The sequence below is a fragment of the Diceros bicornis genome, chromosome 15 (genome assembly GCF_020826845.1).
Source record: "Diceros bicornis minor isolate mBicDic1 chromosome 15, mDicBic1.mat.cur, whole genome shotgun sequence".
Classification (NCBI taxonomy): Eukaryota; Metazoa; Chordata; class Mammalia; order Perissodactyla; family Rhinocerotidae; genus Diceros; species Diceros bicornis.
In genome coordinates this window covers 49,488,880-49,633,058 of record NC_080754.1, presented here as the reverse complement: position 1 = coordinate 49,633,058, position 144,179 = coordinate 49,488,880, and the positions used below count along the sequence as shown (strand labels likewise).

At 40.1% G+C, this 144,179-nt stretch overlaps 1 protein-coding gene across 1 annotated transcript; it reads right to left on the bottom strand.

The window, feature by feature from the left end:
• Positions 1-55,400: 55,400 nt before the first annotated feature.
• NCEH1 (neutral cholesterol ester hydrolase 1) lies at positions 55,401-124,304 on the bottom strand. Its single transcript, XM_058556341.1, has 5 exons — positions 124,067-124,304; positions 73,844-74,072; positions 72,057-72,126; positions 60,895-61,066; positions 55,401-59,022 (listed from the first exon to the last, which is right to left on the bottom strand). The coding sequence occupies exons 1-5, from the start codon at positions 124,298-124,300 to the stop codon at positions 58,405-58,407; spliced, it is 1,323 nt and encodes a 440-aa protein (XP_058412324.1). The 5' UTR covers positions 124,301-124,304; the 3' UTR covers positions 55,401-58,404.
• Between the last annotated feature and the right edge of the window lie 19,875 nt (positions 124,305-144,179).

Below are 144,179 nucleotides of genomic sequence, written 5' to 3'. Positions count from 1 at the left end.
ATATACCAAACTGACTCAAAAACACTGAAAATCACCCACTCGAGTTGACAATTAGAAGCAGTTGGTGACCTTGACAAGACCGACTTCAGTGCAACAGTGGATGGGAGGAGAATAAGTAGAGACAGTAAGAATAGACAATTCTATTGAAGAGTTTTGTTGTAAAGGGAAGTAGGTCTAAATCTGCTGCACATCTGATCTTACACACACCTGCACACACATGTATACACACACACACACACACACACACAGATTCTTCACCACTTGATTAAATTCAACTAATCTGTTAACGTCTGGATTCCATACTGAATTCTTCTCATGTTACTCCTCTCTGGATAGATCACAACACTTACAGATATTTAGATAACATCACACTGGATTATGCATATCTCTGAAGGCTTTGCCTGTCTGTATAGGCAAGGTACTAAAGTTATGCTGATGTTCCAAGTTATTTCTTTTCTCTCTTTCAAATGTCTAATCGGATTTTCCAAGATTTCTCCCTTTCCCACTCTTAGTTAGGTTCTTATTATCTCATATCTGTTACAGCATCATACCCAGTCTCCCAGTCTTCAGGTTTTTTCCCTTGAAATTTGTTTACATAATTCAGTTAGACTGCCATTTTCCAAAATGATTTCTAAGGAACACTATGTAACCCATGAGTTACACTACAAAAAGGCTTCCATGGTCAGTTAACTCTAGGACCTGCTGTATACTGGATCCACCACCACTCTCTCCATCACCCCTTTGGAAATTTACAGTACATAATCTATTAAAGGTTTTAAGAAGCCCAAAACCTGTTGAGTTTTATTTAACACAGCCTTTTACAATGGAAATACTTGTAATTGGGTCTGAAAACATGTTAAGATATCTGCAATTTACTTTAAAAGAACTTGAGCATGGACTCAGTCTGTGGCCCTATAAGAAAATGCACATTTCAGGTGGTCAGCTGGCATTCTAAACTCCAGAAGTGGTTATTTCAAATGCTTCTGTTATATCTACCTCAAAAAATACCCTACAGTTTGCTAATTGGCATAGTGAATATTAGAAATGGTTTTTTATTGGTGAAAATAATGGCTGATTAACTAGCCTGACAAATGATAAAAATGAATTCTCACTGACGAAATTAAAGGTATTTAGGATATACGAATTGGCTAAAATCTGATACTATTTGTTTGCATAATAGCCTGGTAACAAGGTTGTGCAGAGTAGATGACACTCAGTCACCTCAAACTTTTTCAATGACTATCATTATCTACTAAAAAAACCGTAAGAGGCAGGCATTCCTGAAGTTTGTTTGCAAGAAAATATTATTTAAAAAAAAATAGGTATTGTGGATTGGAGAGTATAAGATATGTTAAGCGAAAGGTAATATTTGAGGCAAGAATTCCAAACAAAGCTAAGATAAAAGTATGACTTCCTCTGAGTATACAGGTGATTACGTATTTGCTTCTCTGATTGTGTTACCTCAGGCAAGGGAGAACGGCTAGAGGAAATGAACCTATTCAGAACTTGTTGAGTATATTTGCCTGGAAGTTAGTCATAGATCTCTGTAACCCCTCCTCTCAGCTCTATTTAGAACAAAATTATAGAGGAGAAAATAGTGCCATTGCCATGTTGATGCATCTATAATTCACAGAGCCGAGGGGATCTGAGCAAAAGGTGAAAACTTCCAACTGTTCAACACTCTATTGGGTGTTGTGAACTGGCTTAAGCATATTTGGTTGGTTTTAGAAATCAGATTCTTTTTGGTAACCTCCAATATTTAGAAGGAGATAAGGGCTAGAACTCTCCTCCTCCCACACAATGTAGCTTCCAGGTAACAATAAAGTTAAAGGTCAGGCAGTATTCTGCTACACAAACAAACACTTACCAGCAACGGTTGTGTCGCCTGTCCTTGTTAACCTGATCAAGTCCAAATTCTGTTCTATACACGCCCAACTCATGTCTTTCATGGAAGGCTCACTTCAGGTAAAAGCAATAAATTCTAGCAGTAAAATGCAGCTAACTTTCTAGTTCTAATCAATTAACAGCAATCCTCGGGGAAATCTGCTGAGCAAAAGAATTCATTGGGATCCTAAACCAAAGGGTGGTGTGGACTGCTGGGCTGACTAGATACTCAGACCTTGTCCATGCTGGCACAGAAATGCTGGTACAAAATCCCCGGACAGCACGAACATCTTGACCACCACTTGTTCCACCAAAGAAAAATTCATTTCTAGAAGCGAATTAACCAGGCCTCTTTCGTTGATCTAAAAAGAGATGGCAGAAGCACTTTGGTAGGTTTTAAAAAGTTACTGTAAATCCCGAGAGTGTATTCTCAATTAAGGTTGAGTGTAGATTTAAATTAACTAACATAACTTCCTATTCCAACCATGTTGGGTCACTGGTACTGGACTAGTCTTCCCACCATGAATAACCAGATGTGTGTATGCAATGACTGTTCAGATGTTGAACAACTGGCAGTTGTAGTGATTCCTGAGAGAAAAGAAATAAACAAGGCGAGCCTGGTGATCACTCGGCTTTCTGCCTGTAGGCGCTTTTCAGACTAGGGTACAAGGAGGGTGAACCCAGGCACAGCATGGCCATCTCACTGAGCTGAGTACTAGAGAGAAGGGAGCCGCACAGAGAAATCTACATGGTGGTCCCTTGAGTCTCTGTGTACTAATCTGCCCATTTCCTGGATGCAACTTCAGGAGGCTAGATGAAGAAGGACTTCTGGGGAAAGACAAACCACCAGGGAACTGTGGGCTGAATAGCCATTGGAGTTCTCAGAGGGCTGGAAGATATTTCAGATCCAACCACCCCCCGAATGGAGGGACCTCTCTGTACACTCCGGGCACTCGTGGAGACCCCAGACCCTGGGGCTAATCTAGCGCGAGGGTAAATGCAACTCACAAGCATCCACACCAAAGCTTAAAACCAGTCTCAACAAGATTAGGCTGATCTGCAGGAATATTAACTGCCCACAAGAACAAAATAATACTCTTTAAAGGATGAAACAAAATCCAGGCACTCAACATTAAAGCACGGACAGTATTTATCATACAATAAAAGATTTTCTAGACATGCAAACAAGGAAAATATAAGTCACAAGGAGGAGAAAAATTTACCATTAAAAAAGATTCAGAATTAACAGTGATAATGAAATTAATAGAGATTTTCAGTTATTATAAATATGCTTAAGAATTAAAGAAAAATATGAACACTTGTCAAATCTATAAGCATTATCTGTAATTTTCTAAAGATAGAGGATATTTTCCAGTGCAATTGTCATTTGTTGACTACACTTAAACTTATAAGAAAAATAGTAGGCACTAAATAGTATACCAAATGCACGGGCATGATCTATCGGAGAATGTAAAGCAAGTGTGCTTAGAAATATTTGCATAGTCTAAGTAGGTGTATGAATCTCATTTTAATATCATAATTATCCAACCTTCTCTTTTCACCTCATTACCTAACAAACTTATGAGGTTGTAAAGTTTCCTAAGGGGCTGAATGATCACATTTCTAGGATTTGGTAGGATATTCCCTGAGTTGCGTGTTGTGGAGAATGTCCCAAAAGAGACAACTGATCAATCTTATTTGGGAACTTTGGTCCCTTTCATCTTGTAAAGAGCATTTCTTGGGAAATGTGGGTTGACGTAAGGCAGAGGCACCGACTGCAGCTGCAACCCAGGATGCACATGGGGTCATAGCTGCAATCGGACAGTCGTTGATTACATGCCCGCTATGCATACAGCATGGGGCAGGCACTTTATTTATTTAGGTTGGAGATACAACCTAAATACCTCTAATGAAAATCTGAGTGAAAGAAGTGCTTTAGTAGAGAGGCAATGTTGTAGGTGTACAACAATGAATTTCAGCTAGCGATGAGGCATAAGACGGAAGGAGACAAGTGTTCAGAATTTGTCCAACCAGGCTGCTATAGAGCCTTAAGGCTTTTTCTCTGTGGTCCCCCCTATTCTTTCTCTACTCTTGGCTCTGGTTCTAGGATTCTTCCATTCTGAGAACACCTAGGTTTGCTTTTGCAGGGATCTCTATGCCGCTGTCCCCAGAAAAACATGGACGAGTCCTTCTATGGGTCTTCTGGACACCAATCAGTCTCTGACTTGTTTGCACTCCATGCCACCCCTCACCAGCAGCAATTTCTCCTTCATCTATGTCAGAAGGCGTTCCTGACATGGCATTCCTGAGGGAGATGCACCTGGAGCACACTGAGCAGGAGGGAGGAAGGAAACTCCAGCTAAACAGTTGGACCACAATTGGCTTTGTCAATAGAGGGAAAAGCTATCAAAACCAGAACTTCCTCATATCCCATCATTTACCTTAGGATTTCTGTCTTGCTTCTGTAACAGGCTTAAAATCTACTCAGGATGGAGAAAGAGGCCTTGGTTATAGTTAAGCGTAGAGTGTCTCCTAGCATTGTAAGGGCAGGATTAATGCTGGAATATTCAAAGGCGGCTTGTGGCAGTCAAATGAGGCTTAAATCTGAGCCTTACAGATGTGACCTTTGGGCCTTCTAGATGCTTCCTAGTGAGGGTTGGGACAGGAAGATGGCCAAAATGGAGGTTGAGCTAAGCAGTCAATGCAAGGGATCAAAATGAGGTAGTGAGTTGTAAAAGAACTTAGTCCTTTCATGAATTCTGGAAGCTCAAAAGGCAAAAGTGGTTAAATGAGTGGGTTAAATGAGAATGAGGAGTAGTGCGTGTAAGTAGCTCACTGGGACCACTAAGAACAATAAAGGAGCATATTTAGAGGTTGGGGAAAGAAAGAAGCTCCAGACTGAGGCTCCACACAGGAGGAGGAGTTGGAGGCTGAGAGTGCAGAGCTAAGAGTAAGGCATGGCTGGGAATTTCTATGGGAAGAGTCCAGTCGTCATGTGCTGAGATACATATGGCTAGAGAGAGAGGTCTGAACAAAGAAAGATGATCCTGAGGCCTTGTCAGTAAAGAACCTTGATCCTCAGAGATACAGGCAGCTGAGAGAAGCCCCAGCTTCTTCTAGAAGGAGGAGGAAAAGAGGAAGATGGAGGGTGAATTAGCTGGCCAGAACAGTGAAGAAAGGAAACGAGGGCTCAGTGCTTTAAATCTGTAAGATCATGAATCAAATGAAATCCTGTGGTTGCAACTCATCTCATTCCTACATAGTTGTTCACAATTTGTACAACTAAGATTTTCTCTATAGTATAAAATGGTTTTAATTTTGAACCGATAGTATTTCTTCCCTCTTTTATTAATTCTCTTTGATAGCCTCTTTACCGGAATTTGCCACATGTTGGTTCCTAAATTATTCTCTTCATTTCTTCAAATAGTTTATCTAAGGAGATATTTACATACATGCTATTAACCACTAACTTCCTCTTCTTTGCTCTGTCTTATTTACATATCTTGACATTTTCTGCCCATATATTGAGTTCCAACATAAGCCTTAACTTTTTTATGGAAACTTCCCTAACTTCAAATGACGTTGATACTGGCCTGTAGTACAGTGTTTTCCAAACTCTTTGTTACACACCATTATTGGGGCCTGAAATCAAGTTAAAGAGTTATGACCAATATTTTATAATTTTTTAATAATTTCATTTATTTATTTTTTTCCCCCCAAAGCCCCAGTAGATAGTTATATGTCATAGCTGCACATCCTTCTAGTTGCTGTATGTGGGACGCGGCCTCAGCATGGCCGGAGAAGCGGTGCGTCGGTGCGCGCCCGGGATCCAAACCCGGGCCACCAGCAGCGGAAATTGCGCACTTAACCGCTAAGCCACGGGGCCGGCCAGACCAATATTTTAAAAAGTGAAATTGAGGGGGTCAGCCCTGTGGCCTAGTGGTTAAGTTTGGCATGCTCCGTTTTGGTGGCCCAGATTCAGTTCCCAGGTGCAGACTTATGCCACTGGTCAACGGCAATGCTGTGGTGGTGACCCACATACAAAACAGAGGAAGACTGGCGCAGATGTTAGCTCAGGGCGAATCTTCCTCAGGAAAAAAAAAGTGAAATTGAACAGAATAGAATAGAAAATATCACCATGCATCACATGTAATAAGACTAGGTATTGTAGATCATATAATTATGTACATATGGATATTCAGGGCCCTAATGTAAAATGTATTTCTGACTGTAGGTTGTGGTCAAAAATATTTTGAATGTCATTGATGCTGTGGAAAGAGTGTTGGGAGATGTGAGAACTGAGAGATCTTGGCTGAAATCCCAATTCCATCACTAATTGTATAACTCTGGGCAACTCAGTCCCCTCCTTCTCTGGGCCTTATCGATCCGTGTAAAGTGAAAAGGTGAAGTTTGTTCCCCAAAGTCTTTTTTGGCCTTCGGCTTTCAGCAGTCTTTGATTCTTGTAACTGCAGTGAACGATGTGAGGGACGAAAAAGGTTGAAGAAGTGAAAAGAGGCCAAATTTCAAAGACACTGTTTTTCAAGGAGGATTATACCAATACTAATACTACATTCTTGAGGGCCTACTATGGGCTGGGCAGTGAGCATGGTCCTTAATGTAGAGTGTTTCCAACTCTTACGTAACAGAGGACTTTTGCTGGACCTCATGATGGTTTGAATTGTGCAACTTTGGGTGTGAGATTAAAGGCAGATCTGAATTCTTCTGCAAAATCAAGGGGAGGAGGGACAATGATGAGGAGGAATTGAGGACAAAGAGAAAGAGTGGCCTGTAAGCCTGTGCCCACGCAAGGAAAGAGTCCACGGGAGAAGTCTTTGGTGGCAAAAACAACCAAAGAAGGAACATTAGAGAATAGAAATACCTTATAGAGATTTTTTTTTTTAAATTGAGATGGTGAGAGGGGGCAATTGTGCAACTCAAACCCTTCTTCTTCATTTCCTCTCTGACGTCTTCAGAAAGTCTGCAATATTTTTGTGCAAGTGAATTCTCTTTAACAACTTCAAAGAATCCAGCGGCATTAAGCTGTCAGTCCAGCTTGGCTCAGCTTGAAACACATAGCACATAACAGACACAGGGACCAGGGGGAAAGGCGATATCTGATAAGTGCACACTTCTGCAGCAACTGGAAAAGGGAGATGATGTTATCTCCAGCTCCTCAGGCCATCTCAAAGAACCCAACTGCTTCCTCGCTGACATTTTACAGGATGTGGGCTCCCATACCTTCAAATGTGTTTACAGTTTTCTTTGAAATGAGAACCCTTGTGGGGAGGCATGGTCTGGAATAGAACATTCTATTTTCCATTAAATTCTCCTTTTCAGAAAAAGAAAAACATCCCTATGCTAGTGTTTAGAACCTAACAAACTGCACATGTTTCTGATACTTTCTTCTTTCTCTATGTAACTGTAAAAAAATTGTTCTTACCATGGTAACCTCAGTGCTGGCTCCTGAAAATGCCATTTCTAATTGTGCTTTGGTGTACTGAGCATCAGTGGAGCGTTTCTGTAGGGATCCATTTTTTTTTTTTTAAGTAACCATCTTCTTTATATATGTTATTTAATTCTGATCCTCAGTGCACCAACATCCTTAAATGACAAATGAAAATTGTGCTTTCCCAGGAGAGTAAATTAGTTCTTAAGCCAGGGTTTCCAAAATGTTGAGAGAATGTGAATTGGTTTTCTTGCCTGATCCTAGGTGACATTTCTTCTGCGTTTATGAAAGGGAGGAGGCTGCTGTCAACCTGCGGAATTTTCCACCACCCAAGTTTCTAAGATAATGAAAGCAACCTGCTAGGAAGGAGTGGGGTGTGGCAAAATAAATATTTTTACAAATTGGGGTGGTAATCCTTGGCCTATTGCCTTTCTTCTACTTCTGCTTATTGCTTTAGAGGTCATTTTTAATCTACTGTGAGTTTTCTTGTTCACACTCCTCTCTCAGATGAGTTGGGGGGAGGGTCTAGGGTTTTGACTCAGGTGGGGATCCTTGGCTGGATGGATTTAAAAATGGGCATGTCCACAGGCTGGAGAATGTGGATCCAAGGGAGGCTAGGAAAATATACACCTGCACTCTTGTAGCCTCCAATGGAAGGTGAAGTTGATTACCAAACAGGTTCTCCAAATTGTTGTGGACTCTGGAGCTGTCAGAGAGAGAAAACCAGGTAATAGACCCAGAGCAACAGGCAGGAGAACCCAGGATGGACATGCAGATGTGAGAAAAACTATGACAGGAGGCTGACCTGGAGGATTCCCTGTGATATTTTCTTTGGTAGGTGGGAGTTGAGCAGTTAGAGGTGCTGTTATTTATGGGTCAAATTGTTTCTTTAAAAATTCTTATGGTGGAATCCTAACCCCCAGTACCTCAGAATGTGACCTTATTTGGAGATAGGGTCTTTGCAGGGGTCAGTAAGTTAAAATGAGGTCATTAAGATGGGCCCTAATCCAATGTGATTAATGTTGGGGAAATTTGGTCACAGACATGCACAGAAGAATGTCATATAAAGATGAAGGCAGAGATCCAGGTGATGCTTCAATACACCAAGCAACATCAAAGATTGCCAGCAAAACAGCAGAAGCTAGGAGAGAGGCAGGAACAGATTCTTCCTCACAGCCCTCAAAAGAAGCCAACCCTACTGACACCTTGATTTCAGACTTCCAGCCTCCAGAACTGTGAGACAACAAATGTCTGTCGTTTAAGCCGCCCAGTTTGTGGTACTCTGTTATGGAAACCCTGGTAAATCCCCTGACCCTAATCCACCCATTCCTAATTATAACCCCTGCTGCTGGCTTTTAGAGATGAGGGACAATGGGAAGTTAGATGAAAAAACAAAAGCACATCTGTTCTAGTGATTATTCTCTCACAGTAAAGTCTGTCACATAAAAATCAACAACAATTCTAGAACAATTGACCATAAAAACAGATGGGAGCTTCACATACCACCTAGTCCAGCCTGTTATTTTCAGATGTGGAAACCAGAGCCTAGAGAGGAAAAGCATCCTGCTAAGTCACCTGGTGAGTCAGTGATCAATGGTGGACTCTCGTATCAGTTTACTAGGGCTGCCATGACAAAATATCACGGATTGGGTAGCTTAAACAACCATAATTTATTTTTTCATGGTTCTGGAGGCTAGAACTCAAGATCAAGATGTTGGCAGGTTTGGTTTCTTTTGAGGCCTCTCTCCTTGGCTTGCAGATGGCCACCTTCTCACTGTGTCCTCACATGGTCTTTCTTTTGTACACAAGCATCCCTGCTGTTTCTTGCTGTCTCCAAATTTCCTCTTCTTATAAGGACATCAGTCAGATTGGATTAAGGCACAGCCTAATGGCCTCATTTTAACTTAATCTCTCCTTTAAAGACTTTATCTTCACATACAGTTACATTTGGAGGTACTGGAGGTTAGGGCTTCAACATGTGACTTTTGGGGGCACACAATCCAGCCCATAACATTCTGTCCCCCCAAAATTCATGTCCTTCTCACATGCAAATACATTCACCCTGATCCCAACAGCCCAAAATTCTTGACTTTAAGCATCAACTCTAAGTCTCAAATCTCATCTAAATATCTAAATCAAGTGTGGGTGAGACTCAAGGTGTGATACATCCTGAGGCAAAATTTCTCTCCAGCTGTGAACCTGTGAAACCAGGCAAGTTATCTGCTTCCAAAATACAGTGGTGGGACAGGTATAGGATAGACATTCCCGTTCCAAAAGGGAGAAATCAGAAAGAAGAAAGAAGTCACAGGTTTCAAGCAAGACCAAAACCTAAAGACCAAAACCCAAAAGAGAAAATTCTATTCAATTTTAAGATTTGAAAATAATTTTCTTTGGCTCAATGATCTGTCCTCCAGGCACACCAGATGGTGGCCCTGCCTTCTGCATCCACTGGGGCAGCAGTGTTACCTCCAAGGCCCTGGGTGGCAGCCCTGCTCCTGAGGACCTGGGGAGCAGCAGCTGGGCCTGGTCAAACTGAGGAGCTGGCCTTCCCTTCTGGAATTGAGGAGGAGACAACCCTGCCTTCAAGATCATTTTCCCTTTCCTTGAAGGATAACGTATGTTCACAACCAGATAGCTCTATTGTCCCTTTCTGTAGAATCCCAGAAGTTTGACAACCTTACTTCATTTTGCCTTTTCTCTGTCTGCTTCAGTCCAAGCTGGTAGAGTTTCTGCTGAGTTGGTTGATTGGATCCATGAGTCATACCCATACTCTCTTCATCATATTGTCCAGCCACATCTTTATTGTTTTCTCCAGAAAACACTTTCTCATTTTTTGCAATATGTATAGGCTGAGAGTTTTCTAGATCTTCAAGCTCTGTTTCCTTTTTGTTTAACATTCCTTCTTCAATTTATCCCTCTCCTCTCACATTTTACTATAAGCAGTAAGGAGAAACCAGACTGCACCTTCGACTCTTGCCTAGAAACCTCCTTAGTTAAATATCCAAGTTCATCACTCACAAATTCTACCTTCCAAAAACACTTGAACTCAATTCAGCCAAGTTTTTTGCCATTTTACAACAAAGATCTCCCTTCCCCCCATATCCGATAACATGCTCCTCAATTCTATCTGAGGCGTCACCAAAAGCACATTTAACACCCATATTTCTACCAAAAATCTCTTTGAGGCAGTCTAGGCTTATTCTAACATGCATCTCAAAACTCTTCCAACCTGTACCCATTAATCAGTTCCAAAGCCACTTTTACATTTTTAGGTAGGTGTTACAGCAACATCCTATTTCCGAGTAACAAAATTTGTATTAGTTTCCTAGGGCTACCATAACAAAATACCACAAATTGGGTGGCTCAAACAACAAAGCTTATTTTCTCACAGTATGGAGGTCAGAAGTCCAAGATCAAGGTGTTGGCAGGTTTGGTTTCTTCTAAGGCCTCTTTCCTTAGCTTGCCAATGACTGCCTTCTTACTGTGTCCTCACACAATGTTTCCTCTGTGTGCACACATCCCTGGCATCGCTTTGTGTGCCCAAATTTCCTCTTCTTATAAGGACACCAGTCAGATTGGATTAGGGTCCACCCTAACGGCCTCATTTTATGTATTTCCTTTTTAAAAAAAATTCTTATTTTTTAAATTTTATCGCGTTAAAAACACTTAACATGAGCCCTACCCTCTTAACAAGTTTCTCAGTGTATAATACCATATTGTTAACTACAGGCACAGTGTTGTATAACAGATCTCCAGAGCTTATTCATCTTATGTAATTTACTACTACACACCACACTTTATGTTATTGAGATCACAATTTACATCTACGTGTACTGTGTACCCATTAACTTTTTAGTTATAGTTATTTTAATACTTTTGTCTTTTAATTTTTATACTACAGTTAAAAGTGATTTAGCTACCACCATTACAATAATACAGTATTCTGTATTTGTCTATATATTTATCTTTATCAACAAGTTTTATACTTTCTTACGCTACCATGTTGCTGTTTAACATCCTTTCACTTCAACTTGAAGAATGCCCTTTAGTATTTCTTGTAAGGCAGTCTAGTGGTGATGAACTCCCTCAGCTTTTTTTTGTCTGGGAAAGTCTTGATCTCATCTTCATTTTCAAAGAACAGTTTTGCTGAGTATAGTATTCTTGGTTTTCAGGTTTTTTCTTTCAGCATTCTGAATACATTATGTCACTCCCTTCTGGCCTGCAAAGTTTCCACTGAAAAATTTGCTGTTAGTCCTATAGGGGTTCCCTTGTATGTAACAAGTTCTTTTTCTCTTGCTGCTTTTAAGATTCTCTCCTTGTCTTTATCTTTTGACAATTTAATTATAATTTACTCAGTGTGGGTCTCTTTGGATTCACCTTATTCATCTCATTTGGAACTCTCTAGGCTTCCTGGTTCTGGAGTGAGTTTGCAGGAGCACTTTCACCATTAACTGAAAAATTCTACACAACCTGAAAACTCAGAATTATCAGGATCAAATGGTAAACATATTTTTGAGAGGGAAGAAATGAAGCAAAACTTTACCCATTTAATAATTTGGCCACACACTAGCCTTGGTGATGAAAACCAAGTTAGTAGGAGTTGATCCAGACCCTAATAATATGGTCCTGTGTTACTAAAGAAGAAGAAAAAATAATAATCACAGTATTATCTGCATTTACATATGAGAAGAAGGACAAAGAGGTTTTCTCTCAAAAGTTATTTTAAGAGTCATCAGCATCCAGCTTTTACTTTTAAAGTTAATGTTGTTTCCACAAAAAACGTATGAGTCGGGAAACAGAAAGGAGAAAGAGAAAGGCAGAAAGAGAGCGACAGAGAGAATGCGACCTGGGAGGTAGGAGTGAAGTGGTTGTGCTTGGGTGGGTCTGCTACCCTGCTCCTGGGTTCCCTGAGACAGGGGAAGTTCCAGGAATGCACACTGCCTTGGGAGCCTCCTATTAGCATTCTTTCCTCCTAATTGGGCCTTTTGCAAATGATTAAGCAATTTAAATTGCTTAACTATTTAGCAATGTCCTGATTCCCTTTGACTTCTAGATTATGTAACACCAAACTAAAGAAAACTAATAAATTTTTTCTTCGCGTTTTGACAAGTGTATTCATAAGTTAAAGCTGTAGATCTGAGAAACAGTTTGATAAAAGTGAGGTTGCGATTAGAAAACTGAATGCCACAGAAACAGACTTATTTGCCTCTCCCGGGGCCTTTTCAAGGTAATATATTTTCAGCGGAAGGAATCATACGTGTTTTTATGGTCACCAGTCAAGTGGAGTTTGCTCTAGGTAAAAGAAATGTTGCTTTGCATTCTGCCAGCATGATTGGTGAGAATGCCCCTGAATTCAGATTAGAGAAGTGTTTATTGCTGGTGCCTACAACACTGATCTATGACTTTGTTTTGCTATCATACTAAGGTCACCTTTCACGCTGTTGGGAACTTTCTTTTCAATGCAAGAGGTAAAGGAGCAAAATTACTTAATTGATATAAAATAGAAGCTATTATTATCTTTTACCCCATCACTTTTTGATCTGAGTGGAATCTATGAGAAATGTAAACAAAACTGTGTATGCATTTGAATGTAAAATGAGTTCTTCAGGCAGAAAACACAAGGTTATGGCTGTAATGTAGAAGAAAGAGCCGCAGAATAGTAACTCCAAAGCAGGCACCAGCCCCACATCTGGTTTGATTTACGTGATCTTGGAGACAGTTATCACATGCAAAATGGAGATAATAATAAATACTTATCCTCCCTACCTCATGGGGACCCACAGAGAGTGCAGACGGGGGTCACTTCCACAATAATTTATCTTCTCTTCCACTTTGACTTTGCCAAGCATTATGCATTATGCTACGCACATTGTATTTTATATCTGTTTTTCCCTACTATTTTGCAACCTGAGTGTTTATTTCTCCCTCTCTTTCCATTTTATAGAAGAACAAATGAAAACTCAGAGACTCTAAATAATTTATCCAAAGTGTAGGTGAATGAGCTGAGATCATAAGATTTTGAGAAAAATAGAAGTTATTCTCCATCAGGAGTAAAAGGGCATTTGACTTTGGATTCATGCTACTTTCCTGTGATTGTTTTACCTGACAAAATCCAGAAGAAAAAGCTGAGAGTCTTACCTTTTCACATATTAAATCATTTTTCCTGGGAAATGTTAAAAGTAGAATCATTGCTAAGAATAATTACAATCCTTTATATTCATCTAAGTACTTTTCCAGTTTATATAATACTTTCTCATATATAATCTCTGCTGGAATACTTTCTAATTTTTTACTTTTAGTTTCTAATGAATATGAATTAATTGTCTTCTTCGTAAGCCCCAATAAAGCGAATTGAAATGTAAAGAAGAAATATACAGAAATGAACTTCTACCACGCCACTTTAACCAAATGGCCACAGTTAACATCATCAGCGAAGGGACAAATCAACACCATGTGCCTCCTGGTATGACGCACTGAGAAGAACACAGCAACGTGTGAGTGATATGCCTGCTGAAGACTAATAACCTGAATCTAATGGTGAGACAAGGTAACACAAACTCAAACTTAGGGACATGCTACAAAATAACTGGTCTGTATGCTTCAAAAATGTTGATGTCATAAAAAAAATTTGAGGAACCGTTCCAGATTAATGGATACTTAAAAGACATGATAATTGAATGCAATGCATGATCCAAGATTTTTATTTGTGATAAAGGACATTATTGGAATAACTGGCCATATCTGAATAAGATATGTATACTGTATAATAGAATTATATCACTGTTAATTTCCTAATTTTGATTATTGTTGTATGATTATATAAAAGAATGTACTAAAGTATTTAGCAGTAAAAGAATCATTTCTTTTCTTATTTTCAACTTTCAACTTATTTTCAAATATTTCAGAATATATACTGAGAGAGAAAAAATTAAGCATATGCACTAAAATGTTAACATTTGGGAAATCTGGATGAAGAGCATTCGGGTATTCTTTGTAATAATCTTGCAACTTGTGTGTAAGACTGAAATTCTGTCAAAAAAAAATATTTTAAAGTACCTGTGCAAATCAACCTTTGAAAACTTTCTTGTCTTCTGCCTCTTGTGCCTTTCTAGACCCAGACATGGAATTGGCTATTTTTCCAAGGAATCCTGGTTTGTTTTTGTGGGAAGATGTTATTATAAACCATAAACTAAGGATACATAGTAAGTGTGTTCAATCTGGATGCCACAGTTAGTAAACAAGTAAAAAAATTTAGTGGATAGTCCTAGAAAAGATACATTTTTTTCTCTTAAGGCATGAATTTATAATGATATTTCTAATTCAGTGCTAACACTACTGTGTTCTAAATTATTTTCTATAATTGCATTTCCATTTCTCTTATGCTGAAAAATCTTGATTTTTAACAAAATAAATATTATTACTTATTTGTCTTACCAACAATAAAAAGAAAATAATTCCAGAACAATAACATCATTAATACAAACAATAAAATGGTAGAATGAAGTTCAAGGTTTTCTTTCAGTTTCTTTTGTCCTTAAAATACCCCTTACTATGGATGTACAGTCAACTCATTTTGGTGTAAAGTCACTCTCAATTTCTCATTTCTAGATAAGTTATAGAAACACTCATCTAATGTATGATTGTTTCTGTTCCTTTTCAATTTGAGCTTGATAATATTCTTACAGGTGACCATTCTCAGGTTTTAGAAGCTTTTAGTTTTTCTTCAGAGGAGAGCAAAAGTCCCTTAAGAGACAGGAGGGAAAATGTCAGCTACTGAATCTACAAAGTTCTGTGTATGAGTTTCATTTAAGCTACCATTTGATTCATCAACAGTAACTAAATAAATGGTGTGTGTAATATTCAAATGCGTGAGTCCCAACTGGGCAAACTAATTCTGCCTTCCACTATTTAATAATCATAAAGTATGTTAATATTATATCTAAGCTCCTGTGGAAATATTTTTTAAATCTGTAAAACAAAGATTACTCCACTTGTAGAGGCAAAGTTGCTTCCAGTTATGCTTATTCAGTTTTCACTATTAACGCTTCTTGCTTGATACAGATGCTTTGATACAGGCAATTGCGCTATCCTCTGCCTTTTGGAATCCAGGCTTACTCTGAGGGCGGAGCTGCTTCTTATTTACTAGTTCCAATTTCCAACTACGGAGAACAAATGTCTTGGATACTGAGTCTATTATTTCCAGGGGGGGGTCTTCCTAAGTGTTTTTGGATTTTAGAGCTAATGCCTTGAAGGCTCAATCTTATTGTGAAGCAACCTGATGGATGGGGTTCTGGCGTCTTTTGGGATGGTTGCCCAGGAGGCTTTTGAGGATTCAGTGCAAAGAGGGTCTAGGGAATTTTGAGGACAGAAGAGGAGAGAAGCCTAACTGAATAGAAGATTTATGCTCCTGTCAAGGGTGGGGTGGGGTGGCAACAGTACAATCTTGGGGGCCATTTTCCAGAGGGATTTTACAGGTAGTTGAGGAGGTGCCCACTGAGATTTTTTTCTCAAGATCCTCAACGAGATCTTGGGTATTTGGTAGCAAGCTTCATCTCCCCCAACTACACACACACACACACACACACACACGCACACACACACACACACACCATAAATCCATCTAGGCAAGAAGAGCATTTTCCATGATTTTCCTTAGATGTTTCAAGATCTATCAAAGGAAAACTACAGTTTAAGGTCATTTCAGTTTATCTATTCTAAATTTTAAAGTATTTCACAGATTGGTGACCATAATGGGCCAGTATAGATGAGCATAGGTGGGTCTCCCTTTTCAATTTGTGTCTTGGATATGTCCATAGTAGGTAGTTTTAGCCTTGGGTTGTAAGCTGGACACCATTCTTTTTATAGATCTTACAGAAAATACGTGAAGTGGAGTAACACAGAGGCTAGACTGATGGATGATGGGCAGACAAAAAGCCCAGTGTTTCTTCCCTCCTTTAGATGGCAGAGCTTTTGAACTGAGTGAAGTGCAGGATTAGAGCCTAGCTAGGGCAGCCCTGAAGGGTAAAAGGGAAGGAAAAGAGACACAAGCAAGACATTGCCTTATCACTGTTTCTCATCCTGCAGTCACCTCTGCTGGATTTTGATAGGAATTGCTCCAAGTCTCCCAAGACTAAAATAAAGTGATACAAAATATTGTGAAAATGAAGATCATCAATTCAAAATTTCAGAATAGGGAGTGATAACTTCCTAGTCTACTTGGTATCTTCAAGTGATAATTGTTCTTTTAAACATCCTTAAGCAGAGTCCCTTGAGAAAGCAGTTAAAGAACTCCTTATGAGAAGTCTTTCTTTGTGATGAGGCTTTCCTTCCCCTGCCCACTCCCCACCCCCGGACCCAGAGCTGCTTTTTCTTCCTCTCAGGGCAGAGCAGGCCCACTGCTTGCCAATAATACACAATTGTGCAGATTAGAAAAAGGAACTCTTTTCTCAAGACACATTACTTCCATCTGTTGGAAAATTGATGTAATAAATATACAAGTCTACAATGTCTACCATGTGAATGGCACCCCCAACTATATGAATGGCACTATATGAATGAAGGGTTGTGCAGTTCACAACTGAAAAGATGGTGGCTCTGGGACTTGGTTTTCTTGTAACCAGGGGAACTTGTGGGCAGGAAATCTTGTGACACAGAAAGAGCCTCAGATAGAGATGTCTGAGATACAAGAAGTCTGTGGACGCTTCTGGGACAGGAGGAGTAAATGCTCATCAAGGGCCAGTCAATGAAAAAGAAAACACAGAAGAGGCAGATTAAGAGGGGAAATGAGTTCAGTTTTGGATCTGTGGAGACACCTGTAGGAGGGGCAGCCAAGATGAGTCCTTGGCAGTTAGAGATCTCAGTCTGGAACCCAGGAGGGAGGCCTGGGCTGGAGATGTCTATTTGGAAGGATGTATAGAGTGAGAAGGAAAGAGGAGTAAGGATGAGCTCTTTAGGAACAATGCCGGCAGTCAAGAGAAAGGCAGAGGAAGAGAAACACTTGGGATACATAGAAAAAAATGAGATATGGGAGTTGTGGCTGATTTGAGGGTGGGGTGGGAATTGAAGCTATTCCTACACTTCTTAGTTGCAGCTCCCAAACCAGCTGCCAAGGAAGGGGATGGAAAAAAATTATTGGGAAAGGCAGTGTCGTGCATGCAGTCTTTCAACCCCCACTCAGCCACATAAAAATGGGCCTTGGGCCTAGAATACTTCCTTACCAAGAGATAGGTCGCCCACATCCCTGGGCTGGGCTTATTGCCTTTGTGGGAATAGCTTTCCCTGTTTCAGACTCAGTGCGTGCTCCTTTGTTCTGCTTAAGTGCAAGCGTTAATGCCCTCAGGCATGCCCCCAGCTTTCTGTATGTCAGACCCCACAGGAGTGGGGTTAGAGTCAGGGTCCTTCTACTGCAGCAGGGAACAGGGTGCATGCAACCACACTACCCCAATCAGCTGCGAAGTGCATCAACTGGCCCTGGGGGACCAACACATTGGAAGGAGCTGGATCTTGTGCACACTTCTCTGCTCTTGCTATAAGTAAATGCTATACCACTTGAGCTTGGTGTGTGTGTCGTCTGTTCTCAGCAACCTCGAATCATGCCCTGGTTTCTTCCCTGGGCAACCTTACCTGCCTTTTAGCCTTGACCCCACTCCTGTTGTATTCTATCCTGTGGCACAGCCTGACCACCCAGTGAAGGGTGAAACAGAAAGAGATGGTGTGATAGGCTGAATAATGGCCCCTCAAACACGTTCACGTCCTAATCTCCAGAAATTGTGAATATGTTACCTTACATGGCAAAAGGGACTTTGCAGATGGGATTAAATTAAGGATTTTGAGTAGAGACTATTTTCGATTATCCAGGTGGGCCCAGGGTAATCACAAGGTTTAACAAGGGAGAGGCCGGAGGGTGAGAGTCATGATGATGTGATAACAAGAGCAGGAGAAAAAGGAGACGTGATGTGAGGCCACAAGCAAAGGAATGCAGGCAGCCTTTAGAAGCTGGAAAAGGCGAGAGATTCTCTCCTACAACCTCAGAAAGGAACCAGTCCTGTCACCATCTTGATTTTAGGCCAGTGAGATTGATTTTAAACTTGTGAACTCTAGAAATGTAAGATAATAAACTTGTGTTGTTTTAAGCCATTAAATTTGTAGCAGCAATAGGATGCTAATACAGACAGCCGACAATCAGACCCAAGAATAAAACAAGGCCAGAAGTTCTTTCTGACAGGTAAGTCACAGGCGGGAAGGAGGAAACTAAAATTTACTGAGTGCCCTATTATGTACTACGTAAATGCTACACATTTAACGTGTGTGTTCTGTTTGGTACAGCTGTGTAAAGAGCAGGGACTTTGGAGTCAAATAGCCTAGGACCTGGTTAGGATCTAACTCAGCCATAATCCTTGCTGGGTGGCTTTGCATTTCTGAACTTCACTGAACCTCTGTGTAAAATGCTAATACTTACCTTGCAGTGTTGTTTTTAGAATAAGAAATAATATATCTAAGGTATCTATGACAAAGCATTATTACTATTACTATTATTGTTATTATTATTATTATAGTAAAGCGTGGTGGATCCACGTGGCTCCTGAGCCTGGCAATAAGGCCACACCTGGGCTTAAGCAGTCCCTCTGTTTCCTTGTCCGCTGGCTGCTCTTTGTTATTACGGCCCTTCCATTGCAGCCTGGCTCCATTACAGCATTTCAACTGGTAGCTGCTCTTTACCCTCCATTTAAAAAAAGAAGGCCTCAAAAACGTCCCCTCCCCTCCCCCCAGCACGTAACATCGGATTTCACAATTTGTTGCTTAGAGAGTGCTTGGGCAAGAGCAAATTATAGCTGGGTAGTGATATTCGCATGGTCTCAACAGTTTTATGAGCCGCTCCCACCATCCTATGAGTTTTCCTTAAGGCTCCCCAGGGTGTCTACCTCTCCTATTATTGAGCAAGACCTTTCACTCTTCCTGCTCTCAAAAACCAGGCTAGCCAAGTAACGGTTTTACTAGCTCCTGATTTATTTTATGAGAAAAATCACCTTCTAGTGTGGCAGAACATATTAGAATGCACAAAAGATATTCCAAGGGTTTCAAACAAGGTAGGCTAATTTTGCCTATGACATTGTTCCTCCTGAGGCTGAACGGTGAAGCAACTCCTTTGGAATCAGACAAAATACCACTTACAAGCTGGATGAATTTCAGAAAGTTGTTTAGCCTCTAAATTACTTAAAAAAAAATATATATATATACACACACACACACACATATATATATACGTACATATATACACAGAAATAACATTCCACATGCATTACTGTGTAATTACTATATAATTACATGTATAATAAAGTGCTCAGTAAATATCCATTTCCTTTCTTTCCTTACCTTACATATGCTTATTTTTAATTTTCACTTCTTTCTTGTTTCTGTTTTGACCATTGTTTGGATGTATCCTAAGTTTTGCTTTGCCTTGATTGTGGGTACAGATTCAATGAGGTCTTTCATGTCCTATGTTTCAATAAATATAAGAACCAATGATGATAAAAGTGTGACAAAATGAGTAAAAAGAAACAATGACCATAAGAAGGATATAGACAATTGGTGTTTTGTATATTGATCGTTATGTAGAATAATCATTTGTATAGAACAATGAAAGTTTATTTTGCATTTTCATGATGGATGAATCCTCATAAATTTTCATTATCACAAATAAATGAAAATTACATTATAACTCTATACTCTACTTACCTGAAGGACTTTTTAACTCCTTCAAGTATATAAATGCAAACATATCGTAACAGTCTTCTTCCTCCTTGGGTTACTTCTCATAGTGAAACCAGAGAAACAAAAGCGATACTTGCAAAGAAAATGTAAAAAGAAACAGCTTCCGTTTGTTCCTAGAATAGAATTTGAATTAAACTTGAGAAAGCTGCTTCCTCTTGGAAACAAACTGCGTAAACACAAATCAGAAGGAACAAAACTCAGTTATATAATTTTGATTGACAAGGACTTTAACTGTGGATGGTTCAGTTATGTAATTAATTTTATTTTATACTAAAATGACACTTTTTCTTCTCAAGCAGGGAAAAGATTTTCAAAGTTATACTCAAGTTTCAAAGTTATATCTCATTAATTCAAGCTCCCTTAGGTGCGACAAGATTGATGCTATGAATGGGTTTCACGTTCCACAGGAGTAAATCTTTCATTTATCAGCTGTGATATAGAATGTGAAACCATCAGACATTTGCGGCATATTGACTTCATTTTGAAAGCTGCCTTATGAGTAATCACATGATAGGGATTTTTCCAGAAGCCTTGAGAGACTTAAATTACCCCAGACTTTTTCCCTTCAGTTTATAATAGTGACTAGAATTTTCTGCCTGTGCAACACTTAGCATACATGGAAAAGGTGAAGTCTTGGTGGACTATTCAGATTATCAAAGGTTTGAAACGTTCACGAACATACCTGACCACCACACCCAAAACTCCTCTTGAAAAGTGGGTTACTACCTTCCTTTCTACTTCAGCCTCATCCAAAGCAAAAAAGAAAGTTTGATACTCTAGTTATTTTTTAATACACATGAAAATTAACACAACTATTAAAATTAAAATAAATGTGTGCTTACTACCTAAAATCATCGCGTGGAGCAACAGTGACATCCATACAAACTTTTGGAAACAGTGGACTAAAGTTGTTTCAGTTGTGGGCAAGTGGCTATAGTCTATCCAATGAGATAGCAGCTTGAATTTTGCTGAGAAAGGAGCATTCTTTCTTTTAAGTATGGCTTAACAAGTGTAATATGAGTCTAGAGATGCTGGTCTCCATATGGCCTCCACATGGAGAGAACCAGCCCTCATGAGAATGAGGTCAACATGGGCTTGGGCGTGGAGAGAGAGAGAGAGATCTGACTGCATCTTTTAAGCACTTGGATTTAGTTATGCCCAAATCCAGTCTTATTCCTTCACTTTTCAGTTACACGGTTGATGCATTCTCACTTTGGATTAAGCCAGTTTGAGTTGGGTTTCTGAATAACTCAAATGGTCTTAACTACTCTAGAAGGTGGTCTATGGAGATGAGGTTTTACATAGGACAGACCCTAAATTATGGACTTGTGCAAGACAACATGCATCATGGGGCTGTGAAAACTCTCCTATCCTGGCTGAAGTGGAATGATCCCTGATAGGTGATAACAAAGCAGTCGGCCAAGCTGTCACCCTTTTTTTGTTAGTAGACTTTATTTTTTTAAAGCAGTTTTAGATTCATGACAAAATTGAGCAGAAAGTAGAGAGAGTTCCCATACACCCCTTGCCCCCACACATGCACAACTTCCCCCACCATCAATATCCCACACCAGGGTGATACACATGTTACAAGTGATAAACATACATTGACACATCCTTATCACCCAAAGTCCATAGTTTACATTAGGGTTTATATGGGTTTTGGCAAATGTATAACCACATGTATCCACTCTTATAGTATCATACAGAATAGTTTCACTGCCCTAAAAGTCCTCTGTGCTCTGCCTATTCATCCCTCCCTGCCTTCTAACCCTTGGCAACCATTGATCTTCTTACTGTCTCTGTAGTTTTTCCTTTTCCAGAATGTCATATAGCTGGAATCAAACAGTTAAGTAGCCTTTTCATATTGGCTTCTTTCATTTAGTATTACGCATTTAAGTTTCCTCAAAGTCTTTCCATGACTTGATAACTCATTTCTTTTTAGTAGTGAATAATATTCCTTTACCTGGATGTACCACAGTTTATTTATCCATTCACCTATTGAAGAAAATCTTGGTTCGTTTCAAGTTTTGGCAATTATGAATAAAGTTGCTAGAAATATCCATGTGCAGGGTTTTTTGCAAATGTAAGTTTTCAATTTATTTGGGTAAATAGCAAGAAGTGTGATTGCTAGATTGTGTGGTAAGAGCGTGATTAGTTTTGTAAGGAACTGCCAAGCTGACTTCCAAAGTGGCTGTCCCCTTTTACATTTCTATCAGCAATGAAGGAGAGTTCCTGTTGCTCCACATTCTCCTCAACATTTGGTGTTCTCACTGTTTTGGATTTTGGTCATTCTAATAGGTATGTAGTGTATCTTATTTTTATTTTAGTTTGCAATTCCCTAATGACACGCGATGTTGAACATCTTTTCATATGCTTATTTGCTATCTGTATGTCTTCTTTGGTGAGGTGTCCGTTCAGGTCTTTTGCCTATTTTCCAAACAGGTTGTTTGCTTTTTTCATGTTGAGTTTTAAGAGTTCTTTGTAAATTTTGAATAATAATCCTTTATTAGATATGCCTTTTGCAAATATTTTCTTCCTGCCTGTTTTTTAAATAAAATCAGAGCATATCCTTGTACCAAGCCTTGATTTTTGGGAGCTTGGTGGGAAAACATTAGGATATTAGGGTGTGTTGACTACTTCCTGCAAATTTCAGTAAAGTCATACAAATGATAAGCTTCTATCAAATGTGGCCTCCCTGAAAGTTGGGAAGGGAGGAAAATACACCTTTCTAAGAAAGATACGTTTTGCCTATGGCCGTAAATCCAATTTGGTTGAATGGCAGATGGGCTCGAGATTTGCAGAGTTAAAAAGTTGGATTCCCTGCACCAAGCTAGTGAGAAGAAGCAATAAGGGGAAGTGTGGTTGGATATAACATGGAGACCTGGAGAGTCTGAATCTCCAGCCCCTAACACATCCTTTTGGGCACGTTTTATTGACAAAGATGACAATTACCTGCCTTGTAAAAAGCGTTCCATGATGTGTAACATGGGGTAAGGGGAAGGTAACTGATCTTCTTCAACCCAGGCTACAGTTTTTCACTGCAAAGAGGTCCACTGCCAAGTTGAATGCTGAAAACTTGCAGAATGGATGAAGCACTAGACCCTGTAGCTATATGACAGAATCGCTCAGATTTAGCTCTTGATTCAAGAACCATGACTAATCAAGATCTGTGGAGCTGAATAAATACAAATCAATAGAGGTTAATAGACTTCGAAGGAGATATGCTGCCAGAGAAATCGCAAGTCTATTACCCAAGAAACCAAAAACCTACAAAAATACAACTCCTGATGCAGCCCCCAGACCTCAGAACCCACACCAACTGGAAATAGGCTGACATAGTACATCCCCCAGAAAGTGAATGCTCCCCAATGCTTGTCTCAGCCAAGGCCAGGTGTTTACAGCTGGTGTCCACCTCAATGGGTCAATGCCTGTGCCCAGCCAACTATTAAATATGCTGAACATCATGCCTAATTGGGCGGGAGACACTGATCTAAACTGTCCTTTGAATATATTTTTTTTGTTCATGGATAATCATCTTGCTTAATATAATTAACTCCTAGATGGCTTCAAGTGTAGTTATAAATCTAAACTTTAATCAAATAGATAATGGAAGAGTATGGATCTTTACCTAAAGTATAAAACCAAAATAAAGTCATAAAAAAGAGCACTGTGTGGAGCTCAGGCAGGGCTTGAACAAGCCACCAGTCCTAATTTTCTGCATATGTAAAATGAGAGGGTTAGAATCCTTTCAGCTTTAAATTTTGATCATCCCATTTAGAGTAAGGTGAAGCAAAAGTGAAAGAGCTAAGTAAAAGGAAACTTAACAATTCTTTTACACATGGTTACTTCTAGGAAATCAGGCATCCATGCAAAGGAAGTTTGGAGTGCATAAATGCATACATGGTCACACATAGACACTCTTCCACACAGACACATGCAGTGAAAAAAGCGTCTCATGAAAGCACCTTGTGTTACTTAAGCCCGAGGAAGACATGAGAGAATTCAGCATAAGCTAGTGTAATGGGCATTTTTTTCGTCCTGGGCTCTGGACCTTTAGTACACTGATCCTTCTCAGACCAAACTGAGAATAAGGCAAATTTTGCCAGTTCATCTAGGCATGCTTAGGCTCATATTGTTCCATAGTGGTTTATTCCAGTTTAAACACGTTTTGGAAGTCTGACAAGTGTGGTCAGTACACAGGTAGCTTTTTTTTTCACTTTTTTTTTTCCTGATTCTATCTTCAGAAATTGAGGAAAATTAAAGGGAGTAGAGATGAGAAAAGGAGAGTAGAGAAAGAAAAGAGAAAACAGGGGAAAAGGATTTAGGTCTGAGCATAAGAAAAATATCTCTTTAATCCATTTACTATAGGATAAAATACTGCAAAGATATAGTAGAGTCATTATCTAAAGAAAAGAACTTATTTTACATTTCTTCTTTACAAATTAAATATGTATACGTCTATTTTCTCCAATGCACTTTTTTCTTTGAAATAATAATAATTCTTCAGAGAGACCCTTGGGGGTTAAGAACCTCGGCTTTTACACAGAGCCAAACTCTTATTATTGTGACTTTTTTTTCCCCACAAAGCAGGGTGAGCTAAATCTTGACAAGAGAGACAAAGTATTAAATTAAAAGAAGACTGGGGCCGGCCCCGTGGCTTAGTGGTAAAATGCGTGCGCTCCGCTACTGGCGGCCCGGGGTTCGGATCCCGGGCGCGCACCGACGCACTGCTCGTCTGGCCATGCTGAGGCCGCGTCCCACATACAGCAACTAGAAGGATGTGCAACTGTGACGTACACCTATCTACTGGGGCTTTGGGGAGAAAAAGGAGGAGGACTGGCAATAGATGTTAGCTCAGAGGATTGGCGTGGATGTTAGCTCAGGGCTGATCTTCCTCACACACACACACACAAAATTAAAAGAAGACTTTTTTTTTCCATTTGTTAGGGCAGGAGGTGGGAAGACTTAGTCGATATTTTTCCTGGGTCCAGCTGCCACTCCCTCACTCATCTCTGGTAAGGGAGCAGAGCTCTCTGTGACCCATGGGCTTTCGGTCACAAGAGATCAGATTGGCTTTAAGCTGAGCAGCAGCAGCTGCCTGGGGTTTTCTCTCCTGAACGAAAGTGCTGAGGATCTAAGATTGAAATATGAAAGGAAAGGAAATGTCAGGTCTGTCTGCTGAATATCCCGGTGGATTTTCTTAAACACTGGGGCCTCCACTGGTGAACTTGCTTGAAACCTCTGCATTTCCTAGTTTGAGGTGCCGAGTAGAAAGATGGGCGAGGTCCTGAAGCCTGAAATAGATTGCTCTGTTCCCTTTCCTGCCCAGCAATATTTATGGAGCCTCTCGGCAACATGGTTCTGAGCCGTGATGTGTGTATGGTGATGAGTGCTATGGTAGGAAGGGCATCCCGGAACTCGGACAAAGCTTTCTCCACATATCCCTGGGGATATGAACATCATGCTGGCTTTGTTCTATACACAGCAAAGACCAAGGAAGAATTTATTGTTTCTCCTTAAATTCAGGAGGCTCCAGAACTCAGCCCAGGCAAATCTACTCCAAGTGACTTAAGGCAGTCATGGCCCGTGTGTGTGGACTTTGTTTTCCTACAAGTGTAAAAGTCTAACAGAGGCAGGTGTTCCTGTGCAAGCCCGGCCAAATTCACCAAGTGACCTCTGAGGGAACCTCAGCTTCCATTTCTCCCTCTCGCCCTTGTTTCTGCCTTCTCTCCCTCCCAAAGACAATACGGACAGGAAAATAATAGCTGTAATTACACTTGGAGTTCTCCGGAGGTAAGGAATTATTACTTCACAACTAGCTACCACGATAAATATATATATATATATGTACACACACAAATATATTATGCATATTATATATATTCATTTATATAAATTGAATATACACTAGTTTATATATCTGTATCCTTAAAGCTGTAGAAATGTCTTTTCTATCTTGTTGTTCTCTTAGATGAGAAAAGTATCCTCCCTTCACACTTTATTCCTCAGGGAAAGAGAACGCGTGTCCCAATTCAGGAGGACATGAAGGTATTTGAATCCAGCTGAGCAGGTTCAGTCATCTAGAAACAGCTCTCTTGAGTGGCCAACCCAGTGTTTAACTAATTAAGCAGAACTGGTGGGAATTAATCTGGGATTTCCTGAGGACTGGGTGGAGAGTTTTAGATGAGTTTTGAATTGAGTTCAAGATGATATGAGAGTGCATGTTCATATTCAACTAAGAAACCAGGCAAAAGCTTTATTAATCTAAAAAAAAAAACTTTCCCTTAATGGAGAGAAAATCCTAATAAACATGATAGAGAAGGGCAAAGGAATAATAATAATAATTTTTAAGAATTAGCTTTAGATGTAGATGAGCTCAGAGTGTGTATTTAGGGATTTGATGAGTTTGTTTTTATTTCAAGTCCTACTTCCTCTCATTGGTTGCGCAGGACTGCCTGCAATTGTTAGTTCAAAATTTGACCCCGTTGATTTTTTTGTTATCACCAGTTATATCAGGAAGGGGAGGCAGTGTGCATTGATGGGGAAAGGGCCAGGGTGGAGGGTGGTGGGAGAGAAATCTAATAAATTTTGGGGCTTGTTAGGATAAATCTTAGATTTGAAGAGCCTAGAGTTCTATAAGAAATAGGGCTAAACAGAGTTTATAAATCCTGGCCACGTTGCTGCTGTGGTCTCAGCCTTCTCCTGCCATCAACAGAGAATGAGAAGTCAATTCAAGAAATAGAAACTAAAACTGACAAAGCCTTTGAAATAAAATGACTCAAAGGTTGTTGATTTTCACAGGATCTGTGTTCGGTAACTGCCCTTGGTCAGCTCCCCTGAATAGTGCACTAGATGGGCCTGAGACAATTGAGGGGTTTTTTAGCTTGTTTTCTCACTAACATAGAATTCAAAAGCCAGAACTTTCTTCAGCCTCCAAAGTGAGGAGAATTGTGACCTCAAAGCCTCCTTCTTGCTGGTGTTGTGGGCACTGCTCTCAGGAAGCAGATGCCAAAATTATTCACCTGGAAAATGTCACAATATGAGGGCCATGTATTTGGTGGAGATGTTACTTAGATGTTAACTTTGTCAATGAATTTCTCTTCTAACTTCGCATGCCAAGAGACAGAGTTGTAAAGAGAAAAGAGCACTGCACTGTAGTCTAAAGGAGATGGTTCCAGTCACAGCATTGCTGCTTTGAGCTGGGGGGTCCTTAGACAAGTCACTCAGCTTTCTGAGTCTGAGATTTCTGCTTGTCTGTTTCTCTGCCACCTCCTCAGGTGGTAGTAAGGAACAAATGAGATGTACGTGGAGGTGCTTTGCCTATGAAGACATGAAGCCTTAGTATTAGTAGTTGCTTAATAAGAGTAATAATACGGACATCATTTTCTCATTCATGGACTGAGGCTTGGAGAGTAAAAGGAATCACCCTGGGTTTCTAGATGCTCCCACTTTTGAGGTCCTGGAGGCATTCTGACCTAAAAAGAACAGACTCTGGAGTCAGACAGACATGGATGCAAACACCGTCACTGTGGCCTTTGCACATCACTTATCTGCACTATGCTTCTATTATGTTATTGGCAAAGTGAGAACAGTGTGGATGCAGTAAATAAATTACATCTCTAAAGTTGTTCACAGAGACCGGAGTTATAAGAAGCACTCATTATCCAAGGATAAATGGTACCAGCAAAGGGCCAAAGTGAATTAATCCTCTTATAATAAAGAGCAAATTTCAAGGTAAATAGTGAAAATAAAGATCTTAAAGTTGGAGTGACGTCAGCATCATGGAGGAGTGAGCTATTCCCTTAGTGTCTCTCCCCTAAGTTACAACCAAATGGACGTTCATTAACCAACAGAGGATTCCCTATAAAGCACAATTGGACGTCTGAGAGATCCACGCAGCCATGCATCTGAAGGGGAGGGTACTGTGTCCCTGTGAATCAGTGGAAGGAGGTGAGCAGATCCCCTCCTCCTCCCCAGTGGCAGCGATCTAGGTAGGGGGTCCTCATGCAGCAGCTGGCACACAACTGTAAGAGGAGGTGGAGGAGCAGGCAGGCCTTCATGGGAACACTTTTGCTTTAGGAGCTGCAGCTGGGCCATGGGAATGCTCCACACCAAGTGCTACAGCTCAGTCACTGTATGGGTGCCCCCACCAAGAGCAGCAGACCAGGCAAACCACCCGTGAGTGCAGAGTGGGCCCGTGTGCATGAAAGAAAGCACCCTCCCCTCCCACCTAGCACACCAGCTCAGCTGGTCCCCAGCCAAGGCAGAGGTTTTGCACCAGAGCACCTGTGTGTGTGTGTGTGACCTGCCAAGTGGCTGCGGCCAGCAGACAAATGCAGATGGGCCCTTTTGGCACAACTTCCAGCAGACACGGCAGCTTCAGAAAACACAGCTGCTGCCCCCGCCCCCTAGTGGTGGCAGGTGGGATCTGTGACCTGATACTATCACTATGTACCAGCAAGAGATCACTTCATCAAACACCGTGAAGAACTACATTAACACTCCAGAGCAGAAGGAAAATGACAAGTATCCAGAAACCAATGCTGAAGTCACAGAAATTTACGCTGTAAATGACAGAGTATTCAAAATAGTTGTCATAAAGAAACTCAATGAGTTACAAGAAAACACAGAAAGACAGTTCAATGAACTCAGGAATAAAATTAATGAGCAGAAGAAAAACTTCACAGAAGAGATCAAAACTCTAAGAAAAACCAAACAGAAATTCTGGAGATGAGAAATACAATGAATGAGATTTAAAAAATCTAGAAACCATAAAAAACAGAGCTGACGTTATGGAGGACAGAATTAGCAATTTAGAGGACAGACGTATAGAAATGCTCCAAGTGGAGGAGGAGAGAGAGCTAAGACTCAAAAAAATAAAGAAATTCTTCAAGAAATATCTGACTCAATTAAGAAAAGCAACATAAGGATTATAGGTATTCCGGAAGGAAAAGAGATGGAGAAAGGAGAAGAGAGCTTGTTCAAAGAAAGAATAGCTGAGAACTTCCCAAACATGGGGAAGGAACTGGACTTACAAGTATATGAAGCCAATAGCATTCCTAATTACATCAATGCAGAAAGACTTTCTCCAAGGCATATAATAGTAAAACTGGCAAAAGTCAACGACAAACAAAAAATGTTAAGGTCAGCAAGACAGAAGAGCATAATCTACAAAGGAACCCCTATCAGGCTTTCAGTAGATACCTCAGCAGAAACCTTACAGACTAGGAGAGAATAGAGTGATATAAACAAAATACTGAAAGACAAAACTTTCAGCCAAGAATACTCTATCCAGCAAAACTATCCTTCAGATATGATAGAGAAATAAAAGCTTTCCCAGATAAACAAAAGCTGAGGGAGTTCATTGCCACTAAACCTCCCTTCCAAGAAATGATCAAGGATGCCCTTATACCTGAAACAAAAACGCAAAGGTTTACAAAGCCTTGAGCAAGGAGATAAATAGACATACAAAATCATAAAATTGCAGCTCTCTATCAGAGCAGGTTAGCAAGCACTTAATTATAACATAAAAGATAAAGGGAAGGAAAGCATCAAAAATAACTATAAACACTTCATTTTAATCACAACACAAAACAGACAACAATTGTGACAACAATAACTTAGAAGGGGAAGAGGGAAGGGATGGAACCTGCTTAGGCTAATGCAGATAAGAGTCTATCAGAAAATGGACTATCTCATCTATGAGATCTTTTAGACAAAACTTATGGTAATCACTAAATAAAAAATCAGAGCAGAGACACACATCATAAATAAAGAGAAAACTGAGAAAACCACCAAATTGAAATGGCAGTCAGAAATACAAGGGAAGAGAAACAAGGGAAATATAGAACAATCAAAAACAAGAGATAAAATGGCAGTATTAAGCCCTTATATATCAATAATCACTCTAACTGTAAATGGATTGAATTCTCCAGTCAAAAGACACAGAGTGGCTGGATGGATTAAAAAACAGGACCTAGGGGCCGGCCTGGTTGTGTAGTGGTTAAGTTCATGTGCTCCACTTCAGTGGCCTGGGGTTCACTGGTTTGGATCTCAAGTGTGGACCTACACACTGTTTATTAAGCCATGCTGTGACAGGCATCCCACACATAAAGTAAAAAGAGATAGGCACGGATGTCAGCTCAGGGCCAATCTTCCTCAGCAAAAAGAGGAGGATTGGCAACAAATGTTAGCTCAGGGCTAATCTTCCTCACCAAAAAAAAAAAAAAAAAAAAACAAGACCCAAAAATATGCTGCCTCCAGGAAACACATCTAAGCTCTAAAGACAAACACAGGCTCAGAGTGAAGAGAAGGGAAACGATACTCCAAGCAAATGGCCAACAAAAGAGAGCAAGTGTTGCCATATCTTATCAGACAAAGCAGACTTCAAGATAAAAAAGTGGTGAGAGACAAAGAGGGGCAGTATATAGTGATAAAAGGGGCATTCCACCAAGAGGACACAACACTTATGAATATATATGCACCTAACACAGGAGCACCAAAGTATATAAAGCAACTACTGACAGACCTAAAGGGAGAAATTAACAGCAACACAATAATAGTAGGGACCTCAACATCCTACTTACATCAATGGATAGATCATCCAGACAGAAAGTCAACAGGGAAATTGTGGCCTTAAATGAAAAACTAAACCAGATGGACTTAACAAGATATATACTGAACACTCCATCCAAAAACAGCAGAATACACATTCTTCTCAAGTGCACATGGAACATTCTCAAAGGCAGACCATATGTTGGGAAATAAGGCAAGCCTCAATAAATTTAAGAAAATTTAAATCATATCAAGCATCTTTTATGACTATAATTCTATGAAACTAGAACTCAACTACAAGAAAAAAGCTGGGAAAGTGACAAATATGTGGATACTAAACAACATGCTACTGAATAACCATTGGATCAATGAAGAAATCAAAAGAGAAATCCAAAAATACCTGGAGACAAATGAAAATGAAAATACATCATACCAACTCTTATGGGATGCAGCAAAACTGGTTCCAAGAGGGAAATTCATAGCAATACAGGCCCACCTCAACAAACAAGAAAAATCTCAAATAAGTAATATTAAGCTACACCTAACAGAACTAGAAAAAGAAGAATAAACAAAGGCCAAAGTCAGCAGAAAGATGGAAATAATGAAAATTAGAGCAGAAATACATGAAATGGAGACCAAAAAAAAAAAAGAAAACAAAAAAAAAACAGTAGAAAGGATCAATGAAACTAAGAGCTGATTCTTTGAGAAGATAAACAAAATTGATAAACCCTTAGCCAGACTCACTAAGAAAAAAAGAGAGAAGTCTTAAATAAATAAAATTAGAAATGAAAGAGGAGAAATTACAGTGGATACCACAGAAATACAAAGGATTATAAGAGAATACTATGCCAAGAAATTGGACGATCTAGAAGAAATGGATAAATTCTTAGACTCATACAATCCCCCAAAACTGAATCAAGAAAAACTAGAGAATCTGAATATACCAATCACAAGTAAAGAGATTGAAGCAGTAATAAAAAACCTCCAAAAAGCAAAAGTGCAGGACCAGATGGCTTCTCTGGAGAATTCTACCAAACATTCAAAGAAGATTTAATACCTATCCTTCTCAAACTATTCCAAAAAATTCGAGAAGATGGAATGCTTCTTAACTCATTCTATGAGGCCCATATCACCCTGTTACCAAAACCAGACAAGGACAACACAAAGAAGGAAAATTACAGGCCAATATCGCTGATGAACGTAGATGCAAAAATCCTCAACAAAATATTGACAAACCGAATACAGCAATACATTAAAAGGATCATACACCACAGTCAAGTGAGATTTATAACAGGGATTCAGCGATGGTTCAACATCTGAATATCAATCAATGTGATATACCATATTAACAAAAGAGGAATAAAAATCACATGATTATCTCAGTAGATGCAGAGAAAGCATTTGATAAGATCCAACATCCATTTATGAAAAAAACTCTCAATAACATGGGTATAGAAGGAAAGTACCTCAACATAATAAAGGCCATATATGACAAACCCACAGCCAACATCATACTCAACGGGGAAAAACTGAAAGCCATCCCTCTGAGAACAGCAACAAGGCAAGTGTGCCTGCTCTCATCACTCCTATTCAACATAGCACTGGAGGTTTTGGCCAGAGCAATTAGGCAAGAAAAACAAATAAAAGGCATCCAAATTGGAAAGGAAGAAGTGAAACCCTTGCTGTTTGTGGATGACATGATCCTATACATGGAAAACCCTAAAGAATCCACCAGAAAACTATTAGAAATAATCAATAACTACAGCAAAGTTGCAGGGTACAAAATCAACTTACAAAAGTCAGTTGCATTTCTATACACTTATAACAAACTAGCAGAAAAAGAACTGAAGAATACAATCCCATTTACAATCACAACAAAAATAATAAAATATCTAGGAATAACTTTAACCAAGGAGGTGAAAGACCTATACACTGAAAACTATAAGACATTATTGAAAGAAATCAAAGATGACATAAAGAAATGGAAAGATGCTCATGAATTGGAAGAATAAACATAGTTAAAATGTCCATATTACCTAAAGCAATCTACAGATTCAATGCAATCCCAAACAGAATCCCAATGAGATTCATCACAGGAATAGAACAAAGAATCCTAAAATTTATATGGAACAACAAAAGACCCCGAATAGCTAAAGCAATCCTGAGAAAAAAGAACAAAGCTGGAGGCATCATAATCCCTGACTTCAAAATATACTACAAAGTTATATTAAACAAAAGAGCATGGTACTGGCACAAAAACAGACACACAGATCAATGGAACAGAATTGAAAGCCCAGAAATAAAACCACACATCTATGGACAGCTAATCTTTGACAAGGAGCCAAGAACATACAATGCAGAAAGGAAAGTCTCTTCAATAAACAGTGTTGGGAAAACTGGACAGCCACATGCAAAAGAATGAAAATGGACCATTATCTTGCAGCGTACACAAAAGTTAACTCAAAATGGATTAAGGATTTAAATGTAATACCTGAAATCATAAAACTTCTAGAAGAAAATATAGACAATACACTCTTTGACATCAGTCTTAGCAGCATCTCTTCAAATACCATGTCCACTAAGACAAGGAACACAAAAGAAAAAATAAACAAATGGGACTACATAAGACTAAAGAGCTTCTGCAAGGCAAAGAAAACCATTAACAAAATTCAGACAACCCAGCAACTGGGAGAAAATATTTGCAAATCATATATCTGACAAAAGGTTAATTTCCAAAATATATAAAGAACTCATACAACGCAACAAGAAAAAAACAACCTGATCAAAAAATGGGCAGAATATATGAACAGACATTTTTCCAAAGAAGATATACAGATGGGCAACAGGCACATGAAAAGATGTTCAACATCACTAACCATTAGGGAAATGCAAATCAAAACTACAGTGAGATATCACCTTACACCTGTTAGAATGGCTATAATTACCAAGACAAAAAATAACAAATGTTGGAGATGATGTGGAGAAAAGGGAACCCTCATACACTGCTGGTGGTAATGCAAACTGGTGCAGCCACTACAGAAAACAGTATGGAGATTTCTCAAAAAATTAAAAATAGAAATACCATACAATCCAGCTATCCCACTACTGGATATTTATCCAAAGAGCATGAAATCAACGATTCAAAGAGGTTAATACACCCCTATGTTCACTGCAGCATTATTCACAATAGCCAATACATGGAAGCAACCCAAGTGCCCCCAACTGATGAATGGGTAGAAATGTGGTATATATATACAGAGAAATACTACTCAGCCGTAAAAAAGACAAAATTGTTCCATTTGCAACAACATGGATGGACCTTGAGGGTATTATGTTAAGTGAAATAAGCTAGACAGAGAAAGACAAACACCACATGATTTCACTCATATGTAGAAGATAAACAAACACATGGGCAAAGAGAACAGATTAGTGGTTACCAGAGGGGAAGGGGGTTGGGAGGTGGGCAAAATGGGTAAAGGGACACTTTATTCATTTTATTTATTTATTTATTTATTTATTTATTTATTTATTTATTTATGAGGAAGATCAGCCCTGAGCTAACATCCATGCCAATCATTTTGCTGAGGAAGACCAGCTCTGAGCTAACATCTGTTGCCAGTCCTCCTCCCTTTTTTTTTTCACCAAAGCCCCAGTAGATAGTTGTATGTCATAGTTGCACATCCTTCTAGTTGCTGTATGTGGGACGTGGCCTCAGCATGGCTAGACAAGCAGTGCGGCCGTGCGCGCCCGGGATCCGAACTCGGGCCGCCAGTAGCGTAGTGTGCGCACTTAACTGCTAAGCCACGGGGCTGGCCCCAAGGGACACATATGTATATGGTGATGGATAAAAATTAGACTATTGGTGGTGAGCATGATGCGGTCTTTACAGAAACTGATAAATAATAATGTACACCTGAAATTACACAACGTTATAAACCATTATGACCTCAGTAAAATAATTGGAAAAGAAAGATCTTAAAGTTAACAGAATTTATATGATTAATTGCACCAATGTACTAATTTTTCTCCAAGAAATTTTGGGGAGCTGATTTGGCATGGAGAGGACACATGTTTCCTTGGACAAAATTGTAGGAAGTCACAATGCGGTATCCTTTAGTTCATGTTATCCTGTGCAACACCATGAAAGGAAGATCACTTTTCCAAAAAAAAAAAAATCAATCTTCTAAAAGGATTCTTAAAATTCGTTGATATTTAAGCTACTACCTTTTGGAAGCATTTATTGGATCATCATCCTTACTCATTTCTCTTCTTTAGTGTTAATTTGTCTGATTCCTTCTCTATTTATTCTTTAATTTTTACCTAGTCTCTTGAACGTGACTATACATGAGATTGCAGCAGTTCTCCAACATCATCTTCACGAAATTCTGCATCTTTTGCAAGAATCACAACTTAGATTCGCTACCTAGTTGCTTTGTATTGCCAGATGTTTACAATATCCTACAATCAGTAAGAGACAGACAGAGAAAGTTGTGGTTGGTTGATCAGGCATAGTCAGTCAAGCCGAGCTGGGAGGTTATTTGAGAGGGGAACAATTTTACAAGTACTCAGTTCATCAGTGAATACTTTCACGTGATGACAAACTTTTCCTTCCTGTATAGCCACGTCTTAAAGGAATTTGGGTAATGAAAACTCAGATAAGGATTCCCTGATATTGCCTCTTTTTCTAACCAAGAATTCTCCTTTTGTTGGTTCAGCCGTAATGGATTTAGGCTGAACCACGTTTACTGTCATATAAAGGGTTAGCATTTGCTTGTCAGTTCCCAGTCTGGGCGTTGACAGATGCTAACTTTGCCTGATAAGATCAGTTTCATTAACTTGGTGCTCTAAATCAATGTCTCCTAAAGTCCATTCAGGCTGTTCTCCTTATAAGTATGCTGCAAACATAAGGAAAATAATTTTATATTTTATTAAAAACTACCGGTAATTTGATATCAAACAAAACTAAAAAGTAATGACATTAAATTTATTGTTTCTACCAGTAAAGAGAATAGTTTATTTTTTGTCACATAAAAAGCCAGTAGTTTAATCAAAAAGCAGGACAAAGGGGGCCGGCCCAGTGGCATAGTGATTAAGCTCAAACGCTCTGCTTCAGTGGCCCAGGGATCACAGGTTTGGATCCTGGGCTTGGATCCCGGGCGCAAACCTATAACCCACTCATCAAGCCGTGCTGTGGTAGCATCCCACACACAAAATAGAGGAAGATTGGCATAGGTGTTAGCTCAGGGACAATCTTCCTCACCAAAAAAAAATAAAATAAAATAAAAAATGCATGACTAAGAGTAAAAGATTGGAAGAAGGTATTTATAATACATCCATCCAACAAAGGACTTGTACCCAGATTTAAAACCTAATTTTTTGAAACGAGCAAGACTTTAACAAGCATTTCACTAAAGAGGGTATCCAAATGACCAGTAGACATATGAAAAGGTGCTCATCATCAGTCATCAAGGAAATGCAAATTAAAATCTCAAGGAGTCACTGCTATACCTGGGCCAGATGGCTAAAATTAAAAAGACAGACAATACATGTGTTGGTGGGACTCTCAAAAATTGCTGATAAGACTATAAACTGTGTAGCCACTTTAGAACACTGCTTGACAGTGTCTGCTAAAACTGAAAGCCTATATACATTATGACCCAGCAATTCTACTTTTGAGTCTATACTCAACAGAAATAACTGCTATATCCACCAAAAAGACAGACAGGTATAAGCATTTCCACAGCTTCTTTATTAATAATAGCCTCAAACTGAAAATAGTACAGTAGAGTGGATGAATAAATGTGTTATACTCATACAATGGAATACTACATGGTAATGAAAACGAGTAAACTGCTGAGATATGCACCAATGTGGTAAAGAAACCAGACACCAAAAATATATGTTGTATGATTTATAGGAAGTTCAAAAACAGATGAAATTAATCAATGGTGATCAAGATGAGAACAATAGTTATCCTGGGTGGGGGGCAGTAGTGACTCAGAGGTGACACAAATGAGCCTTCTAGGGTGTTGGAAATGTTCTGTATTTTGATGTGGGTGGTGGTTACATGAGCATAAGTAAAAATTAATTGAACTGTACACTTAATTTGTACATTTTGTATGTAAATTGTACACACATAATTTATATGTTATACATGTAATATTATATTATATATACAATATAGGAAAAAAGCTAGCAGTGAGTGAAAATTATGTTGCTGAGGAACCTATACCTTCAAATGCATATATTTTTAATTCTTAGCAATGTAGCATATTTCACTAGGGACAGAAAAGCCTAAAAATATTATCTTTTAATAAAAAAAGACTGGAAAGACATTTAATAAAATGTTAATAATGGGATCACAGGTTGTTTTTGTTGTCTTCTTTACATTTTTCAATATTTTTTCAATTTTCTATGGTAATCCTTCTTAATTTATTATCAGAAAAAAATGCAAATAACTTTTAAAGTATCTGCTAAAATGTTAACTAAAAGTAGTATCTCATTTAATTTCAATTCCTTGAGTTATAATGTTGACATTAAATATTTTCCCTTTTGTGTAATTTTTTTAATAAAAGAGAGAATTGAAAATTATGTCTCTTTGGGCTAATACTCTTTTGGATAATAGATTCTGAAGATATTTTTTCTTTTATTAAAGCCATATGCAAAGTTGTGTCTTTCTTGCTTTATCTGAAAGCAGTATAGCCCGGTGTTAAGTACGTGGTCTTGTGTCTGACTGCTCGAGTTCATAGACTCAGCTCTGTCATCTTCTAGTCCATGACTGTAGGCAACTGACGCACCCACTCTAATTTTCAGTTTCCTCTGAATTAGGGGTGATAATAGCATCCATGTCAAAAGTGTTGTAAAAAATGTAAGTAATTTTATAATTGTCATTGCTATGGTGTATGATTAAATTGTTTTTGCTCTATATTTCTGCAGGTCTAGTAAGATTGTTTAAAGACAATTTTGAAGGATATTTTACATTAAAAATTATTTAGTGTTCTCAGCTCTCAAAAGTTGCATAGCAGGGTTCTATCCAGCTGGTCTACAAGTCTACACTGGAAATCAGCAATCATCTGCGTTATCTAATCCTCATGACCCCGTGAAGTAGGCAGCACAGTACTCTCATTTTAGGCAAATGGACGCTGAGGCCCAAAGAGGTGAAAGGAGCCCCCAGAAGACAAGGAAGGGCCCAGAGTAGGGCAGACACCTTCTGACTCACAGTCTCGTCAGTGTCTGCCTCACCACATCACACTGGCTACAGTCTGCACAGGGTGATTTCTTTCTGGTTGAGTTCAACCTTTGATCCCTATATGCTTCTCTGGTTTCTCCTTTGATCTGAGCTGGGTCCTTCATTCTACTCCAATCTCCCACGCTATTCCCATCAATCAGACTGCTGATCACTGAACTTTCCCACATCCACACATGTGCTCGTAGTGGCCCTTTGCCAGAAGCGCCCGCCATTCTTCAAAGCTAAAATCACGTGCTTCATCCTTCATGAAGTATTTCCCAATTTACTTCATGTAGTACTCTGTTTAATTTAGTACTCTTTTGAATCCTGATAATCCTTTGTTTTTCCTCTTTCTCAGCACTTACAATGCTGTTTTGGATTTCAGTTATTTGGGTATTTGTCTTACCCTTACACTTCTATTATTTATCTTGAAACCTCTTATAGTACTCAGCATAATGGCTAAAAAGAATAGAAGAAGCCTAATGGATATGTATTGAATGGATGAATGAATCGATGTAGCTGGCAATTAAGTACACATTTTTAATATATATTTACGAAACAAGCTTGGGGGCACATGCCATAACACACGAAACACCTCCCTTTGTCAGGATATTTGAATGTAGCAAGTGACTTGCAGATTCTCCTTGCATTTCATTCATGAAAATTTTTCTGAGGTTTTAAAAATAGGATTCTTGCTCAGTTGTCCTTGGGTCTGATCTCATTTATATACTGGAAATGAATTTGCTCTCCTTTGTGGGCACATTAATTCCTACAGGCCACAGAGATAGGGCACTCATAGAAAATTCCCTGAATGTCAAATAGATCAGAGAGCTGGGCCAGAGCCCGTTGATGGCAGATATGCAGCCAACCTTTCCCCAGGTGGCCAGGATGCTCCTGCCCAAGGCAACATCATATTCAACTGGTTTGTTTCACAGACTCCTCAATACAATTAAGGAGACTGGTGGAAAAACACTCTTAGGTATGGCACAGTTGCTTATGTTATCTAATTCAAAATATGGTCCTAGAAATTGAGTTAATTATGCATTTCAATTTTTATACCTTTCAGTTTTTTGATGTCCCTTTTTCTGACCTATATGTTTCATATGGCTAGAGATACACTTGAAGTAATTTAGGCAGTGCATTTTATCTATTAAAAAATATTGAACTGAATATGCAAACTAAAAATATAAAAATAAATTTGTATTTTGAACCAAAGAACTTGCTCTTTTAAAAAATAAATTTTTGTTTAAAGTTTTTTAATTAGAACAAACAGAAGATTTCAGCTCTTTTTGGACGATGAGCCACTTTTTATTTCCTGAAATTCTCAGTAACACCAAGGATAAGTGGGTGTGAATTTTGCCAACAAGGAAGTGTGGTAGGGAATTTCTAGAGTATTACCAGAGATGAGTGTGTAGGAGCTTGGAGATGGACCAGATGAAACTTATATAACAGCTGGCTAATTGCCGATCTCAGGGTACTTGATGAGAAGAGTTGTGTATTAGTCTGAGTTCTCCAGAGAAACAAAACCAATAGGAGATTATATATAATGAGATTTATTATAAGGAATTGGCTCACATGGTTTGGAGGCTGAGGACTCCCAAGATCTGCAGTCAGCAAGCTGAACAATGGAATAAACTCCAGTCCAAGCCCAAGTTCAAAGGCAGAGAAGACCAATGACCCAGCTTGAACACAGTCAGGCAGAGGGCAGATGCCTTCTTGTTCACAGCAGGGTCAGCCTTTTTGTTCTATTCAGGTCTTCAGTTAATTGGATGAGGCCCACCCACATTAGGGAGGGCCATCTGCTTTAGTCAATACCAATTCAAATGTTAATCTCATCCTAAAACATCCTCAGAGACACACCCAGAATAATGTTTGACCAGCTATCCAGGCACCCTGTGGTCTAGTCAAGTCGACACATATAATTAATCAGCATAAGTTGTTTTAATAGGATCTCCCTCACTGCCCAAAACAATCAATTCAGCTCTTAAAGGTGAAGTCTGGGATAGAAAACTCACCTCCTTTGGGGTAGAGTGATGTGGTGAAAGAGCACAGACTTTGGAGTTAAATTGATCTGGAGTCAAATCCTTCATCTCACCCACTTTCTAGCTATGTGATCTTGGGTAAATTAACCTCTCAATTTCCTTACTCACAAAGCAGAAAACATTGCAGATTCTTAGGGAAAAATATGTGTGATGTGCTTGCCACATACACCAGCATTCAATACAACATATCTACTTTCAGTAGTGTTTCCCTCAGGATTTATGTAACATTGTTCCAGAAAATAATTAGGTAACATAGAAAATAGTTTGTAGATGGAAGATGAATCAGAGTAGCTTGAATATAGTGTTTTTTAAGGTATGTTGAGTGTTGTTTTAAAATCATTGAAGTGTATCTGTTACTGCCCAAGGGGGTTGTCTGCTAGGCGCAAGACACACCAACAGTCAAGAGGCAAAGTGGTAGGAGAGACAGGACTTGATTACAGCTTGCTAGCAAGGAGGAAGATGGCTGACTAATGTCCAAAAGAACCATCTGACAGAACAAAGACTACAGGCCAATTATATAGGGTGCTGGTCTCCGGGTGGAGGAGGCATCTGGTCTCTGGGTAGGGGCATCCATCTGATCTCCCAGTGGGGGAAGACATCTGGTCTTAGTTCCTGACAATCTTTTGTTGTACTGGATATGTAGCAGAGACCGGAACAAGGCCCTATATCCAGATCTTTCAGTTGTCTTCAATGACAGCTATCAGCATAGTCTCTCTGCCTGGGGGTCATCACACTCCTAAGGAACTCAAAAGAACAAAGTTATCGACTTATTGCAGCTAGGAGTGGCCATAAAATCTACAGAGCATGTGTTTCTCCTGGAGGGTGTATATCCAGCTGGGTTAGTTAATCAGAGGTCATTCAAAGCTACAATAGGATTTTTTTCTACAATATGGCTTATGTCAACCTTGTGTTGAGCCGGTATCATATCCACAACTTTAAACAAAATCTTGAAAATCATACCAGACTATGATATTAATATTTTATATGCTCCATGTTCCTCTATTATGTGCTTTGATTTTGAGACATCCTGAACCTTCAGTGGGTCACTGGTATACCAAACTTGGCAAGGCAAGCCAAGGCGAAAATAGGACGTGTCTCCATTGATGGACAATAAAGTGTTCCCTCTTGTTTACAGCACTCTTTCTCTATTAGGTCACGCCAATTTGGAGACTGAAAAAAACACGATGTTGGGACCACTTACAGGGCACTTTAATTTGGCGACATAGAACCTCATGTGCTGTTTGGGGTACAAATTCATTATGGCTCCGGTGAAAAGAACAAATGCTGACCAGGAGGGCAGATAGAACATTGTTTATCACATTATCCTGGTATCCCACTCCCTCTCAGCAAAGCTGGAACAAATAATCCAGCCTCGGTTATAGTTGACATGGCTATAAACTCAACCCTAGAAATGAATCGTGGGGGTAGCAGTCACAGAACCCCTGTAGGCAACAGGGCCAGACCTAAGTGAAGTTATGAAGCCGTGGATGTTGCCTGTGGGTGACCTTCATCTTCTATTTTTATACTATTTTCCTCTTTTCCAGGCCAACTTTCATTACGTACCTCCTTTTTTTTCAGTGCTCTCTCAAGGTATTTTATTCTTGTCACAGTTAAAGCTGATTTGTATTTTGGAATCAATGACTTGATATTTTACCCTTCCGGGTGTATTTGGGTTTTAAAGATGGCAATTATAGAGCAATGCCCAGCAGAGAGGTGTATGTCCTACAACCTGGGCTTCATTTCCATCTCCACCAGTTATGAATCAGTACCTATCTTTTCAGAGTCTTGATTTACTTGATTACTGTAAAATCAGGACAATAAAAATTACTTCCCAAGTTGAATGAAGATTAAATGACATAACATGTGTAAAAAAATGCTTTGGTAAGCCATGGATTCTTTTTTTTTTTTTTTTTTTAAAGATTTTATTTATTCATTTTTCTCCCCCCAAAGCCCCAGTAGATAGTTGCATGTCATAGGTTCACATCCTTCTAGTTGCTGTACGTGGGACTCGGCCTCGGGTTGGATGGCGAAGTGGTGCCTCTGGGAGCGCCCGGGATCTGAACCCGGGCGGCCAGCATCAGAGCGCGCGCACTTAACCGCCAAGCCACGGAGCCGGCCCGCCATGGATTCTTTTTTTTTTTTTTTTTTAATTGATGTTTTAATGGTTTCTAACATTGTGAAATTTTGGGTTGTACATTTTTGTTTGTCCATCACCCCATATATGACTCCCTTCACCCCTTGTGCCCACCCCCCACCCCCACTGCCCGGGTAACCACAGTCCAGTTTTCTCTGTCCATGTGTTGGTTTATAGTCCACATATGAGTGAGATCATGCAGTGTTTGTCTTTCTCTTTCTGGCTTATTTCACTTAACATAATACGCTCCAGGCCCATCCATGTTGTTGCAAATGGGACGATTTTGTCTTTTTTTATGGCTGAGTAGTATTCCATTGTATATATATACCACATTTTCTTAATCCAATCGTCAGTCGAGGGACACTTAGGTTGCTTCCACTTCTTGGCTATGGTGAATAATGCTGCAATGAACATAGGGGTGCATAAGCCTCTTTGGATTGTTGATTTCAGGTGCGTTGGCTAGATTCCCAGTAGTGGGATGGCTGGATCATAGGGCACCTCTATTTTTAATTCTTTGAGGAATCTCCATACCGTTTTCCATAGAGGCTGCACCAATTTGCATTCCCACCAGCTGTGTATGAGGGTTCCTGTTTCTCCACATCCTCTCCAACATTTGTTGTTTTTTGTCTTGGTGATTATAGCCATTCTAACGGGTGTGAGGTGGTATCTTAGTGTTGTTTTGATTTGCATTTCCCTGATGATTAGTGATGTTGAGCATCTTTTCATGTGCCTATTGGCCATCTGTATATCTTCCTTGGAGAAGTGTCTGTTCATTTCCTCTGCCCATTTTTTGATCGGGGGTTGTTTGTTTTTTTGTTGTTCAATTGTGTGAGTTCTTTATATATTATGGAGATCAACCCCTTGTCAGATGTATGTTTTGCAAATATTCTCTCCCAGCTGGTTGGTTGTTTGTTCATCTTGATTCTGGTTTCATTTGTCTTATAAAAGCTCTTTAATCTGATAAAGTCCCACTTGTTTATTTTTTCTTTAGTTTCCCTAGTCTGGGTAGGCATGTCATCTGAAAAGATTCCTTTAAACCCAATGTCAAATAGTGTGTTGCCTATATTTTCTTCTATGAGTTTTATAGTTTCAGGTCTCACCTTCAGGTCTTTGATCCATTTTGAGTTAATTTTTGTGAATGGCGATAGCACATGGTCCACTTTCATTCTTTTGCATGTGGCTGTCCAGTTTTCCCAACACCATTTATTGAAGAGACTTTCCTTTCTCCATTGCATGTTCTTAGCACCTTTGTCGAAAATTAGCTGTCCGTATATGTGTGGTTTTATTTCTCGGCTTTCAATTCTGTTCCATTGATCTGTGTGTCTGTTTTTGTACCAGTACCATGCTGTTTTGATTACTATTGCTTAGTAGTATGTTTTGAAGTCAGGAATTGTGATGCCTCCTGCTTTGTTCTTTTTCTTTAGGATTTCTTTAGCTATTCGGGGTCTTTCGTTGCCCCATATAAATTTTAGTATTCTTTTTTCTATTTCTGTGAAGAATGTCATTGGGATTCTGACCGCCATGGATTCTTATAAACACTTTTAGTTATTTTCATAATTGGATCAATATCATTAACTTTTCCATTTCCTTCACAGGATTGCAAGCTCCTTGAGGGCCTGGAGGGGGCCTTATTCACCATTGATCCTAGGGACTGGCACTGTGCCAGGCATTTAGGAGAAATGCAACAACATTTATTAAATGAGTGAATGAATGTATGAATGATAGACCATGGGAGAAGCGGGTATTTTGAGATCCAATATTTTGCTGAGTATATCATCTTTATGTCTCTTCTGTTTCCAGACGGTCCTCATGAGAAGTACAATTCTCTTTCTTGATTGACCCTAAAAATGACAGTTTATTCGAAGTCTTCATCCCTATAAATGTTGGAATTATAGTTTATGAGTTCCTTTTTTTGCCTACCTTAAGCCAAAGTTATTGCTCCAAAGTAGGCAGGAAAAATCATTTGACCCTAAAACTCATACTTAAAGGGAAAGGCCAGTAGTATATTTTTAGTTCTTGTACTTACAAATTTTGAGCCAAAATAACCACTAGGCCTAGATATTGCAATAGAGCTACACCTAATAATTCTGCTGAGTGCCATCCTAAATTAAACCTCACTTCTATGATTTTTTTAAGTGTAATTACTTCAGAGAGTATAAAGAGCTAAAATTTGCCTGTGTGAAATGGATGTGAAAACATCTGCCTCCTCTTGTTATCTGTCTTGCAAAACCCCAGGCTACAAAAGCACTAGATGTGGGGTCCATCTTAAGACCCCGTGTGCTACGTGTCTTCTGTTTCCAGATCCATTCTTCCTCCTTCTCCATCCTGCTGTGGGCCCACGGAGTCTGGTCAATATAGACTGCTTGAACGGGCTCCCTCCCTTCCCGTTCAGATCGTGGTAGGCACAGGCAGGAGAACAGACTGCAGAAGGAGGATAAAGTTTGGGGAATTTATTTCCCTGGTTCCTTCTCTGATAGTCTACCGAAGGACACCGCTGATGCAAGGCTTTCTTCACATAGCCATCCTCTCTTAGAATGGGGAATTACTCCCTTCCTTTGTGTTACCAGCTCTAAACAAGATAACAGCTCCCTGTTGCTACAGGCCCCAGAGCACTCCACTATCTCTTGTTGGTTTCCTTAAACCCCGCCCACATCTTTGCATAGAGTCCCTTTGTTAAATGCTTCTCAGATGAACCAGTTTAAGCATGCCATCTCTTTCCTGCCAGGACCCTGACCCTACACCTCATGTGCAGAGAGAGCGTAGTGCATCTGCAAGTTGGCCTTTCTTAGATCCTTAAAAATTAGCAAAGGCCAGAATGGAAACCCTCTTCCACCCATTTCTCTGAGTAATTCCCTAACTACTATGGGACATTTTTATGGCTCTAAGTTATTTCATAAATATCTACATGCATTCTTTCCACCAGTCCTGTTTGTGAGGTGGGTGATCATCAGTAACAGGATCACCTCATACGGGGGCTCTCGCAGTGTGGTCGGCATCAGCAGCAACAGCGTCACTGGGGAGCTTGTAAAAATATAAATTATTGGGCTCAGTCTCAGACCTACTGAGTCAGAAATTTTGGGGGTGGGGCCAGCAGTCTGTGTTTTAACAAGCCTTCCAGAGGATTCTAATACATGCTAATGTTTGAAAACCACTGATGTAACATATGGTTACACATGCATTTTAATGTAAGTAAATTACTTTCTCTCCATTCTCCACTCCCTCAACCCCCACTCCACTGCAAAGGAATTTTTTGCTTTTCAGTTTAGTGGTTCTCAGACTGGAATGCATTGATGCATCAGAAGGACTCATGAAGCTTGTTCAAAATCCCAATGCCCAGACGCCACACTGGATTCACTGAATCAGACTCTCAAGTTTGAGAACAACTGATTCCTCCATCAGCTCAAAATGGTGAGAAACCACAGCAGGAATAGATAGCACAAACTTGAAGGAAGAATGTACATGATCTGGAGGCTGTGAGCTCTGAGGAAACCAGAGTTACCTTTGGACCTGACTTTAGGTTGTTGCTTACTGGGAACAGAGAGGGGGTTTCTATTGCATGTAACTGGGTCATGTTTGTGGCAACTTTAGATGCAGACAAGAGCAGAATGTCTGATCTATGTTTTGAGGTGCCTGCCTGCCCATTCCTCTCTGTCTCAGAGACTCTACTCTCACCCATAACTCCTGCTAAGTGGTGATGAATAAATGACAAGCAACAGCATATACTGGAGTATATGAGGAAGCCATTTGGGTTAAAACTAATTTGGCCTGACTTTATTTTTCTAAAAGTGCCTGACATGGCCTGTTGAGCGTGCATTATATATCTGCTTTAAATACTTACCATGTCCCAAAGACAAGAATGATGCCATTAAAGATAGGGATGTAACTTCCCTGCATATCAACATTTCTTTAAGGATAAACATCTCTTCCTGGAAACTAAGGATTAATTACCAACCTGCTGTGCTCACCTTGTGACCACTGACCTGCTGACCACTGATCTGCCGTGCCAGATAAGCATCACGTGACAATTGTAAAAGGGACCTTCCTATCATATGTGATGTATGCTGCTTGTTCCAAGATGGTATAACCTCTCTGTACACCCCTCTTCTTTGGTGCCCTTCCTTCCCTGGGGAAGGAATGCCCCAGGCTAGTCCTCACATCTGGCTCATAACAAACTCACCTCAATTTTGATTTATAGATTGATTATGGATTATTTGTGTCAACATTTCACATGTCATACAGTTACCCCAGGCCACAGATAATGACGTCCAACCCAATTCATTGGCTGGCTAGCCACCAATCATATGCCTCTCTCAAAAATATGCAGTAAGGCCTTGCTACTCAAAGTGTGGTCTGCCGACCTGCTGCATCAGGGGATCACCTGGGATTCTAGAGACCCACCTAGACCTACTGAATTAGAATCTGCAGTCTACCAAGATCCCCAGGTGATTCACATGCAGATTAGTGTTTGAGAAGTGCTAGTTTAAGAGACATAGATATCTTAAAGTCAGTACATAGTGGACGCTTTAACCCCATCTAGGATTGGTGGTCATTTTTGATCATACAAAGTTATGATGGATTCGTAAAGCAAGTCAAGAAAGCCTATCTGCTGAGAGAAGTTGGATATTTCGGAAGATAAGAAGAAACAGAAATTAAATACACAAAGAGACAGAGGAAGTAGCTTGGGTTCTTGAATTTTCTATACCAAGCTCCCTGAAAGCAGGTTTTCCTTCATTTTTTGATCTTGGATGTCCAGGAGATTTCTGGTTGCATCCTTATAATAAACCTCTCTCTTTACTTAAGCTAGCAAGAGATGACTTGCAAAGAGATGAACTAAATCACAACTAAAAAAAAAGTTAAAATGGAGATTTGGAGTCATTTTGCAGACCCTATATAGGTATCATTTATGAGTAAATGACCTTTTCTGTTTTTCAAATATTAAATAATACACATTCATTATAAAAAAAACTCAAAATTTTCAGAGGGAAGCAAAGTAGAAAAAAAGATCTTTCTTCCCCTAGGACCCTTATTCCCATTCTCCAGAGGTAAAGAGTTAACAATGTCTTGTATAACCTTTAATAATTTTTCTACGTACCTATAATGCCCCCTGGTTTTTTTCCCCTTGGCACCAATAAAAAACCAGGAAGCTGATCATCTTATTATCAATATACCTAGAGGTATTTAATAATATCTGACATTTGTGTAACTCATAACTTTTTGAAATGCCCTTCTGTAGCTTTACTGTTAAAATAGTCCTTGGAGGCAGGCAGTAGGGCAAGCACTGGTACTGACACTGGTAATAGTCAGCCATTTAATGATTAGGTAGCAAGTAACTATAGTGTTTTTTTTTTTTTTTTTTTTGCAATTACTAATTATAGCTTTTACTTGTTCTCCCACCCATTGTTAACTGTGCTGCTTAGGCAATATACTATCCAGCTTCCACTAGGTTCCTATAGATAACATCTCCCTGGCACCTGGGTCACCACGGTAATGGATGTTTAACTGTTTTTCAGGAATTAGGCCCACTTTGTCCAGTTCAGGCTGGTTGAGACCACCAATCCATTAACTGAGTCTGCGCAGGTGCCCAATAAGTGACGTTCTGATGTCGAGAGGCTAAAAACTCCACCCTCAGATCGTGGGAATGCTGCCATTTGGTGAACATGCATCCTATGAAGAGCCATGAAGCTGGACCATGCGTGGGCAGATCATCAATTACCTCATTTCTCATCCCCTCCAATCATCTATTGCCACACTTCAGACCACCTTGCCCCCTACCCCATAAATATCCCTGAGTCCCCATTTTCAGAGAGGCAGATCTGAGATTATTCTCCCACCTCCTCACTTGGGTGCCTTGTGATTAAATCCTCTCTCTTCGCAAACTCGTTGTCTTAGTGATGGCATAATCTTGCAGTGGGCAAAACAAACCTGGTTTGGTAACATTACTTTCGTTGATTTGACATATGAATACTCTAAGGTTTAAAATCATGTCCTCTGTTTTCACTGAGGTTCACTAAATAAATAGTTGTGTGAGAGTTCCTATTGTATTTGCTTTAAAATCATTGAGGACGTTATTCGTTAAGTCACATGTAAGGATTTTCTTTTTGAATTCAGTGCTGGGGAAAGACCATCACCCCAGAGAAACTGGAATGCCTCAGAAAGCCTGACAGAAAGGCTGAATCACTTGTGTTTTTCACTTTTCCCTCAACTGCCAGGGTGCTCAGAGCCAAACTAGTTGTGGTTAACAACTGCTTTTTCTAGTTGGCATATTTTTGTTCTTTTCCTTGGTTATGAACTCCTACTTCTCTGTCACTATTTCATTGTATTTTTTGTTTAATTATAAGCTGCTTCAAGTATTTTTGTGGAGCAAGGAAGAAGTTTAGATAAATTTAACTGTTAAAATGGGGAAACTGAGGCACCAACGAAAACTTACCAAAATTTACTGAGATATTTGCTAGCAGAGCTAGAACCGAAATTGTGGTTTTCTAAATTCTAGTTCATGCAATTTCCTCTGTTCCCCGTGAACTAAGTGTCAAGCTTTTTCCCTTTAACCATGGAACATATTACATCTAATTTTAAAAGTATGGCAATTCTGCAAATGTCACACTGAATGTTATTTGAATTGAAAATGTGCTTTACCTTTTGAAGGCCATCCAGCTCTGCCTTACTTATTGTTCTCAAAGGCACTGCCTTCACATCTAAGGATCCACCCAGGGCTGGATGCCTGGGGTTTGCCAACAGGCGCGATAAAAGGTAAAGGTCCTATATTTCCTGCAGCACTAAATGGTCCTTCAAAAACACAGAACACCATTTTTCTGTCAGACTTTTTCCAAATGGATGGCAAATATCTACCTTGAATAAAAACATGTAAAAAAATAAAAAAAACAAAACACTCTGCCAGGCAGAGAGATGAGTCATGCTTTAACGAACAATCGATGTGAGTCCTTTTTTGTTGTTTTGCTCTGTTTTGAGAATTCAGTCATTTTCTTTCAGTTATTTATGAGGATTTTGAGGTCTCTGTATTTTAAAAAATACCCAATTTAATTTATTCTGTGATGAAATATAGCATGGCTTTTTTTTTTTTAATTTTTTTTTAATGTTTTTTCCCCCCAAAACCCCAGTAGATAGTTGTATGTCACAGTTGCACATCCTTCTAGTTGCTGTATGTGGGACGTGGCCTCAGCATGGCGGGAGAAGCAGTGCGTCCGTGGGCGCCCAGGATCCGAACCCCGGGCCACCAGCAGGGGAGCGCGCGCACCTAACCGTAGCATGGCTTTTTATTTACCCTTTGTAAAAAGTAACAGAAAGCTATTGGGAAATCTTTTTCAATTCCGGGTGAAACATGAGCAGCAATGCGAATGGCTCAATGCCATCTACTGTCAAGAGCGCCCTCTGCTGGCGATTGCCTTGAATTTACAAAATATTCTATTGTAGACTTCTGGATTTCATTAGTTGACCAAATGAGGTTTTTAATGCAGTAGTAGAAAAAAACATCAGAAGGGGGGGGAAAAACCCAGAGATCTTATCTTAATAATATAAATAAGCAAATATATTACATATAATAGCATCAGGCATAATTTTACATGTCATGAAAAGAACGCTATGTTGGAACTGTAACAACATAAGAACATTTGTTCAGCAAAGATTTGTTGAATGTTTATTCCGTGAGAGGCACTCTGTCAGCACTGGGGTCACAAAGGTGATGCTGACACAACCTACATCAGGATCCCACAGTCTGGTGGGGGAGTCAGACCCACTAACAGACAGGTATGGTGTCACGTGTTGAGTGCAGGTGAGACCAGAGGAGGGACCTCTCCAGGATCCTGAGGAGGGAGCAGTTAGGGAAGGCTTCCTGGAGGAGGATGGCAAAGGAAGAAAAGGAAAGGCAAAGAAAAGGCGTTCTAGGTAGAGGAAAGAGAACTAGGTAAGAGAAAACAGTGCTGTGCAGAAAGGGTGCAGAACCACGATGATAAATTCAGCGTTGGCCAGCTGTGACTTAGCACAACATGCAAGGCTTGCCCAGAGACGATGCTGGGCAACAGCACTTCTCGGGTGTTTTGGTCTGAGAGCTTTACATTCTTTTTTTTTTTTTTTTAAACAGTTTTTATTTATTTATTTTTTTGTGAGGAAGATCAGCCCTGAGCTAACATCCATGCTAATCCTCCTCTTTTTGCTGAGGAAGACCAGCTCTGAGCTAACATCTATTGCCAATCCTCCTCCTTTTTCCCCCAAAGCCCCAGTAGATAGTTGTATGTCATAGCTGCACATCCTTCTAGTTGCTGTATGTGGGATGCGGCCTCAGCATGGCGAGAGAAGCGGTGCGTCGGTGTGCGCCGGGATCCGAAACCTGGGCCGCCAGTAGCGGAGCGCGTGCACTTAACCGCCAAGCCATGGGGCCGGCCCCATCAGAGCTTTACATTCTTAAAAATTATTGAGGCCTCCCAAAGAGCTTTTGTTCATGTGGATTTTATTTATTGATGTTTACCGTATTAGAAATTAAAACTGAGAAATACCTTTTAACTGCAGTTGGTTACTGTCACTGATTCTTTCCACTCCAATTCTCCTCCATCATGACTCCCCATGTGTTAGATGGCTTAGAGAGGCTGCAGGCACTTTTTGGATCCAGTCAAGGGAAAATTGAGCTGGAGATGCATTTGGCTTGGGTTTAGTGGGATATATTTATGTGATTTGCAGCTGCTTCAATTAAGTTATTGTTGACTCACCCAGCAGAGGAATAACTTCCGGAAATATCTCTATCCCACACTAATGTGTGGGATATTTATTGATGTTTACCGTATTAGAACCAAGAATATGTTCATATTTCAAGACATCTGGCCCGGCACTTCAGCAGAGTGTGTTGCAATATTCTATTGCACTCAGCACCAGAAGTTTGAGGGGAAATGGAGGAAAAACAAGGTTAAAAATGTGTGGGGCCAGAAGTTATCTGTGGAGAATTCTCCCGATCATCAAATATATTATAAATGCAAGCAGAGGATTTTGTTTTTATTAAAGACTAGTGAAAATGGAAGTTCTCTCCTGGCAGGAATTATGGTGCATTAAAGATGAAAATTCTTTGTAATCCCTTCCAGTAAGCAGTGGTGTTTATTTCCCCTCCTCTTGTATCTGAGCTGGTCCTGGGATTTGCTTTGACCAGTAGAATATGGTGGGATGGTGCTGGGTAACTTCCAAACCTGGATCTTAGGAGATACAAAGCTTTCCACTTTTGCACACTCAGAATGTTCCATCTTGGAACCCAGATGCAATGCTTTTAGAATTCCAATTCAGGAGGAAAGGCCATGTGGAAGAGAACCAAGTTTCTCAGCTGACAGCCAGCAACAACTGCCAGCCACCTAGTGAGCCATCATGGATGTTCCAGCCCAGTGGAGCTCTCTGATGAATGCAGCCCCAGTCAACACTACATTTAGCAGATGATCCATTCAGCTAGGCTCAGTCAACCCAGAATCATGCAACAACACATGGCTTTTGTTTTAAATTACGAGTCTCAGAATAATATGTTCCTCAGCAATAGATAACCAAAACAATTTTGCTTTGTTTGCATCAGAAGGAAAATAGAACAGACATAAAGGGAAGGAAGTTCTTTGGACAGAATAGATTTGACTATATTTTTAGAGCTAAGAGGAAGGAGTGAATAGAGAGCTAAAAGTACAGAGGAGAGGGGAGATATTTCAGCACATCTTTGGAGGAGACAATAATGAACTGGATTAAGGACACAAATTGAGGTACTGGCTTTGTATGGAAGGCAGGGAACTTACTTCATTCTATGAGAGTGGAAGAAATGAAGTCAGCAGGGGAGATGTTACTACTTAGCTTAGTAAGCCATTTATTTTAAAGCAGAATACTTAAATTTAATCTGTGGCCAAGCAAATAAGTATTTTTTATTTCATGAATTTAACTGGAATAAAAAAACATAGAATTTGATTCCCTATTTAAAAATAAAGAGAACAGAAAGAAGAGAAGACAACATCCTAAAAGGAGTAGAATTGCTTTGACTGGTTAAAATTTCTCAAACCCTTAAGTTGACTTCCAAGGAACACTTGTGGAATGCCTTATGTAGATCATTCTTTTAGGGCAGTTTGTAACAGTTTATTAACACAGAAAAACCTCAATATCTGTTTAAAAAAGTACAGGATGGACTTGAGTTGTGGGAGAAAAAAAAATCTTCACTTTATCCATTCACTCAAAAACACTTTTTCCAAATGGGCAGAGGAAATGAACAGACACTTCTCCAAAGAAGATATACAGATGGCCAATAGGCGCATGAAAAGATGTTCAACATCACTAATCATCAGGGAAATGCAAATCAAAACAACACTAAGATATCACCATTAGAATGACTATAATCACCAAGACAAAAAACAACAAGTGTTGGAGAGGATGTGGAGAAACAGGAAGCCTCATACACAGCTGGTGGGAATGCAAACTGGTGCAGCCTCTATGGAAAATAGTATGGAGATTCCTCAAAGAATTAAAAATAGAAATACCCTGTGATCCAGCTATCCCACTACTGGGAATCTATCCAACGAACCTGAAACCAACAATCCAAAGAGGCTTATGCACCCCTATGTTCATTGCAGCATTACTCGCTATAGCCAAGAAGTGGAAGCAACCTGTGTCCTTCGACTGATGATTGGATTAAGAAAATGTGGTATATATATACAATGGAATACTACCCAGCCATAAAAACGACAAAATCATCCCATTTGCAACAATATGGATGGGCCTGGAACCTATTATGTTAAGTGAAATAAGCCAGAAAGAGAAAGACAAACACTGTATGATCTCACTCATATGTGGAATATAAACCAAAACATGGACAGAGAAAACTGTATTGTGGTTACCAGGGGCAATGGGGGAGGGGGTGGGCACAAGGGGTGAAGGGAGAAATATATATGGTGATGGACAAAAGAAATGTACAACCCAAAATTTCACAATGTTATAAACTATTAAAACATCAATTAAAAAAAAACCCATTTTTCGCTTTAAAATTTGGTGGTTAAAAACAAGGATGAAATTACTTTGAAATTATTTAATTTTGCTTAGATATATTTAGTTTGTTTGTTTTGAGGAAGATTGGCCCTGTGCTAACATCTGTTTCCAATCTTCCTCCTTTTCTTTTTCTCCCCAAAGACCCAGTACCTAGTTGTGTAGCATAGTTGTAGAGTTGTTGCTCTTCTATATGGGCCGCCGCCTCAGCATGGCTTGATGAGCAGTGAGTAAGTCTGCGCCCAGGATCCGAACCGGCAAACCCTGGGCCACAGAAGTGGAATGCACTAACTTAACCACTATACCACCGGGCCGGCCCCTAGATATATTTAGTTTTGAGGAAAGTAAGTAATTTTATTCTTAAGTGATTTTTTACATTTGACATAACCTTAATTTACTTCTAGAAGAAATACATGGAAAAAGAAAAACAATACCATAATTCCTATAAGCTCAATTTTTTTCAGTGAGGATTTATTTATATAAAAACACGTTTTAAAAGTCCACTATGTGCTCTGTTCTTTTTTTTTTTTTTTTTTGCTGAGGAAAACCCGCCCTGAGCTAACATCTGTGCCAATCTTCCTCTATTTTATATGTGGGTAGCAGCCACAGCATGGCCACCGAGTGGTTTAAGTCCGCACCTGGGCTGCCAAAGTGGAGTGCACTGAACTTAATCATTAGGCCATGGGGCTGGACCCTATGTGTTCTGTTCTAAATGCTGAGGAAACAGGAGTGGAAAAGACAAAGTACCTGCCTTCATGGAGCTTCCATTTAAATATGGGGAAAACAGAAAGCAAGCACATAATCAAATAATGAATAAGAATTGCAGAGAAGTGAGGCAGAAAACTGCAATAATAAGGATAGCAATCAAAGGGAGAGGGCCTGGGGCTGGAGAGAGGGGTGGGGACTGGAAGGGGTCGGGGCTAGTTTGAGTCTGTCTGAGAAGGCGGAGCTCCCAGTCTGAATGTCAACACTGAACCAGTAGTGAGAAAATCTGCGGGAGGAGCCTTCCAAACAAGACACAAAATGTTACCAGCCTCTCTCTCTCTCTAATGGCACAAAGTGCTGGTGCTGGGTGACAGGGCTGAGCAATCCATGTATCCCTACTGGAAATCATATCTACCTTTCCAGTCTCTGAGATTTGGGGAATGTGGTACTGATATTAGTATCTTCTAGATATTTAAATAGGGGATCCATTGGAAAATATGAGATGTTATTTAAAAAAATGAGGGATAAAAAAAAGAATGAAGAGGGGCCGGCCTGGTGGTGTAGTGGTTAAGTTCATGCGCTACACTTCAGTGGCCCTGGGTTTGTGGGTTCGGATCCCAGGCATGGCCCTACACTACTCATCAAGCCATGCTGTGGCGGCATCCCACATATAAACTAGAGGAAGACTAGCACAGGTGTTAGCTCAGGTCCAGACTTCCTCAAGCCAAAAAAAAAAAAGAATGAAAATTACAAGAAAAACAATAGTAAAACACTATAGGGTACATTTTAAATGCCCCAAAGGAGAATTGTTGGAAGTGTTAGTAGATGCCTCGAGCAAAATATAGCCACACACCAGAGGTTTTGTTGGAGAAGATGAAAGTAAGTATAATTAAATACAAAAATCTAATTTATACACATGTATGTGATCATTTTTTTTTTAAGATTTTATTTATTTTTCTTCCCCCCAAAGCCCCAGTAGATTGTTGTATGTCATAGCGGCACATCCTTCTAGTTGCTGTATGTGGGATGCGGCCTCAGCATGGCTGGAGAAGCGGTGCGTTGGTGAGCGCCTGGGATCCGAACCCGGGCCAACAGCAGTGGAGCGCGTGCACTTAACTGCTAAGCCACGGGGCCGGCCCATCACATGTATGTGATCATTTAGAACCAATACAAACAATTCATTTTGAAAAAAAAAGCTTTGTAAATTCCTATATTGATATAAACTAAGCATAATATACCCAGATGTGAAATTATTAGATTTGCTTGTAATGACAGGGTCAATTTGAGAACTTGCCTTCGGGGATATTGATATTTCTTTGGCTGAACTAGTTCAAATCCAAATTCATTTGCACTATGATCATCTCTTCTTAATACGTGTATTGAAAAGTCCCAAAATAGTCTCAGGGCCTGCCTGGCTTTTATGAATATTCTCGCCAGTCCAGGGCAGGTTTCCCCAATAGAAGCAGCACATACTGTATTCAGACATGAAATGAATGTCATCAAGGAGGCCACTGAACCACCTCTCAGTGACTGAAAGGCAGCTGGAGTCCTCCACTGGGCAGAAGATTTGAGTGGAATTGTGGCTCTGGGCACAGAGTGAAAGAGAGAGAAGGGAACCAGAAAACGAGATGAGGCACATTCCCAGATGGAGCCATTTTATTTCCAAACATGAGTCAAAACAGATACATACTTTCCTACCTCCACACTGGATTTTCGTTTTACAAAACAGATTTGCTACTAAAATCCTTCATAAAATCTGCCTTCCCCTTTGCAGTGGGAAATAAGCAAAAAGTCAAAGGTTAAAAGGTCATGCGTAAAATATCATATCCAGCAAGATAATTATACAATTGTCTGAAATTTTTCACAAATTCATGAGAAAACATTACACATCACGATATTTTACAAGACTTCAAGGTTTTTTCTTCATATATTTCTGTTCATATTTCACAATGATATGACAAAAAGACTATCAGCTTTTTCATAAAATAGGAAAACGAAACAAAGCCATAACACTAAAAAACAAATCTGCAGAGTATAAACTTTTTTTTTATATAAAAACAAAAACTAAAAACGAACTCATTCCAAACTAAAATATCTTCAACATGAACTCTATAGGCTTCCCAAAGGAGTTCTCAGTGCTCAGATTTTTGGTTGGGTTAGCCTCTCTTGTGTGTTGTGGTTTTTGTGTGTCATGATTTACAATTGTTATTATTCTAAGGAAAATTTCAAGGAAGACCTTCAAGCAAGGTCTGAGGTGGGATACAGTGCAAGTCATTAGACAAATTATTCACATATATAAAAGCTTTAATGAAACTCAAGTATTTCATCAGAAACAGTGGTTGTCCTTTTTTTTTCTTTCATTCTCTTTTCATCTGAGAAAGCCCTTTTAGAGATCTGGAATCATTCATTGTAATTACTGAAGGATTTGGCTTGCAATTCTGAGAAAACATGATTTTAAGGAACTCTGTGCACGTATTATATTTTCTTTGCTTTCTTAGACATAGATAACCTCAAAATAAGGTCCAAACATTGGTTCCTTCAAATGGTGTCACAAAGTATAGTATTAAATGAGAAGGGTAGCTATCACAGAGTAAGAACTAAAGTCCTAGTTTTACAGAAAAAAAATGTTTGATGATGCGTGTGCCTCTGTATATGGAATAATGACCTACAAAGAAACCACTGTAGAAAAAGAGGCCAATACAATTTGCCAGTCTGACAAAACGGTTGGAATTCATTGTTGGAAGAGACCTCCGAGATCTAATAATTCAATTCTCTGATTTTAGAGGAAAAGGAAAAGAGGCCCAGAGAAGCTAAGTGACTTGCCTGAGTACATTAGCACATTAATTTGTATGATTATTTTTATATACACACAGGCACACACGCATACACACAGTGTTGCATTTACTTCTGTTTTGTACATTAAATGCTACTGGCTTATATAATAAATGAAAAACAAGTATGCAGATTTTCATTTGTTATTTCACTGCCAAAAATGTTTCATCTTTCAAATGAGTAAAATCTACTTTCTCTCCACTGATGAAGTTCCTGTATCATGACTTGGCTGTACGGCTGCTCTCTGCAGTCCCTGAAAGCAGCATGGAGTGGGGCAGAAGTCCGAGTGGCAGGAAGGAGGGCAGAGGTACTCAGCTCAATCAGAATCGGAGTTTCTTCCTATGCTAAAGATGTTCCCACTGGCAGTGAAGGCTTTACACGAAATTAAGCTTGGGCTATTGTAACTTCTAGACCTGGCTGGAAGGACATAATGAGAGATGTAGGTGCCAGGTGCCAATGTATGCCCTTCATCCAGAAGAATAGGAGCTAGTGTTCCTCTGACCATAGAGAGAAATGAGCATGTGTTTCTTGCCTAAGCTATTGAACTATAAACTTAGACGACTTTACTAGGTATAGTCATAGTTTCTAGTTATTTTAATTTGTATATGCATAAAAACATCAAAATATTTAAGCCTAATGTATAGTAGTATTAATAGCTATTTTACCTCTTTCCAGAAATTACATGTGGATATAATTCTAATTTTTTAGACTCTAAGGTAGTTTTTTAAAAATATCCTTATTTCTAATATTCATTACTGACATTATTCCGAAAAATCTTAAGTCTAGCCACATATATTAACATTAAATAACTTAAAAAAATAAACAATACATTATATATACCAAAATAGCCCCACTTTAAAGCCATGTAAGTGAAAAAGTTGAGTTTTCAAGAATAAACTAGACCCTCTAAAGGTATTTTTCATAATTTTAAACTAATATTAAATGTATCTTCTTTTCTGACTACGCCAAATATATACATACTGCTCTTGGTAATTCATGTCAGAAGTATTCATTATGAAAACAATAGGTTGGTTCATTTGTTTTTACTTGTTCTGTAATGGAAAATTTATTCTAAATCTAAATAAATTTGCTCCCAAAGATCTCCCCCAAGGAGACGGCATAACCAAAGAACTTAACAACGTACAGATATCCAGTGCATGCAAACCTTATATTTTTTAATAATAGTGGTAGAACGTAACTTTCAAGTATCATCATCATCCAACTGGACTTACAGATAGCTATCTCATAAAATTAACACGATAAAGGAAGAAAGTCATTTGAGGAACCTGTCCTTGCTAGAACGCCATTGCCGAAATTCCCATAGGAAACAAAACCATCCACTCATGAAGAACAGAGGGCACTTGGTACCCAGCACTGACCTTAAAGTACACACATTTAACACTGCTCTGAACTCAAAGCAAACTCTAGCAAGCTGAGGAGGAGCCTACATTTTCTTAACTCATTCAACGTCACTCTATCATCCATGGCTGGAAGAATTTCTTCTAAAAAGAACTTCTTGACTAAGGCAAGACCCAGAGCTATTTCCAGCTCCTAGTCCCGCTTTCTGCAGCTGTGGGTATTAGTCGTAGTTTGGCTAAAACAACCACGTTCAGAACCAGATTCAGGTGTTTTTGCACTTACGTTAGTCAAATGCATTTAAAAAAATTAAATTAACATGAAGTCTGCAGAGAATAGAGATTACATAACTCACAAGTAACAAGGGGAAATTAGTCGACTAAAAAGTGCGTGTCTTTCCAAAGCAGGTGCAGGAGGTCAGGAGGGGCTCAAGCTTTCTAGAAATTTTACTCCTTTACAGGTTTTGATCCAGCCACTTGATGTAACTATTCCTAGTCCGGATTCCCACTGAGAAGTTGGTGGGCCAGCTGGTGAAAATCATGCACCCGTGGAAGCCATCCTCGAAGTGGTCGAGGGTCACCTCCACACCGGCACTCTCCAAACGCTTTGCATACATGATCCCATCGTCTCTTAGGACATCGTGCTCACATGTCAGAACATAGGTCTTTGGGAGGTGCTGCAGGACTTCTTGGTCTGCGATGAGTGGGGCAGAACGGGCATCCAGCAGCTGAGGGATCTCCTGGACGATCTTGGCATTGCCAGTGGTCTGCACGACAGGCTTGTAGTTCTTTGTGATGGATGCGGGCAAGAGGGACGTCCAGTTTAGACGGGCCCTGAGGCCAGCAGCCTCTTCCACATCCAGTGAAGTGTGATTGTTCACTATCATGGCCTGGACAAAGTCATAGCTGCCTTTGAAGTAGTCCACCCAGTACTTCACCATGACGTAACGGGGCAGGATTGGGGTGTTCACATTTTGCTGATATGAGGGTGTGTTAAAATCTAAAGCTTGAAGAACTGGATAAATTAAAGCTTGCACTTTGAGCTTGTTTCTTAGGTTGGCATCTTGACTAAACTGGAGAAGAAGAAGCAAACACATTATTTCATTTTGCATGGCTCCTTTGACAGAAACCACATCTTATAAAGTAGTTTAATGTGTTATTTTGAATCAATCAAAAGGGTATAAGTGTTAAATTTCTACCACGCATGGTATTAAATAATGTAGTTTAAAAAATAACTAATTCTCCATCCCCACCTCCACCATCACCCTATCAAGCCTCTAGATATTGACTGAGAAAGGTATGATGTTTGCCACTCAGTTTTGAGCGAACACTTCAAAGGTACCTGATCTCTTAGGTCTTTAACCCCCATTCACACTTGTATTTCTCCTTTGGCACTTAGCACACCTTGCTGGGTACTATGGATGGATAATGTGTGAATCTTATTTCGTTTCATATTGCCTGCAAGTCCCCAAAAGGCAATGGCTTACTAGGGAGAAAAAACTAGCCTGACTCTTCCAGAGGAGAGGAGCAGGAAAAGCTAAACGAGCAGATGATGGGACTCCAAAGTGTTTTAGTGGGACCTCAGGGTGCCTCCTCTGATGAGCATCTAGTCTTCATGCTCCGAGAGACAGCGAGGATTTAAATAGTGCTGACATCGCACCCTCCATTCTACTGAATGAGCACGTGCCCCAGAGTGAAGTTGACACAGAAATGTGAACGAATCTCCCCCCTCAGCAGATCTCAATGCCCCCCTGCTTCCCTGAAACATGAATATATTGCCTCATTTTGTAACTCTAGTGTCTAAGATGATATATTTTTCATGTAACATCCAAAGGGCAGCTAACTCCGTCACTGGGTCTCATAGGCCCATCCTTGAGGTCACTTTAGCCATACAATTCTGTTTACACAGGACTTTAGAACTCCATCCCCAGGGAAGATGTAACTGATCTGTAAAAGCATGAGGAAATGATCAGTTAATAGTATTATTAATATGTGCCAAGAATTATACATACATCATCTCACTAAGTCCTGGCAGTCCGATGGCATTATCCTCATTTTCCTGAGGCTCAGAGAGGTTAAGGGACTTGCCCAAATAGCTCTCAAAGGCGGGGACTGGATTCTATCCCAGTTCTGTCTGCTTTTAACCCCTACGATGTTCTTCCCACTGCCCCAGACTTTCTTCTTACCACCTTTGGACACATGGACAGCAAACCTGCCAATGCTAAGTGGAGAACCAAGTTCTTTAACTATAGCAAAGGAGAAGAAACAAGGGACACCACAGATAAAAAGGCAGATGCTCTTTGAGGATACCAAAAGAAATGTGGAGGTGAGAAGACAGAGATGCTATTCTTCAGTCATTAAATCCATAAGAGGAAGAAAATGTACTTCTCTTTGAGCTTACACAGCTGCCCCAAATTTTGGGTGCTATTAGAGCTGGATAGTTTTCAAAGAATCAACCAGGTAAAGCTCCGGTTAACTCATATTATAACAGTCAAGTGCCTGAACCATTTAATTTTTTTTTTATATTAAAAAGTTGGGGAAACATTGTTTAATTTGGTTCAAAATTCTAAGGAAATAATCTTAGCAATTGGAATTTAAGCAAAAATACCCTGTTTTGCAAGTCCAACACAGAAAAGGAGCAGGGGACACAATTTCCATGCATGTCCCTGAGGAGCAAGGGAGCCCTCTAAAGTGTTAGCCCTTCCTCTCACATTAATTGAAATCAGGGCCTTTACGAGGACTCAGAAATGATGCTTCTTTCAATGACCCCTCTTTCTACTTTGGAGAGATCTCTGAGAGGTCTCTAAGTGTGGTCATCTGAATAACTTGGCCCCTAGTGACCAGCCTACCGGCTAAGCCTTTGCCATGCACAGTGGAGGATGTGTTGGTCTGCTGGACATTATCACGCGCCCTCCCACCACCAGCACCTCAGGGCAGTCTGTTACCTGCTGGCCCAGGGCAGCGGCCAAATTCCCACCAGCACTGTCACCAGAAATGCCAATTCTGCCTGGGTCAACCGAATACTTGTGTAAGACCTCCGGCCGCAGGAAATACTTTGTGGCGCGTACAACGTCGTGAATTTGTGCAGGAAAATAAACCATTGGAACTAGCCTGTATCTGTGATGACAAAAATTGTATTCACTGAAGGATTTCACCAAGTCTTTACTGGCCATTTAAAGTTTAAGAAGAAACCGGTTCTTTTGACACCAGAAATAAACAGGGAAGGAATTAATATAAGAATAAAACATCCATTTTCTTGCAAATCAAATACTTAGTTTAAAAATGTAATGATTTTGTAAAAGTAATAATTCTTTTTTTTTCACCATCAGCCACCAAATGAAACAACAAACCAAACCAAATACCCATCACCACCACTAAAGCAGAAACAAAACCTCAAAGTAAAAGGCAAATGTTGATTATTAAGATATGGATAGAACCACAATAGATTTTGGAATGCCATTTCTGGAAGTCAGTGTTCCATTCACAACTGCTCTGGGTTAGAAGGTGACTCGGCAGCATTAACCACTTTATTGGTCTCATGTTTAATGAGTCTTTGTGGTATTCTTCAAGATTTACTTGATAAATATAGTAAAACTGAACTCCACTGAAGAGGTCAAGCCAGCCTGACATTAAACCCAACCAACACATTCACTCACTGGGGACTGAGACTAAAAGCCTGGTTGTCAACCAACAAAAGGGAAGCCAAGTCTGCCAGACGGCCCAGGGCAGGCCCTCCGGGACACCTCCGGGGTTTCCCCTACCATCCCACTTTATAGGATCAGAGTCCCTTTGGGATCCTACTCTGTACACTTATTAGGATTCATAATCATTTAAGAGCTCCAAAGAACCCTGGTTTTGTCGTGTGTCCCGCCCATAACACCATCTTACAAATCCATATTGGTACTCTCAGCTTGGACGCCCTCCCAGGCTCCATCCTCTTTCCCTGCTTACTAATTCTCACTCATCCTTTAAGCCTTACTCGAGGGTTTGGCCTCCTCCAGGCAGCCTTCTTTGCTTCTGGGGCTGAGTTGGCTACCGTTCCTTGGTACTTCTATGTGCTGGGGTATATTACTGTTCTTATTGTCTCGTATGAAAATGATCTCTTTATGTAGTTCCTCTAAAGAGTGTGTTCTCTGATATCAGGGACTGTGTTTTAATCATTGTGTTTCCAGTGTCTATCAATGTGCTGGGCACATAATCATCCAACCAGTAAATCTTTTTTGAGTATTAACATACTTTCACTTTACAAATGAAGAAACTGAGGCACAGAAGAATTACTTGATTTCTAAAATAAGTCAAATGCAGATCAACACAAGGTTGGAGAGAAACTAATGACTTAATTAAAATCCAATAATAGTCAGTTAAGACTCAGGTCTTTTAATTTCCATTTTATAATTAGCATATTCTCAGAAACTAATTTTTTTCTAAGCTACTCTATATAAGGCCATTTATTTCCCCCCATCTAAAATCTGGCTAGTTAATTAAATGTCCTGACATTCAGTGCAGATACAATCAAACGGACAAATATTTGTGAAATACCTTGATATGTAGTGAATGCAGATCTGGTCATTCAGGAATTACCACGTTTTAAAATTCTAAATGCAATAAGAAATTCCCTTAGTGGTCGCCTTATAACAGATAAAATAAGTTTTCTAATTTCTTTCTTATTTTTCCATCTGTGGAGATCAATTAATCATCCAAAACGTTTTTCCTCCGGTCGATTTTCATTATGTCTTCAAGCTGCTGCTCCACTTTCCCATTTGTTCATAGAGGAGGAAAGGAGTAGGATTACACCATTTTGTCCACTAGGTGGAGACATCTCACATGATTCTATTGACCCCCAAGTCTGGGACGAGGTCTCAATTTTTTAACTTCAGTATTACCAAGCTGATTTCTTAATTCTTTCAATGAAATAAAAACAAATGCACCTCATGACTCAAGTTGTGAAAATAAAGGCTATTTGTCTCAGCCAGATTCCACATATCATAATAAACTGTTTTCCCAGTGGCCCTGGAGGTCAGAACATACTCTACTAGCACGCATACATGAATTAAATTTTCCGATGTTTCACAAAACATCTTAGCGATTTTGAATCGAGGCAAATTGGTAATTTAAAAGAATATGCTATTGCCTCAAATCTTATCAATCGATTAACAACTGGCTCAGATAACAGAGTAAATATACTTAAAAACAAACAGGTTATGATGCAAAAATCTTTTGGGCACCCTTAAAGATCTATCTTCTAACCCCTTATTGGGAGAGAAAACATTCTCTCCCAATAAGAAGGGATATTATTTTCATAGATTGGAGAATAGAGTAAAACTAGATATTTCTGAGATCACCTAGCGGAAGATGGTGATCTTGAAATTGACCTGAGCAGTACAACAAAAGTTCTGTAATGCCTTTATGGACACAGAAAACAGAGGCAGGAGGAAATTTATGAGTGGTGTAGCCACAGAAAGCATGCATAAATATATTTATCTGCTGCTTTTGTTCACAGCTATGTCCTTGCAAAGTACTCAAAGAGGATTCTGCCTTTTTTTTTTTTAATTTTAAAATTATAGATCTTGAGTTACAGCACCTGATGAATTCATGGCAAATACATTCTCAATTTGCCCACCTCACTGCAGAGATAAGTGCCAGCTTCTGCTTATCTATTGCTGTGCATCCCTCCTACTATAAGAACAAAATTCGGTGTAAACTCAGGAATGAGGTTTAATCAATTTAATAAGTGTGTACACTCTATAAAAATTATCTTATTCCTGCCAGGTGAGGCATTCGCCAGGTGCTCCACAGCTGTGTTTCACTCAAATCTCAGAGCAAACCTGCGGGCTTAAGGATGAGAGCATGAGCTAGAGGAGGATGTGTAACTTGTCTACAACAGCTAGTAAGTGGCGAAGCTGTGATCTGAATTCACGACTGACTTTAAAAGGTATCCTCCCTTCCTTTTAGAATATTCTCAATCTTCAAAACCCACAGCCTTTTGAATATGTGTGTGTGTTCTCATTACCTCACCAAAGCAGTAAATTCTCAAAACTGTGGATTTCTGACATCCCTGAACATCTCTCCTGATTTCAGTGGTTTTGCACTATTCTCTAAACAAACCACCTACCACTGTGCCTGGCACATGGTACACCCTCAATAACATACTTTTCTTCCTTCCAAACAAAATTTTAAACATTTATTTTATACCTTTTACATATAAAATATATGTCATATAACACTATCTGTGGTGGGAAAAGTAATAACTATATGGCTTTAAAAACATAAAAAAAAAAATTGTTCCTAACTCATCTACTCGTCTGGCCAAGGGCCCCACTTCCTATAGTCTATGCACAGCTCAGAGTTTCTCAACTCTATATGCACATTAGGATAATCTTGGGGGCCCGCCCCGTGGCTTAGCGGTTAAGTGCGTGTACTCCGCTACTGGTGGCCCGGGTTCGGATCCCGGGCGCGCACGGACACACCGCTTCTCCGGCCATGCTGAGGCCGTGTCCCACATACAGCAACTAGAAGGATGTGCAGCTATGACATACAACTATCTACTGGGGCTTTGGGGGGGGGGGGCGGGGAAAGGAGGAGGATTGGCAATAGATGTTAGCTCAGAGCCAGTCTGCCTCAGCAAAAAGAGGAGGATTGGCATGGATGTTAGCTCAGGGCTGATCTTCCTCACACAAAAAAAATAAATAAATAAAGTGGTCATTAAAAAAAAAAAAAATTAGGATAATCTTGGGAGCTTTACAAAAACACTGAGGTCTGGGGCCAGCCCCGTGGTGTAGCGGTTAAGTGCGTGCGCTCCGCTGGCAGCCCGGGGTTTGGATCCCGGCCGCGCACTAACACACCGCTTGTCAAGCCATGCTATGGCGGTGTCCCATATAAAGTGGAGGAAGATGGGCACGGATGTTAGCTCAGAGCCAGTCTTCCTCAGCAAAAAGAGGGGGATTGGCATGGATGTTAGCTCAGGGCTGATCTTCCTCACAAAATAACAAAAACAAAAACAGCACCAAGGTCTGAGCTACACATCTCCCTGTTCCTGCTCCCAATGCACTGGTCCCTCTCTCCATCCCCTATGTCCTTCCCCCCAGCAATTCCTCATTAAATGTTCCCATCCTTGAAGTCTCATCTCAAATGCCACTTCTTCCATGAAACCTTCTAAGAGCCCAGCCAAAATAACTCTCCTTCCTCGGAACACTCAAAGTCTGACATGAGGTCATAACACAGATACCTCAACTTCCTCTAGAAATAGATGAAAAGTCACAATTATGTACTAAAGAGTTTGATGAATACACACCGGAAATAAGCAGCACCATTTCTACCATCTATTACTTACTTTATTAACTTAATTTATCTGTTAACAGTGACCAGGGAGATGGAGCAATGCTCATAATGACCGACAAATTGCTCCTAGAGTCAAAGGCAGATATCACACACAAGCCCGGAGTTGAGGGGAAATGTGAGTTGCTCCAAGCCTGTTAAGGTGAGGCCCTGAATGGCACCAGTGTTTTAAGAGTGTTGTAATGTGCATTTGCCCTCAAAATAACCTAACCTGGAAACCAGTGTACAGTCTTCTGCTGTCGGCAAGGACACTGAGTTCTCTTCATGTGGTGCCAGTTAGGTGAAAGGTACATGTGATATTCTGGAATGAAATTATACTCCTATTAGATTCAGCAGGAGTGAGAGAAAATCTCACTCCTTTTTTAGCCTTTTTTTTCCCTTTTCACCATCTCCTAAGAAGAGCTCAATAGATTCATCCTGAGAACACAAAAAGGTTAATATTCTCCTCACTCTTAGAGAACCCATATCTTCAGTAGGGGTTATCTGAATCAAATCAATAATTACATCCACATTGTGCTCTCTATTTGAGGGAGACAACTCCAGAGGAATAATCTATTCCTCTAACAGGTGGAAGCTACTTTTCCATTAAATGAACATATAATCAAATTGCACAGGAAGGATTGTGAATGGATAATTGTTACTCCTGCTGTTCTGAAACTGTGGTTTGCACATAAAGGTTGAAGAAGGGTCTTCTTTTCTGATTCTACGCTCAACGTTGGCCCCGGAGATGGCTTTGACTACCAGTCACTCAGCGAAGGAGAGCAGAGATTAGGAAAGGCTTGGCTGATTGGATAAGTATAATGTTCAAAAGAAGTGACCAAGGTCAGGATGCTTCACTAAAATCCTAGGAGTCACTGAGCCTAGAACTGTGATCCATTTAAATGATGCAATTCTCTGAGGCTCTGTTCACAGTTGAAGACTTTATCTATGTACACAGCAGGGAGCTCCCCAGGCTCTCTGTGTTTATCTAAACTGCCTCCTCCCATTCAGATGCCAACCTCGCCTTTCACCTCGATGGTAAATAGAGAGCCAGAGCACTCCCCAGAGGCTACAGCCCACGCGGGCTTGGAGCCGCGTTCTCCTGGCGTCCTTTCCCTGTGTGGTTTCAGAAGCGAAACATAGCTCCGTAGGGTTCAGGTGGGGGTGGAACTAGGCTTCACAACCTCACTGTGCTTTGAGCTCATAGGTGTTCTGGAGCTGCAGCACTGACTGTTTTAAAGAAAGCTCTAATTATAAAGCTCCAATTCCCCCCCCAGGAATTCTAACAGATCTAAACCACAAGAGAGACACTAGTGGATGTTTTATGTTAGTAGAAAATGGAGCCAAGATGACATTAGTCAAATATGTCTAAAAAGAGATTCCTTAATTAATGATACCGAAGAAAATAAAACAATCTACTTCTTAAAAGAAGCCACAGTATCATCTTTCTGTAGCATTAAATTATTTGTGATGCTGGCCTTCAGGTTTGCTAAGGTTGGCCTGGACTGAGTAAAAGGAGAGTTTTGAGCAAAATCTCCCCTTTCTTGGAGGGGAACTGTTAGGAGTTTGGTCTGCCCACCTTCCAGGGCTGCCCAGGTGGCAGTGATGCATGAGGATTTCTCCCCTCAAGACTCAGAGGAAGAGCAGGAGAAGGAGCAGAGGGAAGGCACAGCCAGGTCATCGTCGCTCTGGGTTTTTCAGAGTATTGCACTTGAACGACAATTTATCGAGATGTGTGTTGTATTGTGCCTCCTAAAACCACTGTGATTTTGTCAGCTTGCACTCATCTGATTTTATGGATGGAAAAAACAGAGGCATAAAAGTCTCACTGCTTATAACCCTGTTAGCAGCAAACTAAGATAAGTGCTCCAGCTTCTTCTCTGTCTCCATTAGCAACATTCTTCTTCACAGCTCTGTAAAGTTTTGTTGCACCTGCCATTTGGCGGAATGGGAATAGGTCTCCATTTACATAAAATGGAGAGTTTATAAGTGTAGTAAAGACTTAATTAACAGCAAAATACAACTTCAAACAGTTTTCCACACCCAAAAAGCAACATAAATGCCTTGTAGAATTTAATAATAGAATTTATAGAATTAAATAGAATTTAATAATATCCAACATGGCTACTTTGTCATTATCTTGCATTTTATCTTTAAAAAAAAGAAATTTAATCTTCCTCTTTCCTTATGGCTTATAGTCCTAGTGTTGTGTTTTATCATATAAACTACAGGTAAAAAGGTACCATGTTAGAGCTAAATGGCACTGAAGTTTATGAAAATAAGTTTATGAATATAAAATTAGACCTTCCCAGATTACATAAATGAGGATACATCCATGTATCTTAGGTATTATAAGATGAACTTTTTCACTTAACAAACCTATTAAATTTATTATGCAATTATAAAAATAGCATAGTGTTGTAAAAGCTACTGAGTAGAAGCCATGGCTTCTGTTTTCACACCTTGAGAGCTGTAGTTACCTCAGTTGCTGGGTCTGTCCCCAGAACCTTGAGCCAGCACCAGTGACATGACCTGAGGAGTCCCAACTCCTGGTGCCCAGTTCCATTACCAGGGCTGCCCCTAACCCTTGCCTGCCAGCTTCCTCAGATTATGACCTTCTCCAAGGCCAACCCACATGAAGCAAAGCCATGGCACCACTACCCACTCCTGTAGGCCTTCAGGATAAGGAGCAGCAGTCTCTAGATAGCCTCCCTGCTAGGAGAAGGTGGAAACCCAGGAGAACCAAGGGTCCACCATCCTCCTGAAGACTCTCAGCATCATCCACCCTTATTTCTTCTTTTCCTTAGTCATCACCAGAAGTATAAGTCCCTCCATCTGTTTTCTCTCATATTTCATTCCCTTAATGCTCTCTGTCTCCTTCCCTTCCTCCCAAGCCCTCTTAACATACCACTTTGTACTTCCATGACCAACTCACTTTGTCTAACTAGGTTCTGCTCATCCTTAGGAGCTCGATTCAAACATGACTTTCTTAAGACACATTTTCTGATGCTTCAAACTAGGTGAGATCTTACCTATTAGATGCTTCCATTACTACTTACCCCTCTACTTCACATCACTTATCACACTCAACATTACTTGTTCAAAGTTTGCTTTCTCATATAGATTGTAAACTCCATGAAGGCAGGAATTATATCTGTCTTACTCACACTGTTATGTCACCAGAATTTAACACAGGAACTGGCACATAACAGGAATTCAATAGATGTTTATGGAATAAAAGAAAGAGGAAAGAGGTGAGCAGTGAGAAGAAATATGTTCCCAAGTTAGACCTCTGAACATCTTTTTCAAGAGAAACATCATGATCATATGATGTTGGCTATACCTCAACTAAAACATAGGTTAGGGGCTGGCCTGGTGGTGTAGTGGTTAAGTTTGCACACCCCGCTTCTGCGGCCCAGGGTTTGCAGGTTTGGATCCTGGGCGCAGACTGACACACCACTTGTTAAGCCATGCTGTGGTGGCATCCCATATAAAGTAGAGGAAGATGGCACAGATGTTAGCCCAGGGCCAATCTTCCTCAGCAAAAAGAGGAGGACTGGCAACGGATGTTAGCTCAGGGCTATTCTTTCTCACAAAAACAAAACAAAACAAAAACCATAGATTATGTGGCTCTTTGTGTGCTGGCTGGCCTGGTGGTTAGAATAACCACTTTAGCTCATTATTTCTGCAAAGAAAAGTGCTGTGAGTTCCAAGCACACGTTGATAAAGAAATTTGTAGGATGGAACTTTCCATTCTGTGGGCTGGAGCACTAATCCTCCAGACGTGTCTAGTGCTTTAGAGCATCTGAAGCCCTTTTATCTCCACTGTCCGAACTGATTCTCATGACAGCTCTCTGAAGTCATTAACCCAGCTCAAAGCATATTTACTTAGCAGCATGCCCTAAGCCCTGTACTGGGTGATACGGACCCAAAGGAAAGAAGATATGATTTCTCCTCCCAGTAGCTCACATTCTAGATACACAGGAAGGATTCCCAACCTCATTTTGCACATGAGGTTACATGACTTGCCTGAGGTCACACAGTCATGAGTAATGGTACCTGCCTGCTGCTCTGATACCTCTCCGTTGATAAACTTCTGAATGCTACACTGCATAGATTAGGTACAATGAAAAGTTAAAACAAAAGCAGTCCCTTTTATGTTTTAGTTCTTTTTAAAAAGTCTTCTTAAAAACATCCTATCCATCCTTGTGTGGTTTATGATAAGCCTAGACTTAAAAGAACCCCTGTTTTATTTGAGACAGATGCTGGCAGGTGGAGAAGGGCATGTAGGAAGAGCTTAGGCACATTGCCAATTGCTTATATTGAAGCCCTGGAGGGCAAGGCCTGTGGAGGGTAAGGCCTTCGTGGTGCCAAGTACAGGAAGCGCAACTTCCCTCCTTTCCTGAGGCCTCTGAGGAGCTGGAGAAACCAGTCAAGGGGCCCTGAGGCTAGCTCCCCAGCATCAAGGTGTAGGTCCTTGCTCCATAATGGGGCTCGGCTGCTTAAACTGCCCCTGCTTTCCTCTGGCCAGCTGCCCAGGCCAGATGATGCAATCATTTACTTGAAGGTACCTGCATTACAAAACAGCACTGAGGGCCCTTGACTGATCTGGGAGGCCTAGCTAAGGATCGAGCGAGGCCTGCGAGCTGTCCGGAGCTGTCTAGAGCCAAATCCACTGAGGAGGCAGCCACAGCACCACTCTGTGTGACTCCGAGGCTGCTGTTCACAGGATCAGAACTGCCTAAATGTCTCAGGAGACCAGCCCTTCCAAATGGACTGCAGAAGAAAGGATTCTCTTAAGTCTCAGATCTGGAGTAGGGGCAAGGAGGAGATGAGCTATGAACCAGACAGCAGTTGGCAGAGAAAGGCAGAGAGAAGAGGAGAGCTGGATAAGCACGGGGCATGGAAAGTGGTTGATGTCGCCATAACCCTGTCACTCAGCATTATCAGCTTCCTTCAATACTGGCTTGAGGGGCCGACCCCGTGGCGTAGCGGTTAAGTGTGCGCGCTCCGCTGCTGGCAGCCCGGGTTCGGATCCCGGGCGCACACCAATGCACCGCTTGTCAGGCCATGCTGTGGCGGCATCCCATATAAAGTGGAGGAAGATGGGCACAGATGTTAGCCCAGGGCCAGTCTTTCTCAGCAAAAAAAAGGGGAGGATTGCCATGGATGTTAGCTCAGGGCTGATCTTCCTCACAAAAAAGAAAAAAAATACTGGCTTGATACTGGATCAAAGAAACACAGGGGCCTCGGGGTGATTTGACCTGGGCTCAATTCCCCACTCTATCTACGTGACTGGCTTGCTATGTGACCTCGTGCAGGTTACTTAACTTCTTGGGCCTCATTTTCCTCATCTATGAAGAAAATATCAAAATATTTATCTTAAATGGTTTATATGAGAATTAAGCAAGACTATTTATTCATTTCATAAATATTTATTGAATGCCCACTGTCTGCCAGGGACATTTCCAGGCACTAATGATCAACAATGAACAAAGCAGACAAAAATCCCCCAAATCTCTGCCTTTAGGGAATTACATTGTCTACTTCCACCCAGTACAATAAATACATAAGATGTCAGATATTGATGACAGTTTTGGAGAAAAATAAAGTAGAGGAAAAGTGGGTTCCAATTATAAATAGGAGTGTCAAGGAAGGCCTTGCCGAAAAGATGATATTTGAACAAAGATCTGACAGAGGAGAAACAACGTATGCAACAGCATCTGCACAGTGCCTGCCAGGGAATAGGTACTGTGATTTTTTTTTTTTTTTAAGATTTTTATTTATTTATTTTCCCCCCCCAAAGCCCCAGTAGATAGTTGTATGTCATAGCTGCACATCCTTCTAGTTGCTGTATGTGGGATGCGGCCTCAGCATGGCCAGAGAAGCAGTGCATCCATGTGCGCTGGGGATCCGAACCCTGGGCCGCCAGCAGTGGAGCGCACGCACTTAACCGCTAAGCCACGGGGCCGGCCCAGTACTGTGATTTTTGTATTGTTACCATCATCATAATTGTTATAATTATTATTCACATTCTTCTTAGTTTCCCAGAAAAATGGCTAATCTAGAACAGAAACAACTCAAAACATTGATGTTAATACTACTACTAATAATGATAATAATAACTATATCAACCAAGATTTGTTGAACACTTTACTCTTTACAAGGTCTGAGTTATAGAACCTGACTCCAGAAGAATAACTTTTCCAATTCGTGGCTGTAGGAAAGATTTAAAATGCTGATTAGGTTTTATTTATTTTTTTATAATTTTATTTGTTTTTGCCCCCAAAGCCCCAGTAGATAGTTGTATGTCATAGCTGCACTTCCTTCTAGTTGCTGTATGTGGGACACGGCCTCAGCATGGCTGGAGAAGCGGCGTGTCGGTGCGTCGGTGCGTGCCTGGGATCCGAACCCAGGCCGCCAGCAGGGGAGTGCGCACACTTAACTGCTAAGCCACGGGGTCAGCCCTGAGTAGGTTTTAGATTAAAAAGGCAGTAATCAAACTTACATGCTCTAGATAGCTGATTGTATATTTCTCTCATTTTCAGTTAATTCCTTTTCGAGAAGTCTCCAAAACTAAAATAAAAAGGTAATTCAAGGTGCTACCAAGTTAACTCAAGAAATTCTAAGTTATATCAGAAATCATTTTGCATGATCTTGGAACAATCACTTCACCTCACTGGATCTTTATTTTACACTTTATTTTATTGCTTATAAAATAAAGTAACTAGATGGTTATCTAAGATCCTTTCTTAAAAATGGTTTTGTTCTATGACTAGTATTAATTACTTACTCAATGGAGACGATGACAGCATTCAATTCCTCGGCCATTGCTGTACACAGTTCATCATAATACCTGATTTCTAAAAGAGACAGAGGAGCAATCACTATAAAACAGGTTATTTAATACCATCCATTCTTTTTTTTTTTTTTGTGAGGAAGATTAGCCCTGAGTTAATATCCGTTGCCAATCCTCCTCCTTTTGCTGAGGAAGATTGGCCCTGGGCTAACATCTGTGCCCATCTTCCTCTACTTTATATGGGACACCGCCACAGCATGGCTTGATAAGCGGTGCATATGTCCGCACCCGGGATCCGAACCTGCGAACCCCGGGCTGCCGAAGCGGAGCACGCGAAATTTACCACTACACTACCGGGCTGGCCCCATTAGGATTTCTTAGAAAGAGGATTCAAAGGTTTGCAGTGACAGAAGCAATTTTAATATGGAAAAATTTAATCCTTTAACTGTTCTTCCCATAAATTAAGAGCTGGATTGTGTCAAGAGAAAATCAAATATTCCCTTATTTATAGGCTTTCCAAGGCAGTCTTAGAATCAGAAGTTTAATAACTACATAACCACCTGCATACCTCCCCAACCCAAGCTCTTCCTCCAACAGGAGTGATCAGTCAAAATTATGTGGAAAAGGCCAGGTTGACTCGTATAATTCACACCATTCCTGGCACCTACACTTCCTGGCCTCTAGTGTAATGTCTGGCCTAGCAAGTGTCCAATGCTACTGACTCAATCTTTTCCAGGGCAGAGACTCTGTCTTATTCATTTTTATATCCCCATCCTCTAGCACAAATTAGGGTAATCAAAGGTCCAGGTTTACACATAACTGTTTGCGTTTTTGTACTGAAAGTATGAAACCCCTCAGTCCTCGGCAAAACTACACACTCAGCAAATATCTGTTGAAAATGTGAACAAATCAGTGAATAAAAGAATAAATGATGAATACAGAGTTAAGCGAAATGGGATTACTAGAAAAAGTTATACTTTTTAGCCTTTGCTGCATTAGAAAAATAATGTGTTATTAAAAAAACCAAACAAACTAGAACAAGTTGCCCTTGCATTTAAACTTAGCAGATGCCAAAAACTCTGGGCTGAAGATGAAGAAGTAACTCTATGATAATTACAGGAGGAGATAAGGCCCTTACATCCTCCTTAGTAGGCTTTCTGCTGGGCTGCTCCACTTGGCTGCCTGCCATTTTGAACGTATTCTGCTCATGAAGTTATCCAATGCTAAAGAGAATATTCTTAAACTTTGCAAGATCATTTCCTTTTAATGGTGGCACACCTTTTATATTTTCACCTTTGGTTTCATAAGCAGATGAAATGTTGATGAGTTAACGTGTACTCAGAGATACTTGTTCTGTTTCATAGATTTCTTCAAAACACAAATTGGCAAAAGAGCTACAGATAATTGCCTCATATTCTGGCCCAATGAAACTTCACCTTGTTTTGGTGTAGAAAGCTATGGTCAGCACTTTACCATAAGTTAGTGTATGATTTAGGTCACAGGAAATAATTTCAAAACAGTTTGTCTGAATTAACAAACAAACAGGCAAAAATCTTTGTGGAGGGTAACCACATAATTAATAATCCAAACTAGGACCCTTTCATGTGAAAGGGGGTCAATATTAATAATTTTGCTGGGACAATAGGGGTAACTGAGACTGTCCAGGAGAATCATGTCAAATGGACCCCCTCTCCTTACCCAATAAGAAAGTTCAACTCAATCACACTTCTCTCCCACGGCCAACCACAACCCCAAAGAACCCGAAGGTGACCAGGACATACTCGCGCTTGCCAAAGCCCAGCCTCCTCCATGGATATAAACCACGCTGCGTTTCAGCGGCTCTCCTGGCTTTGGAGAGCCTTCAAACACTCTGACTTCCACACCATCAAAGACAGTGTCGGTCACCTTCACCTGAGCAGATGACCGTGCGCTTTTCTTGCCAAAAGAAACGATGATAAAATTCAGTGCCAGCAGATGATGGCTCAGGCCCACGTAGTGTATCAGGTTGCTCTGCAGGGTGAGGGAGGGAATAAAAAGGGACAGCACAGTCAACTTCATCACCACCAGAGCCACACTTGCCAACTCTTAGTATTTGCATTCTTAAAGCAACTGCCACAGTACTTAAGGGCTCTTTCAATACAAGAAGGAATTGTGTTTACCTTCTACTGTCAGAGCTTCCAAAGCTTTTTCATACAGGAGATCTTTGATGTTGAGATCAGCTCCGAGAGGGAAATGGGACAGGAAATATCAGGCCCATTTTATCGAGAGGGCTTAGAAATTAGCTGACCTTGCCCATTTAGCTGGATAAGCGGCGCTTCTGGGACTCAAACCTAGGAACTGTGAATTCCAGGATTCAGTCCCTTTTTTTCCCACTAAACCAGCACATCACAGTTCCAATAACATACTAAGAGTAGAGGAAGAATTCTTTATTTAAATGCAAATAAAAGAAAGGAAGGTTTCATATTTGCTGTACTTTAAAAGTTTTTTTAAGCTCATTATATATTTATATTATATTAGCTTAAATATTATATATTATACATTTAAGTGTGTCTGGTTGTTTTGAGAGTAGGAGAAAGGAATGAATGTGTGAGAGGGAAGCAGCAGAGTCAACTGCAGCCCTGGCATTTAGAAGCAGACCAGCTCAGACACAACCAGGAGCTTTTCAGAAACATGCAAAGAACATTCAGCCAGCCATCTCTTCTCCTTCGAACCCTGAGGGCGTCAAGCTCCACCTTAAGCGTTCACAGGAAGGTATCTGGTTGGAGATGGAGCCTAGGGAGAAGAGACCCAAGTCATCCACCCAGCAAAGACCCTGCAGCGCGTATTCCCCTCTGTCCACTTCTTACACAAGCTCTTCCTATTAAGTACACTTATAAAACTGACCTCCCTCCAGGGCTTAATGGCCATGTTTCAAAGCCGGAGAATTGGAAGCCAACTTGAAGCCAGTGACTAGTCAAACTAGAGAGGACCAGAAGTGTCAAAGAGTGTTTGGAAACTTTCCTGGCACAGAGCATGAACTTAGATACTGTATCTCCTAGTGGCTCTCAAACCCAGGGAAAAGGAACAGCTGGAGAGTAACAATGCCCTTGTGTAGAACATGAAACAGAACATTGATAGTTAGTGAAATATTTAATGCCATCATAAGATCAAGGAAACAATGTTATTAGCAGAAATCAGGACTATATCAAGTCTGCGATACACCATGATACAGCTTCCCAGCATGTGCACAGGGTACCCTGTGTGCCTTGAAGTGGGAACAGATGTGCTGTGACTGATCCTTCAGCCCCTGGGCAGCCAAGCTCCTGAGTCGTTTACCCCAGTGTCCCATATCAAATATTATTGCTGTACACATATGCCTTGCCATGAAAAGAGTTGCAAAGCACTGAATTATGAAGCCATTAGCCACTGTTCATGAAACACAAGAACAAGAGGCAATTAATCTAGCCATGAACAGCTATTCCAGCAATTCTATTAATACGCATTTGCTGACAATATAAGCAGCAGCAGAGCAAATGAATATTAATAAATTAATTCAACTTCTATATTATCATTTGCCCAATTTACTGAAAAATTTAACTGTTAATGTTCTTGATATAAAACAAACAAACAAATTAATGTGTGTGTGTGCACGGACATGCACATACAGAGGATTCTAACCATCATTTTAAGGTCTTTGGCAAATTGGGAAAAGGCAATCATCATTTGAGTCTTGTGGTAAAATATCAGTCTAACTTGGGGAATATTGAGATCTGCCAGGGTCGAGCTGAGACTGACTGCTTTCACTCAGATTTCTAGAGTTCCCACGATAAACGCTTTCAACATTGTTATCAATTAATAGAGAACACAAAGGGTCCTTCCATTTCTCACAGGACAAGTAGCTTGATAGGCATGAATTAAGAAAATATGAACAAAGAAATGGCAGACTTTGCTCTGTTACTTTCTGGACTGTATTTTTTTTTTTTTTAGTTAAATGAAGACTTTATTGAATATTTAAGAAAAATTATATATGAGTTCCTTCAACTATAGGAAAGCTGTAAAACAAGTGAGTTATCTTTACAAAACAGATCGGAGAAGATTGTTCATTTTGCAGAGACTCCACCTCAGGTTTCCTTTGTGTACTGCACGCTCTGAGTGCATGTAGACTTGACTTGATTTGCCCATACCTTTCCAGAAACACTTCTGCTGTGTTAGCCTGTGATCATCTGCATTAACAGAACTTCTGAACAACTATCTGCATTGTTTACAATACTGACAGGGTGGTGTGGGGGCAGAAGTGCTGATTGGAGAAGGGACAGTTGGTTTATGCAGGAAAAAAACATAAGCAGAAGCGGGTAAGAAAGGGTGGATGGGTAGGAAAAAAACTCGGAAAGGTGCTAAAATAAAACTGTGCTAATGTTTGGAATTGTGTTGATCAATTAGAGAATGAAAAATAGTTATCCTAGAGACAATATCGAGATTGATTCTCTCCATTTTCAAATTTTGAAATAAACAGTAATCTGTCTTGAAGTACTTTTATTACTACTATTATTAATAATGGTTATCACTGCCTGAGTGCCTACAGCGCTAGGGTAGGTTGTTGAATTCTGGCTACAGGTCTGTGAGGTACTGTTATTCTACTTGAGAAGAGGAGAGAGAAGAAGCTTAAAGATTAAATAACCAGTGCAGAAGTTGGATTCTGGAAACTTATGAGGGGGCTGCAGAACATACAGAATTGCCCTAGAGATGCTGGTGTAGATCACTGCGAGCCCAGGAAGCTGTTCTGAGTCCTATCCAGTTTGGCATGACATTCACATGTCTATGTGATGTCATATGGCATGATAAAATTGTGAATATTATCTAACTTTTTTCCTCCAATATCAACTCTTTCTCTTAGCTCTTCTCACTACTCCCCTCCCATCCCTACTGCCCAGCAAATAAAATCAGTAGCCAAGTCTGTCTGTAGTTGTTACTTCAGGGGAGGGTCATGAGAACAAATAGCAAAGAAACAGGAGTGTCTTTCTGCTTTTGATTTTCAAAAGCCTATATCCTTTGGAGAATTAAAAAATAGACATTGATCTACAAGATTACATGATGGATAAGAAGTCTCCTAGAATAGAAAATGATTCTCCAAGCTAGGTGGGGGGAGAGGGGAGGAGAAAGTGTTGGAATGAAATGAAGAATGTGTGGATTGATATCTGAGATCCAAAGAAAAAAGCACCTTGAGACACAGTAACCTGCAGACATCTCTGTGAAATCTAAGAGCAGCAGACACGTGCCCCACGCCCAGATAGAAACTTGGAAAGAGGCAAGACTCTAGGGAAGTGTGACTGCAAGGTATGCCTAGGAAGACAGTGCCTCAAACGGCCTCAGAGAGCTCCTCAGGCTCCAGCTGGTGCAGGAGCAGCGGAATGATTCCATGTGACAGAAGAGACCTAAAAGTAGCAAGGGCTGTATGAGTGTCTTGCAGATGGATCTGAGACAACCTCTCCATTATCCAAAATCCATTTTATGTTCTTAAGGGTCCAATTGGAATAGAAGAGAGCACTAATGGACTTGAAGGGCTCTTATAGATAAGAAGACAGGATATCCTAGTGCAGCTTGTAAGGACCACACACCAAGGACCAGGTGGAACAATGATGTGGGTTGAGGATAAGTACCCAGATGGCATCCCCCGCTCATTATGCCTCAACATTGTATAAGACCCTCCAAAACCTAAAAGCAAACAGCAATGGGGGAATACCTAAATTCACTGGGATTAAGTCCTACCTAAAGAATGAAGGCTCAAAATATAAGATCAAGTTATATTTCTTGCATCCTTGAGTTTGTGAAATGAGATTCAGATCCACCCAAGACACATTCTTGAAAAAGTTTTCTGAAACCTCTTTAGAAGTAGCTGGAAACTCCAGTAGCACAAAGAAGCAAGCTGAGTGTTAAGAGCCCCACAGGTTGTGAATTGACCCAGTCTTGGCTAGTTGAAGTACTTGAAAGCAGTGCTAGAGGTCTTAAAACTGGTCCCCATAACCATTCCAGGATCTAGGAGGGGAATTCTGCCTGAGGAGAAGGAAAGGGATGAAGAGTACTCATTACACCTCAGTGGAACCTGACACGCAAAACAGGTGGGCCACTGACTCTCTACCCAGGTCTGACGACCGAAGGTCAGAGGGCAAGCAAGAATCAAAGGAAGCCAAGCAGAAACGGTATTCTGCTTCTTAACATGCAAGTTAGTTGTCAGGTTTGTGAATGGGGCTGTTCTCTGTTAATTCATTCAACATATAAATTAGGGGATATATTCTGTGGGCAAGAAATCTTAAGAGGGAGAGAGAGACAGTCTTCTGGAGCTTAGCGAAATAGAGAAGAACCAAGACTTGTAAATGAATAGCTGATGTTAGTTAGCTAAGTGATACAAGCTTACTAAGAGAGGCCTAGATAAAGGGTTGCACAAGCTCAGAGAAGGAAGGTATTACTTCTGTCTAGTTAGTCAGATAGTCCAATGTTTCTAGGGAAGCTGAGATTATCATTTTTCCCATTATGTACATTTGCTATTAGGACCATATTGATTATCAAGTTCTGAAATGATAATAGGTTAAACAGATGTAAAATAATTATCTCTAAAAAGTTCTTCTGTATGCTCATGTCAAAGGAGAAGGCAGAGGCTGGGGAAAAGCCACAGTACATTGATACCCCAGACACATCAGTAATTAGCATGTGGTCAAATTTCAACAGGAACCAACCACATTAGACAGAACGTCTACTGTAACTCACTGCCTGCTTCATTTCTCATGTTCAAAGCTTTGTATTCTACGTCAGTGGTTCTCCAACTTTTCCAATAATGGCCATTTCATCCTGTCAAACAGCTTTTTCATTCTGCTCTCCAGATTCTGTTCTACTCCTGCCTATTATAGGAAAACAATTTCATAGAACATTTATCTGCATGAAAATTATAGTTATATTTCTTAAATGTTGTAAAGTTTGTGTGTACTTTTAAATGCAGATTTAATTTTTTTTTATTGGCAGGCAAATTACATGACTTCACTTAAGACCACTGTACAGATCACCTGAGATCCACTAATGCAGAACTTTTTTTTTTTTTTGGTGAGGAAGATTGGTCCTGAGCTAACATCTGTTGCCAATCTTCCTCTTTTGTTTGCTGAGGAAGATTTGCCTTGAGCTAACATCCATGCCAATCTTCTTTTGCTTTGTATGTGGGTCACTGCCACAGCATGGCCACCGATGAGCCATGTAGGTCTGTGCCCAAGAACCAAACCTGGGCCACCAAAGCAGAATGCACCAAACTTAACCACTAGGCCACGGGGCCGGCCGCTAAGAATTTAAATCTTGATGACTCCCTCCCTTTCCCCAAATTTCCATCTCTCCTTAAGCTTTCACAGTTCTCTGGACTTTCCCTAAGACTTTAACTTTTAAGGGAAATCCTCTGGTTTTAAAGCATTGATTCACATTAATTTCTTTTGTTTTTTTAAGCTGCAGACCAAACAAAACATGACTGCAGGCCAAATCTGGACTAAGGGCCACCAGAGCAACTTCTGATGTAGAGGACGATCCAGTCTGACTGAAGGTACAGCTGGAAAGATGGTGGCAGGTTAAATGCTCTTATGTGTAGACCTTAGTTAGCTGTCAATGGTGAAACAGTAAAGATTTTTGGACACTTTTTTTTTTAATGAGACTATACTTTGGGAAGAATTATGCAGCTGAGGTGTATACAATAGTTTGGTGACAGAGAGATTGGAGGCAAGGACATCAGCTATAAGAATTTGGCAACTGTGCACAGAGGAGAAAATGAAGGTCAGCCCCAGAAGGATATGGGGGTGGGACATACAAGAGAGATCATGAGCAGAGTTGATGGGCCTTGGCAACTGCTCACAGAGTGGAGGGAGTGGGATCAGGTAGGCTGGTGGGACACAGAGGCAGGATTTAAAGATGCTGGAGGGTCTTCACTTGGGGTATGAGAAACAGAACATAGGCAGAAGAACAGCCAGGGAAGGTACGATGAGTTCCATTTTAGAATTATTCCATTTAAAGCCAATGGAACATTTAGGTAGACAGGTCCAAAAGGCAGAGAGCAAATGCAGGGCCAGAGACTCAAGGAGGTCAGGCCTGGAGGAAGAGCTCAGAGGTAACTGATAACAACTCAAACAACAGTAAGACTCAGAGAGGTAGCAAAGAGACAAAACACAGTGACAAAGAAACAAACCATGGAGGAAAACATTCTTTGACAGGCTGGAAAGAAGAATCTAGAAGGAGAAATCTAGAGACTGGCAAGAGGAAAACTAAGAGTGAATCATAGTACAAAAGTCAAATTTGAACAAGTTTTTTAAAAAGCTGACAATTGGCAATGGAAGGAAGCTAAGGACTGAAAAATGACCATTAACATAACTAGGAAGTCATCACTAGTAGCCAAGAGAAGTTTTAGGTGCATCATGGAGGCATAATCCAATTCTTTCAATATCCTCATCATTATTGTCTTTACAATGATGTGCCCACTCTGCACTCTGACGACTGCTCCCTTAAAAGATTTAATGGTCATCCTGACCTTTTGACTACATCAAGATTTTCCTATGCCTCCCCTTCCAACCTGCTGAGAATTCCCATGTTCACGGTTGCTCAGGCCAAGTGGTAAAAGTGTCAGTCCAGGTTAAGTGATACTCAGGAATTACTGCACGATATCAATCTTCCTCTGTCAATGTACAAAATTGCCCTAATTCCCAAGCTATGTGTTCAGGCAAATACAGAACACTGCTTAACAGCATAGACTAGGAAGCCAGAGTGCCTGGGTTTGAATCTCATTTCTACTACTTACTGGTTGTATGTCTTAGTTAATGTCCTGTGCCTTAATTTCCTCATTGTAAAATGGAAATAATAGTATCTAACTCATAGAGTCATTCTGAAGATTAAATGAGTTAACCTATGGAAAGCACTTAGAACAGTGCCTCGCACATATTAAGTACTATGTAACTGTTTATTATTATCGCCAACTGATACTCAACATTATAAAATAAAACTGTTACTTCAGTTTATATACCACAGAACAAACATGACAATGTTTATGTCTAGCAAGTTTTAAGACTAACTAGAGTATTTAGGGAATGTTTGCTTAATTTATTAAAATTTACAAATTAAATGTTTAGAAAAACTTGACCATCGGTAACTTTTAAGTTAACATGTAACTTCTGCTTAACTTAACTTGTAAGATCCCAGCATATCTTCTAGTGAATGTGGGATATGATAAAGTTCTCCAAAAACTCTAAGTGATTTCTTTACTTCTCTTCGTAATAAATATACATCATATACTTGTAGCCAACTGTGTTGGGGCTCCCCACACCTGATAAAGAGACTGAAGGGCCCACAACAACTACAAGCAGCTGAGCATTACAACAGCTGGCCAGGAGCATAACTCAGTCTCCCTGGGCGCCTACAGGGAGAGCAAACAGGCCACAACAGAAGGACACACGTAGCCCAGAAAGGGGTCACCCCTGGAACATTGAGAACTGAGGGAAGCACACTGCAGGCCTCCTAAGGCATCACTTACATAAGGTCACCTATCCAAGAGCAAGAGACATAGCTGACCTACCTAATACATAGACACAAGCACAGGGAAAGAGGCAAAATGAGGAGGCAAAGGAATACATTCCAAGTAAGGGAACAGGACAAAACCCCAGAAAAGGAACTAAATGAAACAGAAATGAGCAACCCACCTGACAGAGAGTTCAAACAAAGAGTGTTAAGGATGCTCACTGATCTGGGGAGAAGAATAGATGAACTCAGTGAGAATGTCAACAAAGAAATGGAAGATATAAAAAAGAACCAATCAGAAATGAAGAATACAATACTGGAAATGAAAAATTCACTAGAGGGACTCAAAACCAGAGTAGAGGATACAGAAGAACGGATCTGCGAGCTGGACGAAAGACTAGAAAAAATTACCCAAGCTGAACAGGTAAAAGAGAAAAGAATTAAAAAGAGTGAGGACAGTCTAAGGGACCTCTGGGACAACATCAAGCGCACTAACATCCATGTTATAGGTGTCCCGGAAGGAGAAGAGCGAGACAAAGGGGCAGAGAATCTATTTCAAGAAATAATAGATGAAAACTTCCCTAACCTAAGGAAGGAAACAGACATCCAGGTACAGGAATCACAGAGAGCCCCAAACAAGATAAACCCAAAGAGGCCCACACCAAGACACATCATAATTAAAATGTCCAGAATTAAAGATAAAGAGAGAATCCTAAAAGCTGCAAGAGAAAGACAAGTCACATACAAAGGAAACCCCACAAGGCTATCAGCTGACTTCTCAGCAGAAACCATACAGGCTACAAGAGAGTGGCATGATATATTTAAAGCGCTAACAGGAAAAAACTTACAGCCAAGAATACTCTACCCAGCAAAGTTATCATTCAAAATGGAAGGAGAGATCAAAAATTTCCCAGACAAGCAAAAAGTAAAGGAGTTTGTCACCAAGAAACCAGTGCTACAAGAAATGTTAAAGGGACTGATTTAAGGGGAAAAGAGAAGACCACAAATAGGAAAAATTATCTATTTCCATGATAAGAGGGTAATGGCTACAAATGCACAAAAAAGAGGTTAGATATGATATCAAAAACATAAAAGGAGAGAGTGACGTCAGCATCATGGCGGAGTGAGCTTTCCCGTGAATTCTTCCCCCACAAGATACAATAAAAGCAACAGCCACAGACCAACAACGGAATCCCAGACAGTGAAAAGCTAGAGCAGAGGGATCCACACTGCCGCACATCTGAGAGCGGAAGGTGCTGGGCCCCCGGAGGAAGTGGGGAGAGGTAAGGAGAACTCCGCTCCCTCCCCATCAGATCAGCGATCCGGTCCGCGCGGCTCCCAGAGAGGGGGGAGGGGCGGCCCTCGGCGGGAAACTGTAGCTCTTCGGGCTCTCTCAGCCAGTGGGAAACTCCCGCACAGAGGGCTCAGAGGAGCCACAGGGCTACCATCAACATCTGAGCACCCCAGAGAGCGGATAAAGAGGGGCAAACGAGAAGCCTCCCACGTCAGGGACCCAGAGGGCAAAAGAGAGAGCTCCCCCCTCCCCGCAACCTGGAGTCTGCAGCTCGACCAGATCTAGCGATCTGAGGCAGACCTGAACAAACTGGACTGGACCCGTGGATCGCAGTGGGGAAACAAAACAAAACAAAACAAAACAAAACTGCGGATCGCAGCAGAAAAACTGGGGCAGAGCGCAGGGGGCTTAGACTACACAGCCCTTTACCACCAGACAGTGGCGGCAGGTGGAAATTGCAACCAGAGACTTCCAGGGTGAGGAAAATCAAAACCAACACAGGAACCACAATGCAAAAATATATGAAATCACCAGACCAGAAACAAAATGACAAGCACCCAGAAATCAACCCCGAAGACACAGAAATCCATAAACTAAATGACAGAGATTTCAAAATAGCTATCATAAAAACACTCAACGAAATACGAGACAACACAGACAAACAATTAAATGAGATTAGGAGTTTCTTCACAAAAGAGATTGAAATCATAAAGAAAAACCTATCAGTGCTGATGGAGATGAAGAACACAATGGAGGAGATAAAGGAGAATCTGGAATCTTTAAAGAACAGAGCTGACAATATGGAGGAAAGAATTAGTACTTTAGAGGATAGGAATACAGATATACTCCAGATGGAAGAAGAGAGAGAACTAAGACTAAAAAGAAATGAAGAAAGACTCCGAGAAATATCGGACTCTATTAGAAAATGTAACATAAGAATTATAGGTATTCCTGAGGGAGAGGAGAGGGAAAGAGGAACAGAGAGCCTATTCAAGGAAATAATAGCTGAAAATTTCCCAAATCTGGGGAAGGAGCAAGAAATACCAGTAAGCGAAGCCAACAGGACGCCTATATATATTAACAGACAAAGGCCTTCACCACGACACCTAGTGGTAAGGCTAGCCAGGGTCAACGACAAAGAAACAATATTAAGGGCAGCTAGACAAAAACAAAAAATAACGTACAAAGGAACTCCCATCAGGCTCTCAGCGGATTTCTCAACAGAAACTTTTCAGGCTAGAAGAGACTGGAATGATATATTCAAAATACTAAAAGACAAAAACTTTCAGCCAAGAATACTCTATCCAGCAAAAATATCCTTCAAATATGATGGAGAAACAGTAACTCTCCCAGATAAACAAAAGCTAAGGGAGTTCATGGCCACGAGACCCCCACTACAAGAAATACTCAAGAAGGCCCTCAGGCCTGAAAACAAGAAGAGAAAGGGAACACAAAGCTTGGAGTAAGGAGAAAAGTAGGTAGACAAAATCAGAGAAATAGTAGATCTTTACCGGAATAGGTTAGAAACCACTTAAATACTAAACTCAAAGATCAAAGGAAGAAATTCACCAAAAATAAATTTAACCTCATCACTGTAAACACACAGCCACAACACAAGATAGAATAAGGTATAACAAGAGCAACTTAGAAGGGGAAGAGGAAAGTGAATGAATTGACTTAGTATAAGGAAATAGGAGGCTATCAGATAATGGACTATCTCATACAGAAGATTTTTTGCCCAAACCTCAAGGTAACCACTAAACAAATAATCAAATTAAAACCACATATGATAAACAAAGAGAAAACTAGAAGAATCATAAGACAGAACAAGCAAACTGAATTGGCAGTCCAAAACAAATGGGACAAGAAACAAAGGAAATGCAAAAGAACCAGAAAATAAGTGACAAAACAGCAACATTCAGCCCTCATATTTCAATAATTACCCTAAATGTAAATGGATTGAACTCTCCAATCAAAAGATACAGAGTGGCAGGATGGATTAAAAAGCAAGACCCAACAATATGCTGCCTTCAGGAAACACATCTTAGCACTAAAGACAAGCATAGGCTCAGAGTGAAAGGATGGAAGACAATATTCCAAGCTAATGGCAAACAAAAGAAAGCAGGTGTTGCCATACTCATATCAGACAAAGTAGACTTCAAGATAAAACAGGTTAAGAAAGACAAAGAAGGGAAATATATAATGATAAAAGGGACACTCCATCAAGAAGACATATCACTTATAAATATATATGCACCCAACATAGGAGCACCAATGTACATAAAACAACTATTAACAAACCTAAAAGGAGAAATCAACAACAACACAATAATAGTAGGGGATCTTAACACCCCACTTACAGCAATGGATAGATCATCCAGACAAAAAGTTAATAAAGAAATATTAGACTTAAATGAAAAACTGGACGAGATGGACCTAGTAGACATATACAGAGCACTCCACCCAAAAACAGCTGACTACACATTCTTCTCAAGCGCGCATGGAACATTCTCTAGGATAGACAATATGTTGGGAAACAAAGCAAGCCTCAATAAATTTAAGAAGATTGAAATCATAACAAGCATCTTTTCAGACCATAAGGCTATGAAACTGGAAATGAACCAGGAAAAAAAAACTGGGAAAGTGACAAAAATTTGGAGATTAAACAACATGCTACTGAACAACCAATGGATCATTGATGAAATTAAAGGAGAAATCAAAAACTATCTGGAAACAAACGAAAATGATAACATGCCATATCAAACCATATGGGACGCAGCAAAAGCGGTCCTGAGAGGGAAACTCATAGCGATACAAGCCCACCTTAACAAACAAGAAAAAGCCCTAATAGGCAACCTTAAATTACACCTAACAGAACTAGAAAAAGAAGAACAAACAAAGCCCAAAGCCAGCAGAAGGAGAGAAATAATAAAAATCAGAGCAGAAATAAATGATATTGAGACCAAAAAAACAGTAGAAAGGATTAATGAAACAAAGAGTTGGTTCTTCGAGAAGATAAACAAAATAGACAAACCCTTAGCCAGGCTAACTAAGAAAAAAAGAGAAAAGGCTCAAGTAAATAAAATTAGAAATGAAAGAGGAGAAATTACAACGGATACCATGGAAATACAGAGGATTATAAGAGAATACTATGAGAAATTATATGCCAACAAATTGGACAATCTAGAAGAAATGGATAAATTCTTAGATTTATACAACCTCCCAAAATTGAACCAAAAAGAAATGGAGAATCTGAATAGACCAATCACAAGTAAAGAGATTGAAATAGTAATCAAAAACCTCCCAAAAAATAAAAGTCCAGGACCAGACGGCTTCTCCAGTGAATTTTACCAAACATTCAAAGAAGATTTAATACCCATCCTCCTCAAACTATTCCAAAAAATAGAGGAAGATGGAACACTTCCTGAATCATTCTATGAGGCCAACATCACCCTGATACCAAAACCAGACAAAGACAATACAAAGAAAGAAAATTACAGGCCAATATCGCTGATGAACATTGATGCAAAAATCCTCAACAAAATATTGGCAAACCGAATACAACAATATATTAAAAAGATCATACACCATGATCAAGTGGGATTTATACCAGAGACGCAGGGATGGTTCAACATCCACAAATCAATCAACGTGATACATCACATCAACAAAACAAAGAATAAAAACCACATGATCGTCTCAATAGACGCAGAGAAGGCATTTGACAAGATACAACATCCATTTATGATAAAAACTCTCAATAAAATGGGAATAGAAGGAAAGTACCTCAACATAATAAAGGCCATATATGACAAACCCACAGCTAACATCATACTCAACGGGGAAAGACTGAAAGCCATTCCTCTGAGAACAGGAACGAGGCAGGGCTGCCCACTCTCACCACTCCTGTTCAACATAGTACTGGAGGTTTTGGCCAGAGCAATTAGGCAAGAAAAAGGAATAAAAGGAATCCAAATAGGTAACGAAGAAGTGAAACTCTCACTATTTGCAGATGACATGATTGTATATATAGAAAACCCTAAAGAATCTGTTGGAAAACTGTTAGAAACAATCAACAACTACAGCAAAGTTGCAGGGTACAAAATCAATCTACAAAAATCAGTTGCATTTCTATATGCTAATAATGAACTAACAGAAAGAGAGCTCAAAAAGATAATACCATTTACAATTGCATCAAAAAGAATAAAATACCTAGGAATAAATCTTACCAAGGAGGTGAAGGACCTATACAATGAGAACTACATTATTGAGGGAAATCCACGATGACATAAAGAAATGGAAAGATATCCCATGCACGTGGATTGGAAGAATAAACATAGTTAAAATGTCTATATTACCTAAAGCAATCTACAGATTCAATGCAATCCCAATCAGAATCCCAATGACATTCTTCACAGAAATAGAAAAAAGAATACTAAAATTTATATGGGGCAACAAAAGACCCCGAATAGCTAAAGAAATCCTAAAGAAAAAGAACAAAGCAGGAGGCATCACAATTCCTGACTTCAAAACATACTACAAAGCAATAGTAATCAAAACAGCATGGTACTGGTACAAAAACAGACACACAGATCAATGGAACAGAATTGAAAGCCCAGAAATAAAACCACACATATACGGACAGCTAATTTTCGACAAAGGTGCTAAGGACATGCAATGGAGAAAGGAAAGTCTCTTCAATAAATGGTGTTGGGAAAACTGGACAGCCACATGCAAAAGAATGAAAGTGGACCATGTGCTATCGCCATTCACAAAAATTAACTCAAAATGGATCAAAGACCTGAAGGTGAGACCTGAAACTATAAAACTCATAGAAGAAAATATAGGCAACACACTATTTGACATTGGGTTTAAAGGAATGTTTTCGGATGACATGCCTACCCAGACTAGGGAAACTAAAGAAAAAATAAACAAGTGGGACTTTATCAGACTAAAGAGCTTTTATAAGACAAATGAAACCAGAATCAAGATGAACAAACAACCAACCAGCTGGGAGAGAATATTTGCAAAACATACATCTGACAAGGGGTTGATCTTCATAATATATAAAGAACTCACACAATTGAACAACAAAAAAACAAACAACCCGATCAAAAAATGGGCAGAGGAAATGAACAGACACTTCTCCAAGGAAGATATACAGATGGCCAATAGGCACATGAAAAGATGCTCAACATCACTAATCATCAGGGAAATGCAAATCAAAACAACACTAAGATACCACCTCACGCCCGTTAGAATGGCTATAATCACCAAGACAAAAAACAACAAATGCTGGAGAGGATGTGGAGAAACAGGAACCCTCATACACAGCTGGTGGGAATGCAAATTGGTGCAGCCTCTATGGAAAACAGTATGGAGATTCCTCAAAGAATTAAAAATAGAGATGCCCTATGATCCAGCCATCCCACTACTGGGAATCTATCCAACGCACCTGAAATCAACAATCCAAAGAGGCTTATGCACCCCTATGTTCATTGCAGCATTATTCACCATAGCCAAGAAGTGGAAGCAACCTAAGTGTCCCTCGACTGACGATTGGATTAAGAAAATGTGGTATATATATACAATGGAATACTACTCAGCCATAAAAAAAGACAAAATCGTCCCATTTGCAACAACATGGATGGGCCCGGAGCGTATTACGTTAAGTGAAATAAGCCAGAAAGAGAAAGACAAACACTGTATGATCTCACTCATATGTGGAATATAAACCAACACATGGACAGAGAAAACTGGACTGTGGTTACCTGGGAAGTGGGGGTGGGGGGTGGGCACAAGGGGTGAAGGGAGTCTTATATGGGGTGATGGACAAACAAAAATGTACAACCCAAAATTTCACAATGTTAGAAACCATTAAAACATCAATAAAACAAACAAACAAACAACAACAACAACAAAAAACATAAAAGGAGGGAGGAAGGGAGTTAAAGAGTAGAGCTTTCAGACAGAGGTCAAACTAAAGAGACCATCAATTCTGTATAGAAGGAGAAAGGAACAGAGAAGGACTACTAAAACACTGAGAAAAAAAAAAGTTAAAAAATGGCAGTAAGTACATACTTATCAATAGTTACTTTAAATGGCAATGGACTCAATGCTCCAATTAAAAGGCATAGGGTGGCATTGGATAAAACAACAAGACCCATATATATGCTGCATACAAGAGACACAATTCAGACCTAAAGACACTCACAAACTGAAAGTGAAGGGATAGAAAAAGATACTCCACGCAAATGGCAATGAAAAGAAAGCTGGGGTAGCAGTACACATATCAGACAAAATAAACTTCAAAACAAAAACTGTAAAAAGAAACAAAGAAGGGCATTACATAATGATCAAGGGAACAATCCAACAAGAGGATATAAAACTTGTAAATATCTACGCACCCAATGTAGGTGCACCTAAATATATAAAGCAATTATTAACAGACATAAAAACAGAAATAGACAGTAACACAATAATAGTAGGGGACTTTAACACTCCACTTACACCAACGGATAGATCATCCAAACAGAAGATCAATAAGGAAGGATTGGCCTTAAATGACACACTAGAATAGATGGACCTAGTAGATATATACAGAGCATTCCATCCAAAAACCAAAAAATACACGTTCTTTTCAAATGCACATGGAACATTCTCCAGGATGGATCACATGTTAGGCCACAAAACAAGTCTCCATAAATTTAAGAAGATTGAAATAATACCAAGCATCTTTTCTGACCACAGTGGTATGAAACTAGAAATCAACTATAGGAAGAAAATCAGAAAAGCCACAAATACGTGGAGATTAAACAAAATGCTACTGAACAACGACTGGGTCAATGAAGAAATCAAAGAAGAAATCGAAAAATACCTAGAGACAAATGAAAATGAAAATACGACATGCCAGAATTTATGGGATACACCAAAAGCGGTTCTAAGAGGGAAGTTTATAGCAATACAGGCCTATCTCAACAAACAAGAAAAATCTCAAATAAACAATCTAGCAATGCACCTAAAGGAACTGGAAAAGAAGAACAAACCAAGCCCCAAATCAGTAGAAGAAGGGAAATAATAAAAATCAGAGCAGAAATAAATGAAATAGAGACCAAAAAAACAAGAGAAAAAATTAATAAAACCAAGAGCTGGTTCTTTGAAAAGATCAACAAAATTGACAAACCTTTAGCTAGGCTCACCAAGAAAAAAAGAGAGAAGGCACAAATCAGTAAAATCAGAAATGAAAGAGGAGAAATTACAATAGACACCTCAGATATACAAAAGATTATAAGAGAATACTATGAAAAGCTATATGCCAACCAATTCGACAATCTGGAAGAAATGGATAAATTCTTAGAATCATACAACCTTCCAAAACTGGATCAAGAAGAAGTAGAGAATTTGAAGAGACCAATCACCAGTAAGGAGATCGAAACAGTAATCAAAAACTTCCCCAAAAATAAAAGTCCAGGACCAGACGGCTTCCCTGGTGAATTCTACCAAACATTCAAAGAAGACTTAATACCTATCCTTCTCAAACTCTTCCAAAAAATTGAGGAGGGGGGGAAGCTCCCTAACTAATTCTACGAAGCTGACATTACCCTGATACCAAAACCAGACAAGGACAACACACACAAAAAAGAAAATTACAGGCCAATATCACTGATGAACATCGATGCAAAAATCCTCAACAAAATACCAGCAAATCGCATACAACAATATGTTAAAAAGATTATACACCATGATCAAGTGGGATTTATTCCAGGTATGCAGGGATGGTTCAACATTTGCACATCAATCAACGTAATACACCACATTAATAAAATGAAGAATAAAAATCACATGATCATCTCAATAGATGCAGAGAAAGCATTTGACAAGATACAGCATCCATTTATGATAAAAACTCTGAATAAAATGGGTATAGAAGGAAAGTACCTCAACATAATAAAGGCCCTATATGACAAACCCGCAGCTAATATCATCCTCAATGGTGAAAAACTGAAACCTATCCCTCTAAGAACAGGAACCTAACAAGGATGCCCACTGTCACCACTCCCATTTAACATAGTACTGGAAGTCCTAGCAAGAGCAATCAGGCAGGAAAAAGAAATAAAAGGGATCCAAATTGGAAAGGAAGAAGTGAAACTCTCACTATTTGCAGATGACATGATTTTATATATAGAAAACCCTAAAGAATCCACCAGAAAACTTTTAGAAGTAATAAACGAATACGGTAAAGTTGCAAGATACAAAATCAACATACAAAAATCAGTTGCACTTCTATACCCTAACAACGAAGTAACAGAAAGAGAAATTAAGAATACAATCCCATTTACAATTGCAACAAAAAGAATAAAATACCTAGGAATAAACTTAACCAAAGAGGTGAAAGATCTGTACACCGAAAACTATAAAATATTGCTGAAAGAAATTGAAGAAGACACAAAGAAATGGAAAGATATTCCATGCTCTTGGATTGGAAGAATTAACATAGTTAAGATGTCCATACTTCCTAAAGCCATCTATAGATTCAATGCAATCTCTATCAAAGTTCCAACAACATTTTTCACAGAAATAGAACAAAGAATCCTAAAATTTATATGGAACAACAAAAGACCCCGAATAGCTAAAGCAATCCTGAGAAAAAAGAACAAAGCTGGAGGTATCACACTCCCTGATTTCAAAATATACTACAAAGCTATAGTAACCAAAACAGCAAGGTACTGGCACAAAAACAGACACACAGATCAATGGAATAGAATCAAAAGCCCAGAAATAAACCCACACATCTATGGACAGCTAATCTTTGACGGAGTCAAGAACATACAATGGAGAAAAGAAAGTCTCTTCAACAAATGGTGTTAGGAAAACTGGATAGCCACATGCAAAAAAATGAAAGTAGACTCTTACCTTACACCATACACAAAAATTAACTCCAAATGGATTAAAGACTTGAATGTAAGACCTGAAACTATGAAACTTCTAGAAAAAAACATAGGCAGTACACTCTTTGATATCGGTCTTAGCAACATCTTTTCAAGCACCATGTCTGACCGGGCAAGAGAAACAATAGAAAAAAGAAACAAATGGGACTACATCAAACTAAAAAGCTTCTGCACAGCAAAGGAAACCATCAACAAAACGAAAAGACAACCTAACAATTGGGAGAAGATATTTGCAAACCATACATCTGATAAGGGCTTAATCTCCAAAATATGTAAAGAACTCATGCATCTCAACAACAAAAAAACTAACAACCCAATTAAAAAATGGGCAAAAGACCTGAACAGACATTTCTCCAAAGAAGATATACAGATGGCCAAGAGACACATGAAAAGATGTTCAAAATCATTAACTATCAGGGAAATGCAAATCAAAACTACAATGAGATATCACCTCATGCCCGTCAGAATGGCTATAATTAACAAGACAGGAAACAACATATGTTGGAGAGGATGTGGAGAGAAGGGAACTCTCATACACTGCTGGTGGGAGTGCAAACTGGTGCAGCCACTATGGAAAACAGTATGGAGATTCCTCAAGAAATCAAGGATAGAACTACCATATGATCCAGCTATTCCACTGCTGGGTATTTATCCAAAGAACTTGAAAACACCAATGCATAAAGATACATGCACCCCTGTGTTCATTGCAGCGTTACTCACAATAGCCAAGACTTGGAAGCAACCTAAGTGCCCATCAAGGGATGAAAGGATAAAGAAGATGCGGTACATATACACAATGGAATACTACTCAGCCATAAGAAACGATGAAATCCAGCCATTTGTGACCACATGGATGGACATTGAGGGTGCTATGCGAAGTGAAATAAGTCAGAGGGAGAAGGTCAAATTTCCTTCATTAAGTAGTAGATAATAACAACAATAAACAAACATAGGGACAGAGATTGGATTGGTGGTTACCAGAGGGGAAGGGGGGAGGGAGGAGGGCGAAAGGGATAATTCGGCACATGTGTGTGGTGATGGGTTGTAATTAGTATTTGGGTGGTGAACATGATGTAATCTATGCAGAAACAGAAGTATAATGATGTACACCTGAAATTTATACAATGTTATAAACCAATGTTACTGCAATAAACAAAACAAACAAAAAAAGATTTATATATAGGCTCATTTCAGGATTGGAGTGGAGGGTGGGGTGTATGTAGAGGGTTGGCTAACAAGCTACTGGAATGGCCATCCTCCAGAGAAAGAGACCTGAAGGCAAGATTGAGTGCCCAGCCCAGAAAAAAGGCGTAATTGTCCTATAAATGTGAAAGAGAATAGCTGTGACACAGACATGCCCTTGCATGGGCTGATTCCCATCCAACCTCATTCTTGGAGGTAGACTAGAGCTAATGCCACATTTCTCCAAATGTTACACAATTCAGCCAGTTGGCCAAGGCTCCATTTCTGAAAGGATAGATGAGAGACAAAAATGGATTCTCCACCACTGAAGAGAAGCTGCCTGGGAAGCCGGAAAGGCCATGTAAGGTAACAAAATCAGATCCCAGCCCTGCCTCTTACCAACTTTGGTTTATAAAGTTATTTCATCATTCTGAGCCTCTGTTTTTCCCCATGTGTTAACAAAAACAAATCTCATTTCCTTTGAGTTATTGTGAGAATTTAATTAAAACATCTGGTATATAGCAGGCACTGGTATATCTATTTTATTCACTTAATCCAACGGTTCTCAAAATTGGCAGCATATAAGTATTACCTGGAAGCTAATTAAAAATTAGCAGTGCCTGAGTTCCATCCCACACCTATTAAACACTCACCTCCGGAAATGTGACCTAAGGCATGGGAATTTTTTCAGCTCTTGAGGTGATTTTGATACACAGCAAGGTTGAGAAGCACTAAGTAAATCTAGTCAACTAATTCATTCAACCAACATTTATTAGGTAGCTATTTGGGCATGACTGGTCAAAGCATTGGGGGTACAAGGATGGACAAAGCACAAGGGCCTATTTTGGGGGAACATACAAATGTGGGAGTATCCTAGACGCAATAGATGATTATGATATGATGCAGAAACCTCAAAAATAGAGACATGCACCTTAAAGTACAAAGGTATGTATAATGCAGCCTGGGAGAGAAGAGACAGAGGCTGTCCAGAGAGGCTGCCTGGAGTGTATCAGCTAAGTTAACTGAGTTTTAATTAAGAAGAGTAGACTGGAGAAGGAGAGAAGGGTGGGGAAAAGCACACAGATGTTTGTGGGGTGGGGGCAGGTGTTCCACACGTTAGTCTTCTGCCCACCACCCACACTTTGCTTTACAAGTGTTCAGCATCCCTCTCCTCCAGTAAGGATGGGAAGGCATCAAAGTCCTTTTTCCTGTTCCCACCCCGATTACAAAGATAAAAACATTTCTTTACTTGCTAGGGGCTGGGTCTCTAATCCAATCCAACTCTGATGAAAGGACAGGGCTGTCTGAGCACCATTTCTGGGAGGATTTAGGCCACATGGTAAATTCCACCAGAGAGGGAAAGTCAGTTTGCTTAGGGAAAGCAACAATTGTAAAGTTGAATAAAATAAAATACGAAACCTGGGGAACACCATCATTTAAAGGGACAGTGGGCAGAAGAGGAAGAACCAATCACTAAAAGATCTCCCCACCCTCTAAAAGTGGAGGAGGAGTTAATTATTAGCATGGCAAGAGAAGCAAGAGACTGGAGACATTTAGGGGGAAGAGAGTTTCAAGAAAGAGCAAGTTGTTAAACGCCTGCCGAGAGGCCAGGTAGGTCATTGGTGTTGGCACTGGGGTTATGGGATCATTGGTGAACCTAAGAAGGACAGTTTAGTCAGAGATATGGGGCTGGAAGCCAGATTGTAATGGGTTGCAAAGTGAGTGGGAGTGAAGAAATAGAGAGAGTGAATGTAGACAGTACTGTCGCTGTTAGTAGAGATAAGGAAAGCAGTAGGCTGAGGGAAAGAGTAAATAAACTTTTTTCTCTTTTAATGAGAGAGACTTGAGCATGCTCGTAGGGAAAGAGCCTGTGAATAAGGAGAGACAAAGGTTGTAGAGGAGAAATGACAAGTGAATTGAGACCCTGGAAGAAGAAGGAGATAGGATCTGGAAAACCAATGGAAGGGGTGGCCTTGGGGGAGGCTGTAATGGGTGCGTTTATGGGAGTAGGGAGGAAAGCTGAGAGCACCTCCTCTAAACAGAACTTGATTTCTGTTGAGATCAGGTCTGTCTTTACCCTAGAGACAGTGGCTTTTCAAAGACTGTCCTCTCTGAAGGCAACCCATTACAAACTGGCTTCCACCCCCGTAACTCTGACAAAACTGTCCTTCTTAGGTTCACCAGTAGCCCACCACCCCACTGCCAACACCAATGACATACTTTGCCTCTCTGCAGGCATTTAACAACTTGCTTTTTCTTGAGACTGTCTTCCTCCTTAACTTCTCCAATCTTCTTTCTCTTCCCATGCTAGTAATTAATTCCCTTTTTTTGTGTGTGTGTGTGTGTCTTTCATTGATTGTTTCTTCCTCTCCTGCCCTCTGGCCCTTTAATTGATGGTGTTCTCCAAGGTTCCATTTTTTATTTTATTCAACTTTGTAATTCTTGTCTTTGTCAAGCAAGCCAATGTACTACTATGGCACAATGCCTAGCAAATAGGAGGTGCTTACTAGCCATATGCTGATGACTTCTAAATGTCTATCTCTGATCTTTTCTTAAGCTCTAGGTCCATATTTCCAACCATCTCCAGGATCTAGCCAATAAGCTCTTCAAAAATTAACATGTTCTACTTTCCCTTCTCCACTACCAACTCAGCAACTTACTCCATTAAATTCTCAATTAACGATCTAACCATAAGTCTAGCTTCCAAGCTAGAAACCTTGATATTTTCTTCATCTCCTTCCTTCTGTCACATGATATCCACTCAATCACCAATTAATGTCAATTCCACCTGCCAACATCTTCTGAATCTAGTTCTACCCCCAGCCTCCACCCCACTTGCACTGCTGCCTTGTATTTGCCTACTAACTTGAATTCTAGACAATACTTTTCTTTCTCTATAACCTGTTGCATACTGCTGTCCGAGTTCTTACCCTAAAAGGCTGATCACATTACCTGGCTGCTTAAAAACTTCCATCGATTTCCAGTTTCCTACAGAAAAACACATCTGAACTTGGCATCCTAGTGTGATCCCACTGTGCGTTCCGATCACATTTCACACGACCCCACCCCTTGTACTTTCTAGTTCTCTAGAGTCAAGCATACTTAAGCATAACTTTCATAACTTTATTTTTTTTATCTGCTATTCTCTTTGGCAATGCCCTTCAGTGGTGTGCTGGAACCAGTTCTCCTTAGGTCATGAAAACTAATTGTTAAATTTATAAGACAGTTGACATCAGGTCAGTAGCTTGAAACTGGCCACTGCGGGAGTATCTACATCATGGAAATAAGCAATAGCTACAAATCAGGGTTTCCCTAGCCCCCAGAGAGCATTCTACTTCCTCCACTTCACCCTTCCTCTTTCCCTGCTCATCCAAGCATAGCATAGTATTTTAGGGTGTGGACCATGAAGTAAGTCAGCCAAGGTTCAATCCTGGCTCTGACACTTACTAGTTGGGTGATTCTGGGCAAGTCACTAAACCTGTTTCTGCCTCACTTTCTTTACCTCTAAAATTGGGGTGACCATAATACCTACTTTATAGTGCTTTTTTTAAAGGATACCTGGCATAGAACTTAGTATAAGTGCTCACAATGTTACTTCTTTTTATTTGCTTATGTCTGTCCTTCATAGCATTTCAGTCTGTCGTACAGAATAAAGTCTCACTACCTTAGCTTAGCTCTGGTAACTCACAAAGTAAATCTCACATAAGCTTGGAGCCAGGCTGAATTACCAGCTGCATGTTCCTAAACTGAGAGATATACAAGGACTTCAGGGTAGCAGAGCCCTTGCAGACTCTTTGTAGCTTGTAAACCCCATCTTAAAGGCTTCCTCAGAAGACAAGGTTGTGAAGAATCACATTTCATTATCCTGCCTTGAAATTCTTTGAAGGAGGGCAGAAAGGGTTAAGGAAGTATGATGGAGAGGAAAGAGCACAGACCTTGGACAGAGACCAGAGCAGAGTCCTGGCTCTCTCCTTCATTAGCTACATGACCTGGGCAAGCTTCCTAAGTTCTCTGGGCTCCAGTTTCCCAGATAAAGAAGTAAAAAAAGAATGCAGGTGAGGAGTAAATCCACATGACCTATTGTGGTCCCCTCTCTCCCGAGGCCCAGAACGGGCAGGAGCCTTGCTCAGCCCTTTGGTAGATCCCCATCTGGGTAGCGACCCTTCCTAGAGCAGTCCTTCCTCCCTTATTTATTTTACTCAGCATTACTTTTGTAAAATAAACCTTTTGTCCCACACTCTGAGAGTAGGCATGGACCAAAAGAGTTCTTTGTGGGGCACAGTTGCGCCCTTTCCATGTAGCAAAGCACTGGAGGGAATTGTTAAGCCAACTTGTGAAACACAAATATAATTATGTAACAGTTGGGTTCTCTGATGAGAGTGCTCTATTACAGATTTTCAAATGTGTTTAGTCCTGTATCCAAATATTTCATTACAAGCTACAAAGGAAACCTGAGGAGAACCTCACCACTACTCAATTAACAAGGTAACCTAGAACAGAGAACGGAAAGAGCTCACAGAGGGATCCGATACCCTAACCCCTTCACCTCTAAAGCCTTCAGTTCATTCTCTCACTCCCAGGCTGCAGTTCAATCTATGGGAGCACAGAAAGGATAAGCTTGTCTCTTTCCAGTTCCTACACTTTTCTGTTTGTTTTTACTATCACACAGAATACAAATAGTTTCTATATTGCCAAAGTACTTGCTCGGCTCCAAAAGCCTCCTATATTCTATCAAGATATGTAAAGGGGAATAATAGCTCAGAGGTACTGACATTTGCTGTCTGCCAGTTATTGCTCTCAGAGTGGAGGAGTCTCAAACCAAGAGTGGTCCAGTGAATCGCCCAAGGTCACACAGGTGGGAAGCAGTGGGCTGGATCTGAACCCAAGCACTCTGGCTCCAGAACCCCTCAACCATCATCCTCTACTGCCACTCACAAGTTGATTTATTCTCAAGCCTACATCACAAAACTGGAAGATTTTGCATCTAGAACGAACAGGTAGTCTCCCATATTTACACAAAGGGAAACTGAGGCCCAGAAAAGATACATGACTCACCCAGGGTCAGCAGCTCTAGTCTTGACTGCTCTGGGCCAAGGAGGCATCCCCGTCTTCCCCTTTCCTCCAGCTCTTCCTCTCCAGCACATTTCTCTCTCAAGCCTTCTCTGGTAACACGTCTTTCTGGGTCCTGTTCCTGTCTCACTCTCCTTTGCCTTCCATACACACACACACACACACACACACACACACACACACACACACACGAGGGTTGAAACGTGACTTTACAAAATTAATTTGAGTCCTTTTTTACTCACATCTCTGTTACCTATAATAGCAATAACTAGATTGTGAACTCCTTAGGACAAGGTCTGTGTCTTGGTATCATTTTTTTCCAGCGCCCCATGTACAGCTGGCCATAAACAAATGTCCTTCATAAGGCTACTCAAGCTGCTAAAAGCCTCCCTTGATTGCCAGGACAAGCAGTGTTTGTTTTCACTTGAGTGTTCCCAACAGCAGCTGACTAAAGGCAGCACAAAAGAATTAAACCTCTAAACAAAACCTCCCAAACTCCCCTCTGCTACATGGCAATCTAGAGCCTGCCCACTCACGCCCTCTGCCTGACTCCACAAGCGTGTTACACAGGACACTCCAGAAGTTGAGTCAATCTTCTGCTTTATGTAAAGTGCAGGAAGCAGCAAATTAGACATGACCTTGGAAAAATGGTTTCTTAAATGGCATGTAAACCCCAAAGATATAAGGCAAATGATTTTTATGGATCTCTACAGATGTCTGAAGTGCCAGATTCAGATGAAGATTATAATTAAGACCCCTTTGTGTACACGCAGAGTGTGATTATAACAAATTAACACATACTATATAAAATACATAATAAATTATCATTACTCTTTTGTATAATGTTTTACAGTTTATGACCATTTGAACTTTCACTTGTTTGAATCTCACAAGGACCTGGGAAACAGGAGGAGCAGGTACTACAGTCATTTTATCCTCTTTTGAGGCTTAGAGAAGTTAAATGCCTTGCCTAGGATCATAAACCTCCAAGAGGCAAACTGAGTACCGGAAGCCAAAAGCCCAACTGACTGTCCCATCACTCTGAATGTTATTACTCAGAGCTCAGAAGAAAATCACTAACCAAACCATTATTTAAAGCTGAGCGTCTCCCATCACACAGGTTTTGAACTCTTAAGAGTAAAAGGTTTAAAATCAGGGTGGGGAAGGGATACATGAAATGTATCCCCAACTCTGGCAGCATATCTGCCAGCACATCTGCTGTGCTGGTTAGCAGGACTAGTTTGCCTATGTAAACAGTGCCTAAGAATATTGGCATCAGTACAAAAGCCGGTGGCTTCACGGCAGTTAGAATTTCTACAGCCAGCAGTTTCAAGTCATTGCAGCTCAGTGCCTCCTTGGCCTGAGGGATCATGGGAGACAGGATGGTTGCCACCATTCCCAGAGGTTCAAGAAGGAAGGCAGGGCTGTTGTGATAGCATCTGGAGTCCCTAACAATGGAGGTTTTAAATCCACCCCAGGAGAGGGGCCTTTAACAGATTCAGGAAATGGAAACAATTCACTCCTCACAAACATTGAGTCAAGATCCACAACTACAACAAACAATCTAATGTGTTTAATGTCTAACATTAAGTCTAAATCAAAATATCTATACAACAGATGAGATAACCTTACTGCCCTCCTGAGGTGAATTTATAGGTTAGATACCCCGTCATGAGGAACAGGGCTCATATCTATTTTTCATCCACTCATTCAGCAAACATTTGAGTGTTTATTGTGTGCCAGACACCAAAACTGGTTTGGGAAATACAAAGATGGGCTCCACCCTTAAGAAGCTGACAGTGTGTAGGGCGGAAATATACACTGCAATGCCATAGTGTGATAGGTACCACGGGTACACACACAAAGAAGTAACAATTTCCACCTGGAGGTGCTTGCTGTGTGTTGACAGCATTGGTGACATTTGATCTGGGTCTCTAAGAACTGTCAAGGCAAAATAACCTATAACCATTTTATAGACAAGAGAGATAAGGTAAATTTTAATTGAGCCTGAGTGAGGATTATAATCCAGGAAGGCCTTTTCCAGAAAGGAAGAAAACATCCCAGAGAACCATGGTTTTCAGTACAGTCTTATATCTTTTTAGAACAAAGGACATACATTAAACACGACCAGGATACATATCTGTCAAAGTTTCAAAGAGGTATTTAGTTGTGAACTAGCAGGTCAACATGACTCTGATGTCCAGAAAGGGACTAACTAGGGCATGGGAGGGGAAGTATGCATTCTTATCTTGAGAATGCATTCTTTACTTTAATGGTTAAAGCAGATAGACAATGTATGTTTGATAGGCCATAAGTCAGGCTTCTTCAGTTCAAGCCAAATCAGTTTTGAACCTGAATAGCTACCCCATATACCTCAATATGTAAAAATCTCTTGTCAGAACAAATATCAATTTGCCAGAAGAAAAGGGGGAAGAAGGACGGTCAACACAGTGGAACAAAGTATAGTAACATACAAAGGTACAGAAGAGCAAGGCTTGTTGGAAGGTTGGGGTGGGCTACTGTCCTGTGGCCCTGAAAGAAATAGGGTTGGCACTGTATTTTAATGTAGTAAAATATTCTTAATTTGATGACTTTGAATCTGGTGTTTATGATGCTTTTTAAGAACATCTATTCCCTTTTCAGTTCCTCTTCCCTCCTTCCCAACCCCCAGGACAAAACCCAAGGAAGAAAATTCTGGTTCCACTAAAAGAGAGATGCCAACCAAAGAGATGAAAGGAGTTTGGCTCACCAACAGGTTAGTAAATTGTTAATTTTTATAATTCACCTGCTTTTAAGAGAAGGTTATTGAGAACTAGTTCTTTTATATCTTATCTCTATCACCATGACACAACCAAGCAAGTTGTCCAGTCCTATGCTACCCAAAGGGTGGCCCACAGACCGGCAGCATCTGAATGCATGTTCTTGAGCCCCAACTCCACATCCTGAATTATAATCTCCAGGAGTGGGGCCCAGGAGTCTCTCCAGGTGGTTCTTTTACAGGTTCCAGTTGAGAAGCACTGGCTTAGTCAATTCGAAGTGTGAAATAGTCTTGCGTTAGACAGTTTTTGTTGTTACTGACTCTTTGCAACGGTAACGGGTGAAGAGATTGGGGGCAATGCTGCTAAGAGCAGGGCTTGCGATGACAAGCCACGGTAGGACGTTTGCATGACCACTGCTTGCCTCCTTTAGGATTGAAAGGTCCCTTCCCCGAATTCCTATCCTTCAGCTCCCCCAGCAAGCCCCTCCTCCGCAGGGAACTGATCGCTTTATGCTTTGCGTGTCATGCTCTCTATCAAGATGTATCTTGAACACATCTCCATTTCTGCACCTGTCCTTTCTCCGTGTGAGGTTTGGTTTGTGTCTGTCTCCCCTGTGAACTCTTGGAGGGTAGAAACCCGGTTGGAGTCATATGCGTACCCAACACCCAGGCTCCTGCACAGCCGGTGCGCAGAGATAAGTGGATGCGCAGAGGGCTGTAAAACTGCAATGGATGGGGGTGGCAGCGACTTCATCAAGGTGGGGCGCTTCCCCGCCTCCTTTTGGGCTGCGGCTCTAGTCTCAGGCCCGCCCTCCTTCCACCTCCTCCCGCCCCCAGCTCCTCCTTGCCGCGGCCACGTTCTTTCCTTTCCGGTGCTGCTGGGCTGCCGGGCCTCCTCCGGAGCCACCCTTCACCTTTGTCGCTTGTCCTCTAACGTGACAGACTCAGGAAACAAGGCACCTTCGGAGCAGAGCCAGGCGGCTGCGGAGGAGGTAAAGGCGAGGGGCAGGGCGCAGAGAGGAGGAGACGGCGCGCCGATCACTTGGCGGAGGAGCCCCAGGCCAGGGAAGACATCGTACCGACACCTAACAAGGGCTTTAGTAAGAGCCTGCCTCGCTCTGTGAAATGCCCAGTTCTTGCCCTCAAAAAGCTGCAGACGCGACGTGATCAGATAGAAGACAAATTTGATAAGAAATTTCAGGCTCTGGGGAAAAAGTATAATGACATCTATAAGGCCTTACTTGCCGAGATCCATGAGTTCACTGCGAAATGAAGGGATCCGCATGGACCTTAGAGGCTGAGGATTCAGGGAGGACGAAAAGGTGGGGGGAGGAGGAAAAGGAAGAGGAGGAGGAGGAGGAGGAGGAGGAAGATGAGGTAGAGTCTAATGATGAGGATCCCAACTCTGAGGTATCTGATGACACCGAGAAATAGGAGGGAGAGATTGAAGAGGAGAAAGAAAACGAAGGGGAAAAAACCCCACTAAAACATTTAAAAATATTTGGTGAACTTTAAAAAGGCTCAGGTTTTCGATTAAAATACAATGTGAACCTATTCTGACGTTCCTAAAATCCATACATTAAATGAAAGCAATCAGATCCTGGCCAGCCCCTCAGTTTTGAATTTGATTCTCATTTTGAACACAATATATTCAAAGTTGTTGAAGAAGAAGAGTTAAACTTGAGACTATTTTTTCATGATCTCATCGGTGAGGATTGGAAATTGACGTTTATAAGGGTTGTCAAGCAGGTATGAACTAAGGATTTTCATTTTGAAACCCATTCATCACACTACACATGGAAGACCCAAGGCAAAACTGAACATGTTCTCAGTGCTTAATTCTTCAACTCCTTTAGCCCTGAAATTTCCTAGTGCAGAAAAAGCAGAACTCAAGAAAAATGCTATCTTTTGTAACTCAGAGATCATCAGCTTTATACTTCAGAGGAGAGTGGTGGATTGGAGGAAGGCTGTGTTGGAGATCAGGACACTACTGTTAATGAGGCTGCGAAAAACACCAATCCAAGTGTGTGCCCCCACCCCCAGCTCAGAAGTAAAAAAGGTTTAAGTTTGCCTGCGTTAGTTATGCCTTCATTATTTTGCTGTGTAAATATAAAATGGCACATAATCAAATTTTGCTTGAAGATAGACTGGCATATAGCAGTTCAGGATTTTCAGGAAGAACACATTTAATGTAAAGGTTCTCCGTTTGTTTGTGGGTTTTGAATTGTGTGTGACCCAGTGATTTAAAAAGAAACATAAGCATAAGGTTATTTACCACTGTGGTATTAATACAACTTCGTATTATCAAACATTTTCCTCCTCTCATACTGGGTATTGGGTAAATAAGGTGACTAAGCATATTTTCTTTCTGATAAAGCTTCGCTGCAAGTTACCCTTTTATCATTCTTTTACGACTTAAAATGAATAGGATAATTCAATGAAAATGAATGAGGGAGTGGATGTTTGCATAGGCTATAGTTCTTTGTTTGAAGCTGGGTGCCCATGCACACAGGTCACAAGGATAATAACAATGCATTTGCTCACTGCTTCATCCCTAGCACTTAGCACACTGCCTGGCATACAGTATGGATACAACAAACACTTGTGGAATGAATGAGTGTCCATAATCACAGTTAGAACTATGTATTTAATGCTTGAAAAAGAAATACACTGGTGCTTCCCGTCTATCTGAAACTATTTACCAAGACATGCATTACTGTGTCTCATAATTATGAGATTACTAAATCTTAGCAAATACCCAATAAAATCAAATCTAGAATATATCACAAGACTACAAACAGACAAAAATTGGAAATGGCTCACTAATGTGCAATTATCAGGTACTCTACTAATGAAAAAAACTGTAAACCTGGGTGAAAGTTAATCAAGTAAATCAATTCCTTAGGAGAGTTAATGATAACTCAATCTGGTTCAGATGTCTGGTGGGTTTAGTTGGGAAATTAAGCCATGTTAACACAAGGAGCCAACTGAACAGATACCATCTAGTCTATGTGCAATTCTGTAGAGAAATCCCAGTAGTTGGAACTCACAGTTTCATAGAGTCCATTAAAGATTCATCCTCGCAGAGCTTGTCAAGGGCCTCTCTTGACCTAATTCTCTCTAATCTAAGTCTCAGCCCTCATTTCCTCGCACATCTTTCCTGGCCAAATCCTTTTCCAGAGGGCTCAATCCTTACTAACTTAAACTGGATGCAAATAAAGTCAAACAATTTTAAAACCTAAAAGGCCCATATATAGAGACTCTCTTCTTTGAAAATTGAGGAAACTGATGCCCAGAGAGGTGGATGACAAGCCCCGAATCATCCAGTTACTGACATCTTTGGACAAGAACTCAGGTCAGCAGATTCGTAGTTCCATGTTCTTACACTACTTCTCTATGGAAAAAGTTCCAGTTTATCTCAGAAAGTTTCTGAGACCGTAACTTTTCTTTCTCTCCCCTTCATAGAAAAATTGCTTTACTGTATACCTATTTTTGTTCTTTTAATTCTGCCCTCCCACTTTACTGTTCCATCTGCCTCTCAGACCTAGAGCTACAGCATCCATGTTTCAATAGCATCATTCTAAATCCTCACTATCTGCTGACCTGGTCCCCGAGGTCTCTGACATCTCTGGCTTCCTAGGCTTTTGTTGCCTTTTTACACACTTAGAATGTTAGAATGTTAGAGCTGGAAGGAAAACCACAGAGCAGCTTTTCCCAAACTGAGTTCTATGGAACAGCAGTTTGGGGAGATAATTTTGCACAGAGAACAGAGTGAAGGGTTCTGTGATCCTGTGATTAACTAAACTTAGGAAATGAGGCATATCAATTTTTCTCTCAGAAATTCATGATCTTTTTAAAGACCCAAGTCCCAGTAGTAAAAGAGAAATTTATTTAACTCTGCTTAGTCTTGAATCTTTTCATACCTACTAAATTTCCTTAAAACTGGTTTGGGAAGGCCTTGCCTAGTCCAGCCCCCTAGTTTTACAGATCAACACTGAATCCGCATTTGAATGACTTACCAAGGCCCTGCTTTATTTTGGGGCCAGAGCCAGGGCTCTAATCCAGCTCGGAGTCCCAGGCCAGGGACTGTGAGCTCTCTAAGTATTACTTCTCCTCTGCTGGATCCAATTCTTTCTGGTCTCCAGCACACTCAATATCCAACCCTTTGCCCTGGAATGAACTGCAAATGTTCACATAGTATATGCCTGTGGGGGGAGGTGAGAGCGTGGATGCTTGATCTTATTATTTCAGCCTGATTCTACATCCGATCAGGACATTGGGCTGTGCTGGGTTTCCCCAGTTACACAACTTTTATGCGACACTAAACATTGGGACCTGGGCATGCAAAGCCATCCTAAGGATCTTTCTCAGGGGTTCCAGGGAACTAAAGGAACAAGCCCAGAATGTGAACTGAAGGTGAGACTCTTCAGATGGGGGCCCTAGTCTTTAGATGAACAGGTTGAGTGAACCTGGGCCCCTCTAAAAAGTTGGTGGTACACGCCAAACTGCCCTTTCCTCCTCTCTGTGCTTCCTTTTTATTTTCTCCAAGTTTTCCCAGTTGATTCTAGAGACCATACTATGACAACAATCAACTCCTCCTCTCCATTTTTTCTTGGGGAAGGGAGAACTAGGAAAAAGTAACACAAAGAAGGAGTTTCAAGAAAGTGGAAAACATGCTTTGCATAAAGGGAGGTGCACCAGTGTTTGCACAAACTGCTTGCTGCCTTTCTGTTTGGGCATTTCCAGAACAACTGTGAAGTGAATGGACAATGATAGGGAGAATTAAAAGATGGAGGTCTGTTTTCACTGATGAGTGGTAGCCTATATTCTTCTAAACAGCTCCTTTATCCAACCACACAGGCTTATCAAACAGTTCCCCAAAATGCGCATTCTTACCAACTTGCTTTTGTTCGTATTTTATATAATTTCCTCCTCTCATCCTTTCCCCTAGCCTTCCTGCAATGCTATCTGACCCACAGCTTTGATCTTAACCCTTCCAAGGTCATTCTGGCTTACAGTCTTCACCCTCTTCTGAGCTTACAGCCGGAACTGTACTGCCCATTTGAAAATTACTCACGTACTTACTGCCTCCGGACATCTCCAGGCTTATGCTCTTATATTACTTTACTTGCTGTGTGATTATGTCTTGTCTCCCCAAATAGATTCTGAACCCCGTGAGCATAGGAACCATTTGGAATACATGTGTAAAATGAAAATTGTTCAATAAATATTTGTTAACTACATGAAACAGTAAATGAATGTTCATTGTAGAACATAAGTCATAAATTCACGTCTTCAGGGGCCAAGGCAGCTAATGCAAGTGAGTAAAACAGGTGTAAAACATCAGGAAGTGGGAAGGCTTGTGGCAAACTAGAGACACAATGTCCTGAATAAGGAAGAAGATGTTACTCTCCCCCAGGTGATTGTGTGATGTGGAAATTCTGGCCCAGTGTTGCCAGAGAAGCAGGAAGTCCAGATTATTGTGTGATCCTGAATTTTAAGTGTTGGCAATGAATTTAAAAATGATTAATATACAGTGTGGCCCAAAAATAACATATCTGCAAGTCAGTCTCTGGCTCTCAGGCTGGTTGTTTGCAAGTCAGATCACATTTTTTCATATAAACAATACACATAATTGACAGTGCTCTATCCTCCAACCTGGACAATAGTAAACAAAATCAAGCATAAAATTCAAAATATTTGACTTTTTTGGTTTTATTGACTTTATATTTTAAATTATGACAATGCATAGATGCAGTTTAATTAGAGAGCAATGACAATGGACATGGGATTATGGGGAATCGGAATGGGATTTACAGGTCCTCTCAAGGACTGCAGAGGCTGATGCACTTGCTTCTTTTTAAAATTTCTTTTCCCTTCAAAACACACAAATTTCCTTTTCCTTGATTTGAGTACAGTTAGAGGTAATTATGGTCATTCATGGGGGATCACAAAAGAAATGAGGGGGCAAAGATTAATTTTTTTGAGATAATTAACTGGGTTAGAGTTAGAAGAGAAGGGGAAATGTGTTAAAGAGAATATACTATAATATGATATATGATAAATATAAGTATGAAAGAAAGTCCCAGCTGCCTGGTTGCTGTCTCCTTTACCCCCTACCAAGGATGCCAGGAAGTGGGTATTTATAACCGGTCTTATGATAGGTGCCCAATACTGTGCTACGGGTCACGGCGCTTCTCCCTGAGGTTGACAGATGCGTTAAACACTTGGTGGAAACCCACGGATGCTCTGGACACACAGAGCCCTACAACCCAAGCAGCAGTGGAAGCTGACAGTCCTCACGCAAACTGAAAACCAAAACAACCTGCACAGCATGTAAATGTCTTACCCTTGCAAAGTAGGGAGTTCACACGTGTGATCCAACATGGCTACCACTGACTAAAGTACTTTTTTTTTTTTTTTTTTTTTTACAACTGCTTCCAGAGACGTTGGTTCACTCCTTTGTATACCCTTAATGGGGACAAATCTTCTTTCCCTGAGGTTGAATTGATTTCTGGAAAAGCTAAAGTTCCTCCAGATAACAAGATGTATAATCATGCTGAGGACTGTATTTTGTTCATAAACAAGGAGAAACTATGGAGCAATGAGACTGATTACGCGCACCTTGTGAAACGGCTTGGAATAAAATTTCTAAAAAATGTTTTATAGACACATTCTGAGTACTATCAATGGCATCACCATTAGATTAAAGCTTAGAGAAAGATACTTGGAGGAACAGGCACCCTGCTGACAAGCCCCTATATTTCCTTCTGCAGGGTAGTGTAGCGGATTGCAAAAACCATGGGATTGAAATGAAAGACCAGGTTGGAATCCCTTCTTAGTTGCTTACCAGCTGTATGAATTTTGTGAAAATATTTTACCTCTCAAGTATTTTTTTTAAATGAAAGTTTCTTTCCTTAAGTGGAAGAATATAAAGTGTGAGAGCAGGAATTATACTTGTTTACTACTTTTTCCCCAGAATAGAGCTGATACAAAATAGATGTGCAATAAATAGTAATTGAAGGAATGAACAAGAATTCTAACTTCAACTGTTTTCAAAGAAATTACAAGTAAACAAGGTATCCATTTAAGCTATTAAATTACCAAAGTTTAAAAAGTCAATTATAATAGTTCCTGCTGGAAAGAGTACAGTACAACTGGTCTTCTCTCACATTGCTATTAACCATATAAATAGGAAAATAACTTGGAAATAGAAACAGGACCTGCAAAAATATTTATACTCTTTGATCTAGTAGTTCTAATTTTGGGGAATCTCTTGAGAAAAAGTCCTAAAAACAAAAAGATTATATTCACAAATATGTTCACTGTAACATTATTTATAATGGCAAGTAACTAAACAGTCTAAGTTTCTGGTAATAGGGGAATAGTTACATTAAAAATAGCACATAAGTTTTGATGCATCCATTATAAAGAGAAGGGAATACTATACATTAATAATGTGGTACCTCCTTCTGGTATAATGATAAATAAAATAAATTATGCATAAAATTGTATGTTCTGTGTGACAGCGTCTCACAAAGGTAAGCAACATATACACACAAAGAGAGCCTGAAAACAACTATAACAAAAAGCAAATGGTGGCTGTGTTATGTTAAGACTATAGGTGAATTTTTCTATTTTCTAAATTTTCTATAGCATAATTATATACCTGTTATGGTAGATAAAAAACAATTCAGTCCTCTAATTTACTAAAGGATGCTTCTATGGGAAAAATTTTAAAAGTAGCTGTGACAGCCAGGGATTATAGAACTTAAAGAACATTCTCCACCCTCTGACATCCACCTACTGCCTAAATGCACCTTTTACCTACTCACATTCCTACACACCACTTCCCTGTACACACCTTTGCCTGCACAGCTTGTCTGTCTCACCCATGCAGTATCTACCTTCCTCAAAGATACAGAAGGGTGAACTGTAGGGTTCCATCTCTTATTGGAATTTCTCCTGCTTCCTCTCATGACCAAATTCCAGTTCATCCTTCGGTATCCATCTCAAATGCCTCCTGCTCTGTGGCACCCTGTTCAACTCACTCCTCAGACAGTCACTCCTGCCCCAGTACTCTCTAGTACAGAAGCATCTACTTCTGACATTTGTTGTATTGTCACTATCAGTTCCTATATCTACCTCCTTCACCTCTGTTCTCCTAGGTCTACCATACTGCCTAGTACATAATTAGTGCTCGATATAATTGTTGAAAGGATGAATATATGTTATGTTTCCTTTCATTATTGCTTCTAAGTTCATGCTTTCTGAAAAAGTAGGCAGCTGACTCTTTATCATTTTCATACTTGGGCTCTTCGTGGAGAAGGGACAGGAATCCAGGGCAAAAGCAAACATAGTTTCCTGGTTGATCCAATGATGTTGCCTTATTTGAGAGACGTGGGAATGTACAGGGAAAATTTCCTGTTAGGATGTTGTCACCCTCCTCTTTACTGTAGAAGCTGCCCAGGGACTTTGGGTCACTCACCATTATTCACTCAGCAAATGTGAGTGTTTACTTTGTGCCGGGGACTTTTAGGAGCTGGGTACGCAGTGATGAAGCCCACAGACATGCTCCCTCCCCTCACAGAGCTTCCAGCCTGGCAGGGGAGACAGAATTACTTAGGGAGACAAACTACTTAGGAGTAATTAAACAATTACAGATGGCAGTCTGTTCTATGGAAGGGAAGAACAGGGTGGAATGAGAGAGAAAAATCAGGGTGAGAGGGACACTAGACTGGGGGGTTGGGGGTTAAAACAAGAGCTCAGGTTCTTTAACCTTACACCCAACTCCTCTGACAAACACGCAAGAAGCGTTTGTCTCAAGTAAGCCACCATAGCTGCCAACAACTGCTGTGCTTGTTTCAAACTCTAAACAAAGAATGACTTTCTGAAGCAGTGCCGTAGGGACACGACAAGAAAGACTGACTTAAAGAAGTTTTTGTTTAAGACAAACGGCCACTAAAACCAAACAACAGTTAGAAAAACAAATTGTTTTCAATCAACATATATTTGGCCACCAAAATTTAAATACTACTTTACAGGTTTGTAACAGAGAATATATTTTTTTTTTATTGATGTTTTAATGGTTTCTAACATTGTGAAATTTTGGGTTGTACATTTTTGTTTGTCCATCACCCCATATATGACTCCCTTCACCCCTTGTGCCCACCCCCCACCCCCACTTCCCGGGTAACCACAGTCCAGTTTTCTCTTGTAACAGAGAATATTTTTAATAAGTAGTTTAAAGCTTAATTTGCCAAGTAATACTTATTCTTGAAAAAATCATACATTGGTTGTGTGCTTTCATAATCCTACTATTAACTTACTTAAAGTTACCACAATTAAAACGGTGAAATATATCTTTTTTTTTAATAATTTTATTTATTTATTTTTTCCCCCAAAGCCCCAGTAGATAGTTGTACGTCACAGTTGCACATCCTTCTAGTTGCTGTATGTGGGACGCGGCCTCAGCATGGCTGGAGAAACGGTGCGTCGGTGTGCGCCCGGGATCCGAACCCGGGCCGCCAGCAGCAGAACACGCGCACCCAACCGCTAAGCCACGGGGCCAGCCCAGACGGTGAAATATATCTTAACAACACAAGACTGAGACTAGTTCCACCCATGGACTGGTTGTCTAAAGATCTCCTTCAAACTTTTATTTTTTACCTTTCAGAAACTCAATAGAAGTAGCTCCCTATGTGTGCCATACTCTCCCAGAATTTTGCACCTGCTGTTTTCTCTTCCTGGAATGCCCGTCATTCCCTGTCTGTCTGATGTGCTGCTTCTCATCCTTTCAGACTCAGCTCAGCCGGCACTTCCTCTGGGATCCACTGCCTGAGTTCCCCAGACATAAGAGGCTTCCTCTGCTGGGCTCCCACAGTGCCCACTCTGGACCATAAACTGCAACACTCAGCATGTTTTCTTGGAATTGCCTACTTGTTGGTTTTTCCAAACTAGGATGTGAGCATCTCAAGATCTCTGCAGTGTCTAGCATGTTCCAGGTGATTAGTTTGCTGAAAATACATTGGCATTTTAGAGAATGAATAATGCCTGGTTTTCCTCTATGAACAGAGAGAGGAAGAGCTGTAACAGAGTGTAACACTATACATTTAAGTGTAACTTCAGTGTTTACAAAAAGACTCTAAGTAAACCTGGCTCTTGCACGTGCACATAAAACCACGGGGACCAATCTGTATTGCAACAACTTTAAGGATAACAGGTATATAGAACTTAAAAATGCTACCCATGGTTGTTTGCCACTGTTTGAAACCTGAAAATGGAAAAAAATGGTGGTGGGGGAGGGGAGAGAACGGCATAAAGACATTTAACCACTGAAAACACTCAAATGAAAGTCCAACTTTCTAAGCAGTTAAAATTCTATGATTTGCCCAAAAATATGCTTTTATGGAGTCAGGAAATCATGTTAATGTTTTTAGAGTAATGGAAAATCACTTCCAAAGAGGTTCCTTCTGTAGATATAACCAATAACAATGTTTTTTCTTTTCATCCAAGATCTATCTTCATTTAAGCTGCAGAATTATGCAATTTTAGTTGGCTATATGGGGAAATAAGACCGACAAGTTATTAGTTTGGGGCAGTAGGAGCTTCTGTGGCTGCTCAGACCCAAACCTGGCACGTGGTGTGTCCTGTAAAATGCTGGCCCACTGTCCTTGACAAAGTATAGTATGTGCATTTAAACGGTCCACTGCTAACCATAGAATTAATAGGCATCAGTCTAGAAGGGAACAAGTTGAATATTCATCTGTTGTGAACCTCATTTTGAAGCAGACAGGAAAAGCTACTTAGCATATAAAAGTCCAGATTTTAGGGGCCGGCCCATGGCATAGTGGTTAAGTGCACGTGCTCTGCTGCTGGCGGCCCGGGGTTCGGATCCTGGGCGCGCACTGACACACCGCTTGTCAGGCCATGCTGTGGCGGTGTCCCACATAAAGTGGAGGATGATGCGCACGGATGTTAGCTCAGGGCGAGTCTTCCTCGACAAAAAAAAAAAAAAACAAAAAAAAAAAGAGGAGGATTGGCATGGATTTTAGCTCAGGGCTTATCTTCCTCACACAAACAAAACAAAACAAAAAAAAGTCCAGATTTTAAAATATGTTTCCACATAGATGAACCAACCAACGTTAAAGTTAGTTATTTGGGGAAGGGAAGTTTCTTTACTTAATTCCCCTTGTTTAATTTTTTTTTGAATATATATTTATTTTTTAAATGTACTAAAATGTTATATATATATAAAAGTATTACATATATTTATATATAAAACTATTTAGTACATCAGTAATATCCATCAGTAACCTCCACCTCAGGTTTTAATCACAAGCTGTAAAATATTTTGGCTATTTCCAGGCAGAAATGATAGCTCAATATCAACATTGCCAAAGTCAAGACATTAGTTTTGGCAGACATCCTTGAAGTGGTTCCAACAAACAGGCTACAGGTTGAAAGGCTGAAATGTACAAGCCACAGTTGCCGGGCTGATACATCTGTGGCTGAAACATTGAGGGGTCCACCAGGATACAGAGTTGATGGCTGAGTTCATCCTCATGTTCCTCAATCTCTCAGGAGAATTCAACACAGATGACCATCCCCACCTGGTGGTTCATTGGTTTCTTTGACAATATTTCCCGTTTTCCTCTGTTCCCTGACTGCTCTGTCTCCTTTGTTGGCTCCACTTCTTCTCGGCAACTCTAAAACTATTCTCTTTCATTCAACGCTGTTTCCTTAGGGGATTTCATGTCTTTACTGGATTTCAATTATCACTGACCTGCCAATAAATTTCCCCATATTTCCTACATTTTCCTTTATATAATTATTTGTCACATATTTTTGGCACAGGATTATAGCCCCAGGAAGGCCAAATGCTGTTTGTTTTGTGAATTGCTATAACCCCAGTGCCCAGCACATTATGATTGCTCAATTAACTAATGATAGAGGCCAAGGTGAATTTCCTCTATGATGGTGGTCAATTGAAGACACCTGCCTTTAATAACTTTTGCGGTCAAAGTCATCCTTTCCATAGTTATAGGCCAGATGTCCAGGCCCAACAGACGGCAATCATTTGAGAAAATCCAAAGCCACTTGTTGAGGAAAATATCAACCCTGCTTGCAAGCACTTCTTCGCTACCTTCACATGGTAGCAAGATAGCCTATCGGGACCGAATTCAAGTAAAGCACTTTAATTTATATAACAAAATGTCACGTCACCAGCTACACCTTAGGTACCTAAACTCTAAGGAACTCTTTTCAGTTGACACATAATATTCTAAAACGGACTGATACCTTGGCAAAGCCTGGTGGAGATCTTTGATCTAAGACAGCGATAGTCTAAGTGACCTACCATTTCTCCAGCTTTTGGAGCACTAACTCCAAAGCCATGATGCCTGAATTAGAATTCTGGCTCTGGGTGTGTAACTTGGGCAAATTACTTAACCCTTCTGTGCCTCAATTTCTTCATTTACAATATAGGAATAAAAACAGTACTTATATCACAGGGTTGTTATAAAGATTAAGGTAATATACATGTAAAATAGTTAGAACAATATGAGTTAGCGATGATGATGTGGATGATTCATATATCCAATTAGAACATCAGCAAACTAATAAGCCCATGGACACTAGAACTTTAACCATAGGAAGAGGTTTTTAGTTCTCGTTATACACCAAGCACTGTGCTAAGAATCTTATACACACAATCACATTTAATCCATATAGCAAGCCTTCAGGGAGGCACTAAAAGTGTCGTTATCCCACTTCTATAGATAAAGAAACTAAAGCTTAGAGAATTTAAGTAACTTGCCCAACTAATTTCACAACTAGCAACTGCTACTGCCAGGATTTAAACCCGGCAGCAGTAGCCAACAGCAGTGCAGGTTAAGAAGATCTACACCTGTATAGAAATCCATAAACCTGAGAGCAGTAGCAGACTGACAAGAATAATGGTGAAAACAAAAGCATAAAAAACAGCATATTACTATTGGAGTCTACTGTAGACAATTGCCAAAAATCAGATCGGGACTAAATATATTGCTTATGCGCCAGGTACTGTTCCAAGTGCTTTACATATTAAGTAATGTGTGATGATGATGACAAACAATGATGCTTTATACACATTATCTCATGCAGTCTTCACAATAACATTATGGCTAAGTCACGTGAACGTTTACTAGATCAGGAAACAAACTCATAGGTTAAACACACTCTTCAAGGTCACATAGCTAATGCTCAGAGTCTGGATTTGAACACAGGTCTCCCTGATCCCAAAATCCATGCTCTTAAACACTATGAAAACAGTCCCCCAAATTCGGTAAATATACCATCAGTATTATGAGTTTTTCCTGTAAAATAAGGATCTATAGTCACTTAAATTTGGGTCTTAGTGTCTATTCTCTAAGATTCAACATACATATTAGTATGGTAGGAATTCTGCAATGTTTTACAGTTAAAAAAGAAATCCCAGGTAACTCTGTTTAACTCAGCATTTCCCAGTCTTATTTAACCATGGAACACTTTTAAATGTGTAATATATATTAAAATTTTCCTGGACTGAAATTTGTAAGTATATAATACACTTCTTCCCTATGACGCTTTCTTAATGTGGATCACCCAACTAGTACAAACAATTTCAGAGTGGAGGGCCTGGTGGGAAGGGGAAGAGGGGAGACTGAACGGTCATAATAGGAAGCTGTGGAATAGAGTTGAAAGGGCTATGGAGACCAGCAGACCTGGCTCACAGCCAGCCTCACTAGGCAGTCATGTGTCTCTGAACCAGTTATTTAACCTTGCTGCGCTTCTATTTCCTTTGCTTCTATTTCCTTTCTCACAAAATGAGGACGTTAACTGCTACCTCACAAGGTGGTTGTGTTTACCATTCAGTAAATAGATCCATGATTATGCAGATATCTGCCAGCAATCTTATTCTATTAAAAGCAGATCATCTTCTAAAAGCAGAAGAATTGACTTGCCTTGCTAAGAAAGTCAGGGAGGCCGGGGTTATTGCTGCCCTAGACTTGCTTCTCACTAACAAGGAAGAACTGTGCCATGAAATGGAAGTGACTGAAACCTTGGGACAGGGTGACCCCATCTCAGAACTGATGCATAAGCTAGGACTAGTGAAATAAACATCTTGAGTTTAAAAAAGCAAACTTCAGAACAGTCAAAGAAAAGGTAATTTGAGTCTCAGGGCAGAGAGACTATTATGGCACAGGCAGCACAGAAGAGGGGCAGTCAAATTAATTTCTGATGGGGCATTCATCAATTACCCATTCAGGAGGAAAAGGAAAAGGTAGAATGGTATCAAATGAATGTGGGATTTGAGAGCCATCTTTAAAGAAGACAGCCTGTAACTCTGCTTAGCTAGAAACAGGCACATAATTCATTACAAATTCAAAAACAAACATAGATCTGCAAAAATACTATGAGGAAGTTAGAAACCCAGAAGACAGCAAGGCTTGCAAAAAAAGAGTTGCAAAGGACAACAAAAAGCCATTTTTGGGTAAATTCAGAGTCAGAAGCACATGGAAGCACTAGGTCTGCCCCTTGGGGCAAATCAAGTAACAAGAAGAACGAAAGAAAGCGGAACCACGAATTCCCATTTTCTCTATCGTGAATGACCTTCAAACCAAAAAAAAGCCTGAAACATTAAGAGAAAATTTATGCCTATGATGGGTGAGAAAACTTATGATTTGGTGGGGAGCTTGCACATAAATATCAACATAGGGAAAGAAATATAAGAGCCATAAAAGAAAAACAAAATGCTAGCAGAATGCAAAGGAAAGAGAAATTAAGGCTGACTGGGGAAAAAGGGGAAGTATCCAAAAGAGATGATTTTTGAGTAGGTGTCGAAAGATGTGTGGGATGTGGCCAAAGTAAGGGGGTAGGAGGTGAGGTGACAACAGGAGGAAAGGTGTCAGACAGAGTGTGTAGACTGTCCTGGGAACACAGTGAGGCTAGATTCAGCAGAATGGTACCAGGCTGTGGCAGGCCCTAAGCGCCAGCTAAGGAACTTAGTATTTTTATTCTGCTGCTATCCTGGGGGACAGGAAGCTAGGGAGTGAGGAGTTACTGGAAGGTTAACAGTCAGATTTGGGCAGAACAGGGAGCACAGGGATCATTCTACAACTTTGACTTGATTATGCTGGTCAACGCAAGTCAAAGAAATGTAGGTGAGCATCTGTTCAGATTTCTCTGGGAATAATTCTGGTTTAAAATGGTTGTTCTGGCGTGATTATTAATAGCAGCCCTTATCACTCTCAAAAAAGTTCTGGTTTGGACAATAAATTATATGGCTACCTGGGTATATGCAACGTGGAGACTGTGTTTAATAGCAGTAATAATAAACATGTATTTAAATAGTTACCAACTATAGAGAGGAGAGCTTCCCAGCAGGTAGGCCACAAGATATCAATATTTAGGTGTTTTATGGGGGTAAAAACTTAAAACCATTTTTTGTAACTATTAAAAACTTACCAGTGTTGGCATTCTATTTGAGAACCATTTGTATAGTTCTCTTTATAAATCTTGTGAATTCTGTCATTCAAGCCCATGCAGATTCCCCCCATATTTCCTCCAGTCTCCCCCGGCATCTTTACGGATGTCATCAAGTCTCTTGCATGAAAAAAGGTTGGGAAACACTAGTGTAGATGAATTTAACCGTGGGACATAAAAAAAAAAGTCAGGATACCGTGTACTAGTGACAAAGTTATCATGAGTATTCCCATACGCATGGCCGCAGCTATGAGGGGCCTGTCAGAGAGACAACATCCGGGACAAAAAAGGAGCCAGTCCATCGTGGAGGACTTTGTTTCCAGGTCAGCCTGGCCCAGCAGTGAGAATGAAACTGAGAGTCTAGGAATTTTGATTCCAGTCCCTGTTTGGCCAGTATAACTAACCATGTGACCTTGGGGATGTCATTGATCCTTTCTGAACTTCAGTTGCCTCGCTTGACAAATGGAAATAACTAATGCCAACCAGTGATCTACTGTAAAAATAAAATGAGATGATAGACGTGAAACCCTCTGTGAAACCTAGAGTGCTACATAAACGTAAGGTATAATAAAAATTATGTTCTTTAGGGTCTCCTTTCTATTAGGGCTAGCCTCTTCTTCATCTTACCACTGGTGCCTCCGGGGTATCCTTGGTAGGATCTCCCACTCTTACTCTCAGTCCATACACATTCATTCCCGCTACTTCCACCACCACCCATTCACTGACCACTCCCAAATCCCATATCTCCAGCCCAGCTCTCTCTCTCTGCTGAGCTCTGGTCTTGTATATACAAGCTATTTATGAACAGCTATCCTTGGACTAGTCGCATGGACACTGCAGAACAAGGTCCAAAACTCTATTGGATCTTCACTCTCAGATCTGCTCTTCTTCCTAACTCAGGGTCATCATCAGCATTCACCCAGTTACTCCAGAGTCTGTCCCAGGAGTCAACTTTGACTCCTTCCCCTCCTTGACTCCACACTATTCCTCCGCCAGCATCTCCGGTCAGCTTCACTCCCAACCAGCCCTACTTTATTAGTTCACGCTCTCACCTCTCACCTGGATTGCTTCCTAAGTGGTCTCTCACCTTCACTTGCTTTCTTAAACTCTAGTCTCTACACTGCCACTGAGAAAGACCGTTCTAAAACACAGATTTGACGTGATTTCCCTGCTAAAAATCTTTCAGTGGCTCCTTTCTTGGCCCACAGAGCCCTTCATTATCTGGCCTGTGCTTCCTTCCTGCCTCATCTCCTGACTATTAAGCTTTATGCTCCAGCCAGCCTAAACCACTTTTAGTTCCTTAGCTGTAACATCCTCTCCCATTGGAATGTCCCTTCTGGCTGGAGTGCCCTTCTCACTCTTTTTTCTCCCCTCTCTTCCCCTCCTCCACCTCTTTCACTCAGCTAGCTCCCATGGCAAGACAGTCTGTACAATGGTTAAGCTCCTGAGCTCAGAGCACAGGCTGGAGCTGAATCATGATTCCACCTCTTATAAACTGTGTCATCTTGAGCAAGTTACCTTTCTTTGCATTTCAGTTTCCTCCTTTGTTAGATAAGGAAAATAAGAACACTCACCTCATAGGATTATAGCATGGACTAAATGAATTACCTGCAAAGCACATAGCACAGAATCTGGCACAGAGTAAATACTCACTATGCGCTTAAAAGACGTTAGTTATTTTTACTGTAAACACTCAACTTTGATAACTCAGATTAGATGTCAAAGTTCCCGATGATCAGGTCTACATTAGATGTCCTTTTTAAGGCTCTTGCAGGGGCCGGCCCTGTGGCTTAGTGGTTAAGTTTGGCATACTCTGCTTTGGCAGCCCAGGGTTTGCAGGTTTGGATCCTGGGTGCGGACCTACACCACTTGTCAGCCATGCTGTAGTGGTGACCCACATACAAAATGGAGGAAGATTGGCACAGATGTTAGCTCAGGGCAAATCTTCTCCGCCGCCCCCCCCCCCAAAAAAATAAGGCTCTTGCACCAACCCATAAATGCCTCTATCATAACTCTTCTTCCATCCTTCAGGTGCACACTCTGTAACTAGCAATAGGTTTATCTCCCCCTTACTCAACTGTAAATTCCTCAAAATTCGGTAGGTGCCTTTTCATTTTTGTTTTGCCAGTTCCTAGCATTGGTGTTCAGTTAATATTTAATGAATGAATGATGACTTCCAAATGGTATGATTTTAATTTTATTTTGGAAACACAAAGATAGAGTGTTAAAATTTCATAATATGTCACAGATTAGGTAGGAAATATAGCTAGGTTTGCCACCTGGAAATTCAATTACATTTCTTAATTCTTTATAAACATAAAATGAAGGAGAAAATAAGTGGTAAACAGTTCCTACAGTTTTATGTGGCAGTAAAAATAAATATATACTATTTTTTTTCTTTCTTTTTTCAGTGAGGAAGACTGGCCCTGAGTTATCATCTGTTGCCAATCCTTCTCTTTTTGCTTGAGGAAGATTGTCCCTGAGCTAACATCTGTGCCAGTCTTCCTCTATTTTGTATAAGGGACACCACCACAGTGTGGCTTACCAGCAGTGTGTAAGTCCACGCCTGGGATCCGAACCTGTGAACCCCAGGCCACCAAAGCAGAGTGCACGAACTTAACCACTATACCACTGGGCCAGCCCCATCACTATTTTAAAAAATGTAATTGCGCATTAATAGAATGTTTAAGAATGATTATTGCACTTTCACACCTCACAGAAATGTCTTCAGATCAAGCTCAAGCCACATATTACAAATTGGATGTCCCATTAAAATAAAGTAATAATGTTGGCATTTCTGTGCTCAGGGCTATATGTGTAGAGTTCTAGGAAAAATAAATAATGAAACTATAAATTAGGCATTGTCTAACAGATCTCGTAGCTGAATCAATCTGACCTTAATGTTCGATGGGATCCACCAGGAGGTGCTGTCTACAGAGACCAACCCAGGCTGCTCACCTGTCAGAACTAGTACTGGTTAAATACTCCCCTTGAAGCTATTCTTAAAGCCTTTCTGCTGCCAGGTGTTTAAGGAAAATCCCATCAAATCAGCTAAAAATTATTGTGGTTGGTGAACTCTCTAATTTACGTGAAGAAATATGTATCAGAGCAGGTCTGGAAGAAGGTAGACAAAGCTTATTATTTACTAATGTTTTCAAGTTCCTGACTTGAAATTTACCTGACATTAGTCAACATTTCAGGTCATGAATGGTTATGAAAAAGGTTTGCAAGTTGGAGTTCTGCATAACATCCAGCTGAGCTGTCAATTAAACCACTCCCACACAGCCCGAAGGCACAGCATGCACAGAAAATCCAGGTAGATCACTTTAGATTTCAACAGGGTTGGAGACATTTTACAGGATGAAAAATCATGCTCAACTAGTCCAGAAGCACTGTCATCCATAAGAAATAGGTGGGACATTCAGCAGAAATATCAGTTTCAACAACCTCTCTTTTACATTATGTCATCGAAAAGATACATAGTATAAGAACTAGTAAGTTAGGAGGTGATCAAGATAAGACAAGCCAAGCTCTTGCTCTGAACTCCCTCAGATACCCTTATTACCTTTAGTCACCATCTTTACCAACCCTCTAAACCGTACATAACCTCTCTCTCCTATGAGCTTCTGTAACTGTACCTCTTCTGTAATACCTGTCAGCTCCCAACTTTTTAATAGCTGGATATTAACACGGCTTCTCCATTCTACTAGGCTGTAGTTTCTTTTAGGTCGTTTTAGCATCTCCCTAAAACCTCACACAGTAGGCTTTCAATTGGAATTACTTCTAAGTGAGCATGCAGTATCCACTGTGACAGCTGTATCAGGGGATCCAGGATGCCTTTTTTAAAGAAATCTGATTGTCTTCATAGAACAATTACTAAAATATTAACCACATTGATATGTGTATGCACATCAATTCCACTTTAGAAGTAGGAAGTCTACAAAAACCTACTACAAAAAAGGTTTTAAATAAATTCTAATTATTACATGTTCATTGTAGAAAAAAACTAGAATATACAGAAGTGAAAAGTGAAGATATAACCTTACAGCCCAGGAAAAAATCACTATATTTTAAATTATATCCTTCTGCTTTTTCTATACATATATATATAGATATACATAACTATATGTTTTGATATACAGATATTTTAAATGGGATAATGGCGTATATGCTGTTTTGTAGCATCTTCCCACTTAACATACAATACAAATCTTTTGCAGGCCATTCACTGTTATTGTACAACCTAAATTTTTTGACTGCATAGTATTCCAAAATATGGGTTTATCATAATTTACTCAATTTCTTATTGTTCTTATGTTTGTTTTCATTCTTTTAAATAATGCTGCAAAAAAAGAAAGAAAAAAAGGTTACTGAGTGTTCCCCCATATTTCTCATAAATAGCAGTGCTTTTGCACTAGTTGAACAAGGTTTCTGATCCTGTAAAATGCTTCCATGTTTATAGCTACAGCTTTGCCTATATCCGTGGTTACTGAAATTTATCCAGAGAAATTGCTGGGTCAAAGAATAAAGACGCTTCCAACGGATACTGCCAAACTCAGCAGTGTACACTTCTCAGTATCTTCACCTCTACTGGGATTACCATTTTTAAAAATCTTTGCTTACGTAGCATTTTGAAACCAGTAAACTGCCCAAACTCCCTCCTTGCGTCCCTCTGGTTTCCTGTTGCCCAATCTTCCTCTAAACCTCTCTCTCCACTGCTCTTCCCAGACCCCCTTTTGCTTGCGCTTTTCCACTGCTCAAGTCTTACGATGGCTTTGCTATAACACTGAAATTTGCCTAGCTAGTATTTTATCTCCTTAGACTCTTAGAGCCCAAGTATCAACCAACTAATCTGATACACTAATCCATGCTAATGTAAAGGGGCTCATTCTCAGTAACATGTGTGCAATATAACTTGAGCAGTTTAAGGAAAATATATTATCTACATCTGCAATGCATTTTATTTATCTTAAAGAGTAGTGGTTCTCAAATTTTGCTGCACATTGAAATCACCTGAGAAGCTTTTAAAACCACTGATACTTGGGACTCACCTCCCAGAGATACTGAATAAATTTGGTATAGAGTGTGACTTGGGCATTGGGGTTTATTGGCACTCTCTAGGTGATTCTAATGTAGCATCTGTATTTGAGATTACTTAGAGAAAGATCCCAAGTAGCTTCTTCTTAGGTAATATTGGAGGACCCCAAGGAAGAAAAGTACAAGGAACATAATCTCAATAATCTGACCCATCTGCACAAGATAAAGGAGATAAGAAGGGGCACTGGGGGTGACACATTTGCTAATGTCAACAGAATAAAGGTAGCATTCATATTTCTTGATGCTAGGCAGGTGCCTGCTGTGTTAAGAAGTAGGCCAAGCTTCATCTCTCTGAAGTAGCTTCAGTTGCTTTTGTAATTGAGCCAATCAACTCTAACTAAAATGATCTGGCATGCAATTTAGTGGTAGCTCTCCAGGATTCAATGAGATAAAATGCTTCCAGTTTACATTTGTTATATTGTTTCAGCAAAGTTGGGCAATCCCACCGATTTCCCCCACAATCCATAGTGGACCTTTGGGACAACTTTTAAAAGAATAACCACAACAAATTCCAGGCATTTAAATACATTACCAAACCTCACAGCAACCTTACAAGGTAGCCATTAGCCCAATTTTACAGGGAAAACTGAGGATCAGAGAAGGTTAGTAAATTGCCTCACCTCACAGCCACCAAGTGGCCTGGCTGGGATGGGATTCAGGGAGGCCTGACTCTAACAGTTATGCTCTTATTTACATACAGTGTAAAAAGGCAAAGCCACATTGCCTTTTCCCCAGGATAATTTGAAGTGACATTGGTAAATTGCTTTACTGGGTAGAATATGCTTCCATGTGATCTGAATGATCTTGCTGATATCCCACAGTTCAGAAGACAAGTGATGAGAGGCACTTCTGTGCAAACCCACTCTCAAGCCACAGTGTCAGATGACCATATTTTGTTACCTCATCCTTCTCTGTGACTTGGCCTTACTAACACTATCATTCCCAGCAACAGCCGCGGGCACATTGTGTAAAGGACCATGGGGTCCAAAGGCCTTGCCTCTGATGGTTTGGCAGCCTACTTGAGGATAAAAGGCTCTTCTCCAAACCTGGATTTTCCCAAATTACTTATGGTGGGGAATACTTCCTAGGTGACCTGAAAACTAAGAATAATTTCTGTTTGATTCTTTTTTCCTGTTTTTCTTATTCTTATTAGCCATTATTCTTATTGTAGAAGGCCATTTAACCCACGCAGGTAAATACCATTGTACCCCAGAATCTTTGAAGGATGTTACTCCTGAATTACATAATTTCTGGAGGAGGAGAAGGATTGCAGGGCTTCCTATATGACGACTGCCTTTCTTGGAAGCAATGCTAGAGAAGGGGATGGTTATTCTTCCACCATGTCAACATTATAGCAGGCAGGAGGGAAGGAAGTGGATCTATAGCTTCATAGACCCTTCCTAAGAGACAACAGGTGGCTTGGGTGGAGAGTGTGGCTGGGTTCAAGAAAAGCAAATTCCTACTAGGAATATGCTACAATGCCCTAGCTAAGGAGATTTTTGATAGGCCAGAGCCTCAGAGACTACGTAATCCTACACACAATTAGAATGGACAGGAAAAGGAGCATCAATCCTCTAGGAAAATCAGGATTTTTTATCTCTCTTTCTCTAGTCATTCCTGAAAAAAAGGAGTTTACAAAAATAACCTTTAATGCCTAAGGGTAGGGGAAGGGAGGAGACTTGGTTCTGGAGGAGGGTTAGGAGTTTAGATGGAGCAGGCTGCTCAGAAATACTGTTCAATCTGAGGGCTCAGCCTGGGCTGCAGATCCTAGTCTAGATTTTAGATTCTCTGGCACTAAAAACAGCACCTCTTACCATAGAACAAACCAGAGACAGTTATATTTTCCTGTCTTCGGGGGGAAAAAAATACACACCCATGATACAGTAGAGAGAAATGTTGCCCTGGCAGGGTAAGCCAGGGTATCCTGGCTCAGGCAAATGTTTTCTCCTCCAAGGACGTAAAATAAATGCTGCAGGGCAGACAGAACACAAACGCATCATGCGAACACCGGCTGCTGCCGCCTCCGCCGCCTCGCCTCCAGCCAGGCCTCCTGGCCTCTCAGGCTGAGCTGACAAATGCCACGCACGAAATGGGAGAGCCCCGCGGGTCCTCAAGGGCTTACAGGAGCCCTGACTGCTGCCCCCGGGGATGGAGAGCTCCACAGTCAGGGGACGCTGGGCGATCGCCCATGCCCGCTACTGCTCTTAAGGTGGCTGCACCGCCCGGCATGAGAGCCTGTTTTTCCCAGAGCCTTCCTAAAACATTTAACTTCCTCTCTGCCGGCCCCTACAGGAGAACGAAAATGGGGGAGGGATGGTTTATAAAATGCTGAAAGATGGTTTTTTGACGTTGCAAGCCAAGGAAGAGGTGGATATTTAGGACAGATGAAGGGTTAAACAGTTGTCAAATTCTATTCAAGAACTTCACCTTCTCCGTCACCAATGCAGACAGATCTAGCCCGCTGCTAGCAAGAAGGAGGCGAATGCGACACTGAAAATGCCAGACCGAACCACCTTAAAAAGCGATAGTCACATTGCATTAGAAAAATATGCATTCTCGGGGGACACGGTCCGGAAATTTTGTTTCCCCCTTCAAATACTGCTTAAGAGGAGGAAGAGAGAATCAGCGCTGGGCTGCGTCTCACCACTTGCTGTGCGCTCCGGAAAGTCGCGTCCAGCAACATCAGCTTCCAGGGATCGGACACGGAGCTGGGCAGGGGGATGTAGATGTAATAGGCAGCCAGCGCCACCAGGGCGGTGAGCAGGACACAGGACGACTTCATCCTCCCCGGGCTTGGCTCGCCCGCGGGTAGATGAGGGCGAAACGGCGATGCCACCCAAAGACCTCCAGCAAGTTTCTGCCAGCACCAGCCGCTCATTCACTGGTTTCTTATAAGCCCAGGAGCCAATCAGAGGCGGCGTCGGGAGGAAGTAGGAGCGCTGACGTGCCCCCCCTTCGGTGTCCTTGCAAAGTGCGGCAGACGCTCCAGGTTTGAGAAAGCTCTGGGGCTGCGCCTGGCGCAGCACAGCGGTCTCTGGAGGACACAGGTCTGCACTGCATGCTGTGACCAAGGGCTCCCTCCTGAAGGTTCTGGAATGGAAACCTGGAATAGTTTCAGGATGACGAGTCTGTCTGTCTAAAGCAGTTGGGCCATTCTTACTCAAAATGGAGATACTGAGAAAGATAATAAAAATCCACGGTCTTCTAGAGCCAGACTTGCAATGGAATGTAAATTCTAGCTGATATGATAATTACAAATTCTTAGCTCCAACAACGACAAGCCAGTAGCCCATCTAGCACCCAAGTCCTGGTTTCCAAGTCCCATTCTCCAATAAAAGAAACCACAACTCTTTGCCACCGCTCTTTGGGAAAAAAGCCTGATTCCAGGGCTGGGGCAGGTAAAATACACAAAAATACCTGTTGTGCTAGAAGGTAGTGAAGTGATCCAAAATGATGGGGACTAGTCCAAAGGACACAGGTGGCAGCTTGAAGGATCTCCTAATGGCTAAAGCTGGGACTTTGGTATCAAAGTAAATAATAATAATGGATTATAAACCATTGAATAAAATAAAAATCCAGGAGTCTATACTAATATAAATGAAAAAATAAATGGGGAAACACCACCTGAAAAAATTCTTTCAGTGGGTCAATGGTAGCAGAAAAAGCACTTGAATCCAGATTTCTTGTTAAAGATTGGAGCAGGGGTGGGTACCGAGTGGGAGAGAGAACTTCACCAGCAGAACTACAACCCGAGATCCAGAAGGAAAACATTTGGAAGAACTATTTCAAGGAGATGGTGAGAGAACAACTCCAAACTTATTGATTGAGGCCTTAAAAGACCTGGTGCATATAATTTTGCACCTTAATATAATAATTTAAATTTAATCTGATCCAAAGAAGTGAAATAATCATAAATTTGGGACCAATAATGAGATTATTAGAAGAAAGTTTGTTTCGTGTTCAAAGTTGGAGGAAAACATTCATATGAAGGGCACGCTTCAATGTTGTTTCAAGCTTGCAAGTTTGAGATCATTGTTTTGTACCTTTTTTTTGTGGTTACTAATTAAGCATATAACTGTAGACAGGTAAAGATGTATATGTTGGTGGGTGAATGTATGTGAATAAAGTTAGAAGCTAATATTTTGGGTGATTAGAAATAATCCCAAAGATAAACCCAGCTGACTACTGGATTGCTTAACACATCTTGCTTTCAGATAAACTGTAAAATAAGTTAAAATTTTACCTTGTGGACTTTAGTATTTTCTTCCTGGATTTTGATTATATTCGTAAAATCATAGATCTTAGAGCTGATGACAAAACAGAGAAACAACAACAAAAATTCCCACACCTGACCCATCTTTCCATCTTCAGCCACTAGTAACAAGTTCAGTTTAGGGCCGGCCCCGTGGCTTAGCAGTTAAGTGCGTGCACTCCGCTGCTGGCGGCCCGGGTTCGGATCCCGGGCGCGCACCGACACACCGCTTCTCCGGCCATGCTGAGGCCACGTCCCACATACAGCAACTAGAAGGATGTGCAGCTATGACATACAACTATCCACTGGGGCTTTGGGGGGAAAAAAAAAGGAGGAGGATTGGCAATAGATGTTAGCTCAGAGCCGGTCTTCCTCAGCAAAAAGAGGAGGATTAGCATGGATGTTAGCTCAGGGCTGATCTTCCTCACCAAAAAAAAAAAAAAAAAAAGTTCAGTTTAGTGGATGAGCCTCTTGAGGCCCAGAGCGGCTTGTTTATAGTTCTCTCATTTGTAAGTGATAGAGCCAATATTTACTTGTCCTGCCTCCCAGTGCAGCGCAACTTCCCTTAAGTGGTGCACCAAGAGATAGAAACTAAGCAGGAACAAAGAAACCGCGATAATTCTTAGTGCTTCTTCTATAGATCTGGGAGTTTTAAAAAATGAGACCAGTTTGTGATAAAAGCCTTCATCACTGTTTCCAATACTTCTTTCATTCAACAAATATACCTGGCCCACGCTAGGACATAAAGGAGTAGGGGCAAGGCAGTAAAGTCTCTGCTCTTTTTGATTTGCATGCTTGGTGTGGATGGTGGTGGTGGGGTGAGTGTAAGGTACAGAAAGGAGAGCCAAACAATAAATAAAGAAATAATAGCTAACATGCATGAAACGCTTACTATAAGCCAGGTTCTGTGGTTAGCAGTTTAAATGTATTAACTCATTTAGCCTTCACAACAATTCTATGAAGTGGGTGCTGATATTATTCTGAAAGCAGAGGCATTGAAAGATGAAGTGCTTAGCCCCAGGCCGCCCAGCTGGTGAGAGGTGTAGCTGGGCTTGAAGCCCACAGAGTCAGCCCTCGTCGTCGTGCTTTACCACTCAACTCTGCTGCTAAGTGATTAGGACTATGAAGAAAATAGAACAGGGTTGTGACACCACATGGCTGGTTCCTGCTTTCAATTGGTTGATGTTTGGGACGTCTTTAAGGAGAAACCATGTAAACTGAGACCTGAATGACTAAGGAGACAGCCATGCAGGAATCGAGAGGCCAGGGAAAAAGTACAGAGGCTCTAAGGTGCTAATGAGGTCAAGGAACAGAAAGAGTGTGAGTGAGGCAGGAGTAGTGGGCAAGGGGTGGTGGTACTGGCACAGTCAGAGAGGTAGCACAGGTGCAGGAGGATAGATCCTTTAGGACTGTGTATGCCATGGTAAGGAGGTTGAATATTCTGGTGCAATGGGAAGCAATCGGAAGCTTTGCAGCAAGCAGGGTAGTAACAGGATCTGCTCTGTATTTGAAAAGAAGCACACCAGCTGCTGTGCATAGAACAGGCCAATCAGGGGGCTTTTTCAGGAATCCAGATGAGACACGATGATGGCCAGGAGTGGCAGTGTAACAGTGGAATGGAGAGAACGGGCAGATTTAGGATGTGTTTTAGAGACAGGGGAGATAGGACATACTCAGATCGTGAAGGGTGATAAAGAGAGAAGAGTCAATAAAATGCTCTGCTTCTAAGGAAGTAAAGTGTAATTTGAGTCAAGCAATTGACATTTCCATTTATATAGGATTATCTGAAATTAGTTTTTATTAAAATCTCCTAATTATTTGACATAGCAGTATCATTGCTTAACAAAATCTTTATTTTTATTATTTGAAATAATTTACCCAAAGTGCCATCTACTATGCTGTGTGAAGTGGGCTTCTTCATCCAAGGACAAGCAGAACTTCAGCTCAACAAACACTTACTGAGTCCTGCTCTCTGCAAGGTGCTGTGGTAGGTGCTGTCATGATGAAAATAGTCCCTTTCGCACAAAAAGTGTCTACTCTAGTGTGAAAGTCAGATAAACAGATTTTTTCCAAATGTGTACAAAGTTCAGAGACGTAGTACAAAGGAAGTCATGATTAGTTCTGTTCTGGAAGAGTGGGGAGTAAGAAGATCCACAAGAAAGGTGATGACTGAGCAGATTCTGCAGGTTGAAGAGGAGTGTGCAGGTGGACATTAGGTAAGACTATCCCAAACAGAGAGAAGAACATATACAAAAATCCTGAAATGTGGTGTGAACATAGAACGTCAAGTAGTTTGATATTTCTGGAGCATCAAATGCAAGGAGGTGGAGAGTGTAACCTGAAGAGTTAGACCTCTATCACGTGATAGAGGACCTTTTATGTTATGCCAAGGAATTTGAACATTATCCTGTAGGCAATGGGGAGGCACTGAAGGGTTTGCCATTAGATCTAGTGGCAAGGTGGACAGTATATTGGTGGGGGGAGAGCAGCGAAGTTGTTGGGAGGGTGTTGCTTCTAAGGTGTCCAAGAAAGAGATGATATTAATTTAGACTTGTGTCAAGTGATGGTAATAGGGTTGAAGAGTCAAAGATATCTAAGAGATAGAATCAAAAGCACTTGGTGAGGGAGGGAAAAGGAGTAGTCAAGGTGAGTTCCCAAGTTTTTTGTTGAAGCATCTGGATAAATAATGGTGGAAAAGTAAAAGATATGAGGGAAAATGACAAATTCAGTCTAGAGTATTTAGGTTTGAGGTATTTATGGAATATCCTAGTAGGGATATTGAGTAGACTCGTAGGCATACAAGTCAGGAGCTCATAAGAGAGGTCCAAGCTGGAGATGTAAGCATGGGAATCTTCATCGTCTAACTGAAGCTGTGACAGTGGATGAGAGAGAAGCTGAGAATGTTGCGGGGGGTGGGGAGGAAGAAAAGCAGGCTTGAGGGCCTTGTCATTTACTGTTTATTTATTTTATTTATTTTTTTAAACATTTTATTTTTTATTTTTTTAATTAATTTATTTATTTTTGAGAAAGATCAGCCCTGAGCTAACATCCATGCTAATCCTCCCCTTTTTGCTAAGGAAGACCGGCTCTGAGCTAACATCTATTGCCAATCCTCCTCCTTTTTTTTCCCTGAAGCCCTAGTAGATTGTTGTGTGTCATAGTTGCACATCGTTCTTTTTTATTTATTTATTTATTTATTAATTATTTTCCCCCAAAGCCCCAGTAGATAGTTGTATGATCATAGCTGCACATCCTTCCAGTTGCTGTATGTGGGACACGGCCCCAGCATGGCCGGAGAAGCGGTGCGTTGGTGCGCGCCCTGGATCCGAACCCGGGCCGCCGGCAGCAGAGCGCGCATACTTAACCGCTAAGCCACGGGGCCGGCCCTGTGCATCCTTCTAGTTGCTGTATGTGGGATGCGGCCTCAGCATGGCTGGAGAAGCGGTGCGTTGGTGCTCGCCCGGGATCCAAACCTGGGCCGCCAGTAGTGGAGCGTTCTCACTTAACCGCTAAGCAATGGGGCCGGCCCTGTCATTTACTGTTTAGGAGAAGGAGGAGGACAAGTTGACAAAAGAGGTCTAGAAGAAGAGGCCAGAAGGTGGACTGTCTGATCTAGAGAAACAGAGTAGTGGTGGGCAGTGAAAGTGAAAGAAATCATTTAGAAGTTAGATTGGTGGAATTTCCTAACTAGATTCTTGAAAGAGGAGAGAGAGGATGGAGTCAATAATGACTTCAAAGTTTCTGGTTTGGGTAATGCCATGAACTGACATAAGAAATATTGGATGAAGAGCAGCTTGGGAGATAAGATGATGGGTTCAGTCCTGTGATGTACTCATGGTTATATTCAGCAACATTCTTAGCAATATGATCTAAATGCAATGTTAAACATTTGATTAAGGTCAAAGTCACCACATGATATGTTGAAGAAAATTAGTTTGTGAATTACTGTATTTATAGCGTGTATGCCTAATTTGCATAACACCCTCTACTGATTATGGTTTGAAGTTCATCCTTGGTCTTGCCAATTGTGACAGCTTTATACTCACTTAAGACAGAAAACCTTGGCTTGTTTTCAAAGAACAAAAGGAAGTTTTTCTTTTCCTTGCAACCATCCTATTAGATCATCATCTAAAAGATCCATGAGTTTGTAAAAAAAATCCAGCATAGACCAGCCTAAAGGCAGCTCTAGAAAAATGGCAGTGTTGCTTCCTGATTGAGAGCATCATACTGCCTCCTCTTCCCATCATAAACCCACAAGTCAGGGACTGCTTCTATGCCTCATCTCCCAGTGTTCTGAATCTTGCCCTCAGTAACTGTATTAGTTTCCTGTTGCTGTGATAACAAAGTCCCACAAACTGAGTAGCATAAAACAACAGTAATTATTCTCACAGTTCTGGAGGTTGGAGTCTGAAATCAAGGTGTAGCAGGGCCATGCTCTCTTTGAAGGCTGTGGGAGAGGATCCTTCTTGCCTCGTGCTAGCTTCTGTGGTTGCTGGCAATCCTCAGCGTTCCTTGGATTGTAGATGCATCCAATCTCTGCCTCTGTCTTCACATGGCTGTCTCCCCTGTGTATCAGTCTTTGTCTCTCCTATCTTCTTCTTCTTAGGACATTGGTCACATTGGATTAAGGGCCCATTCTATCTCAGTATGACCTCATCTTAATTAATTACATCTGCAACAACCTTATTTCTAAGTAAGGTCATATTCTGAGGTACTGGGAAGGAAGTGAGTTTGGGAAGGGTGTGTGGCACTGTTCAATTCAGTACAGTACCCAAGAGTTAAATGAGTAATGGAAGCACTTTAGCTGGGTCCCCCCACCCCCATAGTGGTCTCCAGGCCTCCTGAGATAGTCTGGGCAACTCCTGTACAGGTGATGTTCTCCTTGTTCACCTTAGGAAGCTCAGGCTTTTGTCTTTGGATTGACACCTAATCTAATAACTAATTCAGGCTAGTGGGAAAAGGAGTGGGGTGAGGGTAGGGGATGTAGTTTTCCTGCACCTTGTAATTGACTAATGGCCTCTTGGAAATAATACTTTCTTTGTTTTCAACTCAAAAGACTGGCTATACTGTTCGGATTTCAGGCTGTAGGAGAAGAGTATATGTGAGGAGGATCATGGCCTGTGTTGGTGGCTGTGTGCCTTGCAGAAACATCAGCTTGGTACTGCCCAAAGAATCTATGGCACGCGCACACACACACACACGCCTATCTTCTAAAATGAGATAGAAATTTAAAAATCAGAAGGTTTAAGGTCAGTAGAAAACATGTGAAACCAATTTTTTTTTTTAACCAGCGTCTGGTCAGCATTAGCTCAGGTTCTCCGGAAGGAGAAAGCTGCTCTGCCATGAGACACAAGAGACACAAGCTGGGGTCTTTGACCAAAGGTATCTTTTTTTTTTATAATTTTATTTATTTATTTTTTTCCCCCAAAGCCCCAGTAGATAGTTGTATGTCATAGCTGCACATCCTTCTAGTTGCTGTATGTGGGACCGGCCTCAGCACGGCCGGAGAGGCGGTGCGTCTGTGCACGCCCCGGATCCGAACCCGGGTCGCCAGCAGCGGAGCACGTGCACTTGGCCGCTAAGCCACGGGGCCGGCCCATGACCAAAGGTATTTATTGCTTAAAGTCAGGCACATTTCAGTTTTTAAAAAATTCTGTGGGGCCGGCCCCGTGGCGTACTGGTTAAGTGCGCGCGCTCCACTGCTGGTGGCCCGGGTTCGGATCTTGGGCGTGCACCGATGCACCGCGGCCTGCCATATAAAGTGGAGGAAGATGGGCACAGATTTTAGCCCATGGCCAGTCTTCCTCAGAAAAAAGAGGGGGACTGGCATGGATGTTAGCTCAGGGCTGATCTTCCTCACAAAAACAATAAAAAAATAAAAACTTCTGTGCTCTCCAGGGAACTGATTGTTATTTTGGCGTATTTGGTGGATCTACCCACCAGAAAAGAGGATTAGTTTGTGAATTATTGTATTTTACTGCACTTTTAAATTACTGTAAAATTAGTTTGTGGCCCGTGAAGACAACTGGGCAGTTGTTGGTCCTGGGGTGTGTCTGATGGAAAGTGGTGAATTGGCATTCAGGATTCCAGCCAATCACCTGTGAGTTTAAATATTATCTTCAGAAAAATTCCAAACTCCTTTCCAAGCCTACCAACCTTGGCTGGTCTGCCTCTGCCTACCTCTGTAACTCACCTCGTGCCCCCGCTACCTGTCCTCTATGCTGCAGTCCCACTGGCTTCCTTTCAGTACATCAGATATGCTAAGGCTTTTCTGCCCCAGCGTCTTTGTACAGGTTGTTCTGTGCTGTTTCCTCTACCCTGCACTCTCTGCCCGCTATTTTCATTCTAGTTGGACCATTCTTATTATTTAGGTATCTGCTGAAATGTCACTTTCTCAGAGTGACAATATTTTATAAAGTTCAGCATGTAGTGTGTTTGGGTCTTGAAGCTTGTCATAGAAGCACCTTCCGTAACTGCTAACTGACCAACAAGCAGTAGGAGTCTTAGTTTTCTGACAAAGCCAACTCAAATGACCTACCTCTGGGTAAAGATGGAGATGAGTTAGATGGAAAGAGAGTTATGTTATTGGGTATCTGTATCCTGAAGGAACCTGTTTTAAAGTAATTTTCAATATTTCTGAAAATACTAAAATGATTTTCTTATTTCAGAAAGATTATTGAATATTTGCCTGCTTAAAAGCTAGTTGTTCAGTAGAGTCCTGGTTAAGTATCTTTTCTCCGTTTTCCATTTTTTCAGATTTTCAGACTGATGCAAACAACTATGGCTTAAGGCTTATATTCCTATAATCCCTGAGAAAATGATTTCATAGTTCTTGATATAAAGTGGCTCCTTCCATTTTATGTGTGCATTCAAGAAGCAGATATCTTTTCATGGTCCGTTATAAAACTGTATCAAGAATTGATAATATTCAAACTTATATAATATCACAATATGTTACAATTATCTTTGGGCATAGATGTTATTTATCTTCTAAGATCGGCAGACATTAACCGATGACCTACTAAGTACTGAACACTGTACCATGCTTGGGAGTGGGACAGTATCCCTACGTGGAAGGAGTTCTCAGTCTAGTAGGAAGAAAATAAATAGTCAACAAGAAAATAAACAGAAGAAAACTTGGTAAGTGCTGTAGTAGAGGTGTAGAAAGAATAGTCTTCAAAGGTGAGTAAAAGCACATCAGACAGCCCAGGGGAGAAAGGTGTATGTAAGCACACTGGGGAATCGAAGGTTTGGGTGCAAGAGACTGATGCTTTCAGGAGCAACTTCTATTGATTTTATGAATGATATAAAATAATAAAATTTATCAGCAGAAGTTTCAGATCTGTTCTTAAGTGAACTACTGGTATAACCAGAGTTAGTGATTTACACTCAGAATTTATTTCACCGATTTAGTTTCACCGATTTATGTAAATCAATGCTGGGATAATCAGTGAATGCTTCTCAAGAATAAGTGATTTATATTGATAAAATATGCTTTATAATGATTAATTATTAAAAATGTCCACTGGCCTAAGTTCTTAGGCCAAGTAGTCAGGATGACATTTAAATTTTAGCAACTAGTTATATTAAAAATAAATCAAGGGAGTTATTTATTCAGTTACATTTCTCTACTGCCTCTTGGTTTTTAAATACTTTTTATAAATAATTGAAAAAATCAATTATTTATTAGTTCTATTGGATATTTACTTTTGTTAGGTCCCTAGTTTATTCCCAGAAAGTTATTCTTTTTAAAGATTTGAACACCAAATTAAAGTTATTACCTAATCCAGTGACATCCTAAGCCATACATCCAGGTCCCAACACAGTTCTAGGCACATAGCTAAAGTTTAATCAATATATATAGCTGATAAAGTCTAATATTTAGATCTAAAAGGCTGACAATGTGAAAAAGAGATCATTATCTCTCCTCCACAGCTAAATATAATCAGGTGAAGAATGGTACATAACATAATAACTAAAAAAACCAAATTTACTAAATTCACATCTGCTTTTATGTATGTAAAATTTTGAAAAGTGATCCAAACTTTTGAGTATCCCCTCTGAGAGAGAAACCACTTAGAAATACCCAAATCCTTTTTTTTAAAGTAAAATTTTGATGCCTGTGTTTTATTTTTTTCCAGCTTTATTGAGATATAATTAACACGTTACATTGTAAAGGTTTAAGGTATACAATGTGTTATTTGATACACTTAAATATTGCAAAATGATTATCCTCATAGCATGAGCTAACACCTCCATGACATCACATAATTACCGTTTCTTTTTTGTGGTGAGAACATTTAAGATCTACGCTCTCAGAAACTTTCAAGTATATAATACAGTATTATTAACTATAGCCACCACACTGTACATAAGATCCCCAGAATTTATTCATCTTTGTATGAATAGCTGGAAGTTTGTATCCTATAAGCAACATCTTCCCATTTCCCCTAACCCCAGCCCCTGGCAACCACTATTTTACTCTCTGTCTCTGTGAGTTTGGATTTTTTAGATTCCACATATAAGTGATATCAGACAGTATTTGTCTTTCTCTGTCTGACTTAAACTGGAAGTTTGTATCCTTTTACCAACCTTTCCCTATTTCTCTTCCCCCTCAGCCCTGGGCAACCACTTTTCTACTCTCTGTTTCTGAGTTTGACTTTTTTTTTTTTTTTTTTTAGATTCTACATATAAGTGATATCATGAAGTATTTGTCTTCCTATGTCTGGCTTATTTCACTTAGCATAATATGCCCTCAAGTTCCATCCACGTTGTTGCAAATGGCGGGATTTCTTATTTCTTGTGCCTGATTAATGTTCCATTATGTGTATGTAGAAATATCATATCTTCTTTATTCATACATCTGTTGATGGACACTTAGGTTGGTTCTACATCTTGACTATTGTGAATAATGCTGCAATGAACTTGGGAGTGCAGGTATCTCTTTGATATTCTGTTTTCATTTTCTTTAGATATATAGCCAGGAGAGGGATTGCTAGATCATATGGTAGTTCTATTTTTAATTTTTTGAGGAACCTCCATACTGTTTTCCATAGTGGCTGAACCAATTTGCATTCCCATCAATAGAGCACAAGCGTTCCCAACACTTGTTGTCTCTTGTCTTTTTGATGATAGACATTCTAACAGGTATGAGGTGATATCTCCCTGTGGTTTTGATTTGCATTTCCCTGACGATTAGTGATGTTGAGCACCTTGTCATGGACCTCTTGGCCCTTTGTATGTATTCTTTGGAAAAATGTCTGTTCAGTCCCTCTGCCCATTTTTTAATCAGATTGGTTTTTTTGCTACTGAGTTGTACGATTTCTTTATATATTTTAGATATTAACCCCTTATCAGATATATGATTTGCAAATATTTTCTCCCGTTTGGTAGGTTGCCTTTTCATTTTGTCAATTGTTTCTTTTGCTGTGCAGAAGCTTTTTAGTTTGATGTAGTCCCACTTATTAATTTTTGCTTTTGTTGCTTGTGCATTTTGTGTCATATCCAAAAAATCATTGCCAAGACCGATGTTGAAGAACTTTTTCTCTATGTTTTCTTCTAGGAGTTTTATGGTTTCAGGTCTTATTTTTAAGTCTTTAATCCATTTTAAGTTAATTTTTGAGAGTGGCGTAAGATAGGGCTCCAATTTCATTATTCTGTGTGTGGATATCCAGTTTTCCCAATACCATTTATTGAAGAGACTATCCTTTCCTCATTGAGTATTCTTGGCTCTCTTGTCAAATATTACTAGACCCTATATGCGAGGATTTATTTCTGGGCCCTTGATTCTGTTCCATTGATCTATGTGTCTATTTTTATGCCAGTACCATGCTGTTTTAATTACTATAGCTTTGTAGTATAGTTTGAAACCAGGAAGTGTGATGCCTCCAGCTTTATTCATCTTTCTCAGGATTGCTTGGCTATTTGGGGTCTTTTGTGGTTTCATACAAATTTTGGGATAGTTTTTTCTATTTCTGTGAAAAATGCCATTGGGATTTTGATAGGGATTTCATTGAATCTGTAGGTTGCTTTGGGTAGTATGGACATTTTAACAATATTAATTCTTCCAATCCATGTACTTGGGATATCTTTTTGTTTGTGTCTTCTCCAATTCCTTTCATCAAAGGAATCATCATTTTCAGTGTATAGGTCTTTCACCTCCTTGATTAAATTTATTCCACAGTATTTTATTGTTTTTGATGTTATTGTGAATGGGATTTTTTTCTTTATTTCTTTTTCAGACATTTCATTGTTAGTGTATACAAATGCAACTGATCTCTTTGTGTTGATTTGATGTCTTGCAACTTTGCTGAATTTGTTGATTAGTTCTAACAGTTTTTTGGTGGAATAGTTAGGATTTTCTCTATGTAAGATCCTATCATCTGCAAGGACAATTTTATTTCTTCTTTTCCAATTTGGATGACTTTTATTTCTTTTTCTTGTCTGATTGCACTGGCTAGGACTTCCAGTACTATGTTGAATAGGAGTAAGGAGAGTGGGGATCTTTGTCTTATACCTGATCTTAGAGGAAAAGCTTTCAACCTTTCACCACTGAGTATGATGTAAACCGTGGTCTTGTCATGTATGGTCTTTATTATGTTAAAATATGTTCCTTCTATTCCCAATTTGTTGAGCATTTTCATCATGAAATGATGTTGTATTTTGTCAAATGCTTTTTCTGCATCTTTTGAGATAATCATATGACTTTTATCTTTCATTCTATTAATGTGGTGTATCACATTTATTGAATTGCATATGTTGAACCACTCTTGCATCCCAGGGATAAATTCTGCTTGATCATGATGTATGATCCTTTTATTGTGCTGTTGAATTTGGTTTTCTAATATTTTGTTTAGAACTTTTGCATCTATATTCACCAGGGATATTGGTCTCTAGTTTTCTTTTCTTATAGTGTCCTTATCTGGCTTTAGTATCTGGGTAATGCTGGCCTTGTAAAGTGAGTTTGGGAGTATTCCCTCCTCTTTGATTTTTTTGGAAGAGTTTGAGAAGGATTAGCATTAATTCTTCTTTAAATGTTTGGTAGAATTCTCCAGGGAAACCATCTGGTTCTGGGACTTTCTTTTTTTGGAAAATTTTTTTTTTTTTTTTGTGAGGAAGACCAACCCTGAGCTAACATCCAATGCCAATCCTCCTCTTTTTTTTTTGCTGAGGAAGACTGGCCCTGGGCTAACATCCATACTCATCTTCCTCTACTTTATATGGGACGCTGCCACAGCATGACTTAACAAGCAGTTCATCGGTGCACACCCAGGATCTGAACTGGTGAACCCCGGGCTGCTGCAGCGGAGCGTGTGCACTTAACCGCTTGCACCACTGGGCCAGCCCCGGGAAATTTTTGATTACTGTTTCAATCTCCTTACTTATTATTGTCTGTTCAGATTTTCTATTCTTTATGAATCAGTCATGGTAGGTTTTATGTGTCTAGGAATTTATCCATTTCTTCTAGGTTATCCAATTTGTTGGTGTATAATTGTTTACAGTAGTCTCTTATGATCCTTTGTATTTCTGTGGTATCGGTTGTAATGTCTCCTCTTTCATTTCTGATTTTATTTATTTGAGTCTTCTCTCTTTTTTCTTAGTCTAGCTAAAGGTTCATCGATTTTGTTTTTCTTTTCAAAAAACCATCTCTTGAGGCTGGCCCCTTGGCATAGTAGTTAAGTTCAGCACGCTCTGCTTTGCTGGCCCAGGTTCGCAGGTTCAGATCCCAGGCACAGACCTACTCCACTCGTCAGCCATGCTGAGGTGGCGACCCACATACAAAATAGAGCAAGATTAACACAGATGTTAGCTCAGGGCTAATCTTCCTCAAGCAAACAAAGAGGAAGATTGACAGCAGATGATGGCTCAGGGCAAATCTTCCTCACTGGAAAACAAACAAACAAACAAAAAAAAACCATCTCTTAGTTTCATTGATCTTTTCTATTGTCTTTTTGGTCTTTGTTTTATTTATTTCTGCTCTGATCTTTGTTATGTCCTTCCTTCTACTAACTTTGGGCTTTGTTTTTTTCTAGTTCCTTGAGGTGTAAAGTTAGGTTGTTTATTTGAGATCTTTGTTTTTTTAATATAGGTGTTTATCACTATAAACTTCCCTCTTAGAACTGCTTTCGCAGCATCCCAACAGTTTTGGTATGCTGTGTTTTCATTTTCACTTGTTTCAAGATATTTTTTAAATTTCCCTTTTATTTTCTTCTGTGACTCATTAGTGGTTCAGTAGTATGTTGTTTAATTTTCACATATTTGTGAATTTTCCAGTTTTTCTCCTGTCATTTATTTCTAGTTTCATACCATTGTGGTCAGAAAAGATACTTGATATGATTTCAACCCTCTTACATTTGCTAAGACTTGTTTTGTAACCTATCACATGGTCTATCCTGGAGAATGTTCCATATGCACTTGAGAAGAATGTGTATTCTGCTGCTATTGGATGGAATGTTCTGTATATGTCTGTTAGGTCCATTGGTCTAAGGCATGGTTCAAGTCATATGTTTCTTTGTTGATTTTCTGTCTAGATGATCTATCCATTTTTGAAAGTGGGGTATTGATGACCTCTGCCATTATTGTATTGTCTATTTTCCCCTTCAGATCTGTTGGTATTTGCTTAATATAGTTAGGTGCTCCAATGTTAAACCCATATATATTTATGATTGTTATATCTTCTTAATAAATTGACTCCTTTATCACTAGTTAATGACCTTCTTTGTCTCTTGTTACCATTTTTGGCTTCAAGTCTATTTTATCTTATATAAGTATAGCTACCCCTGCTCTCTTTTGATTTCCACTTGCATGGAATATCTTTTTCCATCCCTTCACTTTGAGGCTACGTGTGTCCTTAAAACTAAAGTAAGTCTCTTGTAGGCAGTATACGGTTGGATCTTGTTTTTCTAATCCATCCAGCCACTCAATGTCTTTTGATTGGAGAATTCAATCCATTTACATTTAGAGTAATTATTAATAGATAAGGACTTACTAATACCATCTTATTAATTATTTTCTGTTTAGTAGTTGCCTTGATCCTTTCTTCCTCTCTTGCTGCCTTCCTTTGTGAATTAATGATTTTCTGTATTGATATGCTTTGATTCTTTATCTTTTTTGAATCTACTGTAGGTTTTGCTTCATGGTTACCATGAGGTTTACATAAAACGCCTTATAGATATACAGTCTATTTTACACTGGTAACAAATTAACTTTGATCGCATACAAAATCTCTACCCTTTTACTCTCCCCCTTTTATGCTTTTGTTGTCACAATTTACCTCTTTTTATATTGTGTATTCATTAACAAATTATTTTAGCTCTAGTTATATTTAATACTCTTGTCCTTTAAACTTTATACTAGAGTTAAGTGGTTAACACTCCACCATATTACAGTATTAGAGTATTCTGAATTTGACTATATACTTACCTTTACCAGTGTGTTGTATATTTTCATGTTACTAATTAGTGTCCTTTCATTTCAGCATGAAGAACTCCTTTCAGCATTTCTTATAAGGTGGGTCTAGTAGTGATAAATTCCCTCAGCTTTTGTTTGTCTGGGAAAGTCTTTATCTCTTTCTCATTTCCGAAGGACAGCTTTGCCAGGTAGAGTACTCTTGGCTGGCAGTTTTTTCTTTCAGCACTTTGCATATATCATCCTACTCTCTCCTGGCCTGTAAGGTTTGTGCTGCAAAATCCACTGATAGCCTTTTGATGGTTCCCTTGTATCTTATAAGCTTTTTTTTTCTCACTGCTTTTAAAATTTTCTCCTTGTCTTTGATTTTTGACACTTTTATTCTACTGTACCTTGGAGAGGGTCTCTTTAAGTTGATTTTGTTTAGTGATCTATGAGCTTCATGAACCTGTATATCCAAATCTCTCCCCAGATTTGGGAAGTTCTCAACCATTATTTCTTTAAATAAGCTTTCTGTCCCCTTCTCCCTCTCTTCTCCTTCTGAAATAGCAATGATTACAAATTGGTCCTTTTGATGGTATACTATAACTCATGTAGGCTTTCTTTACTCTTTGTCATTTTTTTCTTTGTTCTCCTCTGACTGGATAATTTCAAAGTTCCTGTCTTCAATCTCACTGATTCTGTCTTCTGCTCGATCAAGTCTGCTCTTGATGTTCTCTATTGCATTTTTCATTTCATTCATTGTATTCTTCAGCTCTAGAATTTCTGTTTGGTTCTTCTTATGATTTCTATCTCTTTGTTAAACATCTCATTTTTTGTTTTTTTTGTGAGGAAGTTTGGCCCTGAGCTAACATCTGCCAATCCTCCTCTTTTTGCTGTGGAAGACCGGCCCTGGGCTAACATCTGTGCCCATCTTCTTCCACTTTATATGGGATGCCACCACAGCATCGCTTGCCAAGCAGTGTGTCAGTGCACACCTGGGATCTGAACTGGCGAACCCCGGGCCACTACAGTGGAATGTGCGCACTTAACCGCTTGTGCCACCGGGCCGGCCTCTAAACATCTCATTTTGTGTACTGTTTTCCTGATTTTATTGAATTGTCTTTCTATGTTTTCTTGTAGCTCATTGAGTTGAATATGAGAATGGAAATACAGGCTAAACATATTCCAAAAGGCAGTTTAAATAAGGCTCTAAAAATGTACTTTTATAAGAAAAATACAAGTGTTATCATGAAAAAGGAATTTATGTGGGAAAAAAACAAGTAATGACTGAAATATAGTATTAGCTCAATAGGTGATCATAATCAAATCACAGGAATGTATATTTGGCAAGATATTCTATCACTAGGAAGAAACATGGAGCATAATTAAACTCTTCAAGACTCATTGGCCTAAAGTTATTTTTCCTTTCCTTAGGTAAAATGAATCCTTCAGCTTTTGCAATACTCATGACTAACTCATTACAAATTACTTTATAAATAGAGCCTTCCTTAAAAAACAGAATTGCAAGATCAAGTCTATAATCAGTGGGAGAGATCTCAGCATCCAACATATGAAGTTGTATTCCTTGTACTCCTATAACAAAGTAAAAAGAGACTACTTCTCTGGCTAGTCTGAAAAAACATACATATAATGAGTTTTTTATTGTATATATGGCCTATTTATATTAAATGAAGGTCTCATTGATTTTATAAATTCTTTGATCATCTACCTCACAATAACTACACCCCACTAATTTTTTAAAATTTTTATGCTAACTTTTTCACTTTTGTTGTTATAAAATTTTATCCTTTCCAGCTTCTCTAAGTCCATTTGTTTTGTTCTTCTCAAGGCCTAAACTGAGTTGATAGGTACCAAGCCAGTTCTGCAATCAAATTTTGTTGTGGGAACTCTTGGCATTCTGAAAGAAGACCCATTTCCTACAGGTTCCTTGCTGAGAAAAATGCCTCCTGACTGTTTAGGCTAAGCTTTCATTTGAGCCAGGTCATAGATTACCGTAACTACTAGAATTTGTAAGATAGTAAAGAAACTCAACACTAAAGCTATCTTGAAGGTCAAAGTATCTACCACACTTAGGAATTAATTGCTGCTCAGGTTTGGTACTTTTCTGTTCACTTTCTGGTCTGATCATTCAGTGATAAAATGGAGATGCCTGTGCTCCTTATCTCACCTATTTCAGTCACTAGTACTACTTTTGTACTACTGTCTGGATTCTGATAATTGTATAACTCTCCATGATCAAAGTTCTTTCATATGTGTTTTTTCATTTAATTCATATAATTCTGTGAGATTGGTAGAATGAGAATTCTTTATTATGCAATCTTTTTTTTTTTTGAGGAAGATTGGCCCTGTGCTAACATCTCTTGTCAAACTTCCTCTTTTCCTTTTTTCTCCCCAAAGCCCCAGTACATAGTTTTGTTGTATAGTTTTAAGTTATTCTGGCTCTTCTATGTGAGCTGCCGCCACAGCATGGCTACTGACAGACAAGTGGTGTGGTTCTGAGCCCAGGAACCGAACCCAGGTCACCGAAGCAGAATGCACCGATCTTTAACCACTAGACCGTCAGGGCTGGCTGTCTATATTTTTTTCTTTAAGCTTTCTCTCTTTAGGATAGAATGAGTAGCTTCTCTATTCTTCCTTCACAAATAAAAAATGATATATATATATATTTTTTCCTTTGGTGAGGAAGATTGGTGTTGAGCTAACATCTGTGCTCATCTTCCTCTATTTTGTATGTGGGACGCCACCACAGCATAGCTTGACAAGTGGTGTGTAGGTCTGTGCCTGGGATCTGAACCTATAAACCTTGGACCACTGAAGCAGAGCATGTGAACTTAACCACTATGCCACTGAGCCAGCCCCTAAAAATGATATTTTTAAAAGCCCTAGTTTTTTAAAATTTGCGACCCTTCAAACTAGAAACACAGTTATATTATTTAATGGTAGAATTTTTAGACATCATGCATTGTGTGCAAAAAAGGGATAAGGGTAGAGAAATATTCTGGTTGCCCCAGAAATTACATGTACCTCAACTAAAATTAAAGTCAGGATTTTTATTGGAAATATCTCTCTGGGAAATACTAAGGTTACAGATCATAAAAACCTAAGGAGATAATGATATAAAGTATTCTATTTTTTAGAGTGCAGTTTCTCTCTCTGTATAAAAAGTACGAAACATAATTTTCTAGTGAGGTTGATTATTATACTACTGTCATTCTCAAGTGTGACTTTTGCTTGGTCTCATTCATATTTTCATTCTTTCACTTATTTATTTAAACAATATTTACTGTTAGTATTACTATGCTAGATTTTGGGATATAAAGGCAAAAAAAATAACATTCAGTGTGGTGTGGGATGTATAGTCTAGTGATAAAAAGTACCTCTCCTTCATTTAGTACTAAAATTCATAATATATAATGTTATTTTTCCCATGTCTTTATCTCAGTTCTTAGACAAAGCATTGTTGGGTCTGTGTTAACGGCTTATCAGCCACTACATTGAAAGAATATTTACACTTGTGGCCAGATTTTTGGGACTCCTTTGCCTGGTCTAACAGGCAAATCTAGCAAGCAAACTGCATAGGCTTTAAGTCAGTATAATAATATCCATGCTGTACTATGAAGCAGCCATGCAGGCCATATTCAGCCTGTGTCGAAATGACCTTGCAACCCCATGTCTCATGACTGAAGACGCCAGCTGGACAGATCCACAACAGGGAGAGATAAACGGGTGCCTCGCAATCACATTTCCCAGGTTTATTTCTTAGAGATTGAGGGACTAATTAACAATCTTGGTCCTTGCCTCCCTCCACACATAGAAAATGGTGGCATCTCTGAACTCGTTTGATGTATAACCAAGAAATTCTTATTTATGTTACCTTCAATGTATAATCTAGAGAAGAGCTGAGATGTACTCTATCCCTTTTTTTGACAAATATGACGTCTAGTTGTAAGTTTTTTTTCTTTTCCTCTTCCCCGCACGTACTGTTTTGTGAAAGAGATACAAGCTGCACTTAAACTCACACACCTCAGAGCAGTTCCATCAGAGTGCTCTGTTGAACTGTTTTCCCGGGTTTGAACTCCTCACACTGATTATTGAATAAACTCCTTCACTAATATCACCTAGACTCTTTATAAAGTATGCCAAATATGGATGCATATGACACATATGTTAATTTAGATGCTGGTAACTAAAGGGATTTTGTAAACACTTGAAATATTCCATTATTATTAACCACAGTTTATATTAGTATGATGCTTTTTAAAAATTCTTTAAGGGTTAGAAATACTGGACTTTGGAAAAATATTAAATTTAGCTCATGCTCTAACTATGTTAAGAAGTCCTAGTTACAAACAGAAGGTATGACTGTAAAGCAATAACAGTGATTTCACAAGCTACTTTCATGTATTCAACAATAGCAAATAAAAACCTCAAACCGTTCAAAGCATAGTGCATTAAAGACACTAACTTGCAATTCAGTTAAATCCAACAAAAATATATTGAATGCATACATATTGCATGCATTATGCTGGAGGGCAGTGGAGGGGGCAAGGGGCAGTGAGTTTACAAAATTGTGGCTTTCCTGCCTTTAAAGAGGGGACACACTCGTACAGCTCAGAATAATACACTATAGGAAGCAAAACACAAGAATAATATACTGTGAGAAGTGCCACTGCGCACAGAGGTGGGAGCAATTAATTCATCCAGTTAGAGGGTGGGTAGAAGAAGGCTCACAGAAGTGGTGATATTTGCTTTGAACTTTAAGAAGCAAAAAAGATTTAACCAGGCATAGCAGTGGGGAAGAACAACTTGCTTTCAGTGTAATCAATCAAACAGGAAAACTCTTCTCTCTCTTAAAACTAACCAAAATCTCCGTTGATTCAGTTTAATTGTGTTAGTATAAATGTTCAATCTTGTATGGTTTCAGACACTAAACAAATAACTATCATTTTCTTTCTAAATGCAAGCCGTCATAAACTTGAGGAAGGTAACCTGAGGTGCTGCAAAGCTATCATTGGTCCAAAGTGTGCATTTATACCTTCCTCAGGGTAGAATACTCTGCCCCAGTTGGACCCTGGGCTCCAATGCACAATTCAGG

Coding starts and splice junctions, on each gene's coding strand:
- NCEH1 (XM_058556341.1), bottom strand. CDS start 124,300: ATGAGCGGCTGGTGCTGGCAGAAACTTGCTGGAGGTCTTTGGGTGGCA. Junction 72,127..73,843: donor CTGGGCTTTGGCAAGCGCGA/GTATGTCCTGGT, acceptor TGTCTCTTTTAG/AAATCAGGTATTATGATGAA. Junction 61,067..72,056: donor GCTGTCATCGTCTCCATTGA/GTAAGTAATTAA, acceptor TTGTCATCACAG/ATACAGGCTAGTTCCAATGG.